Source organism: Clinocottus analis, unplaced genomic scaffold (assembly GCF_023055335.1).
Source record: "Clinocottus analis isolate CAN_PGR_092001 unplaced genomic scaffold, fCliAna1.0.p SCAF_16, whole genome shotgun sequence".
Classification (NCBI taxonomy): Eukaryota; Metazoa; Chordata; class Actinopteri; order Perciformes; family Cottidae; genus Clinocottus; species Clinocottus analis.
Window position 1 is genome coordinate 12,097,426 of NW_027175887.1, and position 114,524 is coordinate 12,211,949.

General features: G+C 41.5%; 10 protein-coding genes across 17 annotated transcripts; 6 read left to right on the forward strand and 4 right to left on the reverse strand.

The window, feature by feature from the left end:
• Positions 1 to 1,582: 1,582 nt before the first annotated feature.
• LOC137786716 (Na(+)/H(+) exchange regulatory cofactor NHE-RF2) lies at positions 1,583 to 27,878 on the reverse strand. Its single transcript, XM_068578778.1, has 6 exons — positions 27,193 to 27,878; positions 25,883 to 26,179; positions 9,394 to 9,624; positions 3,609 to 3,762; positions 2,773 to 2,891; positions 1,583 to 2,647 (listed from the first exon to the last, which is right to left on the reverse strand). Exons 1-6 carry the CDS (start codon positions 27,397 to 27,399, stop codon positions 2,483 to 2,485), a joined length of 1,173 nt encoding a protein of 390 aa, XP_068434879.1. The 5' UTR covers positions 27,400 to 27,878; the 3' UTR covers positions 1,583 to 2,482.
• Positions 27,879 to 32,054: 4,176 nt separating this feature from the next.
• Positions 32,055 to 33,293, reverse strand: LOC137786480 (somatostatin receptor type 5-like). The gene is made up of 2 exons (XM_068578389.1): positions 32,607 to 33,293; positions 32,055 to 32,504 (listed from the first exon to the last, which is right to left on the reverse strand). The coding sequence occupies exons 1-2, from the start codon at positions 33,282 to 33,284 to the stop codon at positions 32,055 to 32,057; spliced, it is 1,128 nt and encodes a 375-aa protein (XP_068434490.1). The 5' UTR covers positions 33,285 to 33,293.
• Positions 33,294 to 43,587: 10,294 nt separating this feature from the next.
• LOC137787216 (myeloid-associated differentiation marker homolog) lies at positions 43,588 to 44,442 on the reverse strand. The gene has a single exon (XM_068579528.1). The coding sequence runs from the start codon at positions 44,440 to 44,442 to the stop codon at positions 43,588 to 43,590; it is 855 nt and encodes a 284-aa protein (XP_068435629.1).
• A 1,462-nt stretch (positions 44,443 to 45,904) lies between these two features.
• On the reverse strand, positions 45,905 to 47,542 carry LOC137787076 (myeloid-associated differentiation marker homolog). Its single transcript, XM_068579317.1, has 2 exons — positions 47,291 to 47,542; positions 45,905 to 46,498 (listed from the first exon to the last, which is right to left on the reverse strand). Exons 1-2 carry the CDS (start codon positions 47,540 to 47,542, stop codon positions 45,905 to 45,907), a joined length of 846 nt encoding a protein of 281 aa, XP_068435418.1.
• Positions 47,543 to 50,801: 3,259 nt separating this feature from the next.
• Positions 50,802 to 55,602, forward strand: LOC137786814 (cell death-inducing p53-target protein 1 homolog). The gene is made up of 5 exons (XM_068578922.1): positions 50,802 to 50,956; positions 53,003 to 53,162; positions 53,364 to 53,405; positions 54,938 to 55,082; positions 55,214 to 55,602. The coding sequence occupies exons 2-5, from the start codon at positions 53,018 to 53,020 to the stop codon at positions 55,317 to 55,319; spliced, it is 438 nt and encodes a 145-aa protein (XP_068435023.1). The 5' UTR covers positions 50,802 to 50,956; positions 53,003 to 53,017; the 3' UTR covers positions 55,320 to 55,602.
• A 289-nt stretch (positions 55,603 to 55,891) lies between these two features.
• Positions 55,892 to 59,442, forward strand: LOC137787007 (interferon-induced protein 44-like). Its single transcript, XM_068579188.1, has 8 exons — positions 55,892 to 55,926; positions 56,672 to 56,683; positions 56,783 to 56,813; positions 56,897 to 57,095; positions 58,090 to 58,239; positions 58,363 to 58,534; positions 58,654 to 58,754; positions 58,852 to 59,442. Exons 2-8 carry the CDS (start codon positions 56,674 to 56,676, stop codon positions 59,011 to 59,013), a joined length of 825 nt encoding a protein of 274 aa, XP_068435289.1. The 5' UTR covers positions 55,892 to 55,926; positions 56,672 to 56,673; the 3' UTR covers positions 59,014 to 59,442.
• Positions 59,443 to 62,912: 3,470 nt separating this feature from the next.
• On the forward strand, positions 62,913 to 70,229 carry LOC137786843 (uncharacterized). The gene is made up of 14 exons (XM_068578957.1): positions 62,913 to 62,942; positions 63,172 to 63,205; positions 63,793 to 63,991; positions 64,223 to 64,372; positions 64,494 to 64,665; positions 64,756 to 64,856; positions 64,991 to 65,135; positions 66,038 to 66,073; positions 66,294 to 66,327; positions 66,584 to 66,785; positions 67,019 to 67,168; positions 68,226 to 68,397; positions 68,487 to 68,587; positions 68,733 to 70,229. Exons 2-14 carry the CDS (start codon positions 63,177 to 63,179, stop codon positions 68,892 to 68,894), a joined length of 1,653 nt encoding a protein of 550 aa, XP_068435058.1. The 5' UTR covers positions 62,913 to 62,942; positions 63,172 to 63,176; the 3' UTR covers positions 68,895 to 70,229.
• Positions 70,230 to 71,925: 1,696 nt separating this feature from the next.
• LOC137786481 (interferon-induced protein 44-like) lies at positions 71,926 to 78,745 on the forward strand. The gene is made up of 7 exons (XM_068578390.1): positions 71,926 to 72,041; positions 76,336 to 76,389; positions 77,157 to 77,355; positions 77,771 to 77,923; positions 78,036 to 78,207; positions 78,321 to 78,421; positions 78,568 to 78,745. Exons 1-7 carry the CDS (start codon positions 71,926 to 71,928, stop codon positions 78,727 to 78,729), a joined length of 957 nt encoding a protein of 318 aa, XP_068434491.1. The 3' UTR covers positions 78,730 to 78,745.
• A 2,343-nt stretch (positions 78,746 to 81,088) lies between these two features.
• On the forward strand, positions 81,089 to 83,134 carry LOC137787067 (interferon-induced protein 44-like). 3 transcript variants are annotated; one of them, XM_068579299.1, is made up of 6 exons: positions 81,089 to 81,349; positions 81,584 to 81,736; positions 81,849 to 82,020; positions 82,134 to 82,234; positions 82,379 to 82,577; positions 82,685 to 83,134. In XM_068579299.1, exons 2-5 carry the CDS (start codon positions 81,650 to 81,652, stop codon positions 82,538 to 82,540), a joined length of 522 nt encoding a protein of 173 aa, XP_068435400.1. In that variant the 5' UTR covers positions 81,089 to 81,349; positions 81,584 to 81,649; the 3' UTR covers positions 82,541 to 82,577; positions 82,685 to 83,134. The 3 variants fall into 3 exon arrangements, with proteins under 3 accessions (XP_068435400.1, XP_068435398.1, XP_068435399.1); XM_068579297.1 differs by having other exon boundaries at positions 82,379 to 83,134; XM_068579298.1 differs by having other exon boundaries at positions 81,259 to 81,385; positions 82,379 to 83,134.
• Positions 83,135 to 84,063: 929 nt separating this feature from the next.
• On the forward strand, positions 84,064 to 106,855 carry spag9a (sperm associated antigen 9a). 6 transcript variants are annotated; one of them, XM_068577911.1, is made up of 32 exons: positions 84,064 to 84,548; positions 87,682 to 87,802; positions 89,948 to 90,018; positions 90,125 to 90,213; positions 90,999 to 91,146; positions 92,635 to 92,724; positions 93,926 to 94,028; positions 94,267 to 94,360; positions 94,446 to 94,567; positions 95,286 to 95,297; positions 95,810 to 95,824; positions 96,105 to 96,162; positions 96,281 to 96,433; positions 96,549 to 96,600; positions 96,751 to 96,881; positions 97,110 to 97,166; positions 98,209 to 98,376; positions 98,646 to 98,775; positions 99,385 to 99,474; positions 99,570 to 99,680; positions 99,803 to 99,989; positions 100,108 to 100,323; positions 100,429 to 100,639; positions 101,161 to 101,271; positions 101,602 to 101,682; positions 101,809 to 101,876; positions 102,131 to 102,279; positions 102,419 to 102,590; positions 102,744 to 102,857; positions 103,506 to 103,682; positions 103,861 to 103,998; positions 104,583 to 106,855. In XM_068577911.1, the coding sequence occupies exons 1-32, from the start codon at positions 84,249 to 84,251 to the stop codon at positions 104,699 to 104,701; spliced, it is 3,858 nt and encodes a 1,285-aa protein (XP_068434012.1). In that variant the 5' UTR covers positions 84,064 to 84,248; the 3' UTR covers positions 104,702 to 106,855. The 6 variants fall into 6 exon arrangements, with proteins under 6 accessions (XP_068434012.1, XP_068434014.1, XP_068434013.1 ...); XM_068577913.1 differs by having other exon boundaries at positions 99,809 to 99,989; XM_068577912.1 differs by having other exon boundaries at positions 92,638 to 92,724.
• Positions 106,856 to 114,524: the final 7,669 nt, after the last annotated feature.

Consider the following 114,524-nt stretch of genomic DNA (forward strand, 5'->3'; position numbering starts at 1 on the left):
GCATCTTTATTTGTTTTCTGTGGGAGTGTGTATCTTTCACATCATTGTGAGGGTATATATATGGTTTGCATGCTCCACGTTTCATCATAATTGCATCCTGCAGTGTGGGACTCTGGACTCAGAGTTGGTCTTGATCTCGACCCTTCAAAGCTTTTGGTTCTGGCATCGATGCGCTCTGATCTTGATCGTGGCGTGGTCTCTGGTTAGCGTTGAGGCTACATGATCAACTCACGACGGACACGTTTCAGATGATCAGTTCTCATCACTTCCATTTTCCTCTCAAACTCCTCACATTAATGTCAATTAAATATACGTTGGAGGCCCAATGAGGAAAAATGAATAAATATACTCAGCTCAGATTAGAGCAAAGTACAGGACACAAATATGTGAAGTGGAAAAATTTCAGTACCCCTCAACTTTATAAAGTGACACTGTGTGTGAGTGTAACCCGCACACACACTGTTCAATACACATCTGACCTCTGTGTAACCTCTGTGTGGTCTGCAAGCTCCCGGCAGCTGGCTGCCTGAGAACCGTCTGAAACTGAAATTGTACGCTGGCGTAAACCTCAACTGGAGACGGTGGTTGAGAGGGAGAGAAATAGAAGAAATGGGAGCTAATGGGAGCTATTGTCGTAGCCTAACCAGTAAAGGAGATCAATACGAAGAAGGAATGTGAGAGAAGTACGAGCTTATGGAGATTGATGGAAAACAAAATGTTCAAGAGTACGGACTGGAGAAGCTTTGAGAAATGACGAAAAACAATAGAATATATTCGAAAACGCCATTGTCACACTTTATTGAAAAAAAATGCAACCTGCCATATATACTGTATACTCATACTGTATATACATCAGCCATGGTAACACAGAGTATTTGTTGTTGTGACTATCAGAACAAACAGACGGATGTACAGAGATGAATCAAGACACTCGGGCTGAATTTATGGGAACAAAACAAAGACAAGATGTCCACGTGAATAGCTCTCCAACTTGCAGAGCCTCTCGTCGTTGTAACATATTTTATCAACACTGCCTGGATTACGACATGTATACCTTCTCCACACACACATACACACATTGTGCTCCAAATGTGTGTATGACAGCTGTCCATGTGTGTAGTAATCCACAGTAAGCTCCCTGGCTCCCACATTCTCTTTCAGCAGATCCTCCAGAGCATCTCTGACATCATCGTGTAGCCTCTCCTCCACTCCCTCCGCCCCACAACCTGCTCTCACTAGTGTGGATCACACCCTTCCACTCCAAAGTAATATCTGCCGCTTTCTTTTCCTGGCCCTGGCCCATATTTAATTAACAAAATGGTACGACATTTTTGGGAAATGCTCGTATTTGGTGGAAAGTCAGATGAGGCGATTGACATCATTCTCGTGTCTGCGTGATACATTATGAAGCTACCACGAATAGCCAGGTGGCTGGATGGTAAATATGTAGCAGCTGGTTAGCTTAGCGTAGCATAAAGTCGAGACACAGGGGGAAACAGCTAACCGTGGCACCTCTAAAGCTCACTAACGAACGTGTTGTATCTTGTTTGTTTAACAACTCCCCCCCCCCCCAAAAAAAAAACAAACAGCCGGGATAGACATCTACTCTGTTTAGTTTAAGTGTCATCTATTTGTGGTTCAAGTTTGCCCTCTGCTGTACACATCAAGCCTCCGCCATCCTGAGAAAAAAAAGAGGTTAGTGGTGATACATTATCAAGACGGAGTACTAAATACCAAGTGACATGAGCTATTCTTTGAATAAAGCAGGGCTGATCCGATGGTCGGTCAATGTACTCGATGTAAAAGTACAGTTACACGTCGCAGACGTCACACACAACCAGTGCACACAGCCATCCTTTTCTTTGCGGTTTGGAGTATTAATTGACATCGCAGGGGCTGGAGGTCTCAACTCTTTCACAGTGATCTTCTGCCATCTTTGGAATTCCTCTGACTGATGGGCAAAAACTCCCACAACGTCCACAATCATTATTGTCACAGTGTCCTTAAAATGCAGTCCATGATGATGGGATATGGTTTTTTATTAATAATAGTTCATAGTTGTTTATACTTTTTTAAATATAAAAATATCTGTCCCCCTCATTTGTTTGAAACATGTCTCTTAAGCGGGGAGACTAGGCGGGTTAATGTAGAGAAAAAAGCGGTGAGGATTTGGGTAAATGTGTGGAAACCTGACACACGTCCACGATGCTTTTAAAGATGCTCCTCCTTCTGAATAGTGTGGTTTTCCCAAAGCATTCACAGTCTTTGCAGTCAGAAAGCACTTTCTTCATGCCGTGCTTTCAAGAGAAAACATAAGCTGTTAAATGTTAAATCCACAGTACAACTTTTTTCTTTTGTCACATTTAATTCCAGGAACAAAATATCTTCTGTTGTAAGGGGGGGATATTGGTTCGTCCTCGTCCTCGCAGAGGGCGGCTGAGAGCTCCCATCTCCGGTGTTTGTCGTCACCTTGGTGGGGGTCTCAGAAGTTGCTGAACAGCTCATATTTCTTCATCCAGTCCATCTGCGGCGCCTTCTTCTTTTCTTTGGCATGGACCTTTAACTTTTCTTCGGCTGCCGTGGCGCTCAAACTCAGGCCCATCTCAGCGAAAGGGTCCATCAGCCGACCGCCATCATCGTCCGCCAGCTAGACGAGGGAGGTAATATTGGAGATGGAGAGACAGACAGAAGGGGTGAGGGAACTGTCTTTCATGCGAGACACCAAAGGACAAAATACAGCATCATGTACAGTATGAACGCTCACACACACACCTGTGTGCTGTTGCCTTGGCTGCTGAGGTCGGAGTGTGTGGACCTGAAGGACTGTGTGGTGGAGCTGCCGTTGATCTGAGGGTTGGGGGAGCCGTTGGATATGGACGGACCGTCATAGTCTGAAAACAAACAAACGAGCCAATATAGTGTTGATTTTCCCTGCTGTATACTTTTATAATCTTTATACATATTCAAAGGGATGCGATCTCAGTCCACAGATGTAAGTCTCAAAGGTTTTAATGTCCGAGAGTGTGATGAGTCAAGAACTTATGCTTCAGTTTACAGGTCCAAGGAAGAGGTCGTTTGCTTCTTCTTAGGGGTAAAGTCAAGACAGAGTTGAATCAGCTTACTTTCACTCAAATGTTTAACGTCTATCCAGACAAGTATCTCACATCCTGTTTCAACAACAACAACAAAAACCAACATCATTACTTCCATGAACAGGAGCTACTCCTCATTTTCCAACTCTTCCATAATATTTCTTCCGGCCATGGAGTCGTCATAGGCTGAACTCATTTAGAACTATTGAATCACGCCTATCCGATAAATCAAAGATAAATGATTACAAAAAAAAAATCACAATACACCAGGTGGTGCTGCCTAAACACGCCCGCATGTAACTTATACGAATACGCGGGGTTTAAGGTCACCATTTCCCAGAACATTTTCTTTAAAAAAGTACGAAACTCTGAAATGAGATGTTACACAGCTTTGTTGACGACCTCATTCTTTGCAGTGAAACACCTGCTTTGACTTTCTAATATAAAAAAACAACCTGCTTGACAAAGATGCCTCCTGGAAGTTGAAGTTGATCTCTACCGACAGTGCAGTCCTACCTCTTAGATGGCTGACCCCGACGGCGATCCCTCTCCTCTTGAAGTGCTCGTCTGTCTCTGGGTCCACCACCAACAGCCAGGTCTCATCTCCCCCTTTCTTTATGAAGGCCACCACCTCTGCATGCCGCATACCCTCGATGTTCACTCCATTTACCTGGAGAACACAGAGACAAAGACAAACGGTTTTTGTGTGAAGGTTTTGTGGGTTAGTTGTTGCTTCTCCATCATCACACTACTATCTGAGGGTCAAGCGTGAAACAAATGAGCACCAACGCGCAGAAGGTTTTGTAGCATGTGGATAAGCTATGTGGTGCTCTCTGGAGGCGCACCCTCAAGCCACTTTGTCATGTTTTGTATAGGAACTTATTCCTTTGTGTTTAGAGGCACCCAAAAGGGCATTTTATCTGCAAATGAAGGGTGAATGTTGTGCGCACACTGCTTTCGATGAAAAGTATAAGGTTACGTTCAGCATTCGTTTTTCTTTTTTAAAAGAACTTAAACTTACAGAATCTTTACTTCTCGTCTAACCCTAACCCTGATTGAATGTATGACTTAACTTTTATGTGATCGCGCTTTCAATGCATGTGGCTCTGTTTGTGACTGAAATGTTATCATGCTGTTTAATACACTGTCTGTCTTTGCAATCTTTTGTTTTATTTTGGACACATGTTTCTTTTGAAGCAGGGCAGTCATCTACTGCTTTCTTATTACTTTTGACTCAAAATTAACTAAATTAAATTCAACCATATCATATAGATACATTGATTTCTTAATAATTTTTTCTTACTTTGTCCCAAAAACGCTCAGTAAATGTACAATACCAAAACATGTTTGCATGGCCAACCATAACTTACAGGTTCCCCGTCAGTTGTCAGTTAAGAGAAATAAACAACTAGATCAGGTTTTTCCAAAACAAATCTCTTTAAGTCAGTTTGTTGAGTTACAATCAGCTTTATTTTGAACACAGCACCTGGATGAACCTTCACGTCACCTTTTTTTTTTTTTTTTTGAAATTGCCATTAGACACTGTGCTACTTTATTTGTCCACTAGGTGGAGGCATGGGACCAGATACTGGTGATACACCGTTCAACATGACTCTTAGACCTCCTAACAAAATGCAACAGAGGTCCAGGAAAGCATTAAGGACAGCTGTACATCCAGTAGAAGAGTTATGAATTGCCACAATAAAAGAAGACTCATCGTCCATACTTTCTAAAAGGGATTTCACCTCTCTTGAAATATTAGGGCCAAAAACAGCCCAACAGAGGGACATAATAACTATTGTTATTCCGTGCTGATATCAAGATGCTGCGTGCATTTGGAGGCCTGCTTTGTCTAGACGCTAGACCACGGTCTCTCTGAGCCAGGCAGCATCGCATCACGCCAAGTTAGTGTTGATACACAATCAATTATTGACGGCTCTCCTGGGCTCATGGCTACAGCGCGGGTTTCAGGTGTCCGAGTCCTGAGGGGGAATTTGTTTAAAATTCACCGCTTGTGACAAGATGAGCCGTGTAAAGAAGAGAGGAAACTTTTTGCTCTCAATTGTAGGTGAAATAGGCAAATAGGTGCGACGGGAGACTTCATGGGAAAGCAGGGAGAGAGAGAGAGAGAGAGGGTGGAAAGAAGACAACACAAAGAAAGAGTGGAATCAGCAGATGGAGAATGTGAAGAGCTCCTCAGCTTTCTCTCTTTCATCTAAAAATACAACATACATCCTCTATTCGCAGGACTTATGACAGACTGATGAGACAGACTGACGGACTGACAGACAGGCAGTTTGATACGGAGAGAACAAGCATCTTTTTCTTCGGCCAAACAACAGGTGTTGTGTCATGTTTCACAGCCCGATATTAACAGTCCATCCCACACAAGACAATACACTCTGCTCTCTGCCCACTGCGCTAATTAATACACGCTGCAGGAACAGCACCGGCGCTTATTTCTCATGGGACTATTCCTCTGGGAACCTCTTAATACTAAAGTGTGTGTGTGTGTGTGTGTGTGTGTGTGTGTGTGTGTGTTTGCGTGTGTGTGTGTGTGTGTTTAAGTGAATGTCTCATCAAAGCCACAGAGAGTCCAGCCACCTGACGTTGGCTGGCACATTTGTGATGTGGTGTGTGTGTTCGACGAGCCTTGGATCAAAACAAACATTTTAAAATGCAGCTGCACATCTGTGTTTGTGACGTATGCGTATAACTTTTAAGTATTTGTTTTCTTTATTGTAGTTTTTTTTATGAGAATCTCTATTAGCACCAGGATAAGCTATTCTTCCTTTGGCCCACATACATGCAGTTCAACACAATACACACAATGACCTGAACGCAAACAGAACGCTCATCCTTTTCACAAACATTCAAAGGCAAAAACATTCATAAATTAATTAAAGTCATCCACAATTAATTTCATTTTTTCCCACGATCTATAAAAAATAATCAATTCTGCACCTTCACACATTCAACTTCAAGAAAAAAGAGTATTCAAATACATTTCTCACTTTCCACCAAAGCGCAGGGGGTTTTCTACTATCCATTAGTTTTATCTTTTATTTATTGGACCATAAGTCCTAGTTCACACGCACAGATTCAGAATCGTTGGTCTCCAGTGTAGTTTCGCAAAGCGAGACAACATCTCTTAAGCTCAGCTTTCATAGCGACCGAGCAGCCGACTTACGAGAGGTGACATAGATGTTGACAGCTCCAGGACCTGAACAAGCTGTTAAAGTTAAAGCAGAGGTCCAGCCCCGCTGTACTGAGGCCCAGCGGGGCTTTGAGCCAAGTGCTAACGCCAACATGCTAAAGAGTGAGAATGCTAACATGCTGACGCAGAGCAGGTAAACAGTTTGTCACCCTCATGTTAGCATGGGGACCTCTGCAAATTACAACATTACACAAAGTACAGCAGAGGATGATGGGAATGCATTTGTTTCGTGGGTGTTTTGTGGTCCTAAACCACAACGATGAATCCGCATGATGCAGATTTTGTGTCAATCCATCAGGATTCATCCTCTGGGGACTACGCATGCATGTACAACTCTTAATACAAGTTGTCGAGACATTTCAGTCTGCATCGAAGTGGCGGACAGACCGACATTAACGGCACCAGTTTCAAAACAAAAGCCTGGGTTGGCTTAAAAAAACACCAACAACACAACTTAGTGTCGTTTTGCGACGCGATGTGTGTGAGCGAGCGTGCGCTGATCATCATCCAGGTGTGAAATCTCCGTGGCCTCATCACTAAATTGTTTGTGGGCACTACTGTCGGGGAGTGCGGGGCACTTTCCTCTGTCCATTGATGTCACCCTCAAGTGTGTGAGAGGTCCAGAGTGTGTTTTGTCGAGCGCAGACAGGCAGAGCAGAGAGGCCGACGAGGCATTCAGCGGTGTCACTGCTCCTGCCAATCATCGGCAGAAAGCTGAGCTCTCATCGTAGCCTCTGCGATGCTAGCTCTGCTGCTGACACACCTCCAGTGTAATGGGGCATGGTGAGAGAAAAAGACGACGAGAGAGAGAGAGAGAGAGAGAGAGAGAGAGAGAGAGAGAGAGAGAGAGAGAGAGAGAGAGAGATCTGTGTCATGGTTGCTCACCTCTCCAACAGGCTGCTGACAGATAACACAAACGCTCTCTTGACGCATGGTCAGAGACGGTTGCAATTATCAGTGTGTGGGCAGACACACACACGCACACACACACACACACACACACACACACACACACACACACACACACACACACACACACACACACACACACACACAGCAGTCAACTACAGGACTTCAGATTTTCAGTCCAAACTAAACTAAAAAGCTGGGATCAAGTTTTTAAGCCGGCAGAAATCACATATTCACCAGTGTACTTAAAGTCTCATGAGCTTGACTTCATAGTGTCCCACAGGAAATGTAAGATACTTGCAAAAACACTTCAAAGCTTTAAGCAAACATATAAAATAACAAAAAGGCAAATAGAGTTTAAATATCTTCAAAAATCTTCCAATCTGGTTCGGTTGGAGGAATTCAACTTGGGCTGCAACCGACCAATCAATTCTCTTCATTAAGCATTTAGTCTGTAAAGAGCTATAGTGCAAATATAAATAGTTTTTTTTGTCTGACTAACTGTCCAAAATGTAAAAGCAGCAAATCTTCACTTTGAAAAAGCTAAATATTTGTTTTTTAATGCTTGAAAAACTAAATGATTAATTGATTATTAAATAGTCGTTGATTCAGTTTCAGCTTTAACTGCGGGATTTGTATCAGATATTTTTATTCTATTTCATGTCATTTTGTATTCAAATCTTTGTTTTGGCAATGTGTACACGTGTGCATCATGCAAATAATACTGCTTTAATGGATCTGAATTTGGCCTGAATGTGATCCTCAATTGATGTGTCTATGGAGAGCTGTAGGGAGGTGACTGGTGTCATTAGTGACCTGCAACAGGATGTTCCCACACACTCTCATCAGCAGTCTGATGTTCCAGTGGAGCATCAGAACATCAGTGTTTTCTAATGTCACTGAAGAGCGATCAACATCCAGCTTTTTACCGACAACTGCAGCTCTGCTTGGTGGTCCTGATCCTAGATATCAGACCACACTGATGGTCGTCCATACAGTCTATATTACAGTTCAGAAACAGCTAGCTGGCTTAAGGCCGGGTCTCCTTGCAGCCGATAAGTCACATAACCTCGTAAATATCAGCTAATTGTTGATTTATATTTACACTGATTCAACAAAACAGATATAACGTGTAACTTATTGAGTTTTTCATGATCTTTGGGCAGAACCAGGCTAGCTGTTCCCAGTCTTTGTGCTAAGCTGGACCCTGATGTACAGCCAGTGAGGCCAAAGGTTATGGGAATGAAGGGTGAATGTTGTGTGTGTACACTCAGATGAAAAACTGTGGATGATGAAAATGGATGAAGCATTTTGTATAGTTGATCCTGATGAGGGAATACACATGAAGAACCATCCAGAGACTGTTTCTTGTAATGTCGGACTTAGTAAGTCTCCAATATTTCAGGTGCTCTCCCTCTTTCTTACATACCTGTTTTGTGTTTAAATAAACACAAAGGAATAAGTTCCTATGCAAACACTTTGCTAAGACATCTGTTGACTTCTAGTGTGTCATGGAGGAGGTCACCAAAGCATACATGTAAATCTATTTGGAGGTAATGGATTGGATGGTTGTGTGGAAATCAGAGTTGGCTCACAGCAACACATAAACAGTTCATTAGAGAGAAAAAACACACTCCAAAGTGGCAAGATGAAGGGCTACAAGAGGCCCCTCGAGGGATGTTTTCACACCCAGTAAATCATAATATTCTCTGACACGTACCAGACTAAACCAAAATCATTCATCAATAAGCACCTCATTAGTGTGTGCATATATTTCATGATCTCCTCATTTATCTTCTTGGGTCTGCACGTGTGCATGAAGCACTCGCATAACGCTAAATATCCTTCCAGCTTATCACTACTAGAAATCATCTAGACTCATGTTCTATTGCCATCGATACTCCTCATGAGCAGCCACCAACATAATACTTCTACTAACCAAAAAATACAACATGTCAAGGAAAATAATTGTTTGCATCAAAGCGCATAATCTGTTTGTCAATTTTTTAATCAATCTGTCTTTGTTAATGTTCTATATTCATACACTACAATGTCAGTCCAATGCCGCACCGCCACAAGCTAAAACTACAAGATCCAGGTAGCTTTACTGCAGGTTGACTGCATTAAGGTTGCACTACGCTGTCATGACTCTCCCTCCACGCTCCTCTGTCTTACCTCTATCAGCCGGTCTTGTGGCCGGAGCCCGGCGTGGTCTGCAGCGGATCCCGGGTCCAGGGAGCGGATGTACTGTCCGGGCCTGGAGCGGTCGCTGTGGAGGTTGAAGCCGTAGCCCGCGTCCGAACGCATCAGGTGGCACAGGCGTGGAGTGAGCTCGGACGGGTCGGCCGGGGGCCGGGACCGGGATTGAGCCTGCTGCGCCTGGGCTTCAGCCCGGGCTTCAGCCTCCTGGAAGAGAATGAGAACAAGTGTGTACTTGTCTTTTATACCGGTAAAAAACAAACACAAAGGTTCATCCATTAGTTTATGATGAGAAGATAGCAGGATCACTCTCAGCTAGGAAGTAGCTTGAAACGACACCACAGCATCGGCGCATTGTTTAAAAACCATAAAAGAGATCTAAATGGGGCAGCATATGTAGGAAAACTGGGCAAGAGGGTGTGTGTAGGGCAGGTAACACAGCAGGTGACTGAAGCACCCAGCGGAGTCACTTTAACCATTTATAACAACCACCTTTCAAGCCTGTAGGGGGACTGTTTTAAAATGTGAGTGTCACTGCAAGGTACTAATGAATACTGTCAAGTACAAAGGTGGTATCCTCGGTTATGACACTTGAAGCCAGTGTGGAAATGCTTTAAACTTGCATTCCTTCTGATATCCATCAGGAGGATGTAAAACACAGGGCACTACCACAGTGTTGTTGGATCTGGGTGTTTTCGTCTTATAATTTTAAGTCTTTTCAGGTCATGAATGTTAATTGTAGCCTTTTCAGTTGCCTAAAAATGTCTTCTTCATGTTTCGGTCGTACTTAGCTGCCCAGTCCGTGTCACAAAACCAAGATGGTCCCAGAATTGACAAAGTCGAGGCTGTAAAACTGTATTCCAGAAATCAACGCCTGAGGTCTCGGCAAACTTATACATCCACGTCTTATGCACTCTAAGATTATAAGGGAATGCAATCTTACCAAATCGCAATGCATATTGTGAATGAGATACAATGATCACTAATCTACATCCTTCTTTGTTGATCTATTTTCCTCATTGTGTTTCCATTTTGTGCGGCCATTCAGTAATATAATATATTTTATTATGGGTTGAAATTTTCCATTTGCAGCAGATCTCTGATAACTCCAGAAGCCTGAGTGAAGACATTGATAGAACCCGAATCATTTTACCTCAAGCTCGACAGTGTAATCACACTGATTTACCACCTACACACCGGGAAAAGAAATGTGCAGTGAGAGAAACGGTAGCCGGTTGCCAGCTCTGTAACCTCAGCTGATATGAGCTGTGAGGCAACAGCCAGGTAGAGTGGGTGTTGGGTGACCAAATAAGGGTCTACATACGGTGCACATATTGTGCGCATAGGAGAGATCTGCAATCCTATTACGCAACATGAGACGCCCATTGTTTTCTACGTGAAGCCACCATCATGGTCCGCTTGTGCCTGCTAAAAATACATATGCAGCATGTGGGCAGGGTGAGAGAGAGAGAGAGAGAGAAAGGGAGACCAAGGTTGGGTAGCGTGGAGAGAGGAGAAGAATGTTTATGATGCATTCTGACAGAAAATAAAAGTTCAAACTGTTTGAACTTCTTCATTTATTTGAACTCCATCCCACCTTTAACATTACAGTGTGATTAATGCAAATTCATGTCCGGGATCGGGGCTTACCCTCGATCACCACAACACTGCCTGCAAATCTACCCCTCGACTGTTAAAATAACACAGATGGCAACATATAATTTCATTTCAGGCACTGAATTCTTTAGTAATTCTTAGTGGGGATCCGGGCAGCTTGCCCTGAGAAGGAGGAGGAGAGAGAGAGACAATAAAAGCTACTCTCATGAATCCCTCAAGATCCTCCTTTTCCTGGCTGAGGATGAGGTCGGGCAGCTGAGTCACAACTTCCACGGGGCAGCAACATAGATTTTGAATCAAATCTATTAGCATCGATGCAAAGGAGACAAATGGCAGAAGGAGGGAGAGGAGGAAAGGAACAAGCACGGAGGGAGAGAGTGCGTGGGAGGGATAGAAAATGAGATGCAGCGAGAGGATTGAAAAAGAGAGTTTGAGAAAAGAAACAGTGGCGTCGAGAGCATGCAGAGCCCGGAGAAACACAGCAGACGGATGAAGACAGAGTGCTGCCGAAAAATCAATGGCAGAAGTTTCCAGTCAGCCACCACGGGGAGGAAGAGAGTTTTCAGTGGAACTCCTCTAACATAAACAGAGAGAGTAGCACAGCTGGGAGTCATTATGTGGGGGAGACGCAAGTGTCTGCCAATCTAACCTCGGACTGCCTCCCAATGCCGGTGCGCGGCCCCTAATCGCCCCCCGGGGCCTGTGCCATCTCCTGAAGCCTCCGTCTTGGACGCTTGTGTGCATTTTGGAGGCTTTTCATTTGGTACTCTCGTGCTGTGGGTTTGATCCCGACGAGCTTAACTGTGTCGAGGATGACGCCCCCGACTGTGTGTGGTGTCCTCTGCTCTCTGCTGATGGACGCGAATGTCTGACTTGTGTGTAAAAATGTGTCAAGGACAGAGACCGCTCTCTCCGAACCGAGAGGCCGTCGAATGAAATACGGTCACCGTGTTTGTTTGAACTGAGGGTGTTGAAAACATCATGTTTTTTCGATGGGAAAAGTGGTTGGGAAAGGGAGAGCAATGAGATCATGTAATGTAATGTTTTCCCCCTTTGTCAGCAAACAGGCTTGACGTCAGGAAAGCGGATGGTTATCAGTATCTGTCCCGATGGGAGGAGCGGCTGGAGAAACCACGGGGAAAAAACACTGTCGTGTCCATGTTTTGTTCCAGGCCCGTGCATGTTCACATGGAACATTTTGCAGTAAATCAGGCTGATCTTCCATAATGGAAAACACCGTGGAATCTTTCACACCCACAGCAGAGCATTATGAAGTTTGATGCCCCAACTCAACACACACACACACACACACACACACACACACACGCACACACACACACACATATGCACGCTTTCCCACTCGTGACCCTTCCACATCCTACAGACTGTGTTTTTACTCCAGGAATTTGGTTTACTCTTTCTCTCTCGCACACACACACACACACACACACACACACAAACACACCCCCACACACACGCACACACACACGTGCACTGACCTCTGTGTGACTGGCACACTGAGAGGATGTGCTGTCAATGGGACAAGTGCTGTCCCATGGATTCCTTTCGCGTCGTGTCACAGTCAGCCTTTGTGTGTCTGTCTCTGTGAGCGCATGTGGGGCAGAGTACAGTGTACACACAAAACCTGTGTTGGACTGGGTGGTTGGGTTATGCTATTTTGACTACTTTTTTTTTTTTGAGGGGGTGGGGGGCATAGTTTAGTGCAACATGAACCGTCACACAGGATTAGAAGCTTTTTAGAAGGGAGAAGAATTGAGTGTCTAAGTTTACATTTGAGCTAAATTCACACACATGATTCACTGTTCACTAACTGCCGCCCCCTCTTAGTTACTGTTGCTACTGCTGCCTATCAAGCTTTGAGTTTTTACTAAACATAACTTGTTGGCTGAACCCCCACATTTTGTTAACTGCAGCTAGTTAGCTAAACTAATGTCAGCTTTGTTGGTCTGTCTCCAGCTTGTGGCCGTACAATCATCCACATTATATCATCATTGGGACATGAGACTAGATATTGTCGAGTGATTGTATCGTAATATCGTTATGTAACTGTTGTCTTGTTCTGTATTTACGGGCTGCATGACAGTAAAGTGATGTAACTGAACTTCCCAGAGTGGTCCATGAATGTTTGATTATTGGCTTTTTATCCACTTAGTCATTATATCTCCATTACTAAAGATTACTTATCAAAAATCTTCAGCATCAATGGTCATTTGTGTGTCTGTCTGTGTACCTCCCTCTGCATCCGACTGCTGGTCGGGGGTGTTGGCAGTTGATGAAACCAGATCGCACCCTGTTGAATAATTGAGCGATGGCCGACTGCGATGGATGGATCGTGACCGCTGTTAACCCTTTCACAGCCAAGGATCATTTGCTCATTGTTTGTCATTGTCAACAAAATTAAGTGTGTATCGGCATACATGTATCGGTGTGTGTCTGTGTTTGTGTATACATGTGTGCTGTTATTTGTGTCTTTGAGTTGCTACAAAGCAAGTTTAAATCCAGTGTCTGTGTGTTTGCAAGCGTTTGAAGTATTTTCTCAACAATGCTCTCACTTGCTTCCCAAAAGAAGATTAATGTAAACTTAATATCCTCATCTTCATTCACCAGCAGGTCAAGTTTCCTTCGGGCTCTGACTCAAAAGTATTTCTGACTCAAAAGTTTTTCCTGCTGAGTTTGTTTTGCTTAAGAAAGGTGTGATATCATGTACTATCATAGGAGCTGTTTTCAATGCAGACTCACAATATGATACATGACCTGTTGATTTACCTAAACTACAATAATGTGTGCGTCAAAAAAAACCTTGAAACAATCAGATACAGTATACTTATCAACAAGAAAGCATTGTCAAATCATTTTTGAGTAAAAATCCATTTCACAGTCACAATAAAACGATAATTCATCAATTTTTGTTCCATGGTCTTAATGTAAATGTGTTGATGACTTTCCATAACTTAACCTAACACATAACAGAACCCAGTGTGTTAATGTTATTTCTCATTTTGCAGAATAATCAGCTGGAGCTGTCTATTTTCCAGTTGGGCTTGCTGCAATGTATAAATGACCAGAAGCCCTCAGGGTTCAAAATAGCTGAAAACATCAAGGTGGAGGATACATCGTGAATATCTCTGCTTGCACGCAAACAACTCAAGCGGTGTGACCACACAACGCCATAGTCAAGGTGAAACACAGGAGCTAACAGCTGATCAAACCTACATTCACTGTGGGAGGAGGAGCCTGTCAGGTCAGTTAGCTCCGCCCCCTCCTCAGTCGACTTTACTGAACAGTCTATTCTGAGCAATGTTGTGTTCCCAATATGCATACTGGTATCTGGTACATGCATGCCTGCTTCAAATATATGTACATATTGATATCTGTGTGTTTTATTCACATACTTCAGCCATTATACTGCAGAAGAATACTTTAAAAGGCCCAGAAAAGAGCCATTTGCCTGGAAGCATCTATGAGACCTCCACCTTTAATAATAATAATGGAGCGCTGACTGGAAACATCGCTGGCGGGTTTGATGGAGAACAAACAACAGCAGCAACCTGGGACCTTTGCTGATGTCACGGTTGACCACCGGTTGTCATGGAGACAGCAGTGGAACCAGTAGATCCAGTTCGGTCTGATGTGTATTTACAGTCGTTTTAGAGAGACAATACAAACATATTTTAGATTTAAATAGCTGGAGGAGTTTTCTGTGCACGTTGCTCGGTGTCTGTGGGACTTCCTGGCTTCTCAAAAGTGTAAGCAAAGTCCACATGAGGATCATTTAAAAGGGCTTTAACCAAATTAAGAAAATTGCTGCGTCTCAGATATTTTGGCCATGACAGCGCTACCCTCAAATTGTTAATGTGTGTGTGTGTGTGTGTGTGTGTGTGCGCGTGCGCGTTCGCAGCTGCTTTGAGTGTTGCTCCATCAGAGAGGAAAAGAGCAGATCTGGTCTGTTCTCAGTGGGCGAGAGAGCGAGAGGAGAGGGAAAAGCAGCGAGAGAGAAAGGAAATGACGGGCAGCTGGTTTTGGATTTGGAGCTTGTGAAAATGAAATGAAGGAAAGGGGAACAGGGGGAGAGAAAAAAGAGTGAGGAACGAAAGAGAGAAGACAAAGACAAAAAGGACAATGAGAGGGCAAGAGAGAGATGCTGGCGTGGAGGACAGGAAGAAAAGGTGCAGCAGAGAGAACTGAAGGAACGGCCAGAGATCCCAGTTTGCCCCACTGGTGTTGCGTAACAGCTCTGTGACGCGAAGGCTAGATGTCTAGCTGTGTGTCCATCATGCTCCACCAGGACAGACCTGCTGAGATCTGTTTACACAGTCTCCTGCACTGCTGCAGTGTGTGTGTGTGTCTCTGTGTGTGTGTGATGTGCAACTGTTTCCTGAGATCGTAACTCTTGTGAAAGAGAGAGATGAGCATTGAGGTGGAATGTGCAAAAAAAGAAAGAAAAGAAAAGTGAATGCATCAAAGAAAAAGTAGTCGGTTTGCTTCTCAGAGCAGTAACTAACAATTTAATACATGTTACTTCACAGAGTTAATGTTTCGCTTTTCCTAGAAAGCTCAAACAGCGAGGAATAAATCATCGGAGTTAAATTAATTATGCTACTGAGCCAGATCTATAAAAACGTGTTCACTGCCTGGCCTTCATTACGCAAACTAAATACAGCTAACAACAGCACAACAAAATAGTTTTATACTCTCCACTTGCATTTTAGTGTTGAAACTCACTCAGAGGTCATTAGTGCTTGTTATGTTATTCCAACTTTTGTCACATATCTGATATAATTTATGCCTGAAGCTCAACTGTCTGAAGAGAGAAGAGTCCTGTGAGTGCAAACATATTGCGACGGGTATCGTAGCTGGAGGCTGAACTGCGTGTGAGCGCAATCAGGATATCAAGGCCGTCCGCTTGACCTATATATGAATAACTCGCACAGAGCGATGATGCGATGACACTGCGCCTCCTCACAACCCTCCAAAGTGTGACTTCATGCGGCAAAGAAGTCAATATATAATTACTTTTTTCCCAATTGCCCAATGTGTGTGATCTAAAATAAAAACAAACCTTGGCAATGCCAAAAATCATATATATATCATTCACTAAACATGTCCTTGAAGAAAATAACAAAAGTCCCAGCGGTCCTTGCTCCACTCTTACTTCACAATTTCAAAAGTCAAGGATCATCTGAGTTTAACATCGCAGCCGGAAAAAACTAAAAAACATGAATACGCTTTCTGTTTCCTTGATCTTACATTAGATCACTACATGTGGAAGAAGCCTTTGATAAAACAGAGTGTTTTTGATAAACACACAGTTTCAATTCAATCAAATGGTACAGAACACATATTTTGGGGGGATTTTTGTTCTGCATTGTGTTGTTTTTGTCAGATTTTCCATTCTGTAAAAAACTATGAGTAAGGATAAATGGAACCATAATTGAGTTAGTTTTCATCATAAGGCTTTTGTGACTTTGGCAACATATGTTTGTACACGTTGCGCTGATGCAGCCTCTTCGTGAAATAATGCAGCTTTAGATTTTATGAGAACCGAAGAAGTGAGAATAGAAAGAGAGAGAGAGAGAGAGAGAGAAAGATGTCCATCTCACAAACCTGGTTTAAAACCTGCTCATACATTCCCTCCATATATCTTTCAATGTCGTGGAATCTTTAAGCCCTTTAAAGCCGTGTAATAACATCTTCATAATGCAGTCAAGTGGCTGCAGAAGACAACGTTTCTGCCTATTTGCATTTAAATGTCAATCTAAAATGTGTGGGCAGCTGGCGAGGCTGATATTTTCAGCAGTTATGTGCTGTTATGTTTGTGTGTGTGTGTGTGTGTGTGTGTGTGTGTGTGTGAGTGGATGAGGGAGTGAGATTTTAAAGGTTAATGTGGCCATTTCATCCTCTTCTTTTATTATCTGGTTATTTAAATCTATATCATTAGATCACTTTTTCCATCTCCCTCTGTTTTCACGCCTCATGTGCAGTGCAGCAGTTAATGTTGGTGATGCAGTGTGTGTGTGTGTGTGTGTGTGTGTGCGCATGTGCATGTGCATGTGCGTGTGTGTGTGTGAGTGTGTCCACACCCCTGTTATCTGTCTGTGACAGATATCCCTCGTCACTTGGTTGGCAAGCCTGGGAAACGGTACATTTTTTTAATTTTTTTTTTTACACTTTATAAACCAAAGAATTAATTGATTAATTGTGAAAATAGTAACCCGATTAATTAATCATATAAAACATCTTTACATGTTTGCGTTTTTAAACCTCTGGATACCATTTTGGCATTTTAAATTTGACATTATAGAGACACAAACATGCTCTATGGGAGAGGCCTCAGATGTCATCAGGACAAAGATTTACTAGCTTGGTGTGTGTGTGTGTGTGTGTGTGTGTGTGTGTGTGTGTGTGTGAACACTGCGTGGATCAATGTGTGGGAACATGTGCTGGTTCACAGCTGCGAACACGCCAAGAGACTGAACATGAACGTGAGGAGTGAGAATGACATCCCAGATTAAACCTGAGGGAAGTATTCCTAGGCTCCCTAAATCATAACACATATAGAGACACACAAGGTGCACACATGAACTTATCCATCAGCAATAATAAGGTTGAGCAATAAAGATCTCCGGTGTTTGTTTCTTTGTCCTCGCTCTCGTATCTGTTGGCAGTGTTGGTGAGTGGGCAGCACAGCGGTCGATGCTCGGCCCTGCGAGAGTCGACCTACTCTCCACTCATATTCCCATAACTGATAGTTAAAAGATGAGATTAAGAAGATGCAGATAGAGAAGCAGCAAGAGTGGATGTTTCCAAAAGTGACATCGTTTGTTCAGATCGAAAGTTCTCGGAACTGAAGTGTTGATGATTTCCAAAAATGGATTTGAGAGCTCAGTCCCAGATGGTTGAAGGATGTCACGAGAAGACGGGCCTGTTTTCACATACTCTGGCCCAGTAAGGGGCGATACAAAAGTAGTGCAATCTATAAATAATGCTGAGGATTTGGGTCAAGGGATTTAATTGCAACAGATACAAAATGTGGACAGGACGAGTGAAGAGAAGATGTAACAGCTTCAGACTCAATAGAATAATAGTTTAAAAAGTAACAGCAATAATGAACTTCATTTTTATGAAGAAGAAATGCAAGTTTGGAGAAATTCATTTGTCTAGGAAGTCAAGGAGACAAGTGACACAAGACAGATTTAAACATCTGACGCTGGAGTCAGACCTCGGAGCACCCTAAAAGTAAAAACCTTAAAATCAACTCATAATTAACTGACGGCCCAAAGAGGCTAAAATTGTTGTTATGTGATCTCTATTTCTTGCTGCTAACAGTCTAAATGTAGTATTGTGTATATAACTTGAAGCGTGAGTGGGCTTTGGCAGCTAAACATCTATTTAGATGAACCCCTTCTGGAAAAGATGAAAGCATGAATAACCATCTCCAAGTGAGAAGGTGATGTAAGCGATCAGATTTTCAAAACAATAGGAACATGAAAATCAACAGTTGGATTAAAATAAAGACAAAACCAATTAAATCTGGACCAGAATGACTACTAAAGAGGAGATTATTTACACCTTCATTACAGCAGTGCTATGTCTTTTTTAGGTGGTGTTCTGTGACATTTCCTGTCCATACTTAAGTCTGCAAAGTCAGGTCAATGTCTTATGGATTAACAAAGGCAACATTTTAATATCTAATCAGTGCATGGGGAGATGAAACATGGAGACACACAGCTGTGTCCGATCACACACCCACACAGTTCATACAATACACTCAGTTGTTCATGTCTCTCCTACATTACCCACCTTACTAATTCCACCCTTTCTGTTCCTTAAATCCCCAGACACACACACACACACACACACACACACACACACACACACACACACACATATGCGCGCTTTCCCCACTTGTAACCCTTCCACATCCTACAGACTGTTTTTACTCCAGGAATTTGGTTTACTCTTTCTCACACACACACACACACACACACACACACACACACACACACACACACACACACACTGAATCCGGACCCCTGCATCTTGATGTAACACAGTTGGTATTCAAACGAGGGGGGTGGAGGAGGTCTTCGCTCCAGATGTTAGTAAAAAGCACTTAGTTACTCTCACAGTTGTAAGTCGCTTTAAATTCAAACATCTGGAACTTCATGTTCCATCTGATATTGTCACAAAAATACTTCTTATTCAAGTAAACAAGAGATGTTTTAGTAGTAGACGTGCCAAGTCAAATAAAGATGAAACAAATGACAAAAAAAAGAGGATTTCTTTCCATTGTTTCTGTGCTTTCACATCAACTTCAACTGCACCGCCACTGTTCGGCCGTCAAAGTATCCTACGGTACACGTCCTCCAACGTTTTCTTCAATCAACCAGGAAACCACCTCGCATTTATCGTGTCCATCACAGTTCGCACCTGGGTGGCAAGCAGAACTCGTGCACAGATGATCCCACGAGCTGACGTGCCGACTACCTCCAGACGATTCCTGTGCTATGCGGCGCTACATGAGGGCCGACAGGCAACATCTTTTCCTTATTATGCCGGCCGACAGGAGCGACTGAGTCAGAGGACGAGGAAGAGATGTCATGCGGCCTGACCTGAGCCGTCACCTCATGTTGTGTTGTCTTAAAGTAATGACATGATTGTGTTTTAATACCAGGGGCCACAAAGATATTTGAAGAAAAAATGTGCTCAAAAAGAAATGAGAACAGTTAAAACATCTGCACAGAGATGGAGGAGAAGAAAAAAAAAAGACGCTTCCTGCAGTTGTGGGTCTCTCTCTCTCTCTCTCTCTCTCTCTCTCTCTCTCTCTCTCTCTCTCTCTCTCTCTCTCTCTCTCTCTCTCTCTCACACACACACAGATCCACAAGTTTTTACTATTTGTGTTTATTCAATTCTGACCTCGTGACCTCAAGCCCTGACCCTTAAAAACGCTGCTCGCTGTCCGGGGCTTTCCCACACAGATCTCTTTCGCTCCCGATGCTCCACACATGTGCAGGTTTAACTATCGAGAAGTTCTCTGTCGGAGGATTTTGTGAAAACTGTCGGGCCTCCCGCGTGTACTCCGTCTCCATGTTTGACTTGTTTAGTCTCTGCTGGTGTTTAGATGGAGTTTGTTAGGGCTTCACCACCTGCGACACACATGTGTCCTCACACAGCTGATGAGCAAATATGTCCATCAATTTGTAAACCACACACGTACACACACACGGAATAAAACATAATATGTTGCGAATGTTCACACAAAGCCGTAATACGTTCTCCACGGTGCAAAGACACATGTGCCCTCTCAAAGACCACCTCCACAAACGCACAGCCCTCCTCGCACTCTAATTGTTTTAACAGATGTGTGTGTGTGTGTGTGTGTGTGTGTGTGTGTGTGTGTGTGTGTGTGTGTGTGTGTGTGCTCTATGGGGAGCTGATGATCACTAGCAGGCCTTTGCAAATCCTGCGCATGATGTAGTGAGCTTTATTACAACTCGCTGTTCACATGTTCTTGCAGCTGGACCCGTCATCTGGACTACTGTTACTGTTTCATACCGAGTCTGACCGAGCCAAGCCATTATATTATGTTTCAAAGCTCTTGGAAATCACCATATCAAAGGCCAAACTCATTGAGAACATATCAAAGAGAAACAAAAGACACTGCCCCGAGATATGTCCGGATGCTTCCTAAACTGCCCCATGTTCTACTTGCCAACCGGAAGTGCAGCAGAACTGGAAAGGAGGATAGAAAAAGACGGCAGTGTGTTTGTGCGTGTGGAGGAGGCCTCTCCGCCTGCACAGAGGGAACATTCCGGTCGGGGACACAATTTTCCACAATGCAGCTCCCTCCGTATCGGCCAGGGACATGTCTGTTTCCAGGTGGAGAAGGAATATCTCATATTGTATATCTGTGCCTGTCCGTCTGTCGGCCCGGCATGATATTAAGGAACACTATATCTTGGAGTCAGAGTGATGAATGATTCCCACATCTCAGATTATTTTTTTTTTATTGTTAATCAAATAAGTTATGAAATACATTTTATTTGCAGGTGTGTGTGTGCATGCGAGTAAAAAAAAAAAAAGGTTCTGGTGGGAAAGTGACACCTGACACTTTATCTTGAGCTTTAATGACACACCCACACGACACGCCTGAGCACATGTGTGTGCGTGTGTGTGTGTGTGTGTGTGTGTGCACACAGGGGAGGAAGACCAGAGCATTGGCACCTCAGGTGTGTGTTTAGTAAGATAATACGTCTCAAGCCCGAGTTGTAATGTTCTCGTCTTTGAAACGTCTCGTCCTTTCTCTCTGCAACAGGGACAGCAGACTCAGTCGCTCATTGTGCGAATGGTTGAGCAAGAACGTGAACTGAGATAATATATCCTTAAAGTGTTTTTTACTCTCTGAGGTTTAGTTCTCGTCTGTTTTAAAGAGTTAACTCAATTTGACTTGGCTTTCAATGTCAATATATCATTAATACCTAACTGTGATACTCTAAATTCATGTTAAAAGCACACAACTTGCATTGTTCTTTATACAGACAGAATGATTTTCAAGGTGAAAGGGCACTGATTTACACGCTGCTTTTCCAACATTTCAGTTTGCAGTATGTTAACTCCACGTATTGCACAAAATTAACAAGAGGGTCATTGCTTAATGGATAATACATTTGGTTGCCACGGCTTTATTGGATGTAACTTTAACTTCAGGGGTTTGGTGAGGAGACTTATTGTTGATTTAGAGTCAAACGTAGTTAAAAGGTGAGTGATGTTCTCAGACAGCAGCATTTCTCTCCAATCGGCTCTCGTCAGCACAACTACTGAAACAACAACACGGCGATGGGCTATAAGCCGGACACTGAACAGGCTTATATAACGCTGGGTAATTCACAGGAGGTCATGGTCAACCGTAACGGCCTATTAGGACCTGAACATTGGGTTCCTAACAGCCCAAAATGGCTCAACTGTATTTGTGCCGGAGCGCTTTGGTAAAGAAAGGAGCAAAATAGAGAAACGTTGCTGTCTGGTCATGATTTATATAGTTTGTGATATTGAGATATTGAGAAATGCAGAAAACAGAGGGAAAATACAGGCAGTGTAACTCTGGGAACACACACACACACACACACACACACACACACACACACACACACACACACACACACATACAAAAACCCATAGTAGGGAAATTTATTAGACACATGTGCAAGTGATTACAGTTGCAGAAAAGGCTACATGTCTCCCCGTGTTACTGCTGTGACCTTGTACATATGGCTGTAAAAAGTGTGTGTGTGCGTGCGCGTGTGTGTGTTTGTGTGCGCGTGTGTGTGTCTTTTAGGGCCTTTAACTGAAATTTGTAGCTGCAAAAAATGAAGAGGAGGAGGGGACAAAGAAAACAAACAAATTCTCAAGTTTTGGTGACATAACTCGCGTCCACTGCCACATGATATGTCCAATTTCGCCACAGCGATATCTGACCGATGCCGTCACAAACTTTACAGGTGTGTAGTTGAGATTAAAATGGAAGATGGGTGTGGTCTGAGCGAGGGTGTCTTACGCAGACGGGTGGGAGTAGGAAATGGGGCAAGTGGGGCACTTTACGCCGCTGGCCCGATTTGGCGTTAGTGGAGCTCAATCTCCACGAGTTCTGCCTGCAACGGCCGCTGCTGTATTGTGTTTAAACCGCTTCCTTCTAGGGTGTATCAGACCTGTTTGTAACACAACAGAAAAGCTCTCATTTTAATATATGCAGATAATTGTACTGTCTCTGTGAGGTTGATGCACAAGCAAAGGCATTGAATAACTGAGTCGTTGGGAGGTCTTTCAGCATGCATCCTTAACGGGAGACCCAAAATAATGTGCAGTTTGCTGCAGCAGAATGCAAGATTGGCTGAGGACAGACATCGAGGTGCACCCTCACTCACTCACAGACCCACAGACCTACACACACACACACACACACACACGGGCGGAGACATTAAAACAATATGAACCATGTTGCAGAGTCCAGTTCATCTTGTTCTCTGTCTGAACAGTAGTTGAATGTTTAGACTATTCCCACACTCTTCAGCAGAAGACAAGGCGCTGAAAACCTGCAGTTCACAACACCCATCATCACTGACATACTCCCGTACGGTAGGCACAGTGCCAAGTACTATCAAACCTCAGCTCTCCCACTCTCCGCGTGACTCCGCTACCTTGCAAACGGTTGCTTTCTCCACTCCCCTGCCCCACTGAATGGAGGCCCACTTCCTGAAAGTCCTTCCAACGAATCTTCAAGGTTGTTATTGGCTCACTCTGGAGTTCCCTCAGTCCAAAAGCTGTCTGCTCTCCATCGCTGCCTCATTCTTTCCCTCCTGCCTTTGCATGACACTAACGATATGAGAAGAAATGTGCCGCTGTCAACAAGTCTCGCTGAAACTTCTCACATCAAACTGAATTCATTAGCTCAGATTCTTCACGTGGCGATGACTGGTTTCATTGCTGATCGGTCTGTTTCCCCTCTGCTTTTGTGCTGGTAATTACATTGCACTGATTGCCAAAGCTCCTTGCCAGCCACATGGATGAATGACTACGACAGACACACACAACGTAATTTGCTGTATCAGCGTGCAGTGTCAATACTGAGTCTGCAAATCTGTGGTGGAACAGCTTCCTTTGAGATGGGAGAGGAAACATTGAGCTCTTTGCAGACTCCCAAGGTATCAACAGGGACAGAGGAAGGTTTTAGTGCTCCAGCCCCAACAAAAGGTGGTTTATGGTCAGTCTACGAGTAAATAATGTTGTTTCAAATCAATCTTCCAACAGCAGCTCAAACACTTTTCCTGCTTTTCATCCGCAGTGCTGAAGCCTTTTGGCTCATCTTCCTAAACGTTCTTTCCAGCCGTCCATTAGACTCACTGAAGAGAGCGAGAGAGAGAGAGAGAGTGAGAGAAACAAGAGACCTCTGAGTATTTCCTGAACCTTCGCTGGGCCAACCCGACCCCACCAGGCACTGGGATTTCTCTCCACAGGTCACAAAGCCAGAGCTGAACAAAAACACACGCACACACACACACACACACACACACGTTTAAGATTGAACTGATTGGCCCTGTCACTGCTCTTGTAGAAATAGGGCCTGAGTGCCGCTCACATGCGGGCAGGGCAGAACCTGAGTGAAAACACATGTTTGTGTGAATGCAGAAAGCAGAAGTGGAGCTGCCTCGTCTCTCTGATACGGGCCACATGAAACCAAACTCCATCAGATCTTTGAGTTCCAGGAGAGACGGAGCGGACGGAAACACATCCTGTTTTCCATGTCGGCATGGAATAACAGAAGAGTGAATTATACAAACTCAAAACGAAAATGTATCCAATGACTATTGAGGATTATGCAACCAACTGTGACAACGAGTACGTGTAAATAAACACAGGGAGATGAGATGCGAGTGGCCTGTAAAACAACGCTCCCTCTGGATTATCTTTTCACAATAAATGCATTCAGAAAATCTCCCAGCCAGCCGTCTTCCTTCGTATCTTTTTTTTTACGATTTCTGTGGATTTCCTGTTCCGCAGAGTCACTGCGTTGTCCGCCAGATTCCTAACATCTGACGTGTCCCGACCTCTGACCTCTCGTGCCCTCTCTGACCTCTAACACAACATCTGGAGCGCTTTCGGCTTTGCCATGGTCTTCCCTCAGGACACACAAATTGATGAACAGACATAGCTGAGGCCACATGCATGGAAGGCTGCAGAAGACGATGGAAACTTGCATGACATCCTCTAATCTAATCTGAAACTGGCAGCGCATCAAGAGAACAGGTCTGAGGTTGAAGCCTGTCTGAGCTGAGGAGAATCTGCTCTAAAGAATGACTCAGTATCTGCAATCTGTTTGCTCATGTGTTTAGCATTTTTAGTTCTTGGTTTTGGAAGTTGACAAATCTCTAAGAGTGCTTTGTTGAGGGTCAAAAGCTAGTTTGTTGCTGTAGGAGGTTGTTGTTGACTCCTGGTCGTCTTCTCTACGCTGGGAAAAATTGGGAAACACGCCTGCTCTGCTCTTTCTTGCTGAGAGTTGGATAAGAAGCTTGATTCCACTCTCATTTTTGCACACTAGATATGAAGCTGCAGCGGGTTACTAATTTAGCACGAGTGGAAACATGAGGAAACAGCTAGCATGGCTCTGGTACGAGTGAAGAACGTTCTGCCTACGAGCCCCTCTAACATGTGATATCTTGTTTATTCTGTTTATCTTGCACTCCAGGACGTGACCGAGAAATATTCACACACATAATCTTCTGTGAAACCACAACTTATCCTTTTTACAGTTCTGTTTTCTTACTAGTTAAAAAAACAAGATAAAACGTATTAATTAGGGTTAATGGGCTGATTTATTTTAGCTTTGGAAAGAGCCAGGCGAGCTGTTTCCAGTCGTTACGCAAAGGTAAACTGACCAGCTGCTGACGCAATCTACTCTGCCAGTGGTGCACTGCAAGAAAGCAAATAAGCATATTTTCCAAACTGGAAAAAATAAAAAAAAAACAGTAATTCCAGCAATATGTGAATATTTGCTGATTTGCTTTGTCTTCTTTGATGTCCTTGTTTGATGTCTGTCAGATGTTTACGTTTGAGATCAGCTTTCATGAGCTTGAGAGATGGCCCCAGCTTCTTTATTCTAGTTCAGTACCACAGGATTACTTCATATCATCATGGATTAATACTAATAGATCCACCTACAGATCTTCTCTTTGAAATCACACAATGTTGAACCAACAGAAGCATGACAGAGAACGAAAGTAGAGACTGTACCCTGTTCACTCGTGTCTCTGCTGGGGAAGGAGGACCGGCTTACCTTCTTCGCAGCCTTCGACGGTGACCTCCTGGTGGGCTTCTGCACCTGGCCGCTCAGTGCGACCGGCTGCTTGGACACCGAGCCGTTCTCCCGCTTCTTGCTGGGGGAGGACGGGGCCGACGACGGGGGCGGTGAGGGGGAGGCTGGGGGCGAGGAAGAGGAGGATGGATGCCCGGCCATGAGGACGGCCATCTCCTCTGTGGCAGTGAGGCGGAGGCTGCGCAGACTTTCATGAGTCTCCTGGTCCACCACCAGCAACCGGGTCTCGTTGTCCACGGCTTTGATCCGCTGAACCACCTGAGGGACGGGAGAGGACGAGCTCACACTGGTCATTTTGTTTGTAAAAGCAATAAAAGAGTCAATGCTGCAGAGAACAACGTGCAGCTGCTGAAGAATAGTCGGATCTCATCAAAGGGAAGATTATTTTGTTATCCCTTCTCTCTAAAAGCATCCAGTCAGCGTTAGAGTATCTTTCCAAAGCATTCAGCATTCACACTTTTCTTAGATGTGTGGGTGTATCGCCTGGTGATAGAAATACAAGCACAGACCAAAATATCCTTATGCATACTGTAAGATTACATTTTCCAAGCAAAAACCCAACATTTGATGGGTTTAGCCTCTTGAATGTGTACATATGTTGCTTCTTCTTGTCTTACCATTAAATAAAATTGTATCTCTTTGACTGTCCAACAAAACAAGACATTTGATGAAACGATGGTCTCTAAATCACTTATGAGTCCAAAACATGCTCTGATTCGATCCTCTATGCTGGTTCTCTAACAATCAAACATCATTACAACACAAGCGACTGAGTCTTCTCTTCTATTATCATTTGTATTGACTCAAATGAAAAGCACACGTGCAGCAGAATTGTTCTTTTATATATTAGAGAGAAACCTCAACATACTGACAGGTTGTTGGTGTTGATGTTCCTCTGTTTCTTTGATCGTTATGAAAAAAACAAACATCTGCTGTCTATTTGACCACCAGCCAAGACACACACAGTTGTCTCAGCCTCTTTTGGCGGCGCATACCTGCTATCCATCCAAACAAAGGGACTGTGCAGGTCAATCCATATTGTGTGAAATGAAATGCCACAGTGCAGCTATGGAAAAAGTCATCTTTTTAAACGTGTACTTTCATGTGGGTTAACTTTATGAGCTAAAGGGAAGCGGACCAAAGACTTTGAATGTTTCACAGTGTTGCAGGAGGGGGGTGTGCGCCTGGCTGAAAACGTCCCAGTGCCGGGATGCACCAGTCAGTGTGACCTGTTGATATACTGCACAGGCTCGTGCAGTAGCATGACTTGCCTGGTGGTGTGTCTCTTTCTCCACGTTGAACCCGTTCACTGCAACCACACGGTCGCCGGCGCGCATCCCCGCCGCTTCTGCAGGGGAGCCGGTCTCCACCTTACGGATGAATTGTCCGCTCTTTCCTTTCTCGCCATGCAGGTGAAATCCATACCCGTTGTCCGCTTTTGTCATGACACACAGCCGTGGTTTCGGCTCGCTGGCCATTTCGTTTTCAGCCTCCAGCAGTGTTCAGAGAAAGTGGAACGATTCAAATGCACAGATGAGCGTTTTAGGAGGCTAAACTTCCACGGAGCGAAAACATATCTGTCCGAGGCGCACGTTTTTTTTTGTTTTTTTTTTGTTTTCAAGAAAGACCAAATTACAATGCAAACTCATTAAGCTGCACTAAAAAAAAGAACACATTACACTGTTAAAAAAATATTTAAAAAAACATCAAACTTTAAGAAAATGATGCGACCAGTCGTCCAGATCTGGTGTCCAGCTGAAGCGCACTGCCGGCGACTCCAAAACTGATCCGGCGCACAGACTTTACAACCTCCAGCGGAGCATCACCGACCTCAAGGCAGACGAAAAGATCACTGCGCGCTCACCTCTTTCCCCCACATTCATCCATAACAACCGGTCGGACAATATGCATGCAGTTATCATGTAGATTGCGCAGGGTTAGCGCCTTGTGCGCTATAGCACCACCTCCCTCTGGCCCGGCTACCTATTTGAATCTCTGAGGAAAGTGAAATATTCAGGACAGACACAGAGGATTTAAAGTTAGACAATACTGCCCCTGGGTGGCAAGTCCTTTTATTTAGAGTACTTATCACCATACATTGCCACCAGGAAACGGTTAAGTTGAAACAACTTAATTATTACAATCACGAGACATCATATGTGGCTCATATGTCATGAATATCGAATTTATTGCATTGCATGGTGCTGTTGTTTGATAATGAAATGCATAATTGCCTACAGGTAAACTTTTCATAAATCAGATATAATTGTGATATTACTGTTGTATGTCAAAACAACAACTAAAAAAACAAGTAAACTAGTTATAGAAATGGCAATATAGACATTTAGCCTTAATTTAATGAAAAGCTGCAGTATCTTACGGTGACCACTAGAGGGCAGTGAACCATCGGGATTCAAAGTTTAAACTCAAAAGTTTAAAATCAACTCCACGTGAAGGTAAATATAATATAAGTTATTGTTTACACTTTCAAAATAACAACAACAAAGAAAGAGAGAGGGAGAGAGAGAATGTAAAGGAATGTGGACAATAAACAGCAGTAGAAGAAGCTCTACAAATTACATTTAGGCTTCAAATCATTTGCCTGATTAAGATCTGGCACTAAACCGTCACAATGATAATGACACAACACATGTCTGCTAGTTTTAGCGAGTAATGGCAAAGAAAGTGTTGACATCTTGATTGTTTAGGGTTTGCTTCACTGAAGCAGTTATCTGTTACACGTTATTGAAATGGACCGAGGCATCCGTCCTGTCCCCCTGCAGAGAGAGGAAGACACACTGTAAGGGTGGAGAAGGGCAAAGCTCTCTGCCTCAATTAACCCCACGGGGCCACTCCTCCGCTTCTTTCTGATTCCCTTCATGCTCCTCGCTCCTCTATGTACCGATATTCGCAGCTAAAACACGGCACAGACAGCAGGAGAACGTGTTCTAGGCCTTTTGTTTTCGCTTGTTGTTGTTTTTCTGCAACACAATGCTCAACTAAGTGCTGCTTTGAGCTAAATGCTATCGCTATGCTGTGTCGTCATAGCGTGTCAGCGGGCTAACATTTGCTAATTACCTTTTTTTGTTGTCTCTAAAACCAAATTCCAAAACTACCTATAGCTTTAGCAAACATGTACAGTATAGACCTTTTGCAGATTCCTAAGTCCTGCCCATAAATGCCGACTGGCCAATCACAGCGGAGCACCGGGCATTTCAGAGACCTTGATGTTGATGGAACAAAAGCAGCACCACCGCTAACACCAAGGAAACCAGAAGCTGCAGACGGCACAGAGTGTGTTTCCACCTCCACATCCGGCCACAAAACAGGTTGTCAGTAAACAGACAACAAATAAGGGCTAAGACAGTCCACTATGTGTCATTGAAGTTCAGAGAAGGAGAGTTCAGAAGCAGCAAAAAAGACAGGAAATACTGCAATAAAAGAGGAAAATGTCCTGGGGGAGGAGGAGTTGATGGGTGCTACTAAAGACAAGACATGTGGTACATGGTTGAGATTTAGTTTATTTTTTATACACTAAGCTTAACTGAATCAAATCCTGTCAGTGACATCTGGTTTAATATTGAACAACTCCATGTGAAGATCATTGGCTGCAACAGTACAGTGACCAGTAACTCTTTCAACGTGCTTATGGCATTTTCTTAAGATTATATATATATATATATATATATATATATATATATATATATATATATATATATATATATATATATATATATATATTTATATATGTATATATATATGTATATATATATATATATATATATATATGTATATATATATATATATATATATATATATATATATATGTACTGTATATAAATCATTTATCACACACTATTTGATATGGTTGCATTTATTAAAGAACCAGTTAAACAAAATCCCACCACCATTGATAACAAACAACAAGTCAGGTCACAGGGAAATGTTGTACTCTTCATTTAGCTGACATCAGATTTTTTCTGTGAATGTAATTTTGTGGAAAGCCAGAATGACTAAGTTAATATTTGTGTTATACCAACGTCACGGCATTCAACATTCCGTATTTCAAATGACAAACAGTGCACACAAACGTCTCTTATCCATTTAAAGTAGCTTTTAAAACTCACCATGACCACTGTCAGCGTGGTCTTGCTTGGCTTAGTTACAACAGATGCGACGATGTTGTCCAGCAACTTCTTAAAAATGTTGCTACTGAATCTTAAAGATCACAGTGCAGCAGCTAAACGGTGGCTTTACTTCACCGCAGCATTCAGTCCAGCAGATGTTGTTTTTGACATCGAGGAGAAATACATACTTGGCCGATCAACCTCATGGCTTTTTTTTCACAGCTTTGTGACATTGAGGTTAAAATGTCACCAAAAAAAACCATGCCAAATTACAATTACCCAACATTTAACTAACAAATAAGTGACCACTCTAGTTAAAGCAGCACACATTGAATAATGTCATTTCATATAATAGCGTGACTCACTGATCCGGAGAAAATTACCTGCGTTATCATGGCTCACATGATAAATTCATACATTTATTTCCACAGCACTAATGTAATAGTTTGACTTCTTAAAGGAACAGTTTATTGGGTACCATCATACATTTAAGTTTCAATCTTGGGAGTTAAATGAGTATATCAATACCACTCTCTCGTCTGACACTTATAGTGAAACGGAAGTTAAGTTAGCAAGTTTTAAGCATAGCTAGAGCGGTTTTATATGTTTATTAAACATGATCTTTTTGGTTTACGCATATAAAAGTGTAAAAACAACAATCAAAACAAATGTTTTATTGGGGGGATTATCAGGCAGACTATTGCTTTGCTTTGCTTTTTGAGCTTTGGACAGAGCCAGAACCAGGCTAGTTGTTTCCTCTCTTGTGCTAAGCTAAGCTATCCTATTGCTGACTGTAGCTTTCAAGCCTGTAAATGGACAGACATGAGAGTGGTGTCATTTTTGTCATGTAATTCAAAGCCGAATGTTAATAAGCAAATTTCCAAAAATGTCAATCTATCGCTATAACAGAAACACTGTTCTCATTCATTGTTTATTTCAGTCATTCATTGAGAAGCAGTGACAACTCAACGCTTCCTGCACAATTGTGTCTTAGTGCTGTGAAAAGTACATTGTACTGAATTTATCAAGATAACAGGTTAACATGGATGATAATAGCAAAAACCATCAGCAGCGAATAAAAGAAAAGTACATGAGCAAACAAAGGTTTCTAACTAAAATGTTAGTTTTCTTACTAAAATAAGAAAACTAACATTTTCTTACTAAAATGTGATCAAATGTGTGTGTGTGTATATATATATATATATATATATATATATATATATATATATATATATATATATATATATATATATATATATATATATATAAAGAAAATCCTGTATTTTGTATTGTACTGAGATCCTATATCTTTACATAAACTAATGCTTCATACAATGCAACCCAGTTACAGCACTACAACATGAAGAACAAACACACTCTGAGATCTGTGAGGACTGCTGTCTTTTCCCTCCTTCTTTGCTCCTCTGGTCCGCTCCACAAATGTCCCAGTCTTTAAGGGAAGATTAGCAATAAAGACAGGAAGTACCAATCCATAGAAGTTCCAGAAATTCATCCTCCAGGTGCCATGTCGTACATGGAGGGTCAGCTTGAAATCAATCAACTCTGTTTTTGAAGCTCAGGTCTCCACTAACTTCCATCTGGACAGTCTCCTGAAACAACAACACCAACAGAGATTAGGGACACAACAAAGACATGAGTTTGGGTTGCTTATTCAGAAATTACATGAATCACATTACATTTAGCTGACACTTTTATCAGAAGTTACTTACAATAAGTGCATTCAACCGTGAGTACGAACTCAGAACAACAAAAATCAAGAGACTACAATTTCTTCAATAAAGTCAAATTACAAAGTGCTATCAGTAAGAACCATCTAAGTGCTGCCAAAGTGCTACTGCTACTGTCTTTATTGGTGTAGCCGAAAAAGATATGATTTTAGTTTGTGACGGAAGATGTTGACACTTTCTGTTGTCCTGATGTCAATGGGGAGCTCATTCCACCATCGAGGCGCCAGGACAGAAAACAATCATGACTTTGTTGAGTGTTTAGCTCGCAGTGACACATGAATATTGTTTGCACAATACCTGAATGCTCGGCATTTTCCCATTTTGTGTGGGGCTGGTGGATGGCAGAACAGGAATGTATTTTTCCTTGGATGCAGCCATACTACCTCCCGTCTTGCTTGAGGTGGAGACGTCATTTGGTTTGTTGAAGCAGAGCACCTTCTGGAAGCTCTGCTTGAAGTTGTCCGAGAGGAAGACGTAGAGGATTGGGTTGGCGCAGGAGTTGACGTAGGTGAGGATGACCAGGAAGAAGTAGACTCCGGTGGTGGTATTGTTCTCGGGGATGATATAAACTAGGTTGACAATGTTGGTCGTGAAGAAGGGCAGCCAACAAAGTACAAACACCAAGACAATGATCACCACCATGCGCGTCACCTTGCGCTCCGACTTGCGTCGTTTAGTGCGGCCTGCACGCACGCTTGCCGACCTCACCTGAAATGGAAATGGTCATTTGAAAAGGTTTTATGAGATTTTAACAGTAGAAACTTGAAGAAAAAAAGATTTAGCCAGACGCTAAATGTATTGTTGCATTACCTTGATGACGATGAGCAGGTAACAGATGCAGATGATAACCAGAGGACCAAAGAAGCCCAATATGGCTGTGTAGAAGATGAAGAGGGTGGACACGAAATTATGAGGCTCCGGCCAGGTTATGTTGCAGGCGTTAAACTCCTCCTGTACACCAGAGTAGACTGTGACCGGCAGCACAATCACAAAGGACACAACCCACATCCCAGCATTGAAAATCTTCGCGACTTGCGGCTTCCTCCATTTGGCACTGCGAACGTGGTGAACCACGGCCAGGTAGCGATCGATGCTCATCACCGTGAGGCAAAAGATGGAGGCGAACTGGCTCATGGTGTCAGCAGTCATGTACATCTTGCAGAGGAAATGCCCATACGGCCAGTAGGAAAGCACAATATTGGTGCCTAGTAAGGGAATGCCCAGGATGTAGAGTTCATCCGCCAAGGCCAAATTGAGGATGTACAGGTTGGTTACAGTCTTCATCTTGGTGTAGCGAATCACCACGTAGATGACCAGCGTGTTACCCAGAAGACCCACGATGAAGACGATGATGTAGATGACTGGGGTGACAACGCTGAAGGGCATCAGCATGTCTGAGTTATTGTTGTGGGAGGAGTTGGGGTTGGGCTGGTCAGGAGACGAGCTGGCATTCTCGGATATCAACGCCCAATTGGAGTAGCCATCCATGTTGAAGGAGGGAGTGCCGATGTTTAGTGTCTGTTTGGACTACAATAGGAAAACCTCATGAGAAACAAGACAGACTAAAATGTACAATCGTATGGAATGCTAGTAGTTCAGTGGGTGTTTTTAAAGCTTGTGAACTGCTCTAGAGAATTTGTGTTACGGCTAGCTTTTTGCACCAATACGCAGGAGGCCAGATGCCCATATTTAGACATGAGAAACTTTCCGCTGAATTGTCTGGGCCGGTGGCCAACTCGCCATTTCTACGAATGGGAATTTGCACTTTAGAAGAAGATGACATTAGTTAAGCTTGTTTCAATACTGCAGTTATATTAGAAGTTCATAATGTAGTAGAAGCTGTGCCTTCAGCCAAGTGGCGAGTAGCCCACAACCTTGAAGAGCTCGAGCTTTTTCCTCAAAGTGGTGTCCGTGGCGCTCTGCCACTCGATCTGTGAAAGGTTTTCAGATGAATTTGTTAAAATTATATTTAAAAAATGACTGTTTTTTGTGTGTTTTTGTTTGTACTAAAGGCTCCATTGTTCAACAGAAAATATTTTTATATATAAATCTATAATAGTTCAAATATTACATTGTTTTAGACTACAGAATATAGACAAACAGCTTTCTGACGACAGGTTTTGTTCTCAAAATTGTACTTTTTAAAAAGGCTATATCTTGATTCTTCTGATCCTGATCATTTTAGACCTCTGAACTTAGATAAGGTTCAGAGAAGGTTGTTTTAACTGAATTTTTTAAACCGCTCTTTTTAAGATCCTAAAGGAGTTAGCTCTACTCTTGTTTTCTTGGAAAATGCTCAGCATTATACTATTAATCATGAAATGTTGGTGGGTAGCTCTGCTCTTCAATGGTTACAAGACAGGTGATTCTGCATTGTTATCCTTGATAGGTTAGCTTTTTCATTCACGTGGAAACAATCATTGACCCTGTGATGTGACATCACATGTGTGACATCTGCACGTGGATGTCACATAATGTCCTGCAGCTCAAAGAAAGAGATATTGTTCACAGTTCAAGATCAAGATCTTGGTTCTCCGTCCCATTCAATACCTCAGCTTAAAGATGTGCGTTAAATCAATGGTTGAATTCTGCTTTCATCATCTCTGAAACATTTCAAGGATTAGACCATTTCTTTGTCCCAAAAATCTTGAAACCTTAATCTACGCCTTCATAACTACTGGATAACTTTGCAACTTGCTCTCTGTCATCAGCTAAAAATCCCTCTGTCTCCTCGAGTTCATCCGAGACTCTGCTGCTAAGATTTTGACTCCGACAAGTAAACATGAACCCATCTCACCTCCTGGCTTCCTTACACTGGCTGTTTGTTGCTTTTAAGATATTGTTGATGACAGTTCTCTTATCAGTTCTCATATTTCCCTTCATCCCTCCACACACCAGAGAGCCTCTGATGATTCGTCCATGCAGGCGATAGAGTCTTTGCTCTCAGGGCTCCTAATGTGTGAAAAGACTTGAGGAGATCAAGGCTGCAAACAGCGTCTCATTGTTTAAATCACTTTTACAAACCAAAACCAAACGTGATTTTTAGATTTTTATGATGTTTTTGTTTGTGTTTTCACAGTGATTTGAACTGTTAAAAATGGGGCCAAATATATTTATCACATTATGGAATTTGTGAACTAATATTCTAAAATCCGAGTAAAAACAGTTATTGTGCCTTTAAATCGGGGTGGACGAAAATCCTGCATTTCAAATCAAACATAAGTAAAAATACAAAAGTATATTATTGTATATTGCGTACAAAAAGTAAAACTGTGGATCATAATCAACGATGCATCAATATTTACATCACTTTAATGTTGCTGGTTATGGAGCTAATACAAATTGCTTCATGCTGCAGCGTAGTTTAATCTATAAAGATATATCATAATTTAATAGTTGATTTATATTTTGTATCGTCTGCAATTTCAAGAGTAATCCCAACACTTTTTTACTTGAGTAAATAGTTACATTCCACCCCTGATTAATGCAGCTGGAGGACATCTTAACTTTTTACTTCATTATTATTATTATTATTATTATTTCAACTATTATAAATAATTATCTATTGATTGAAGAGTTAAATAGCCTTAAAGAAGACTTAAATAGCCTTAAAATAAAGATAGAACAATAACACTAGACTCAACCCTGCATGTGTAGTTTTGTATGTGGTCTCAATGTTGTGAATGTATTCTTTAATATATATTAATGTATAATGCATTAACATATACTCTGGAATTAGAACAATGGCCAACTGACACCGATAATAATAAAGGCCATAATGTCTTTGTGAAACTGCATCTATATGTCCTTACCTGGTGCCTTGCCGGTGACCTAAAATAATAATTGCCCTCTAGTTGTCAGTCGTTACAACCCGGGGCTGTGAAAATGTGTTGCACAAATAAATGCAGTGACGTAAAGATGCGCTGAACCGCGCTTCCAAAACACGGGAGTGACGCGCAGCCCGCAGCCAGTTGTTGAGAAAACAAACACACATCTCCCGTCCCCTTTCGGCTGCACGCGGCGTGGCATTATTATCCACCAAACTATAACAGCTGAAGTCACCACATGCTCCGCTTATTACATCCGAGTTTAAAAAAAATAAACCTTTGAGCATCATCACAGTTTTCCGAAACGCACGTGATACTGTACCGTTCCACGTCCTCTGTTCGGGAAAACAAACACAATTTAAAATGCAAAATTTAAATGAATTTCCATTCATAAACGCGTTGTTTTCTGTTCAATGCCGTGACTTCAGATGGGGTTCAACTGACCTGCGCGCTCCTGAGCGCGTGCACTCTCCACTACCGGACGGCGCGTTGCTGCTCGTCTCCCGCGGTATTCATGAGCTTTGCTCTGAGGTCAAACTCAACTCTCTCGCTCTTCTTAAAAGAGAAACCCCCTCACTCTTGACTTTTCATCTTGAGGCATTTTCTTGCTGTCAGCTCGCCCAGACATCCAATCACAGAAGCGCAAACAGCAACACCTTGCCGGGCTTTCCTCGCACCTTGAGTTTGACTGAAGTCCTGAATGCAGCACGAAGCAGCGCATCGCTCCTCTGACGAGCTGTCTCTCACAGACTCACCGAAGCACCGCCAGTATTTATGTGGGAAACATCTCCCTGCCTTTGAATCCGAAAGTCCCACCCACTCCCACAGCACAACACCTATGTGAAAAAAAACGCACTCAGTGCCCTTTTTGTGTGTGTTTATTAAGCTTCCAGTGAATCATAACTTTCCCTCCCACTGTGTGAGAGACAGTGGTGTGTAGTGGCACTTCCAGGATAATCACATGCCTCATTTATATACTGCATTTTCTCCATTGCAGGAAACACCAGCTCTCATTTCCAAGGTTAACGACAACGTCAACAACACCTCATTTGATCATGCACACCATTTTCAGATGAACCTGTTTGTCCAGATTAAAAAAAAACGGTTTCTTTTGGAGGTTAACCAAAGGTGTTGGCGTTACAGAAGAAGCAGCAAACGTCAACGTGTCAAACCAGACTAACTAAGCAGAGGAGCGCTGATGAATTACACTGAGCTCTCAGTGTCACAATGTGACATCATCCCATTTTGCCTGGTCAGCCATCTTTTCAGCCATGGGCCTCTCCAACGTCATACTTCACCTCTCTACAAGATGCCCTCAGACTTTCCTCCTTTCATTGCGGATCCCGCCACTCCCATCTGCCCCGCAATGAACTCATTGCCCTCACCTGAGCTTCTCTCGCCATCTCCCCACCTGCACCTGCACCTCATTTCTTCATCACCTCTGTTGCCCGTTCCTCATCTCTGCAGGAGGCTAGCAGCGAGCAGGCTACATTAGCTGCTGTTAGCGTCACACGCCTGAACCGTTGACTGAAAACTGTCGGTGGTTGAGTTGCATTGTGGGTAATGTAAGCACCAGGTTGAAGAATACGAAGAATAATTTGTGGAATATGAAAGACAAAATCTCTGGGGGCATTGGAAAAATTCCAAAAATAGGAAGACAATGTCAAATCTTTTTTTTTAACAGCTTCAACTGGTGCAGTGATGTTATCTTTTTTGATTTCCTCCCATTCATATGTATGGGGAGGATGCAGTTTTAGAGACAAAGCATTACCATTATTATATTATAAATTACTGTATACTCAGGATTGAACTCTTGAACTTGGTGCAGGAACTGCAGACTACACATGGATATCTGATAAACCATGGACCTATCACAGATATTACATTTTGCTTTGCTATTTTTCCAGTTATTTGTCCCCAAGTTGTCCTTAAATTGCCTTACTCTTGTATTGCTTATTTCAAATTCTGTTTGTGTGTTTACATTATTAGGGTTGCTGCAGTGATCTAATTTCCTTGCTTAAATTGGTTTTATCTGATAAAGGAAAAAAGATAACATGTTTGCTATGCGAGTGAGCTAAGTTCAAAATAGGCAGCGCACCTGCAATCACTACAATGGAGGACCAAAAGAATGTTTGCTTATGTTTTGTGTTACAGTAGAACACACGCTCAGCACACGTTTCATACATTGTTTTGTTGTAACGTTTTGATTTATTCATGTATTGTTTTTACTTTGCCTTGATTTGGCGTAATGTGCATTATTGTTTTAATTTAACTTCTGGCCAGTGTGTCTGTCAGAGGTTAAACCATCTCCAAGAGAATCCGACTGCTGTTAAACTGTTCAGGATTAAATTGAAAGTACAAAATGACTTTCTTTTTTCTTCTCAACTGTCCTGTTCTTTCTCTTGTTTTGTTTTTTCTTCTCTTGCTCAGATGAGTCATTCTGACTGCAAGCCCTACCCCATGCACCTCCTGTCTTTATATATCAAGCTTCTTGTCTACTGGCATGTGTGTGTGTGTGTGTGTGTGTGTGTGTGTGTGTGTGTGCGCGCGTGCATGTGTGTTTGTGTGTGTGTGTGGGCGGGCGTCAAAGGTCACCTTGGGGGAGAAAGACATGAATGAGATTATGTCCCGAGTGGCGACTCTGTGGCTGACGCTGCGCTTCAGTCAGAAGACAAACTAGTCTTAAAAGTAATCAATATACAAGCAATCAATCAGCCTCTCTGTTTGTATATTGTGCGTCACATGCATCCACAGACAGCATTTAAAACATTTCTGAATTTTATGTTTGTATTATGGTACGTTCATGTAATAATCGTGTAATGCAGTTTTATTTACATTTCATAATGTGGGTCCTGGGCTGTGTGAGAACAGCAGTTTTCAAGGTCGCTATGCAACAAGGCTACTTATTTCCATAACGTTGTTTATTTTCTGCATCAATTGTCAAATAAATTGATAAAGAGATGATAAGTTGGGGTTGCTTGCTTTTGCAGGCAGTTATCGTAGCTGTTCATCTGCAGACTCCAGATGGAGCTGTTGACAGCCGTGGACTTGTCGAGCAGGACGCTGCATCAAATATGGACGTGTTGTCTCCTGATGGGAACGCCCTGAAGCTCAAATATGCAAAAGTGAGCGTTAGAGCAAAAATAGTTTTCTTATAAAGCTCACCAATATGTATGCTACATAACACAACAAAAAGGATTAAACTACATGACACGCTGTAACACCAGATGTGATGCTTTAGAGAAAAAGACACTCCTCACTTTTATATGAGTGAAGCTTATGACCTGAGGGAATTGTCTCTTGTTTTGTATAACATGGTTGTTTAATTCATTCACTGCACTGAAGGTAAACACTAAAATATTCTAGGATGATTTCACCGAACCTGTATTTTGTTCCATCTGATGCTAAATTACTGTACAAATAATACTCACATTTCCAGGTGTATTACTGGTGCGTCACTATGAAAGCAAAGCGATACTGCTGCGTTTAACTCTGAGTTTATTAAAGTCAAATAAAATCCAAAAAATGATAAAGTACATTGCGTCGATGGAAAGGTTTGAAGTATACCTTAAAACCTGAAGACAATACGGATTAAATTGTATCCAGGAAACGTTTTCCCCTAATTTGGAGACAAAAGGTCACAGCCATATTTTAAGAGGTTCTAAAAAGCCACAGTTTGAAAGCCTTTGAGTGTACGTGTTTCTCTTTTCATCATGCTACCATATTGCAGTACCATATATTCATGCTGAGCGCCCTTGTACTTCCCCCTGAGGGACAAATCATTGTTAATTAGAAAAGACCATAAAGCAACATTTAATTTCTAAAGTAAACTGATTTGACAATCATAATTATAACTTGGCAGGACTGGGTTGATGAAGGAGGGATTTTCCAAAAAAAGACATCATTAAGCACTTTGGCAACATTAGGCTTTTGCGGAAGTGACAGTGTCAGCCGGCATTTAATGTAACCCGTGTCTGCAGAAGGAGGATGCTTAAAATAACCACTCCTGTTGTTAGGTGTGTGTGTGTGCGTGTGTGTGTGTGTCTGTGTGTTTCAGGGAAACATTTTAACCAGTAGAAATATAGTGGTGCTTGTGTATTATTACTACAGTGTACATACACTTCCTTCAAAGTACGGGTAAATATACATGTGTCAATGTGTTTTTTAATATAAAACACGCTTCAACATTTGAAGGTTTGTGATTATGACAGAAAAAGTTATCCCTTTTTAGCATGAACACTTAAAATGATTTGTTTTTCAACAGGATGACCATTTGGTCCTCAAGAGTTGTGTCAATGATCTTTAAAGTCATCCTCTAAAATCTCTAAGGTTATTAGCTGAAAGAACGTTATATTTTGGGAAAAGACTACGTAAGTAATATTTCTAAAAGGTACAGCGACACGTCGTGAACTAAACCGAGATCTTGTGTCATTCTTTGTGCAGAAGCAGTGAACATAACTCACTGACAATGTGACAAGGATGATGTCAAAATGTTTGCATGCATGATTTTCATGCACAGGCACACACACACACACACACACACACACACACACACACACAAGCATTCATATTATTGAATCCACCAGCTGGGCCATGGTCATTGCACTAAGATAACTGGGTTATCTTGATTAGATTATTGATTTGTTGGACATGGGCCTGGCCTCAATTATGGCATCAAATTTATGTGGGTTTGGACATCCTTCTCTCAAACCTCTGAACTGTTTGCACAGTAAACACCGTTAACGTCGTTTGCCGCAAGCTGCCGGCTTAGCCGTCCCCGCGTTGAGCGCCGTGTGGAGGCAACAGATGTGCTCTGAAATTTGTATGGAGCAACTTTTTAAAGTTGTTATAATTATGGTTAAGTGAATTTGTAGGTTAGAAAAAATGTTGTTTTTTGAATAATGGTGGCAAATACATGTTTACTATAAAGCAGTGGTTCTCAAACTTTTTCTGTCACGCCTTACTTTGGAGGAAGAAAAATGGTCGGGCCCCACCGCCCCAACAACATGGGAACAAAATGGTGCAACTTGTTGAGACTCCTCCGTCCGTGCTTTTTTTTTATTAATAGATTAAAGAAGATTCCCTTTCATGTGAACCAGATTGCTCCATCTGACAAAAACTAATAACATGTGCAATCACTTTGTTAAAAGAATGCAAATAAAGTTATATATGTGCAAAAATAACTCATATTTGGCAAAAAAGATGACCGAGGAAGCCGGCTCGAGTGTCCTTGAGCAAGACACTGAAGCCCCAGTGCTTCACAGCAGCACAAAGCTCCTTAATTACTAAGGAAATTAAGCCCCCCCCTCCCATGCACCCCACCTGTAATACCTCCGCGACCCACTGAAGGGTCGCGCCCCACAGTTTGAGAACCACTGGTATAAAGAATGAACAGAAAAGTTAAATAAAACATATTAATTCACAGCCTTTCCACATGCCTCCTCCATTATTGTTTATGTTCATGTGCAGCAATGATGTCATAAGGCCGGCTATGTTATTAAATGGTGGATTGCTCACAGTACTGTATATGTATATAACTATGTTCAGTATAATGTAAACATATGATTCCAGTATAACACAAAGCTCATGGTTTCAGCTTTTAGTACATTTTGAAAGCTGTAAAGACATTTCTGCCACAGTCTTCAACTAATGCATATGGGTGCTGATTCGCACTAATGCTACTTTTACAAAATGTATTGCATTTGTGATACTTTTTGGCATTATTCTTTAAGGAGGAAATGCCCATTTTCTTCAGAAACCTGAGGTGACATTTAAAATAATCTTAGGCTATTTGGCTAATATTCGTCATTGATTAAAAATCCTGACGTAAAGCGATATATTATGTCTGTTAGAACATTGATGGATGTCCTTGAGATAGATTGAACTATCCTGGATCCCAGCTTTCCTTGGTTTTAGCTCAATGAGCACACTGCATTATAAATTTAAGAGGCAGTGTACCTGTCAAAAACAAGTTTCAGGTTAGTCATGATTAGAGTATATATGAATATATTGACTTGGACTTGGCTTAAAATATAAAATACATAAAGGGCAGCATTTTTTATATATATATGACAATGACAATTTAGTAAAACACAGTTAATGATAATATAATAATAACATAAAATAGGTTTTTAGAGAAGTTGCTTTAGTACTGTAGATTAAAACATTTAGAAAATGCCCTTTTAGCTGCGTACAACTACATTATAGTGTGCTATTAAATGTTTAATAACATACTGCTGCTAAATGCTAAATGGGAGATTTAATATATCGTTCTATGTTCTTTCGCGACTGCTTTACAGCACCATCACTTCACACAGGTAAGACGCAATTACATAATCCTTTTATTTGTCCCACAGCGAGTTTGCAATGTTACTGCACGCTATTACTTTTCAAACAGAGGAAGCTTTTAATCAAATTGCATTTGGACTCATCTTTATAGAATTTATGGCGTTTCAATAATTGATCTTAGAAGCTTTTAGAAAATGAACAGTAGCATCATAGTCCTAATAAATCCACATCTTTAAACAGCTCACTGTCAGTAGGTGCTTCAACTTAAAAGTAATGACCTTATTGCTGCGCGTCACCATTACGAGCATGGCTATTGGCCCAAAGCTAACGTAATGGACACAATAGGTTTGATTTATTGGCGCAAATGGTCCCCATCTGTGAATTGCATTTTTTCTAATGATACAGCACAATTAAATAATGTGAAGCTAATTATTTAGCGGGCCCTGGACAGAGCGCCACAGACCTCACTTAAGAATCAGTCTAGTGCAGTTTCGTCCCTTCCTCAATCCAACTCAGAGCCGACTGCTGTCTGCACTTTGTCGACATGTTTGACAGATTTCGGCCATTGACCTTAACGTGCGCTGTCTTTCTGACAGACCGACATGAGAAGAAAAGCTAAATGTCCACGCTTCAGTTGCTCCTTTTGACTTGCGTTCACTCACACAGATTGGTGTGCCGAGGAGCACAATAGCTGCAGGATTACTAGTGAGCTGTAGGTGACGTCCCTTTAAGTTTCCTATTGATGGAAAAAAAAGAAGGAAAGAATTAATTGACGTCATTCTTTTTCTGCACCTCCGTCCCAGCCTGCCGCCTCGCTGAGGAAGAAAAGAAGCAAAATAAGAAAATAAGAAAGGTAACACCCGGCCACAAATCCAGCTCCATAGGCTGCAGCTGCCTGTTGATTAAAGGAGTTTCTTTTTCACTTTTCCCACACATTCTTCCAAAGTCTGGAAATCTGGACACCAATTCTTCTGTCCTTGTGTTTCTCTCTCTGGTTCCTCCTCTTCCCATCTCATCGTTCATCGACTGCTCTGTTTGCTAGTTAGTCAGTGTTCATACTTCCACATACTTTGATCAGTTATTCAGTTCTGTATCCGAAGGCAATTACTTTATGACTCATGGATTAAATACATTTCAGCAAATGCACTTGTTTGCTTTCTTGTTGAGATTCAGAAGGAAAAAAATGGATACCTCTCTTGTGTCTTCATATATATAAGAGTGTGGTATCTAATTACATATGCATATTACCTAAATGTCAAACAATAAGTGTAAACGATTTGAATATGACACTGTAATAAACTGAAGGGTGAGCTTAGTATTATTACCCTCCACTGTTTGAATACTCTGTGTATCAGGATCCAAAGTTCTGCACGGCTGGTTTTTATTATTGTGAACGTGAACTACAGTTTTAATCATTAACAAACTCCACTCTACTTTTTTAATATTGCCCTGAGCTATCAACATGTCTTCATTGTATTCACCCATCTTTGTGAACACTTGGTGAACAGCATTAGCGGAAGATGCATATTGCATTGAGCAACCATTAAAATGAATTTCTTGAAAGAAAACACTGAAAGTTTTCACAACGACTCCGGGCAAAAAGCTTTCTGCACACAATGATTCAAACTCAGGACTCGCATTGTTCTCAATGCATGTTAGTTTTAATGAGCAGCAGCTCACTGCCTACTAGCACAGAACACAAGATATATAGAGTAGGCAGTGTCCAGGGTGTAAACAATAACATTGAGGATCGTCATGAAGGTGACCACCACCAGTTTATCCCAGTGACAGAGGGCGCCACAGTTACTGGGTCTCTTATTATTGCGGAAACTATACAGTGGCCAGATCACCATCGCCGTCATATACATCACTGCTGCCAAAATGTTATAGACGATCACCAGCTTGTCAAAGGGGAATGGAAAGAAAGAGGTCAGCTGCGCGGTGGAGATCAGGATTATGATGATGGCGAAGATGAAGCACAAGCAGTACACGGCCACGCACCACTGCAGTCCTGGGGAGCCGGCGAACTGTCTGTTCTCCAGGGACATGAAGATGAGGCAGGCGAGGAACACTTCCAGCATCTTCATGACGCCGGGCAGCGAGGAGAGGAACCCGCTGTTCTGCCCGCTTGGTCGAAGGCGAGTTAAAGCCACCTCGGCTGCGTAAATCCCAAAGCAGACCCAGGACACCACGGAGGCACCGATCTGGCGGTGGCAGATCTGGCAGGTGAAAAAGACGGGGTATATTACGGAGGCAGAGAGGCACATGAGGCTCGCCAGCATGGCCAAGGCCGCGGTGAAGTCGTCCCAGGCAAAAGGTACTTTGGTATTGACAGTTGTGAACTCCAGGATGAGAATGACGAGGGTGAAGAAGAAGCAGAAGCACCAGGTGAACATGCACCAGGCCCAGTAGGGAGATGAGACGTAGCCCACTGTTGCGACCAGGCTAAAACACATGCACGTGAGGAGGGCCACCAGTATCCGTATGATGCCCACCGGCTGGGTCAGCGCCCGAAAGTCCACACCAATCATGGCTGGACAGGATGAGTTCGTTCAACGTCGACAGTTTTTTCAAATTCTACTCAGTACAGCCAGGCCGTGTTTTCCAAACCAGATCGTGTTGAAGAAATCCATGTAGAGACCCGAGAGGGTGTGCTCTGTGAAAACTGAAACTCAAAGAGTGGTTGTGTGTATTCAAACAGAGCATCCCAGGCTTATCTGCACAGTTTATGGTTCTGTTTCACTCCGCGGATTGGATGAGTGTTATCACATCCACCCGAAGACACACACGCTGGACTCTGGTCCTCAGGCCATGCCTGGTTCTCCATGACGAGGCGTGCAGGTCACAGCCTATGGAAAACCTCTGTCTTTTGTTTTTTTAAATGGATTTTTATAGTACAACGATTACACTTCAGGTTGATTAAAAAAAGATTTAAAAGTGATCTCTGTAATAGAAACTTAAAACAAACCTTCAGACCAAATTGACAAGACACTATACAATGATGTTTTAGTGGATTTACTTTACTATTGTGCAAAAGCAAAACGTTTGTCCGATAAAAACTATTTTTTTATTTATTGCCCCAAAGAGAAACATTTTTTTAAAACCTTAAAAAAAACAAAAAACCCCAGTAAACGACAACTGAAGCATTTACCAGATTGTACTATCTCCTTTTCTCCCCTTGGGAACTTATTTGTGTTAACAATATCATTATAATATCTACTCTCAATCATTCGGGCCTTTTAGAGAGCAGCAATGCTTTGGACTGGTCAAAGATTAGGTGAGTAACCTCCCACGGTATCACTCAGATCAGCAAACAAGGCTGAAATCCCGACCAATCACTCATTTGCCTTTGTTACGCTGTTAGAGAGCGGCGAACCAAACCGCCTCTTCTCTTTTTCTTTTCCCTCATCAAACACGGCGACACAGAGAGGTTAATTCATGTTCCACAAGAAGAGGTTTGTTCAGAGCAGAATAGCGGGAGGGGAGTTGTGGGATTGTGACGCACAGCTGCCGAGTGTTTCAGGACACTGTGACACACCTTTGCAAACATACTTTGGAAAGTGTAGGAGAGGTGCCTCTGTAACTGTTTAACCATTAAAGAGAGTCATCAAACATATTGCTCATTCATCAGTTATTCATTCAGGATTATAATTTATTGCTTGAGTGTCGAAACAACCGATTAATAATGAAACCCATGGTGATGTAAGCAAGTAGCTGCTTTATTACATTTCATTCGTATTTCAACAGGCATATGCACTCAACTACAACTGTGATGGCTGCGGCCGTATCAATTCTGCCTCAAAATTAGATAATTATTAAGGATCATATGAGAATCGTGGAGGGACAAAATTAAGATATTAGGATTACATCTTCCCGTCGATAATAACAGTAAAAAAAACAAAAACATGTTGCACTGAAGTTGTACAGGAGATGCGTTACACACCATATTCCAGGTGGACTTCCAACAGCTGAAATATGACACAGATTTGCAAGCTAGGTTCTGCTGATGAAAAACACCAGCCTAAAAGAGTAAACAGTATCAACGATGTAAGCAACAAGGTTAAAACAGGTCATGAACATGATAACCACTAAATTATCCCAGAAACATGGGATCCCTATCTTGCAGTATGCCGGTCTGGGATTGTCCTTGAAGCTGTACAACGGCCAGATGACCACAGCGGTGATGTACATCAACACGGCCAACACGTTGCAAGCCGTCAGGACTTTGTCAAACGGTGCGGGGAACAGAGTCAGCAGGCGGCAGATGGTGAAAATGATGACGAGCAGGGCGAAAATGAAGCAAATGGAGTACACGGCAACGCACCACTGGAGCCCTGGAAACCTGGAGAACTGGTTGTAGTCCAAGCTGATGAAGATGATGCAGGCCACGAAGGCCTCAAGGACCTTGAGGAGGCCCGGCACTGTGGACAGAAATCCACTTATCTCACCGGGTTTAGCCCGGTTCAGCCCGACCTCCACGGCGTACAGAATGAACGCCAGACAGGAAGTGACGGTGGCACCGATCTGTTTGCCGCAGCCAGACGAGCAAGTGAAGAAGACGGGATAGATGATGGACGCCGCCAGCACCTACACGAGAGAAAAGTAAAAAAAATATGGTGTGGGATGGGTCATTCTTACTCTCTGGCAGTTAATTTGTGTGATTATGAACCATGTTGTTCAAATCCTTCAGCAGCAGTAAATAGTAAACACTCATGTGGAATTGCATATTATCAAATGTGATTTTCATCAGGTGGAAAACACATCTTCTCTTTAAATATCTTCATCTTGGCCATGAGATTAATGCTGAGGCAAAACACACAGTTATTATTATGTATTTTTATTGACGCTTGCACACTTATTGTTGAAATAAACCTGAAGCCTAAATAAATGCTCCAAGCGGCGGTTACGCCCGTGAGCGTATCTGTTGTGTAGAGAAGTGCGAGTAAAACACATGTGATACACTCGCTGTCTAACCGTAAGTTGTGTCCACTCATTTTAAACTGTGGTTGTTGCAGACACACCGTGGAGAGATCTGCCCTCTACCGTGAGCACCATTGTAGTTGCTCTTTCTACTCTGGACAGAAAACAACCCGAATGAAAAAGGTTTTCAATGTGAAAGATGCAAACCTGGAACCAGTGTTTGATTTTTTTTGTGTTTACATTAGAGGTTGGGAATAAAAATATATTGTGTGTGGTCACTCAAAGGTAACAAAGTGTATTCATATGTGCTCATTTAATTTGTTTAAAATGCATTTTCTTCTGTAAAAAAAAATATACTTTAACGTTCCCAATGACAGTGGCTAGTTTGTAAATAAATAAATCAATCTATCAAAGACACATAACAAGAGAGTAAAAAAAAGAAAAGAAAGGGGCACACACCATCAGAGTAGCCAACATGGCAAAAGCGGTGGTGAAGTCGTCCCAGGAGATGGGCAGCTTGGCGCTGAGGCCGGTGAGCTCCAGGACCAGGATGAGGATGGTGACACAGAAGCAGAAGCACCAGGTGAACATGCACCACGTCCAGAAGGAGTACGTGTTGTGGCCCACCGATGCCACCAGGCTGAAGGAGATGCAGACGAAGACCACCTCCAGTATCCGCACCGCCAGCGTCCTGATGTCCAGTGTGACCATTGTGATTGTAATCCCGCGGTTCTGGAAAGAATCCGACTCTCTCTTTTGGCCAACTTGTCGCTTCGATCCTTGCCGATTTATTACCTTATTCTCGTATTGTTTCGAAAAGCTCTTTGGGTTTTCCTCTCATCCTGTTAGTGCTGCCTGCATGACTAAAGTAAGGTAAATGTCACATCTCTGGCCTCTCCCTCGTCGTCACCCGTTCAGACCTTCCTATAATGACCACTAATCAAACATTTACATGAGTTCTACGGAGTGTTTGTGTAGGGGGGCAGTATATGTCTGCTAATCAGTTGTGTGCACGGTTTACCAAATGATTTTAATATTTTACGGCAGTTGTGTGCAAGAGGAACTGCACCTTATGACACATCCTATCACTTCACAGTATTTTTCTTCAATTGTGTTTGCTAACTGAGCGGCCCCCCCACACAGCAACAGTTCAGACCTGTAAAGGTGCTACTGGAGGCTACAGCGGGAAAAAAATGTGAGAAATACAATATAGGAGATGATATTATTGGTAGTATTTCACTGGATTTGACATGTAAGTGTGAGATATACTGCAAAGGAAATAACTATACACTATATATGATCATCCAAATTAAAACCAGTTTACTGCCGACTTTTAACACACACGCACGCACACGCACACGCACACACACACACACACACACACACACACACACGATTTTATTTGAAAATGTCCACTCTGAATGAGCTATTTCACGTCCAAATCAATGAAATCCATTAAGGCAGTTCAGGCTCAAACAGATTAATAGGCTTCTGTCAGGGTAAATAATGGACTCGTAAATTAAATAAGTTCTACAATAACGATTTACCTGCAGACAAAAATGAGTGAAAGTGTTCTCAACCAATCCTCACATTTCTGTGTGTGCTTATGCATGTCCCAGTCAATGGATACCAGAGTAAGGCTGTTTAACGCTTTCTCCATTTTGGAAGAAAAAAACAAACATACGACATGATTTCTTTGACAAAGCTCCTTAAAAACTACTTTTATACAAATAGAGGTAATAACACAAACTATATAAGAGCAATTAAACAATTTCTGCACCGCCACGATCTCAACGGTCAGACATTCTTCCGTTGGGTGTTCCGCTTTTGTCAACACAATAGCCTCTCACTGTTTCCTGATGTACAGTTACACACATGTCACCTTTATGACTAAATAAGTTAAGTACGACTTATTAACATAGTCAGTGAGAATAGTACTCTTGAGTAACTCTTGGGTGTGCCTGAAAAGGAAATTACCTCTGCAAAAGTAATAAACTTCACATTGTTAATGGGATTAATTAAAAAGAAAAAACAGTTTGAAAGTTGTTTCAGTCATGTTTGATCATCCTTCTTTTATTTAGATTTTTGTTCAAACAACAAGTGTGTGGACAACCAGCAACTTTCCACAAACTGTGATACTTCAATAAACAATGACCAAGTTAGTAACACAAACAAATGCTGGTAAATGATCCAGAAGAACAGATGATGAAGACAGAGATGCACAGCATGCCAGAACTCCTGGATGCAAGAGGCATCATAAGATAAGCTTTGTTCTTCTGGTATGAAGTGTCTTCTGCCGAAGTGTCCTTGACCCCACGTTCTGCTCTCCGTGACGGAAAATGTCAATTCTGTCGACCTCTAGTGGCCGTATATAACAACTCGACAGATATTTTCCCTTTTCCTCCCAGTGCATTCCAGATGTGATGGGTAATGTCTTCGTTACAGTCATGTGACCTCTCAACGTGCTCAGCCAGCGCCTGACTGTCATCAGGTCCCCTTGTGTCAAAGTGATGTGTTCTCATGTCTTGTATGGGAGCGCTAATGCCAGGATTAAGAAATAATCTGTATTGCGAAACGGTGTGTCATGTTTCCATCAAACTCATAACTGAGAAATGACGAGCTGCAGAAAACAAGCCGGCTTTCGACGTATCGTCCTCCTCTGCATTCATTAGCATTACTACATTGCGGTGTGTCTAAATGTTGAATTGATCTTTTCCCATTTTATAACAAACTCCTTCTATTCCACTACTTTTGCTTTACATGATTCATACTGTTCCGCAATAACATGATTGCATCAAGGGAAGTGAGTCTATTCAATATGTACTTGTGGAAAATTACAACATTTTCTGGAATGGGACATTTCACATATTCTGACAGCATTTCGCATTTTTTATAACCGGCAGCGATAAAACTGATGCAAACTCTCTCTGACACGACACATCTTTAGTTCACCTCTAAAGGCTCTGCATATACAGATGTTTTATACATTCTCAGGTGATTTATTTCTATGCGTTCATCAGACCTCTGGTAAGAAGCCTCCAGAAGATTTTCTAACAACATCCTCTACACACTTTTCTTATTTGTTACACCTAAACTATTAGAAAGCAGGACAGAAATGTTTAATGGCCCCGAGCTACTGATGGATATCTACCATAGCCATGAGGATTACAGCGCTATGGACGCAGATGTGAGCACGAGTCTACTTTTGGAAACATGTTGTCTCACTGGGACGACCAGTGAGACAAAAAGTCTCCCGTCCTGGGCCAGATTTTCCCAATGACGTCACATACTTCCTGCTTACTCCAGCTTTCCAGCTTGTGTCTCGAATGATTACATGTTGCTCGAGAAAAGAAATCACCTCGCTTTGACCTCGGGAAGCCATCAGCCTCGTTGAAACCTCCTGCTTTCAATAACAAACAACTAGGCAGATAGCTAGTACACACATGGCCTTTTACAGGATTGTAACAGCAGAAAAAGTTGTGGAAAGTTTTTTTGTGGGAAGAATGGGGGCGGGTTTTGCATTCCCCCACCCACACATGTTTCTCATTAAGTGAGACAGAAAAGAGAGTTAGCTGACAGGAAAAGGCACAAACAGATATGTATAGCACTGGCTTGGTCAATAGTCTTACAAGCAAACAAACAAACAAAGGGACATTTCTTTCTATTCATCTAAAACAAATACTGTCTTGGTCTCTTCACTGTAGGCTCAGTCACAGCCACTAATGTGCTGAGTGGTATTGAATCTGATTTTCCCAGGTCTGCTGACTGAAACAGTGACAACAGTGAGCAACGACGACGTTAGAGCAATAAAGGATACTTTGTTCGCAGCAAACACCCGGCTCGCCGCCTCTCTTTTCGCTGAGTTCTGTATTCATAACTCTTATTGCTAAATTGATCCTTATTTGAACAATATGGAACACACACTGTCATATGTATGCTGTTTATATTCTTAAGACCCACCCAGTCAGAGTGAAAGGGAGGGGAAAGAGGGAGGCAGCATCATGACGCTGTCTGTAGTTGCTCCATTACATCGTGAGAAAAACAGGAAATACCTCCTTCAAAATTACCTCCGTGTCCAGTGGCTTCATCGTGAATCTCCTTGAATACAAGGCTCCAACAGAGAGGGTGTGTAACTTTATCTTTTATCTCAAGAGGAACTTAAATCTTATGTTAAACTGATGTAAACTATACGCTGTGATGGTGTGAAAGTAATCAGCTATGTGTATGAACGTGGATGTTGACCTTTTATTTTTGTGCCTTTACTGTAAAACACAGATTCAAAGAATATGTCGGTTGTGAATCAATTGGTCGTTTAAAGCTTATTCAGAGACATTGACCAAACAAAACAAGGCGGGGCGCAAGTGCAGTGCTGTGGTGAATGAATGTATGTGGCTCATGTTGCTCTAATTGGTTTATGATGGATTTACAATGAGACCCAGGAAGTCGTGCAGGATCTCTGGGTGGGCTCGTTGAGACTGATCGGTATGCATTGTGTCAATATTTTTTTCTATATTCAAACCAAAGCAATAAAGCATGTCGGTTTGCTTCACTGAAAGGAGCTCTTATGGATCTGGACATTATCAGAGCAAAAAGCTTTTAAACACATGCTCTAGCCCCGCGCCTCACCCACTCAGCAAATGACTTATCTGCCTGCCACACACCAAGAGATACTGCAGTAATACAGTTTTGTCTTTTTTTAAATACACTGAGCTTTCCCCAGTGGTGGAACGTACATTTGCTCAAGTGCTGTTTTTAAGTACAATTTGGAAGTACTTGTAATATATTTGAATATTTCCAGTTCATGCCGTCACTACATTTCAGAGGCACGCTACATTTTCACTATTGACAGATTACACACATTTTCTCTTGTTAGAATTAAATTCAGAGCTGTTTGTTGCCAAGAACATCACACACAAGGAATTTGGCTCGATAAAACAATAAATAAAAGATTAGATAAAATGAGTTACATTTTAACCACGACAACAGTAAACTGCTGCTCAGTCATTTATGCTTAAGCACCACTAAAATAATAAAATACAACACTCATGGACATGTACATGTATACTTTAGGCTGATTCTTTCAATGTAGGACTTTACTTGTAACGGAGTATTTTTACAGTGTAGTATTGTTATTTTTTAGATGAAGCCATTCAAAATGAATCTTTTTTTTTTCGATTACCAACGTATGAAATGACTCTGACTAGTCTGGTGTCTTTTTCTCTATGTTTTTTTTATTTTTTTATATTCATGATAAGAGGATGAGAGCTACATGAAACCAGAGTCAAATTCCATTTATGTGTCACCACACATGGCCAATAAAGCTGATAATTAATTCTGGTTCAATGTGAAGAGTGTTGCTCATAGTGAGGACGCGATAGAGAATTACAACTTGAATATCTGGAAAACTATGGAGCGTTTTTGGGAGTGACAGGTAAGTGCTTGTCTGGACAGTTTTCTCTCACAGCTCTCATAGCATCGACAAAGAAAAAGAAAGAAAAAAGAAACACAGTACCCAACTTCAGCACCAAACAGGCATAGTAAATCATTTACTGTGGCAGCTAAATAACCAAATATGTGTCTCAAGATGCAGTGCAGTGAATATTGGATTTGCAGGACGCCGGAAACACAGAGCCACTGTTTTTCGGATGTCGCCGGTCGATTGGCCTCTCAAGAGGATGTGGAACTTATAGCCATATAGCATAGATCCTGTTGAAAAACCAGCTGCGTTCTTCACTTCCTCCTGCTGCTGTTCAGGAGTTAACTCAATACCTCTGAGCTGATTTCAATCAACCAGCAAATCTGGTCATTTCTTAAAACATTTGTAGATATTAATACCTGGAAATGTGTGTGAGGTGTTAACTGTTGCTTCAAAACCCTTTTTTGCCCACATCTATATTTGTGAACATCATTTTTGATTTTGGTATCGGCCTGCATGTCTATCAAACCTATTGAACTGTTGATGCATGGCTACAAGACAGCATTTGGCTCCAGTTTGTATTAAAAACAAGCCTTTACTAGCTTTTCAACACAGCGATCACTATGTAATGAAAGGTTTTCACATACTATTTTTTTGTGGGAGCAATACAATGCATGTGGATACTTTTTGCTTGATGAACGTTGAAGCCAGTTCATCAACTAAAGAAAATAATGATACACATTTCTCATATGCAGTAAAGATTTCTGAAGATGGAAAAAGGATACCCCCCACACGAGGCCTCTCCACCGTACCCGGGGCCGCCCATGAACTTCGGGGGCGCAGTGCAACAGCCTGGGATGTACCCTCAGCCGGGCTTCTCGCCCGCAGCGCCTCCACCTGCTGTCTATCAGGGAGGTCTGTGACTGATACTGTTACCTTTAGTCCATGTTCCCCATCTAAGGCCTAATTATTTCAAACCTTTTTCTTTCAAATGAATGGACCATTGTTTTTAAGCTTTGACTGGATAAAAAAAAAGCATATATACTCCGCACTTGTATATATTTTATGCAATGCGTCTTATGGAAATATCCTTTCCTGCTTTGTTTCGTCGACCAGGTGTTCCTTATGCTCCGGCCATGGCTGGACCTGCCACAACAGGTGACATTATTGTTTTAGATGTTTGACAAATACATTTCAAATGAGTCCACACAGAATTTTGCATAGGGAGGAGATCAGGGTGTTGGTTACTTGCACTTTCATACAGGAGATTGCCGTTTGTGTCCCATGTAAAAGAAGTACTTTTGTGGCCTGAACAAAAGCGATTACTAGTTTAAATGCCTAAAGCTAACAAAGTACTTGCATTTTTGTCATGATTAATTTTTTTTGGTCATGTTAAGCCAATCCGTGGTGTTCCTTACTGAACCTAACAAAGAAGCACTTTAAAAAAAAAATATATATATATATTTTTTGTTCGCTAACCACATGTTTAAAATTGATTTCCTTAAATGTGTTTTGAAGTTCAGTTTACGTGTGTGGGAACTTAATTATGTAGGTGACATCAGACTGCAGGTCTGAAAAGGGAAGCAAATGTGGAAATACCTTTTTAACTTTGACATAATAATTATCACAGCTATCAGGAAGCAGTCCTCTGGTTGCACAAAGAAGTTGACTCTACTCAAGTATTTACTTCAGTAAAGAGAAATCTATTGTCTTAATCACTACAGTGCAGTCTTCTTTACTACAGAATTATGTTCATTTAGTAAATTATGGTCCCACATAGAGTAAAATAGACGCTTTAGGGCGGAGCTACCTCGTGATTGATTGTTGTTCAGTCTGGTAGTTGTCTGTTTTTATTTTACAACTTTAACCCTTTCATAGTGAGTTTTCAGTGCGTAGACATTAATTATAACCTCTTTGGTTTACAAAGCGATGGGTGACATATAGTATTTGGTAAAACACAATTGAGATGCACCGTTTTTCAGTATATGTTCAGCACGATCGTATTCAAACATCGCTGTGAGAAGTGAGAGCCCACAGACCACAAAGTCTGTGGGCACGGTCTGCAGTTTCCTCTAAAGTGATCAAAAGAATAATCATTCATAGCCTCAGTGCTTCATAAAGCTATTGTTCCCTGATTCCTCTTTTGATCCACGAGTGCTGCTTGTAAAAGAAGAGTAAGGAGCAGCTCATAAACTTTAGGCTTCTCACATGAATAATGTGTTGCAATTCTCCCATCTACATTGATATACACTTTTAAGTATTTTTTTTTAAATATAATACTGTCTTTCAATCTATGACAGTTTCACAGAACACCATGAGACCAATCTGATTTGTCATTTACCGTAAAACCCTTTATCTCGGGATGCCTTAAAAACATAAAGGGATCCAATAAATTTGAAGGCTAGAAACAAAACAGAAACTCATTATCAAGTTACAGTTTCTGTGCTACTGGCAGCCTCTGCTGGTCTTGCTGAGTCAGTACATCCTCAAATCTGCTAATGACTCGTAAAACGGAAAAGTCTAGAAAAACAACAGAAACGTCCAACTTACTGGCCACAAAAGTTACACACATTATTAAATCATTAACTAAAAAGGGGAATTACTAAATTGTGAATAATAAGTGAATATAGATACTAAAGAAGATGTAGATAAATCCTAAAGTTGATGTGCTGTGCGTTTCTCATCCTCAGTGACTCACTTGGTAGTGACACCGGCACTGCATGACGCCCCGGGACAAACTGTGTGTCCCCACTGCCAGCAGACAGTGATCACCAACACACAGCGCACTGCCGGCCTGATGACCTGGGCCATCTGTGGGGGCCTCGCCATCTTTGGGTAAAAACAGCCTTTTGGCTATAAACTTGTCCAGTTTCTGTCCCATTAAAAGTAAAAGAAAGAAAAAACACATCCTTTATTCTAAACTGGTTAACTGGAAGTTCACAATTGTCTTTGTTTTTAACCTCCAGGTGTTTTCTTTGCTGTTGTATCCCGTTCTGCGTTGATTCCTGTCAAGATGTGGAGCACCGCTGTCCGTCCTGCCAAAAACTCATCTACGTGTACAAGCGACTGTAAACATAACTGTGACTGTCGCAATGCTTATCTGTGGCCACACTTGCTCGACAGCATTCCTCTTGATTATAATCACAATTGTAATCCAAAATGCAAATATTCTATCGTGACATCTTCACTGTGATTTTGTGACTCTTTTACCCTACAATTTGAATGCTTATGATATATACATTGTACTGTGTTACTACATTTAACATGCAGTGAAACATTTGCAATTTCTATAACAACAAATGCCAATATGCCAATAAAAATGACAGCTGTCTGCTATAATCAAGCTGCCAATCTTCTTGGTTGTTGGGTATCTTACATTTTTTGCAGGACATTTTTATACAGCACTGATTAGATTTCGGTGTTCAAAGGTCACTCTGACCTTATAAACACATTTTGCCTTTAATAAGAACTAATTTGCTAATTATGATGATGTCATACAAATATTTATTGAGATGGAATAATGATATAGTGGACAGACTTGATAAACTGAAACAGAGGCGGAGGTAGAAGTTGGATTCATTGAAGTCACGTGATTTCCTTGATCCTGAAAATGAAAGTATGACCATAACACTATTACAGTTCTTTCAGTCAACATTCTTGAAGGAGCGCAGAAGTAAAGGTAAGGAGTTTCTATTATGTCTCCCAACAAAGTAAATTCTCCTCATCATATCATACTTTTGATGACAAGTGCTATTGTAGTGTCGGTGTAGAATGTTTACTATTACGGTGTTATTATTATTTTATGCAAAGATTTAAAAGCCGGTAGAACTAGTGCTAGAAAAATGAGGAAATCAACTTTCCAGCTCTGGGTAATTCAGTTTATTCATATGGTTTGTTAAAATGTCTCTCTTTATGACTTTTAAACAGAAGCAAACTTTTATAAAAGACATGCTTTATGCAGAGTTAAGCTTTTTTTTTTTTTTTACTTTTACCTCGAAACATAACTAATCACTGAACATGAGAGTGGAAATTGTTTTGACTATGATTTCAGTTTGGTATGCATTGACGTACCTGAACTATATTTTTACTTTCACTTTGTGATCACTGTCTTGATGGTTTTACTTATGTCTCCTGTTATCATCTACTTTCTGGTGGCATCTGCTATCATTATTGTATAACATGCTCTGTTTTTGATTAATTATTTGCATTGTATAAGTCTTACTAATACTCACTCTTGTTAAGCAGCTTCATTTTAGATTTTGTAAAAACCCTGAAAAGTAAAAAGAAACTCATTTATTTGCATTTTTACCACTAAGAGTCGCTAGTTAAAGTCAACATTTTAATTCAAGCATTAGCAACATTCCTTTTCCAGAAAATGTTATTTAAATGCATCTACATTTACACGTTAATGTCTCCTTTCACAGCAATGGGCAGAGGTAAGTCTTGACATTTCATAATTTCAGCTTGTAAATATTCTAATTATTGTAAAAGTGATTGATTCAGCTGTATGTTAACATATGTGACTTTCTCTGTAGCATTCTTCAGTAAGCCATGGAGGGATACAGAGTGAGTATCAGTCACATGTTGTCCATTGAATAATACAAACAATAAATTATATATTGTTCTAATGTTTTTTCTTTGATTAAAAGAAACTACCAGAAGGATTTTGATTTTGTGAAATCTTACAAACCTCGAAACCAAGATGTCAAACATCTCCGAATTCTGCTCCATGGACCTGTCGGTGCTGGCAAGTCCAGTTTCTACAACTCTGTTGAAAGTCTTTTGAAAGGCAGAGTTGTTGGTCGAGCTCCGACAAACACAAACACTGGGAAAAGCTTTACCCTAAAGGTATGAATAACTATATTGTGGTACTTCAAAAAGAACAGTTTAAAATGTTTCCAAACTCTTCAAAGCCTAAACTGAAATGTCTAAAAGAGTATATAAGATAACTGATGACATTAATGCATTTCCACTGATAATTTGCATACACTAATCCCATATTTAGCTTTATTCCATGGTAACTAACATAAAGGTGTGGATTAACATTTAGTAAGCGGAGAGTTCAATAGGACATCGATGATGTATTTGCTTTTCTACTTCAAAGCGCCATTATGACTCTGTAGGTAATGCAGGCAACACTGAGCCTTAGCAAAAGAGTTCGAAGCTGTTTATGTCTCCAACAGCTGGAAAAAAATATAAGTAGCTTCTCAGTGGAAACGATGCAAATTGAATTTGAAATGTTTGATATTTGCATGGTACAAATACATTTAGGTTAAAATGAAGGGTTGAAATAGAGCTGTGATTTTCAACTACTGTGGTGTTAGAGATCGTCAGGTGTGCTGCAGGAAAATATCCAATTTCACTTAATCGGTCCATAAAAACATTATTTAGTTGCCACAAATAATTTTCCATTGTTATCGTCTGAGCCTGCAATAAAGTGGCTGGCCTAGTAATGAAATACTCTTGCATGCCTGTCGGTATAGTGCAATAATATACCACATATGCTGTATTATGCTACAATGTGACTTTTGGTAACTATTTTGGTTGTTGGTGCGCTGCAGTATTGTTTTATTGTAGAAAATGTGCCGCGGCTCAAAAAAGGTTGACAAATACTAAAATAGTGGACTGATTTTTGTGCTTTGTTTGGCAAAAACAGCACATACATTTGCTCTAATTGTATTGCACTGTTTTGTTACCGTGCAGACATTGAACGCTTGAAATGTATTCTTATGTCTCCCCTGCAGTTTTCTTGGAAGAAACAATGTCTGTTTGACATTGTTTATTGCAAATACGTCACGGATTCGCTAAAGTGATGCAAATAATTACACCTTCTGCTTTACAGTACAAGGCTTATACAATCCAAAAAGATCCTGATAGCTTTTACCCTTTCATTTTCAATGACACGATGGGCTTTGAGGAAAAAACTAACAATGGAGTTCATGTGGAAGACGTGAAACTGGCCATGAGGGGACATGTGCCAGACGGTTACAAGGTACAACCCTTTTGAACTCTGACATTATCTACTTTTTAAAAAAAATACATTGTTTCAATGCTGTTGTTTAACAGCTCTATTAAATGAGTAATAGTAGTTTATCCTTTTTAAATGTATTTCTAGTTCAATCCTGAAGTCCAGTTTCAGGAAACTGATCCAGGCTACAAGGAACATCCCACTCTGGATGACAGAGTCCACGTCCTGGTTTGTGTCATGGCTGCTGGCTTAGTATCTTTAACAAGTGACGACGTTTGGAAGAAGATGAGAGAAGTCAGACTAGCAGCCAGTGAAATGGGTAAGAGCAGACATCACAATAGTCATGACTCATGACCGTGTGCACTCGTGGAACCAGATCTGGTTTTATGAATTAAAATACCAGCAAAGCAAATGTGGGTTACGTCTCTGTCTTGACAGGAATTCCCCAACTGGCTATTCTCACCAAAGTTGATGAAGCGTTTCCTGAGGTGAAAACAAACATAGACAAAGGTTATAAGCACAAGTGCTTGAAGCAAAAGGTATGCTTCTATTGGTGATATTGTATTTGTTGTATTTGAAATCTTCAAAATGTCACAATTAGGCCATTTACTAATCAAGTGAAATCCTGTTCTTTAGGTCGACGAATTCAGCATGTCGCTCGGCATTCAACCAAACTGCATCTTTCTTGTGAAGAACTACCAATCAGAAACCAACGTAAATGCGGATATTAATGCACTGATCCTCAGCGCACTGAAATGGATGGTTACCTCCGGAGAAGACTATCTCAACAACCTGTAGACCTATACTGCTGCCGTCAGCCCAGTGACGATCAAACATGAAACAATGCTTTAAATGTATTTTACAGTATTGTGCAGGGTCAATTTTATATTAATTTCTAAACATGTTACTGTAGTATGTATATCCAGCCAGGTCTCCTAAAAATAACAAAATGCACTGTCACTTGAATGTTTGGTAAGACCCGCCCCTCAAACGCAAACTGGCCAATCATAGCTCTCCGGTTCTGCTCTATAGACTTTCATGAATTAATTTGGGGGCTGGAAAGACATTTCTAAAACTTTTAATATGTACAAACTTGTAGTGTAACATTAACAGAGTATGTCAGCATGCCCTTAACTAGAGTTAGCACTTCTATGTTTCATTTGCACTGAATGTAACCATGCTTGTTTTGCTTTGTGATGATTCTCACAGCAAATAAAGACCTTTTGTTTTTCCAGAAATTAGAGGGGGTTCTGATTGGGTGTAGCCTATTTCTTTTTTTTTGGATTGACTGATGAGTGGCTCCACATGGGGGAGACGTGCTCGATTCCTCCGTGGTGAGGGCAGGGCGACAGGTCATGTTTGCGCGCTGCAGCACATTAAACAGCCTGAAGTTTTTTTTTCAGCGTGAAAAATACAATGTGTGGCGGGAGGGCGTGACAGTCACACTCAATGCGTAACACTTGAGAGACCTGTAAATGTAGTTTTAAAAAAAAACAAGAAAAGGCTTAACAAACATTATATAAACATAAAAGGTGGACAAACTCACTCACGGGGAGGACTACGGTGGGAGCAGACATCCAAAAATGCAGTACAATCCCACACCGAGGTGGGCGGCAAATAGAGTTTAAACACACTGAGGAGGGGAGGTGATTAGACACAGCAGGGAACAATCAAGGACAATCAACAGGCAATCACAAGGGCAGGAACACAGATGACACGCAGGACAAGGACTACAAAATAAAACAGGAAACAGACAAACTCACATCATGACTTCGGTTGAGCTGTTTGTGTCCTGCTTGAAACCACTTACGTTAAACATAATTTAAGTTCCATAACAATTGTACTTAATTTAGCCCAAACCATAATAATTTACTGAACCTAGAATGCAGTTTTGTTTAAATTCACAATGTTATCCACATATTTAAAACTGATACTATTATTTGTATGAGACACGTTTGTTATTTCAAACAATATGAAGTTTATCAGCATTTATCATCAGGTGGAGCCTTTTCACAGTTCATGCTTTTTAGTTCACAGTTTGAAATAAAATCCATCCATCCATCCATTTTCCGCCGCTTATCCAGGGTCGGGTCGCGGTGGCAGCACACCCAGCAGACCGACCCATGCTTCCCTCTCACCCGCAACATTTTCCAGCTCGTTCTGGGGGACCCCGAGACGTTCCCAGGCCAGCCGGGAGATATAATCCCTCCAGCGTGTCCTGGGTCTTCCCCGGGGCCTCTTCCCAGTTGGACGTGCCTGGAAAACCTCTAATGGGAGGCGTCCAGGAGGCATCCGAATTAGATGCCCGAACCACCTCAGCTGACTCCTTTCGATACGAAGGAGCAGCGGCTCGACTCCAAGCTCCCCCCTGATGTCCGAGCTCCTTAACCTATCTCTAAGGCTGAGCCCGGCCACCCTACGGAGGAAGCTCATTTCGGCCGCTTGTATCCGCGACCTCGTTCTTTCGGTCACGACCCAGAGTTCGTGACCATAGGTGAGGGTTGGAACGTAGACTGACCAGTAAATAGAGAGCTTCGCCTTCCGACTTAGCTCCCTCTTCACCAAGACGGACCGGTACAGCGCCTGTTTTACTGCTGCAGCCGCACCGATCCGCCTGTCGATCTCTCGCTCCACCTTACCCTCACTCGTGAACAAGACCCCGAGGTACTTGAACTCCTTCGCTTGGGGCAGGCATGTTGTCCCCACCTGAAGGGAGCAATCCACCGGTTTCCGGCAGAGAACCATGGCCTCGGATTTGGAGGCGCTAACCCTCATCCCTGCCGCTTCACACTCGGCTGCAAAACGCCCCAGCGAATGCTGGAGGTCACGTTCCGAGGAAGCAAACAGGACCACATCATCTGCAAACAGCAGAGAGGCGATCCCGAGGCCCCCGAACCGGATTTCCTCCGCCCCCCGGCTGCGCCTAGAAATCCTGTCCATGAAGGTCACAAACAGGACCGGTGATAAAGGGCAGCCCTGGCGGAGGCCAACACCCACCGGGAACGTGTCTGACTTAATACCGAGGATACGGACACAACTCCTACTGCAGGCGTATAGAGACCGAATAGCCCGTGCCAACGGATCCGGCACCCCGTACTCCTGCAGCACCCCCCACAGAACCCCCCGAGGGACCCGGTCGAAAGCCTTCTCCAAGTCCACAAAGCACATGTAGACTGGTTGGGCAAACTCCCAAGACCCCTCCAGTAGTCCCGCAAGGGTAAAGAGCTGGTCCACTGTTCCACGACCGGGACGGAATCCGCACTGCTCCTCTTGAATCCGAGGTTCGACAAGCGGACGGAGTCTCCTTTCCAGCACCCTGGCATAAGCTTTTCCCGGGAGGCTGAGTAGTGTGATACCACGATAGTTCGAGCACACTCTCCGGTCCCCCTTCTTGAAAATGGGAACCACCACCCCGGTCTGCCAGTCCATGGGCACTGTTCCCGACCCCCATGCGACACTGAAAAGGCGTGTCAGCCAAGACAGCCCAGCAATGTCCAGCGCTTTCAGCATCTCAGGGCGGATTTCATCCACCCCCGGCGCCTTGCCACCAAGAAGCTCTTTAACTACCTTAGTGACCTCTGCCAGGGATATGGGTGCACCCACCCCAAGGTCTTCAGGCACTGCCCCCTCCCCAGGGGACATGTTGGCCGGGTTTAGGAGTTCCTCAAAGTGCTCTTTCCACCGTCCGACGATGTCCCCAGTCCGAGTCAGCAGTTCCCCTCCCCCGCTGAGAACAGCCTGGGGTAGGCCCTGCTTTCCCTTTCTGATCCGCCGGATGGTTTGCCAGAACCTCTTTGAGGCCAACCGAAAGTCCTTCTCCATGGCCTCCCCTTGAAATAAAATTTTCAATGTAATGTTTCCTATACTACTTTGGGAATAATAAAACAAAAAGTTAAAAAATGGTGTTATTGAGTTTAAACCATCCGTCCATTTCTTCAAACCGAATATGCGTTTCCGGGTCACAAGGGGTCGCTGGACCGATTCTTCAGCTGACAGCTATAGAATCCTGTACATTTCCTATTTGTTCATTTAAAAAAAAGAAAAAAGTACGTATTCTTTAGTTGTTTGTTTATTTATTTATTGTTGACAGACAGACCGACTGACTTATTTAATTAATGTAAAATGGCCCATCATGTTAGTCTGAATGTTCTGAAGTCAGTGCACACTCTTATTCTGAAGTCAAAGCAAACTCTTATTCTGAAGTCAGTGCACACTCTTATTCTAAAGTCGGTGCACGCCCTTCCAGTTACACATATTACGTGTGGGTGTTTGGGGTTGACAGTGTTCTATCAAAGTGGAGGCCGGGTTGACTGCATGAAATCTCCCTACAAGCAACAGCTGAAGTAAGATTGTTTTTAATGTATTATTTATTGTGATAAACGTTGGCTGCTATATGATTACTATACTACACGATTGCGCCGTATCATTAAATTCACACGGAGGTATAATTACATTTTTGTTTCTGTCATGATTACTGATAGTTTTTTTGGATCAAGTGAAAGGTAAAAATAGTAATCAGCCTACTTGATAGTTCACCTTTTTACTTTCGCTTTCTCTTCTTGAATACGCTCATTTTGTTTCCGTCTGTGAATCCATTTAGATCTAATTAGAAAGCCTCAAATATTCTGTTGACGTTTGTTTTGTTTTTGGTAATAAGTAATGTTTAATGTTGCCTTACTTTCGTGTTGTAGCCATGGGTGGACTATGGACACAACCGGCTCCTCAGCGTAAGTTACACAAACATTTCAAAACATTGTTCAAACTCATGTGGATCAGAAGATTACTTTGCACATTTATTTCAGAAACATGAAAGAGATGGACGAATAGTTCAAACGCTGTAAATACAAAACCTGCATACAGTCTAAAATGCAAACATACATTGAATACATTCATATAAATAACTGATCATTTGTTTTTTTGGAATATTTCACATCATGTGTGCACTGTATTTGTCAGCTTTGATGGAAGAATGGAGGAACGTACAATGGGGGTGAGTGGTGTGTTTAATTTATGGTGCTTCTGGTATTTAATTAAGCAATAAGGGATGAGAGGCAGTACTGTATCCTCAATAATGTACTGTTCAAGGGTGTTGTTGGGCCCGAGGCGCGGCCCGGTTGAAAGCAGGGTGGAGGATGACACTCAGCCACCGATGTAAAGAAGTGCTCTCGCTGCACTTTTCTCCATTTTTTTCCCTCTATGATATTTAGAGAACTTGCCTCTTGAAATTACAACTAACAGTTGCGCAATTTAAATCTACCTGTTATTTTGGGTGCGCACTGACATGGAACGCTGGTTAATATAAACAGGTTGTACAGGACTTTATGGCTGAATAAACTACACCCAGAATGCTTGATTTGATCCACCCGTATTACAATGGCTTTTATTCAACTATTATTAATACCCAAAATGTACATTGCAAACACTTCTTTGTTGTGTTTATTTTCAGTTTCATCAACATGTTGGTTTAGTTACAGAGATGTCTGTGACAACCTGCAGCAACCACTAAATATATGCAACAACAAAATAATGTTAAAGTGCATTGTGATCTGACATATAATCCTTTTCCTCATTGAACAGCCATAAAAAGAAAGAGCTGCAGTTTGTGAAGGATAACCAGCCTCAAAACACTGAAGTCAACCAGCTCAGAGTTCTGCTTCATGGACCTGTTGGTGCTGGCAAGTCCAGCTTCATCAACTCTGTCGACAGTGTTTTGCAAAACAGAATTACTGGACGAGCTTTGACATATACCAACTCTGATAAGAGCTTGACCACAAAAGTATGAATCTCTTTTCAGTGTGATTTATGTGAAGTATGTTATTCACTGTAATACTTCATGAAGTTTAACAACTCTTTCAGCCAGTATTATGATTTTATTTATTCTTGTGTGCACCTTCAAAGATACATGCAGTACCAGTTGTAACCAATCCAATGAGACAAAGCGTCTCATAGACATGTTTCAATAGGTTGTGACTGTTGTCATTAAAACTGCCCTTTTTGTGTTCGACAGCACAAAACTTTCAAAATCCAGAAAGGACCAGGGATATTTTACCCTTTTGTCCTTACTGACATCATGGGACTTGAGGATGGAAGTGAGAACGGAGTTTGTGTGGAAGACATCAAACTGGCCATGATGGGGCACATCAGAGATGGTTATGATGTACAGTTCAGATAATAACTGAATGTGTTGGATACATTTCAGTAATACAATCCAAAAGCATTGTATTTCTGTAAAAATACATTCATTCTATTCTATGATTGGATTTTTCCTTCTTCTCCAGTTCAATCCTCGCTCTGTAATATCTGAGGATAATCCAAAATACAACATGGACCCAACTCTGGAGGACAAAGTTCATGTTCTGGTCAGTGTCATTGATGCCAGCACAGTACATCTTCTGAGTGAGGAATCGATGAGAAAGATGAAGGAAGTGAGACTTGCAGCTTCAGACATGGGTATGGTTTAATTTTTGGGGTTCATACATTGAATCAAATAACCTGACAAACATTTATTTGATTGAACTGGATTCTGCTTTGTATCGGCAGGGATTCCCCAACTGGCAATTATCACCAAAATTGATGAAGCTTGCCCAGAGGTGAAAAAAAATGTAAAGAACGTGTATAAGAGCAAGCACCTGAAGAAACGGGTAGGTTTATTATTTTATTGTATGAGATATTATGGAAATTGGAATACAGCTTTGCTTAACATTTTAAATTCAAACACAAAAATCTCCTTTGAACAGCACTTTCATTTCTTATATTTCAAATTGTTCAAATTTAGGTGGATCAAGTGAGTGCTATGCTGGGCTTGACACCAAACTGCATCTTTCCCGTGAAGAACTACAACTCAGAGATCGAGACAAACGATGAGGTTGATGTAGTGATACTGAGCGCACTGAAACGGATCCTTGAATCTGGATGTCACGGTACAGTGGTCCAGTTTCTCCCACTCACTTAATCAGTTCCTGCTGGTCACACACACCTCATCAGCTCCATCACTCTCACCTGTTTCACTCTGCTCATTTATGTAAGTTCCAGCTTCACTCACGGCCAGATCGATTATAAACAAAATGAGTGATAACTAAAAAAAGGATAATAGTTTCACAGAACACGAATCTCAGTGAGTTGTGAAAAAGTCTTCAACTTAGAGTGTTGCACACGGTGATTTATAGAACCTTAAGCGTCGCTCCCATCGCCCCACAGATGACGACAGGGAAGAAGCGCATAAGTCTGATTGCAAACCACATAAGGAGTGAGAAGGCGTAAATAAGACAATGTATATAGGTTTGACCACATAACGTATTATAAGACAAGATGGTGTGTAGGTCTAATATCATCACCACATAAGAAATTAAAAGAGCAAGTAGCATCTTGTAGCATCTTATGAGACGAGGACCCAACAAAACGTGTATACATTGTCTCTGCCTTCATGTGTACATGATCATGCAGCTATCCTCATTTAGTTGAGTTTAATAGCTATGCAAAATTAATTTAAAATGTCAGTTTAAGTGAGTCCCTGTGTCAGATTAAGTGGACTAACTGTGTATGGCTCATATGTGAGAACATTCAAGTGAAAAGTAAAAAGTAATTACTCAGTATTCTTAATTGTTGACCTTTATGTACTTTGACTTTTTCTTCTTGAATACGCTCATTGTATTTCTTTCTGTGAATTCATTTCGATCAATTTCATTTTTATAGGTGATCATTAACAACATATCTGAACTTCCAAATTAATATTCTGAAATATGAAGCCTCAAATATTTTGTTGATGTTTGTTTTGTTTTTGGTAATAAGTAATGTTTAATGTTGCCTTACTTTCTTGTTGTAGCCCTGGGTGGACAATGGACACAACCGGCTCCTGAGCGTAAGTTACACAAATATTTCAGAACATTGTTTAAACTCATGTGGATCAAAAGATTACTTTGCACATTTACTTCAGAAACATAAAAGAGAGGGACAAGTAGATCAAACGTTGTAAATAAAAACCTGCATAGAGTCTAAAATGCAAAAATACATTCATAAAAATAACTGATTGTTCATTTGTGTTACGATATCTCACATCATGTGTGCACTCTATTTGTCAGCTTTGATGGAAGAATGGAGGATCTTAAAATGGGTGTGAGTTGTGTGTTTAATTTATGGTGCTTCTGGTATTTAATGGCTTTTATTCAACTCTTATTAATATAAAAACTGTGCAACTGCACACACTCCTTTGTTGAGACTGTCTCTCTTCCTGACATTGTTGTTTGTTTTCAGTTTCATCAACATGTTGGTTTAGTTGCTGTGACAACCTGCAGCAACCACTAAATATGTGCAACAACATAATAATTTTAAAATGCATTTTGATCTATATACTCCTCTCCTTATTGAACAGCCATAAAGATCAAGAGCTGCAGTTTGTGAAGGATTACAAGCCTCAAAACACTAAAGTGAACCAGCTCAGAGTTCTGCTTCATGGACCTGCTGGTGCTGGCAAGTCCAGCTTCATCAACTCTGTCGACAGTGTTTTGCAAAGCAGAGTAGTTACTGGACGAGCTTTGGCGGATACCATATCTGCTAAGAGCTTCACCAACAAAGTATGAATCTCTTTTCAGTGTGATTTATGTGAAGTATGTTATGCACTGTAATACTTCATGAAGTTTAACAACTCTTTCAGCTGGTATTGTGATTTTATTTATTCTTGTGTGCACCTTCAAAGATACATGCAGTACCAGTTGTAACCAATCCAATGAGACAAAGCGTCTCATAGACATGTTTCAATAGGTTGTGACTGTTGTCATTAAAACTGCTCTTTTCTTTATTTTTACAGTACAAAACTTACAAAATCCAGAAAAAACCAGAGACATTTTACCCTTTTGTCTTCACTGACATCATGGGACTTGAGGATGGAATCGATAGAGGAGTTTGTGTGGAAGACCTCAAACTGGCCATGATGGGGCACATCAGAGATGGTTACGATGTAAAGTTCAGATAATTACTGAATGTGTTGGATATACACTGCCTGGTAAAAAAAAAAGTCGCCGCCAAAAAAAAAGGTCACACTAATATTTTGTTGGACCGCCTTCAGCTATGATTACGGCACGCATTCGCTGTGGCATTGTTTGGATAAGCTTCTGCAATGTCACAAGATTTATTTCCCTCCAGTGTTACATTAATTTCTCACCAAGATCTTGTATTGATGATGGTAGAGTCTGACCGCTGCGCAAAGCCTTCTCCAGCACATCCCATAAATTCTCAATGGGGTTAAGGTCTGGATGTTTACCTGCCAATGCCATTCGACCTCTACAGCTCATCCAGAACGCATCAGCTCGACTGATCTTTAACCTCCCGAAATTCACTCACACTACTACGTCGCCCGCATCTGCTTCAAAACATTGGTACTTGCGTACCGTGCTACGAACAGATCGGGTCCGACTTACATCCAGGACATGGTAAAACCGTACACACAAGCTTGTTCGCTCCGCTCAGCTTCAGCCAATCAGCTTGTTGCTCCGTCTCTGCGAACTAAACACTCAGAGTCATGAATGTTTGCAGTCCTGGCTCCTCGATGGTGGAATGAGCTCCCCATTGACATCGGGACAGCAGAAAGTGTCTACATCTTCCGTCGCAAACTAAAATCATATCTTTTTCAACTACACCTTGAATAAAGACAGTACTAGTAGCACTTTAGCAGCACTTAATGGCTCTTACTGATAGCACTTTGTAGTTTGACTTTATTGAAGAAATTGTACTCTCTTGATTCTTGGCAATGTCATCTTAGAATATGCCCGTGCCATCAGGGAAGAAAAAAATCCACTGATGGAATCACCTGGTCGTTGCTGAACCTGACCAAGTGCAGCAACCCCAAATCACAGCACTGCCCCCACAGGCTTGTACAGTAGGCAGTAGGAGTTAAATCCAACTGGCGACTTTTTTTTGGCCAGGCAGTGTATTTCAGTAATACAATCCAATAGCATTTTATTTATGTAAAGAGATATTTATTTTATTCTTTGATTTGATTTTTCCTTCTTTACCAGTTCAATCCTCACTCTAAAATATTAGAGGATAATCCAAAATACAACAAGGACCCAACTTTCAAGGACAAAGTTCATGTTCTGGTTTGTGTCATTGATGCCGACACAGTGTGTCGTCTGAGTGATGAATCTATAATAAAGATGAGAGAAGTGAGACTTGCAGCTTCAGAACTGGGTAAGGTTTAATTTTCGGTTCCATACATTGAATCAAATAACCTGACAAAGAGTTATTTCATTGAACTGGATTCTGCTTTGTATCGGCAGGGATTCCCCAACTGGCAATTCTCACCAAAATTGATGAAGCTTGCCCAGAGGTGAAAAGAAATGTAAAGAACGTGTATAAGAGCAAGCACCTGAAGAAACAGGTAGGTTTCCATCTGTGATTGTGAGTTTGGAGGGAGTTGTTATTCCAATTGGAATACAATTTTGATTGACATTTAAAATTCTAACAAAAACAATCTCCTTTGAGCAGCACTTTAATTTCTTATATTTCAAATTGTTCAAATGTAGATGGATGAGTTCAGTGCTACGCTGGGCTTGACACCAAACTGCATCTTTCCTGTGAAGAACTACAACTCAGAGATCGAAACAAACGATGATGTTGATACAGTGATACTGAGCGCACTGAAACGGATCCTTGAAGCTGGAGGAGACTTTCTCAACCACCTGTAGTCCTAAATACTGCTGAGGATAATCTTGTATAATCACTGTATGAAAAAATGGCTTCTTTAAAACAATATACATTTTAATAATAACGTGCATATTTGGCATTTGGGGTATTTTTTTAAAATATTATTTTTCAATCATCTTACTGCAGAATTAATATTGGCCTGGTCTCCTAGAAAATACGCTCCAATACAACAAAACTGCATTGTCACTGGTCAAGCAGCAGCAGCAGCTGTCGGTGGGGGCTCAAAAAGGGTCAATTGATTTTTATTTATCAAAAATATATGTTTATAATCAAAGTTTGAGTATGTCCACAAATGGCCTTTGAGTCGCATGGGCATAAACTGACAAGTAGGGATGGGTACTGTTTGGGTTTTTCCCATACCGGTGCTAAATCCATACTTTTAAAACGATACCGGTGCCTAAACCGAAACTTAAAAAAAATACAAACATTAAAAAAATGAAAGAAAGCCTTTTTTTTTATTGCCCTGGCATTTCTTTTCAAAGTATACTATCAATATAAATAAATTCAAAACACTTGACTTCCAACTCTAGCTTCAAACTTTTTAACTTCAAACTATGAACAATATATTAACTGTTAACAGTTTACAGTATACTTCAATATATACAAAACACACTCTGTATACAGCTTCAAACTTCAGCAATTCTTTTGCAGCACGAGCGTCAGGCGGCCTCATTGGGAGCGTGTGCAACAGATCTGCAATCACAAACTGTCGGATTCTACAAACTGTTGCTTTACTTGACAACGCGTCATCATTATTATCAACTGGGAGAGCTTTTCTGAATTCACAATGTTAACCGCATATTTAAAACTGATACCATAATTCGTGCAAAAATAATGTAGTCCTCTAAACTTAATTGAGAATGCAGTTGAGTTGTATGAACATCATTTTGAGGAGACAGGTTTGTTATATCATATAATATCAAGTTTATCAGCATTCGTTGGAGCTTTAGCACGGTTCATGCTTCTTGGTTTGCAGTTTGAAATTATATTTTTATTTTTAAAATGTTTCGTATATTACTTTGGGAATAATCAAAACAACTGTTAAAAACCTGGATAACATTGTTTGTAGTGTGCAACATTAAATCAAAACATATTGTGAAATAAATAATCATATTAATAAATAATCCAACAGATTTGCAGGTGCAATTAGCTATTAAATTCATCTGCTGTGTTCATGTTAATATCCCATGTGCTCATGTCGGTTCACCTGCTCCTGTTTTCTGTTATTTTGTTTGATTTTCAGTTACTCATTTTTTGGTTTACCTGTTAAGAGTTTTCTTTGGGATATTTCTTCATTAAAATCACCATTTATCATCCTTCAGCTCCACGTGTCTACCTATGTTTGGGTCCTTCCAGTTGTCTTTCTCCCCGACCGTGAAGGTGTTGTCTGGGACTTGTCAGGTGTTTTGATCTCACGACTTATTCAACCGTTTAACAGTGAAAGTAAACTGTGACAATTTTGGTTTCCTGAAATGAATCAGCTTTCTACTCAGCTCCACCTTCTGGGGTGAGTTTGCAAAAGAAACAAGATGACAACAGCCAAAACACTGAACTTTAGGGTTCAAAACCATGTTCCTCAAACAAAACAGCTCCACCTTCTCGAGTCACTTTGCAGAGTTTCTTTGTAATTTTGTTTAGGAACATCAAGTCATGATTTAACCTTCCTCTTGTGTTTCTGTTAGCGTCTCTTGTGTTAGCGGGTCAGTTTTGACCAATGTCTTAAGTCAGCAGTAAAATACACTAAAAACAATTACCTATCATCCAATTTGTTTTTCATCTCTTGGCTATCTTGTTAGGTTTCATTATCCATTAAAATATTGTTGTATGTTTTAATATTTTTGGTGTGGGTCTCTGAGCCTTTTCTATGTCAGCATACACCTTGATTTCAATTTAAAAAATGGTAAAAATGAACCTCAGGAGAGTATTATAAATTTAAAAAAAAGTTGTTGTGCTACCTGACTATTACGGGGGGGTATTAGAAGAAAAATACATTTGTTTATTTTAATTAATTATAACTATAGTAACATCCGTGTCAGGACAGAGTCAGACTGCAACGGATCATCAGGTCTACAGAGAGAAGTATTGGTTCCAGCCTGCCCTCCATCCTGGACTTGCACACCTCCAGAGTCAGGAAGCGAGCTGGAAAGATCCCTGCAGACCCCTCACACCCTGGACACAAGCTGTTCCAGCTCCTCCCTGTCTGGTAGGCGCTACAGAGCAATGTACGCCAACACCACCAGACACAAGAACAGCTTCTTGCCACTGGCCATCACTCTGATGAACAGTTAATCAGATGATCTGTACTATCCACACTTTTTGGACTATTGTTGTCTTTAATGTCTTTTTTGTCTTTTTTATATTTATCTTGTTCATTGTATGTATATAAATATGAAGAGCGAAAAGAAACCAGCGTCAAATTCCATGTACTGTGGTAAACTGTGGTAAAGTTATATAATTGGATAATTTGTCAAAGTGAAAAAAAGGGAAGAAGAGTCATAAGGGTTAACCCTCTCTAGTTCTGTCCAGAGGCATAACAGCGGATGTAGAATTTTCTTTATTAAATTTGTACTGATAAATGTTAACTTGGAATACTGTATAAAAAGCTTAATCTCTCAATGTCAGAGTAATTATGATTGACCATCACTAGTTCTTAACTGCAGTCAAGCCAGCCTCCACTTAAAAAACAAGGTTAAACCAGCGAAATGTTGTTTTGCTACTTGTAACGTTACACTTGAACAATAAACTACACTGACCTGACCACACACAGGCACTCTATAAAAAGTAACAAAGCAGACTCTTTCTGCTCTGTAGACTGAGATCTTTTGGCGTGCAGGGAGCACTCCTGAAGACCTTCTTTGACTCTCTGGTGGCATCAGCCATCGTCTATGGAGTGGTCTTCTGGAGCAGCAGCATCTTGACAGCTGACAGGAAGAAACTAAATAAACTTCCTAGAAGAAGGCCAGCAGTGTGCTGCGGTGTCCACTGGATACGGTGGAGGGAGACAGGAGAATGATGGCCGAGCTCTCATCCCTGATGGACAACACCTCTCACCCCATGCAGGACACTCTGGCAGCTCCACACAGCTCCTTCAGCCACCAGCTGATCCATCCCCATTGTGTGAAGGAGAGGTACCGCAGGTCCTTCCTTTCTGCTGCTGTCAGTCTGCACAACCAGCTGAACTCTCAGGAGACCACAAAAAACACTTCAATCTTAAATGACTTTATTCATTCTAACCTGTGCAATATAATTACACTGTGCAAAGTAGTTATATTTATTCTGCCTGTATATATAATATTCAGTTATTGTAGATTATTTACAGTTTTGTATGATTGCTTTCACTTTGTCTCTTGTGTGCACTTTACCCCCTTTGCTGCTGTAATCCTGTAAATGTCCCCACAGCAGCACTATATAAAGCATTATCTCTTCTTATCTTATAATGGCAAGAGCTTATCTTAAACAAATCTGGGTTGGGTATCATAGACAACAACCTCCTTCCACATCGGTCTTTCCCAACTCGCGAACAAAGAAGCAGACATATTATTCATAACGTAGCATTCGGTTCTCTTCCAACCCCTGATTTAATATTTCTTGTTTTTCACTCTTCTTACATACACCAGCTCAAGCTGGTTATGCGGCATTTCCCTAATCGTTGTTTTGACTGAGCCTCCCGGTCAATTCCCTTCACTTCAGAACATTTACTCCATCAGGGTCACCAGGAGAGCACACCACATCATCAGGGAACGTAGTTCCTGACAATAGGCCACACTAGAATATTCGGACACTAGTGACAATAATGTCTTCTGCTATTATATCTGATGTGAAAATAGGTTGTAACTCAATTACCTTTTAGTCCGAAAAGGACAGGATGTCCTGATATTATCTGAGTGACACTGTGTTGTTCTGCTTTCAATCCCAAAGGAAATTAGTAATTTAAAGTGATCTTTAAATTTTGAATTTGATGTGGTCATTTTGAAGTCAGATTGGTTTTTGGGAATTGATTCTTCATCTCAAAGTTTTACTGAGTTTTCACACAATTTGGTGACATTTTTCTCTAGAATACAGCTTGCAGGCGACCAATCCTATAGCTGACAGCTAATTTGCATTTCCTACTTGTTAATTTAGTCGTTTTTTCACATATTTATTTATTTGATGTTGACAGATCTACGGACTGACTTATTTAAGTTATGTATGACACAAGTGGTTTCAAGCGGGACACAAACAGCGGTCTTCTGGATGAATGACCCAACCTTCCACTACGAGTCCCAACCACCATCTTAAACGTGATGTATGTTTGGTTTTCCAAATGTCCGCCTGTCCACGCACATCCAACATGTTGAAAGGACTATGATAGGCAGAGGAAATTTGAGAGGGTTTGCACAAAGGTTTGTACAAAAGATGTCTTTGCTAAAGATATAACCAAACATATTTCTGATACTTAAAAAACAAATGTAATCCAAAATACATTTCCGTTTAAATGTAATTGACCCTTTTCTGAGCCCCACCTCGTGCTGCTGCTGCTGCTGCTGATTGGCCAGTTTGTGTTTGAGAGGCGGACCTTAGTGATGATCACGCAACAATGCAGTTTTGTTGTATTAAAGCATAATTTCTAGGAGGCCAGGCCGGATATAAATCCTGCAATAACATGATTAAAAAATAACATAAAAATAAAGCAAAAGCAAATTATTCACATTATTAATAAAAGTTGTACATTTTTAAAGATGCCATTTTTTTTCATCATGCTTTGATCATATAAGGTTTGTCTCAGCAGTATGTAGGACTACAGGTGGTTGACAAAGTCTTCCCCAGATTCAAGGACTTGTTTCAATGCGCTAAGTATCACTGTATTAACAAACAGTGAAATAGTTTCATTTTCACCTATATGTTAATGACTTTGTGGCAGGAGAAACTGGACTACTGAACTGTACCATGCAGATTAAAGGACCTGTTTTACTGTGCTCAGTATCACTGCATCAATCTCCTCGTTTATGTCGATCACTGAGTTGTAGTTCTTCACGGGAAAGATGCAGTTTGGTGTCAAGCTCAGCGTAACACTCAAGTAATCCATCTAAATTTGAACACTTTAAAATATAATAAATGAAAGTGCTGCTCAAAAGAGACTTCTTTGTTGTGCCACACATGAAGAACAGGGCCCAAGTGAAGTTCTCGCTGATGTGAGTTCCGAGAAATTTAAAGCTTTTCACCCTTTCCACCTCTGTCCTATCTTCAAAGTGATGTGTGCTGCACCCTTCTCCTCCAATTATGGCTCTTGCCATGTGGTTATTGATAAGATAAGAAAAGTTCAATCAGTAGAGACTCGTTTCGAATTCAATAATACATTTATTACATTGACATAACAACGGAACCAAAGTCTTTGGTGATTGGACTCTATCCTGTAACACCCAGGGTCAATAACCACGCAGCTCTTTACTTATTACAAGATAAGAAAAAGGAAGTCATTTAAGATTGAAGTGTTTTTTGTGGTCTCCTGAGAGCTCAGCTGGTTGTGCAGACTGACAGCAGCAGCACGGAAGGACTTGCGGTCCCTCTCCTTCACACACCGGGGATGGATCAGCTGGTGGCTGAAGGAGCTTTGTGGAGCTGCCAGAGTGTCCTGCATGGGGTGGGAGGTGTTGTCCATCAGGGATGAGAGCTTGGCCATCATTCTCCTGACTCGCACCACTTCCACCGTATACAGTGGACACACCCCATCCCACTGCTGGCCTCCTTCTGTCCATCTGTCGGCTGTCGAGATGCTGCTGCTCCAGAAGACCACTCCATAGAAGATGGCTGATGCCACAATATGTCACATTGAGATATTAGGCTTTTCATACATTATTCTGAGGTGCTTTTTTTCATCATTTTGAAAGATATTACCAAAAACTAGTTGATGTCAAATGGTCCAATGGTAAGCTACAAAGATGCTCTGGTGACAAAATAAGATTTAACGAAATATTCCGTGCTGCAGCACATTGCCTCCCTGATCTCTGCAGACAATGTTGCTTATATTCTCCTTCACCAGACAGCCCAACTTAGTAGCTGAGCGTGAAAAACAACCTGAGTACCCTGCAGATAGACAGAGGGTTAATGCCAGCTGTAGAAAGAACTGGTGACGGTTAACGGTAATGACTCTCCTTCCTTTTTATCACTTTGACAAATTATATGATTATATAACTTTTCCAGTTTCCAGGGAAAAATTTAAAGTATAAATCCAAATTACAAATAAGTTTTACAAAGTGACCCCAGAAGGTGGAGCTGAGCAGAAAGCTGATTCATTTCAGGAAACCAAAATTGTCACAGTTTACTTTCACTGTTAAAGGGTTGAATAAGTTGTGAGATTAAAACACCTGACAAGTCCCAGACAACACCTTCACGGTCGGGGAGAAAGACAACTGGAAGGACCCAAACACAGGTAGACACGTGGAGCTGAAGGATGATAAATGGTGATTTTAATGAAGAAATATCCCAAAGAAAACTTCGTGAGCAGGTAAATCCAAAAATTAGTAACTGAAAATCTAACAAGGAGAATGACAGAAAACAGGAGCAGGTGAACAGACATGTGCACATGGGATATTAACATGAACGCAGCAGATGAATTCAGTAGCTAATTGCATCTTCAAATCTGTTGGATTATTTATTTCACAATATGTTTCATTTAATGTTGCACACTAAAACATTTTTTTTTTGTCAATTTAGGTTTTTAACCGTTTTTCATTATTATTCCCAAAGTAATATATGAGACATTTTTGTAATGCAAATAATGTAAAACTGTAAACTAAAAAGCATGAACTGTGATAAATCTCCGACTAATATAATGCTGTACTGCCTTAAAACTCTTTTCTCAATTAAGTTTAAAATGATTACGTAATGTTCCCACAAGTTATGGTATCAGTTTGAAATATGTGGTTAACATTGTGAATTGGAACAAAACTACTTGGTAAGGTTCAGTAAAAGATTATGGTTCAGATCATGTTGCTCTTATTCTGAAGTTGGTACACGCCCTTACAGTAACGCCCGGTGTATAAAAGTGTACTGTGGAACAGTGTGGGTCTTTGCTTGACAGTGTCCTATTCAAGTGGAGGCTGCGTTGACCACACTACTTCTTTCTACGGGCATAACAGCTGAAGTAGGATTGTTTTTAATATTTGGTTTATTCTGATGGCTAAAAAGTTTCTAAGAAATGAAAAACAACTATAGTGTCATGTTCAACTGTCAAGAAAACAGTATAGTTCTAAACAGTGTTCTTGATGGTTGACCTTTGTACTTTCCTTTTCTCTTCTTGAATACGCACATCGATCGATTTCATTTTCACTGGGGAAGTTACAATCTAATATTCTAAAATATGAAGTCTCAAATATTCTGTTGACACTGTGTTTGTTTTTGGTAATAAGTTTTGTTTAATGTTGCCAGACTTTCTTTTTGTAGCCATGGGTGGAGGATCATCAACACCGCCTTCTGTGCCAAAACCAGCTCCTCAGCGTAAGTTACTTGAATATTTCAGAACATTGTTCAAACTCATGTGGATCAGAAGATTACTTTGCACATTTATTTCAGGAATATGAAAGAGAGGCACGGGTAGATCAAACATTGTAAATAAAAACCAACAGACAGTCTAAAATTCAAAAATACATTTGATACATGTAGATAAATAACTGATTGTTCATTTGTGTTTTGGATGTTTCACATCATGTGTATTATATTAATATATCTACTTGTCAGGTTTGATGGAAGAATGGAGGATCTTAAAATGGGGGTGAGTGTGTTTAATTTATATTACATTTCATTTAGCTAACCCTTTTATACAAAGCAACTTACATTTTTGCTCTACACACCGTAGACACAGCAACGGGAAGTAGTTAAGGGTTAAGTGTCTTACTCAAGGACACATCGACAGGGACTAGCGGCGCTGGGACTCTAACCACAGATCTTCTGATTAAAAGACTGGAATGCTACACACTGATCCACAGACGCCACATTGTGGCCGAGAGGAGTCAATTCATGATGCCTCTAGTATATAATGGCTTTAATTCAAGTATTATTTATACCAGGAATGTGCAACTGCACACACTCCTTTGTTGACACTATCTCTCTTCCTGACATTGTTGTGTTTGCTTTCAGTTTCAGCAACATGTTGGTTTAGTTACAGAGATGTCTGTGACAACCTGCAGCAACCACTAATGTGCAACAACATATTAATGTTTAAGTGCATCGTGATCTGAAATATAATCCTTTTCCTTATTAAACAGCCATAAAAAGGAAGAGCTGCACTTTGTGAAGAATTACCAGCCTCAAAACAGAGAAGTCAAGCAGCTCAGAATTCTGCTTCATGGACCTGCTGGTGCTGGCAAGTCCAGCTTCATCAACTCTGTCGAAAGTGTTTTGCAAAACAGAATTACTCGACGAGCATTGACGGATACCAGATCTGCTAAGAGCTTCACCACAAAAGTATGAATCTCTTTTCAGAATCAGAATCAGAATACGTTTTATTGCCACATAAGTTATCACAAACGAGGAATTTGTCTTGGCGCAGGGTGCAACTTAAAAAGACAACAACAACAACAAGGAACATTTAACTGTACAAGTGAAAGTATAAAAATTTGAATAAAAAACAAGCAATAAGTAAATGCAGTAATGTGCAGTAAGTGTGTGATTTATGTGAAAAAGTATGTTATTCACTGTAATACTTCATGAAGTTTAACAACTCTTTCAGCCGGTATTGTGATTTTATTTATTCTTGTGTGCACCTTCAAAGATACATGCAGTACTAGTTGTAACCAATCCAATGAGACAAAGCGTCTCATAGACATGTTTCAATGGTTGTGATTGTTGTCATTAAAACTGCACTTTCTATGTTTTACAGTACAAAGCTTACAACATCCACAAAGAAGGACCTGGGACATTTTACCCTTTTGTCTTCACTGACATCATGGGACTTGAGGATGGAAGTGAGAACGGAGTTTGTGTGGAAGACCTCAAACTGGCCATGAAGGGGCACATCAGAGATGAATACGATGTACAGTTCAGATAATAACTGAATGTTTTGGATGCATTTCAGTAATAACTATTTTATTTACGTAAAGATATTTATTTTATTCTTTGATCCGATTTTTTTCCTTCTTCACCAGTTCAATCCTCGCTGTGTAATATCTGTGGATAATCCAAAATACAACAAGGACCCAACTCTGGAGGACAAAGTTCATGTTCTGGTTTGTGTCATTGATGCCGAGACACTAAGTATTATGAGTGACTCATCTAAGAGAAAGATGAGGGAAGTGAGACTTGCAGCTTCAGACATGGGTAAGGTTTAATTGTGGGGGTTCATACAATCAATAACCTGTCAAATAACGAATGAATCAAATAACCTGAGAAACATTTATTTGAATGAACTGGATTCTGCTTTGTATCGGCAGGGATTCCCCAACTGGCAATTCTCACCAAAATTGATGAAGCTTGCCCAGAGGTGAAAAAAAATGTAATGAACGTGTATAAGAGCAAGTACCTGAAGAAACAGGTAGGTTTCCATTTGTGATTGTGTGAGTTTGGAGAGAGTTGTTATTCCAATTGGAATACAATTTTGCTCAACATTTTAAATTTTAACAAACAAATTTCCTTTGAGCAGCACTTTCATTTCTTATATTTCAAATTGTTCAAATGTAGATGGATGAGTTCAGTGCTACGCTGGGCTTGTCACCAAACTGCATCTTTCTCATGAAGAACTACAACTCAGAGATCGAAATAAACGATGATGTTGATACAGTGATACTGAGCGCACTGAAACGGATCCTTCAATCTGGAGAAGACTTTCTCAACTACCTGTAGTCCTACATAAAATACTGCTGAGGCAAACCTTTTATGATCAATGTATGAAAAAATGGCTTCTTTAAAACAATATACATTTGAATAATAATGTACATGATTTGCATTTGGGGTATTTTTTTTCAATGTTCATTTTTATCCATGTTACTGCAGAATTTATATCCAGCCTGGTCTCCTAGAAAGTACGCTCCAATACAACAAAACTGCACTGTCACTTGATCACCACTAAGGCCCGCCCCTCGAACACACACTGGCCAATCAGCAGAAGCAGCAAGAGGTGGGGCTTAGAAAAGGGTCAAAGGAGCAAACCTTCAATCATCGTGAACTTATTTTTGTAAACAGTGCTGTAATTAGATGAAGTGGGCAATACAACTTTTTATTTTATATTATTTTTTATTAGCAAGCACAAAATCTGTACAGTTTATGCTCTATGACCGGCAAAATGAAGCAGGTAGGCTGCACCACTCTCACTATGCATTTTAGTTTTGGTTTTGTGTTAATTTAGTAATGCATTGTAGATTTAGATCAAAACTTTCTATTTAACTACTGATTGCTGTTGCTTTATTTCAATATTCATAAATTGCTAAAGAGTTATTAATGCTGTTCAGGTAAAACCACAATAAAAACTGAAAGTTGTATATAGTCTTCTTTTATTTGAGTCCTTGTAGTCTATTCCATACACTAAATTGTCTTGTAATGCAATCCCTGTAAGTGATCCACGCAGTATTGCACACGTTTACGTATTATGTGGTAAGACATTAACACTTTTCAAGAAAATCCCCAAACTAAACTGGGGCATGAATTGGCATAAAACTATGTCAATATTCAGTGTAAAAGTGTCCCATTTGAGTCTGAAGTTTTAAAAGGAGTTAATGATGAAATTAATATACTTTGGTATTTTATATAATTTATATTGCATATTCCTTCGAACCAAATATAAAAAGCTTATGATGTTCTCGTGTCATTACTTCACATAATCTCTTTCAGAGTATGATTGAGTTATGTTTTCTCCTGCTACGCCTTGAAAAACTTATGGTATCAGTTTGAAATATGTGGTTAACATTGTGAATTGGAACAAAACTACTTGGTAAGGTTCAGTAAAAGATTATGGTTCAGATCATGTTGCTCTTATTCTGAAGTTGGTACACGCCCTTACAGTAACGCCCGGTGTATAAAAGTGTACTGTGGAACAGTGTGGGTCTTTGCTTGACAGTGTCCTATTCAAGTGGAGGCTGCGTTGACCACACTACTTCTTTCTACGGGCATAACAGCTGAAGTAGGATTGTTTTTAATATTTGGTTTATTCTGATGGCTAAAAAGTTTCTAAGAAATGAAAAACAACTATAGTGTCATGTTCAACTGTCAAGAAAACAGTATAGTTCTAAACAGTTTTCTTGATGGTTGACCTTTGTACTTTCCTTTTCTCTTCTTGAATACGCACATTTTATTCCTCTCTGTGAATCCATTTGGATCGATTTCATTTTCACTGGGGAAGTTACAATCTAATATTCTAAAATATGAAGTCTCAAATATTCTGTTGACACTGTGTTTGTTTTTGGTAATAAGTTTTGTTTAATGTTGCCAGACTTTCTTTTTGTAGCCATGGGTGGAGGATCATCAACACCGCCTTCTGTGCCAAAACCAGCTCCTCAGCGTAAGTTACTTGAATATTTCAGAACATTGTTCAAACTCATGTGGATCAGAAGATTACTTTGCACATTTATTTCAGGAATATGAAAGAGAGGCACGGGTAGATCAAACATTGTAAATAAAAACCTACAGACAGTCTAAAATTCAAAAATACATTTGATACATGTATATAAATAACTGATTGTACATTTGTGTTTTGGATGTTTCACATCATGTGTATTATATTAATATATCTACTTGTCAGCTTTGATGGAAGAATGGAGGATCTTAAAATGGGGGTGAGTGTGTTTAATTTATATTACATTTCATTTAGCTCACCCTTTTATACAAAGCAACTTACATTTTTGCTCTACACACCGTAGACACAGCAACGGGAAGTAGTTAAGGGTTAAGTGTCTTACTCAAGGACACATCGACAGGGACTAGCGGCGCTGGGACTCTAACCACAGATCTTCTGATTAAAAGAGTGGAATGCTACACACTGATCCACAGACGCCACATTGGGGCCGAGAGGAGTCAATTCATGATGCCTCTAGTATATAATGGCTTTAATTCAAGTATTATTTATACCAGGAATGTGCAACTGCACACACTCCTTTGTTGACACTATCTCTCTTCCTGACATTGTTGTGTTTGCTTTCAGTTTCAGCAACCTGTTGGTTTAGTTACAGAGATGTCTGTGACAACCTGCAGCAACCACTAAATTTGTGCAACAACATAATAATGTTTAAGTGCATCGTGATCTGAAATATAATCCTTTTCCTTATTGAACAGCAAAAATAAGGAAGAGCTGCACTTTGTGAAGAATTACCAGCCTCAAAACAGAGAAGTCAAGCAGCTCAGAGTTCTGCTTCATGGACCTGCTGGTGCTGGCAAGTCCAGCTTCATCAACTCTGTCGAAAGTGTTTTGCAAAACAGAATTACTCGACGAGCTTTGACGGATACCATATCTGCTAAGAGCTTCACCAACAAAGTATGAATCTCTTTTCAGTGTGATTTATGTGAAAAAGTATGTTATTCACTGTAATACTTCATGAAGTTTAACAACTCTTTCAGCCGGTATTGTGATTTTATTTATTCTTGTGTGCACCTTCAAAGATACATGCAGTACTAGTTGTAACCAATCCAATGAGACAAAGCGTCTCATAGACATGTTTCAATAGGTTGTGATTGTTGTCATTAAAACTGCACTTTCTATGTTTTACAGTACAAAGCTTACAACATCCACAAAGAAGGACCTGGGACATTTTACCCTTTTGTCTTCACTGACATCATGGGACTTGAGGATGGAAGTGAGAACGGAGTTTGTGTGGAAGACCTCAAACTGGCCATGAAGGGGCACATCAGAGATGAATACGATGTACAGTTCAGATAATAACTAAATGTTTTGGATGCATTACAGTAATAACTATTTTATTTATGTAAAGATATTTATTTTATTCTTTGATCCGATTTTTTTCCTTCTTCACCAGTTCAATCCTCACTCTGTAATATCTGTGGATAATCCAAAATACAACATGGACCCAACTCTGGAGGACAAAGTTCATGTTCTGGTTTGTGTCATTGATGCCGAGACACTAAGCATTATGAGTGACTCATCTAAGAGAAAGATGAGGGAAGTGAAACTTGCAGCTTTAGACATGGGTAAGGTTTAATTGGGGAGGTTCATACAATCAATAACCTGTCAAATAACGAATGAATCAAATAACCTGAGAAACATTTATTTGATTGAACTGGATTCTGCTTTGTATCGGCAGGGATTCCCCAACTGGCAATTATCACCAAAATTGATGAAGCTTGCCCAGAGGTGAAAAGAAATGTAAAGAACGTGTATAAGAGCAAGTACCTGAAGAAACAGGTAGGTTTCCATTTGTGATTGTGAGTTTGGAGAGAGTTGCTATTCCAATTGGAATACAATTTTGCTCAACATTTTAATTTCTAACAAAAAAATCTCCTTTGAGCAGCACTTTTATTTCTTATATTTCAAATTGTTCAAATGTAGATGGATGAGTTCAGTGCTACGCTGGGCTTGTCACCAAACTGCATCTTTCTCATGAAGAACTACAACTCAGAGATCGAAATAAACGATGATGTTGATACAGTGATACTGAGCGCACTGAAACGGATCCTTCAATCTGGAGAAGACTTTCTCAACTACGTGTAGTCCTACATACTGCTGAGGCAAACCTTTTATGATCAATGTATGAAAAAATGGCTTCTTTAAAACAATATACATTTCATTAATAATGTACATGATTTGCATTTGGGGTATTTTTTTTAATGTTCATTTTTAATCATGTTACTGCAGAATTTATATCCAGCCTGGTCTCCTAGAAAGTACGCTCCAATACAACAAAACTGCATTGTCACTTGATCACCACTAAGGCCCGCCCCTCGAACACACACTGGCTAATCAGCAGAATCAGCAGGAGGTGGGGCTTAGAAAAAGGTCAAAGGGGTCAAACCCTTGAACTTTTTTCTGTAAACAGTGCTGTAATTAGATGAAGTGGGCAATACAACTTTTTATTTTATATTATTTTTTATTAGCAAGCACACAATCTGTACAGTTTATGCTCTATGACCGGCAAAATGAAGCAGGTAGGCTGCACCACTCTCACTATGCATTTTAGTTTTGGTTTTGTGTTAATTTAGTAATGCATTGTAGATTTAGATCAAAACTTTTATTTAACTACTGATTGCTGTTGCTTTATTTCAATATTCATAAATTGCTAAAGAGTCATCACTGCTGTTCAGGTAAAACCACAATAAAAACTGAAAGTTGTATATAGTCTTCTTTTATGTGAGTCCTTGTAGTCTATTCCATACACTAAATTGTCTTGTAATGCAATCCCTGTAAGTGATCCACGCAGTATTGCACACGTTTACGTATTATGTGGTAAGACATTAACACTTTTCAAGAAAATCCCAAAACTAAACTGGGGCATGAATTGGCATAAAACTATGTCAATATTCAGTGTAAAAGTGTCCCATTTGAGTCTGGAGTTTTAAAAGGAGTTAATGATGAAATTAATATACATTGGTATTTTATATAATTTATATTTATATTGCATATTCCTTCGAACCAAATATAAAAAGCTTACGATGTTCTCGTGTCATTACTTCACATAATCTCTTTCAGAGTATGATTGAGTTATTTTTTTCTCCTGCTACGCCTTGAGAAACGTCAGTCAGACTGTCAAATAATCCTACGTCGTTAGGGCGATGTGACGTCATCACGTGATCTGGTCAACAACTCAGCTGTTGTGATGATGGCTTCAAGGACCGTCAGAAATGTTTGAAATTACGAGACCACCGCGATGACAAAAACAGAATTACTAATAGGACAGCAGAGCTCGTGATTCTTTATAACCTCCCATCAGATGTCATTCAAATGTAACTTTTCATAAAAGTATCTTAATACGTAATACAGTAATTAGATTGATCTTACACATTGCACTTAAGTAGTTTCCTGTGTGGTTTCCTCTCCATTATATTGGTGCAGCACCAAAAATATATGTGGGTGCCACGCTACTATAATATAGTGATATAACATGTTATTTGCATTCCCACAAGATCTAACATATGTTTGTGGAGCAAAGGGGCATCGGGCTGTGATTTCTGTGTTGAAGTGACACTGGAAAGTAGGGGCTTCGGGAAGGCATTTGAAGGCAACACGGGACAAGCGAGGGGAAAAGAGGAAGACATCCACGTAGCCTATCTCGCGTCGCAGTCGCGCGGCCGTGTTATGTCTAACGGTTATTTGATGAAACGCGGCTTGCAATTACGCTGATAGGCGGTGTTCATAGTGGCGGGGTAACGCGGGACAACCCACACCGGTCCCGTTCGCTGAAAGGGAGAGGACTAAAAAAAAAATGGAGCTGGAAGACGGAGTTGTGTACCAGGACGACCCGGGGACATCAGCGATGATGTCTGAGCGGGTATCGGGCCTGGCCAACTCCATCTACCGCGAGTTTGAGAGGCTCATCGGGAAATACGACGAAGACGTGGTGAAGGAGCTGATGCCGCTGGTCGTGGCGGTGCTGGAGAACCTGGACTCGGTGTTCGCGGAGAACCAGGAGCACGAAGTGGAGCTGGAGCTGCTGAAGGAGGACAACGAGCAGCTCATCACCCAGTACGAGCGGGAGAAGGCGCTGAGGAAGCATGCGGAGGAGGTGAGTTTGAGTGGTGCTGGGGAAACTGGGATGGTCGCCGGGGCATCCCTGTGGGGGGAAGGAATGAGGTGGGGGCTTGCCTCGGGTGATGTGCCCTCCCAGCATCCCTTTCGTGATGACCCGCTGGACACGTGGCCGGGGGCAGCGTCCCGCCCGTCCTGCCACGGAGCTCGTTGTGGGATGTAAACAAGGCAGTGTCATGGCTAACGTCTTTGTATTAGCCGTGTGTCATAGCGGAACGGCCAGTGACGTAACACTGCATCTCCAATCGAATGGATGGGACTTTTAACCCACTGCTCCAGCAAAGGCATCTTTCCAGCAGCATCAGCACCCATCTGCAGCCAGCCTCATGCTTCAGGTGTGTCTCTTCTGAGCCCTGTGAGACCCTGACTGGGGAGACAGCAAGTGAAGTGACTCAGCGTTTTGGGGGCATCACTGTAACATAAATAAAATAAACCCACAGTGATAAGAGGATGGAGACAGACACACTACCTGCATGGACAGTGATTATATTCCTGTATTTAGGGTCCTTCACTAGTAACAACACTCTTTACTGCCAGCAGGTCATCACCTCTGACCTTCACCCCTGTGCAAAGCACTTAAGCCATATTCGTCACCCTCATAACCACTCAGTCAGATACTTTAGGCCATACAAACTGTAAATTGTATTCAGGATGTCACACATACATGCATTCAAAGCGAGGCACTGTGCATCCAGGAACCTTTTCATTTTTTCATTGAATGGTAAATTGGTTACCTGCGACTCATCATTGACCACCAGTTGTGTACATCCATACGGTTGTTGGACTTGTGAGATACAGATTTTAAAATGCTATTAACTGATGCAGCATATGTTTAGATATTAGCCCTTTGTGTGTGGTTCAAGCTGAAAGACAATGAGATTCTACATTTATTGTAATGCCAGCTCTTGATAGCATTTCTCATGAGACTCTCTGTTAAATGCCCACGGATAGAAACTCCATACCTTCAGTTGATAACCGTCTTCCTGTTATACATTTGTTATAAATGAGACGGTTAGAGGCTCTGTGTGACGCACACTTACTTTGATTTGTACAATCGGCGCGAAATCAAGTTCACTGTAAAGTTTGATTCTGTGTGTGTGTGTGTGTGTGTGTGTGTGCGCGCGCACATGTGTCAAGGATCTGGTGTATTGGCTGGGATAATGTCTATGTCGTGTGTGGTTTAAGTGTGTGAATCTGCCCTGAGCTTTTGAATTGAAGGGAAACGTGATGTGACTCAGACCTTCTGTCCCAGCTTGCATTTTTGACTCGGGGACAGCGGGGACACTGGCCCCCAGTATGCCGTGGACACATAGACCGCTCTGCACACACATTGACAGTGAAGCACTGTGACAGCCAGACATACATAAACACTCATACACATGCTTCACACTGACACTACAACTGCATCCTTCACTGTTATAGTAACACATCATGTCAACAACACAGTAATTGCCAAGTATGTGTACGCGATTGTGCAGGAAGTGAAGTGAGCAGGGATACGCTGAGTCTGTTGGAGAGGCATGGGATAACTTCCAGGTCATGTGATCCTTTGTCAGACACGAGGAGAAAGGGAACTTCAACCAGCTTGCGTTTGTAGCTTATTTTCCTTTTTTTTGGTGTCTAATTCTGGTGTCACCGAAATAGACTTGCATTTTTAGACCTTCTGTTTGCTTGGCTATCGATTGCTTTCTGAATCAAGATTTCACACAGATGCAAAATTGATAGAATCATCATCCCAACCGCTCCGTTATTAGTGCAACCGTCTGTCCCCCAATCTCTCATGTAATTTGTAGACCTTGCCATGAAATTAAACAGTGAACATTTTTATGATATTGATGACTGACATTACATTGATTCTGACTAAGTCTGAGGTATCTAGCCACCGGTTCAGATCATTAAAACTAATATACAGCCTTCTCCAGTCTCTCATTGTTCTAAACCTGCATTAATGCTGCATTACATACAGCTTAATGTACGACCACAGGATTGCTGCTTCTGAGATTTCTTGCATTTATTCACTCGTCAGCTCAACATTATTTCATTATTCATGATTTATCTAACTGATCAAATGTTTTTGCACATTTGTTGAGCTTATGATTTGGGCAACCCTGAGTGAAAACTCTGTCGTGGCCACTTCACCTCTGCAGCAGAGATACAGCTCCATGTGAATGAGATGAGTTTAATCTTGAGATCATTTGTCATTAAGTCTTAGCAGTTATATTCAACAATTATATTTCCGTTTTTCAGTAATATAGCACAAAATAACATGCTGCCGAGCAGACTGTAACAATGGTTTGTACATCAAACTGCAGTAGCACTTTGCATCCAAAGGAAATTGAAGGGGCTGTCCTTCCTCTTCCTCTTCCTTGGGTTAGGGTCATGGCTTGCTCAGCTGGACAGGATGTGGACGCTCACTCTTCCACTCAGAGGTCTGTCTCGAAGGAAACTGGGAAGAACTGGAATTTCTCAATGAACCATTAAGTCAAAACCCTGCCCCTCTAATGCTGAATGTAATATTCTGGAAAGTTACGTTGTCACAGTGGCACATGTCCTCCGTGCTGTCTACAGGGCTGCAACTACTGTTCATCGCTTATTTTCATTATTGATTAATCTATTGATACATGTTAATTCATCAATTGTTTCTATGAAATGTATTGGGGGGGAAAAATGTTCATCATGACTTCCAAGATTTTCAGATACCTTGTTTTGTCCACCAACAGTTCATCCTCTCATTTGAGAAGCTGTAACCACAGAATATTCAACATGTTTTCAACTATTTTGCCAAAAAATCATTAAAGGATTATATGATTTTTTATCTCGATTGATTGAGGAAGCTAATTGTTTTAGCTGTGTGTCAAATACCAAAAACATTGCTAATCTAATACTACTTATATGTTGCATACAAGTATACAAGAAAAGTTGCTAAAACATGAATAGTTTCCAGTTTTCTTTACCTTTTTAGTATCATCAATAACACAATAATGATACATATTATCACATTGTTATCGTACTACAATGACTTATGATGGGTTTGGGATTAATTGCCCGTGAATCTGACCACGCGCTGTGTTTCTGTTTGTTTTTGTGTGTGTGTCCGCGTTCCTGAGTAGAAGTTCATTGAGTTTGAGGACACGCATGAGCAGGATAAGAAGGACCTTCAGAACCATGTGGACAGAATGGAGTCCCACTCGCGCCAACTAGAACTCAAGATCAAGAACTACGCGGACCAGAGTGAGCACACACACACACACACACCCCCCCTAACCCCACACACACACAAATCCATATATTCCCATGTGCAAGGCGTTTCCTTATTCTCCTCTGCTGTTGCCATTTTATCTCTCTTCATATAATCTTTCTTACTTGTTTGATGTCTCTGTCATGGTTTGTTATGCCTACTTTCTCTTTCTACACACACACACACACACACACACACACACACACACACACACACACACACACACACACACACACACACACACACACACACACACACACACACACACACACACACACACTCTCTTTCTCGCTCTCTGCTTGGATAACTAACAGTAAAGGGATTATAGGATTTCTGTTATTCGCGTCCTCCTAATGCGGCAGTGCGTTCCCGCCCATCTCATTGGTGGATTAAGGAACGGAGCGAGAGCGATTGGCTCTCACATTCGGTCTGGTTGGAAAACGTCGATTCCCACTGTGACCGGTCTGGTATCTAGTGGGAAAAGCAACACAGCTGGTTAAAGTGAGTCATTCATTCACACAAAGCTGTGAGTAAATGCCAGTATAAATTTATGTTATATCTAATGTTTTGCAGAAGAATAAACAAGGCAAACGTAAGTGGTCAATAATTGGTTTATACTTTAAAATACAATTGTATACAAAATGGGAAATCCTTTCGAGTACACGCTCCACGCAACTAATCAGTGGGTTCAATCAACCCTCGGCCACGCCCTGTGAATAGTAAATAATTAATTGATGACTGTATGCCGCAGCACCTGAACTCATTACAGCCTGAGACATAAAGGACAGAGTCCACAGCTGATGACAGTGTAGCTCAGATTTCTCTAGCCATTCTTATTCTAGCTTAATTTTCACTAAAGAGACCTCACAATTATCCTTTTTCTTTCTCTGTCTCTCGCTATCCTGTACTCCCATTAGGAACTTTTATAGCTAATTTCTATCTGTACCGTCAGGTCAGACATCCAGGCTGATGTTTGCGAGTGATTTTGAGATATGCAACGCTCTTTTAAAAGAACATTTTGAGCAAAAGGCATCCAACAATCTGATGATATAGATAAAAAGACACACGTCTCACCCTCTTGGCTTCCTGTCAGATTTATGAAAGTATATTTAATGGCCTGTAAAGGGTCATTGTGCAGCTCCCACAGATCAAATTACATTGTTGGCACCTCTTTAATGTCGTCTTTTTTGTGTTGGCGTTAAACAGCTTTTTAGGTAAATTCAATTATTAATTCAATCAATATCATTGGCTTAATGTTCAGCTGCACAGTGATTTGCCAAACTTGAACAGCACTAATGCGAACACACAGGAGGGATTACTCCGGTCCTCGGTTATCTCCCTCGTGATTAGTGTCTGTATAGCCGTCCGCATTACACGTCTCCATCCCCCGGGAATGCCAGAATACACACAAAGTTAGTACGTCATCATGCAACATGCAGAAGCTTTAGCTGCTGTAATTGATAGTATCCAGCCTTTATGCTGTATATCCTGTCTGCGGCAGGAGCTTTCTGTGTGGCTTAGGCTAGACCTGACGCGCTAGTCAGGGATTAGGTGTTTTTGTCACTTCTTAAATCATCCCAACATTGAAACCCATTTGAGTGGGATTACCCCCTCTGCCTCGCACTAGTGCCTGCCTGGTAGAGCAGACTTATGCAAGTGGGCTGTGCACGCGTTCATGTACTACAACGAGTTACAATGAATGTCTACGAGTTTTAAAGATTGTTTTGTTATTATTGACTTTGTTGTGGAGAGTTAAGGTAGGGTCTGTACAGTCGATATGAAGCTTCTGCCACCTGCAGGGTATCCTAGCTTAGCATAAAGACCAGCAACTCTGAAGCTCATCACATATATAAAAGTCATATCTTGTTTGTTTGATTTGCACAAAAATCGTAGTGTGAAAACAATGATTTGCTGTTTTGTGCTGGACTATTTCTTGGCAACCAGGAAGTGACTGAACCCGAGCAGGAAACAGTCTGGAATTTTATTTTATTTACAGTTTCTGTACACACAAGTTATAACATGTTTTAAAAAAAAAATCTTTTTCATTTTGTAATTAGCTCTTAAGAATAAGTATTATCTTTGACTTATGCCTTGTAAATGGACTTCCTGAAACTGAGCAGCGGCGTGTTATGCTTCAGTTGGCAGGTTAGAAGAGCGTGAATTGGAGCTCAAGAAAGAATACAACTCCCTCCATCAGCGACACTCAGAGGTAAGTGGCAGACAAAGGATGAGGAAGGAGTTATTGTCAAGTTGTTATCATTAACCACACTGATGACGAGCTTTCTCTGGCTCTTTTTTTTTTTAAACTTCTGCAGATGATCCATAACTATATGGAGCATGTGGAGAGGATAAAATTGCAACAGATAAGTGAGACTTCAGAGTTGAGCGCAGTCGGTCGAGTCAGGTGAGACAACGACACCTTAAGTTTCTATTAATGATGCGCTCGCGTCATAATGGATGGATAGCAGCCATAAAATGAGTATTCATTTTTTAATTTAAGGATATATGGAGAATCTATTTTAGCTTTTTTTAATACAATTCAAATTGTGCCCGGTGGGAATTATTATTACGACCGGAGAGATTTAGATATGTCACACTTTAAAAGATTTTCTCGACTACCAGATTATGGAAACTCTGATTACGGCGGCTGTACGAGTTACAGAGTTGGTTGTAATTAATATGCTGTGCAGTGACAATGCACCATCATCTTTAGGTTTAATTATATATTATCTTAGAATACATTTTGCCTTTTTCTGATATATTCAGGAACAATCTGATTTTTCCACTTGTAATTACAACTTGTATGTTGACGTTATGATAACTCTTATATGAGAAGAATACTGCAATAAAGACACGTGAGAAAACAGCAACAGGAAAAACTATCTTAACAAACCTGTGAACAAGTTTATGTGAACATCCGTATTTTTACATTTATATATCAAGAACCATTTTGCTGTATTTCACCTCCGCTATTGTATCACTTCAACCAAAAAGAGCACAAACATAAAAGTCGTACACATTTTCTCCCTAACATAATATGTTCAATGCTTATATAAAAATAAAAAAAGTTCATCAAAGTACCTACAATTCAAAACACTACCACAGCAAACATGTATTGCTTTAAAAGAGCTCAACTGAGACAACATTTGTTCATTTGCACCTTTGAGAAAATGCTTTTTTTCCATCCAGGAAAGAGCGGCCTCTTTCTTTGGGGATCTTCCCATCATCCAGTGGAGCGTCGGTGCTCGTCCCCGAGTCCCAGGCCAGGGCAGAGACACCGGGCACAGAGGGCTGGAGATTCACCGACCCAGCGCGGTCCAACAATGCAAGCCTCAAGGTAGGCGTGTGGAGGGCTGCTTCATGTGCGCTTTAAGCCTAGTAGGTGGGAAATAACGACTTATTCCTGTGTGATTCAAGAACAAAGTCATGTCTGGTTCACGGCATCAGGTTGATAACTCATGTGGGGATTTAGAAAATGAGCTTCAGCCATGATGTGTATGATGGTGACAGACAAATAAATTAATTATAGACAATTATTTACCTTCACCTCCTATTATTATATTATCTTTGGTCCAGAGTGTTAGTTGCGCATCCTCTCTGATAATATGATATATCCACTGACTGAATTATCAGATTATCAGATCTGAAGATGAAGTGTGCTTTCAGCGTTTTATCTCTTTGATCAAAATCCACCGTGTACAAAACATGCAGAAAACTAAATGTAAATATAGAGAATTATCTTATCGTTGAAATCTCTTTTCCTGGCTGAGTATTTCCAACCCTCCTGCCAGCGCTGAAAGATGGAGGACTCTTTTTGGCTTTGGATCCATTTAAAAATAGGGAACCTTTGATGAGGCTCTGGCGTGCCTAAGCGTATTTTAGTAGGCGTCTGACAAGGCCATCTCTGTTTTCAGACATCTTCCTCTGTAGCCATTGATGAATATGCAAACTTCCATTCTTCTGGTGCAGCAGTCTGAGGAGATTGTTACATGTAGGAATATTCATATTCAGAATAGAAAGAATGCAAATCATCACCCAGAGCTTTATTGTATAATGTGTATTTTGTAGATTTCAGTTCACGTTAAACTGTTTAAAGATTCACAAGTAATTCTTCTAACGTAGACATTATTGTAGTTACGTTCACTCACATGAAATGAAGCGGTTCATATACAACTGACTGGTACTCAAACTGTTATGGTGTGTAGGTTATGTTTGTGTCTGTGGCTGTTAGGACCTGGTGGGTGACAATGCTAATTCATCACCACCACTGCGTCTGTGTAAAAAACTGGGACATCAGCTCTGTGGCGTGATGCATGATGGGAGTGATGCCGCTGTATGGCTTGCAGCCAGGCACTGAAGGAGAAAAAGGCGAGCTGGAATGTGATCAGTTCTTATGTAATCAGTGCTACAGGACAGGTTTTGTTGAGCTGGACCCTTTTGAACATGAGGGGCTTTGATATGCAGACAGGCTCTTAGAGCTAAACAGAGATGTCATATTTATTTATGTGAGTGGGTGGTGCCTCAAATGAAGAGGAACGGTTAATGATGTGCATATGCAGCATGCCAGGCATGATCTAACCTCCATCCACAATAAGAGCATCCCATTGTCTTTGAAGCTGACATAATTTTACTTTTTAAATAGCAAATTTATTTAATTATTTTAAGACTACACATTTGAAAATGTAAAATAAATCGAAGGTTGTAGAGTCAGAAAGAAGTGATCTTACCAGTCCTTTGTAGCTCCTCATCTCTGCTGCCGGTGTCTGCATTTCATCTGAACTGCTTCTGCACATGTGAGCTTCATTCTTACTCTCCCCCCCCCAAGCAGTTGGACTTTGTCGACCCCCCAAAGCCAAGGGAGGGTAAGAGTGCGCAGGACTCTTCTTGGGGGAATTCACTGGCAGATGACTGCAAGGTAGTTGGATTAATGGCGGCTGACGGACGTTCCAGCCGCACGCCTGCATTGGCTGTGGACAGCCGACTGTTTGTGTCTGCGTGTGTGTGGGCTTCAGTAGTCTCCCCCCCACTTCGCTGTTTTATCATTTCAAAAGCGTCGCCTCTCACTGTGTGCATCTATAGACCCTCACTTCACAGACCACCTGCGCTCGATCGTGCTACATGCAACCATGTCCTGTGTGAGGGCGTCATTGTTTGGAGTCGTTTTTAAAAAAATCTATGTGCGCATAACAATCAGCTGTGTCACGGAGGGAATTGGTGAATTATGTCAAATTTGTGTCTTTCAAAATCAACAGCGTGGTTGCATCTGGCCTTTATTATTCTTTACCATTAAAATGCATGACTTATATTTGTATACTTTTATATGCCTCTTTGTGAATTTGCTTCATACATGCAGATCTTTAACAGAACTAACATTTTCTATCACTCATTGTACGATAACGTAGCATCATACATACATACGAATAGTGTCTCTAATGCTGTATTTGTGTCATGAGTTCTAACGTGCAGTTGATTTATACTTTCAGTCTCTGTGCAGTGTCTTCGTAACTGTTTCTCAATATTGTGTGGGTTCATCTTGTGTTACTCGAGGTAGAATGGCAGCTCCCATTGTGGCCATGTTTAATTTCAGTTGCTGTGGTGTGACCCCCTTGCAGGCCGTGGAGCTCTGTGTTAAGTTCCGTCTGTGTTTGTGTGCTCGCTCTGTGTTGCTCATGTTTTCTCTCTGCATCTGGTTGGAAAACTATAATCAGCAACATTGTTTAGTGGTTTTACGTTGATGCATTGTATTTCTGTTAGATTTCCTGATGTTTTAATGGGCTCCAATTTCATGGGAAAGAAACCCAATTCCCTGTAGTTTAGTATTTCAAATTGTTGTGTTTAAGGGATTTAGAGGCACATTTTGTTCGACAGTCTTCTGTTATGCTGCATGCGTATTGTATGTAGTAAACCTTCAAACCCTTTCTAGTTTGTGATTGGCTGTTTTAATCTGTCCAACCATGTTAACCTGTTAGATCATCAACTGTGTTGTGATGCTGTAGTTGTCTTTGTCGTCCACATGTGTTCTGTATGTTCTGTCACTTTTGCAATATTTCATTTTGTCCCCCGTCGTTGAATAGATATCTGTAGTTTTGCTGTATTTAAGCTTTCCTTCATTACAGGATGAGCTGTCGGACTTCACGGCATCCGACATGGAGAAGGGAGATGGGAACAGTAAAAGCACGGAGGTGCAGGCGGCACCGGGGACCAGGTCCATCCTAGTGGGTAAGGTCCAACATCATGAAAACGAATCACATTCCTCAGTCGTCTGTCATTTTTCTTTGTTACATACCATATATGATACAAGGGATTTGCATATGGTGTTTATACTGTAGAGGTGTCATAGAAAGAAACGGTTTTGTAAGACTTCATTCGGAAAACATCCTATTTTTTTTAAATTTTGGCTAACATACATTATCCTGCTTTCTCTTTGCTATTTTGGCATGTGCTCTGTTAAACATAGGTTTGCCTGAAAAGCAGGAGAGCTCAGACGTGCAGGACATCATTGAGACCACCCCTGAACTGGACATGGATCTCATTGGATACAAACCCGGCAGGTATTAAAAGGCCACCAGGCCGGTTTCAAACAATGTTTCGCCAGGTAGCATAGCATCACCTCCTGTTTTCTTCTTCTTCTTCTAGCACTCCTACTAAAGGCATTGAGAACATGGCATTCGACCGAAACACAGAGTCTCTGTTTGAAGAGCTGTCTTGTGCAGGCACTGGGATCATTGGGGATGTGGATGACGGGGCCGACCTGCTGGGTGAGTTAAAACCTTATTTTTGTTGAAACAATGCAGAACTGAAATGGAATAATGTAGTCAGATACATTTAATCTGAATTGTGGTAGAATATTCGGTATGAAATGTCTTTATTTATTTGGGAAGCGATTGTTGTTGTAATACTAATTTAAGCCACGAGGGGCTGCAGCTAAATATTGTGTGTCAGCGAGTTATGTGAAATGATTGTCACGCCTTTCTTTAGGCTTTCACAGGTGAAACAAAAAGTAATGTAGAAAACGTATCCGAGCAAAACTTTCTTTTCAACTGTTTCCAAGATTGAAAACAAATTAGGAAACATAAAACGATTTTTCGATCAAACCATTTCTCACCTGTTCTTCAGTCACAATCACACGGGAGAAAACTATTTACATCAGACTTCTCTCAGGGCTTCCGTAACTTCTTAATTTGAGCAAATAAAATTGTTGACTTGTCGTGCCAGCCAAATGAATGCACGCTACCCGTACATATAGAAAAAAAAAACCCCATGAAGCTGTGGCTACTGGCGCTCCACTCTCCTGCTCTGTTGCTCTACTGATCGCACCTGTTTTAACCCATTGTGAGTCCAACGCCTGCTGGTTGCTGCAGTGCTACACAACTTGCTTTGGTCCAGCTGTTCTACACAGTGTTGGCCATCGACCCATGTTAACATCACCTCTCTCTCTCCCGTGTCTCATCCTCTGGCTTTTGTCCATAATCCCAGTGGAGTACTCTGGTGTGTATGACCTCAAACCTTTCCTTAGCTCAACATTACTCTGTAAATGTCCTTGACCTCTACTCATTAGTCACTTTCTGCCATATCCGCCCTCGTTACCGCTCACAGCTTTTCCTTCATTATGTTTGATAACAGTCGGCATACAGTTGGCTCAGTAATGCACCGTTTACATCTTTTAAGCTGCCTACCTTTGACTACTTTTGGACAGAGTTTGGTGCATGGATGATGGAGTTCAATGCTTCCTTTGTTGGCCTAACTTTTTTTAATTTTTACAGCTTGAATGACTTTTTTGGCCCTTGTATTTTCCTGTTTTTCCTTCTCTGTATTGCTACTGTTGTTGTATCAACTAGCTTTAGAGACCCAACAGCATCTTTTGCTTGTGGAGTCAACAGCTACTTGTTTAGCTTTGGCTCCTTCATCACTTCGATCATCCCACTGTATCAAACTATATCCGCATTTCTCTCTCTCTTCCTTGTTCTTTCTGCCTGACTTGGATTGCATGGTTTTCTCAGACCTTAGTTTGATTGGTAAGACCCCATCGACTCTACCCATCCTTCCCCTGTCCGTCATGTGACACGTGCTGTGGGTTTGTGTGTTTGTGGTAGTTTCTTGTGCTGTGTAACAGAGCTAAATACCTCAGTAGGAGATATTTCACATCCTTTGTAGTACCTTGTCGTGTTTGACCCTCGTAAGAATTAATCAGTGCTGCATCTTAGTCTGTAGTGCAGTCTAATGTATTCAAAACTTCAGCTTGTTGTCAAACTGTTCTTTATGTAATACAACTCTTTCATCATCAACTCTGTAAAGGAATGGGCCGGGAAGTTGAAAATCTCATTCAGGAGAATTCACAGCTGCTTGAGACAAAGTAAGCACATAATTAATTGACTCTGATATGTGATATCTTCTTAATCCTTTGTCCCTGTTAAAATGTGCTGGCAGTATTTTACAAGTGCACTGCAATGTCCTTGTTCCCGCCTGTCCAGGAATGCTCTGAACGTGGTGAACAAAGACCTGATACTGAAGGTGGACGAGTTGACCTGTGAGAAGGAGATGTTGGAGGGAGAGATGGAGGCTGTGCTGCAGGCCAAGACCAAGATAGAGGACAAGAGCAGAGAGATGGAAGAGGAGCTCAAAAAGTAGGTTGACTACTGTACCTACTGTAATAATGATAGAGTAACAACAGAACACAGCAACATGATTTGATTGAATTACATTTCTATCCTTGAAAGTTAAATAAATGGTCTTTTCCAGAGTGCGACTGGAGATGGAGGAAGTGAAACACAAAACTAAAGACGAGGAAGATGTGAGTATCCTGCACAATGTCTGAAGCTGCAGACATTCTGCTTATGTCATGTACACACAAACAGTACACATCCACGTTTGTCCTGTTTCTGTAAAGATGTAGCTGTATTTCTGAGTGGTCCTGTGTGTGTTCACTTGTGTGCGACCACAGAGTGATGTGCCGACAGCACAGAGGAAGCGCTTCACCAGAGTGGAGATGGCCAGAGTGCTGATGGAGAGGAACCAGTACAAAGAGAGACTGATGGAGCTGCAGGAAGCTGTGCGGTGGACGGAGATGATCAGGTACGAATCGACACACGTTGTTGTTTACACTAAGGCTAGTGTTGGAGTATCTCATTGGCTGTCACCAATAGTACCAGGCAGTGTTAAAGTCTCTTTCACCCATAGTTAATATTCATCACTTACAAACCTAATCCTACGTAACCGATTTCATCCTTTGAATGTAAAAGACAGTTGGACATCTTCAAACTGTCAACAGGTAACATGATGTCATCGTGTCCTCTTCTTTAGGGCCTCGCGAGAAAATCCAACACTCACAGAAAAAAAGAAATCCAGCATCTGGCAGTTGTAAGTCCTCCTAAATGTACTTATTTTTTTCGTTTGTGACTATCTTTGTCGGAGCATTAACTTTGACAGCATACAGAGGTCAACTGCTGTAACCTTTTCTTTTCAAATACATTTTTGTTCTCTTTTCTCGGGATATGCAATTGAATTGGCAGCATTAGGTAAAGATGGTTTAATAAACCTTCCTCCAGCCAAACCTCTCTTTTTTCCCCTCCACTGACACAGAACTGCTCCTCCATTACAAATGGATTCTACTTTGATGTGTCTTCATCCATAATGTTTTCTCTCCGAGCAATGCATCAGCTGTCGTTATCACAAACTGCTCAGACTTGACTCTCCTTGTGCCCCCGGGCCTTCCTGCCTCCTGCCTGCTGTGTGCCTTGGTTGATGTTTTCCTCTGTCGGCTCACAGGGAGCTTAAGAGCGACAGTGTTCCCCCTGCAGCCTGAATACACGTACATGTCTGTCTTAAGTCAGGTCGCACCGTCAGATCAGGATGCTATTTTTAACAGATGTAGCAGATGTGTTTCATCTGGCTCATTTGAGTGGACATCAAGAAGATATTGACCGGAAAAGTTAAGCAGTGAGCAAAATCCTCATGTGTTCATCACATAGTCACACATAAACAACTGGAGACACATTCAGGTTTCAGTCTGCTATGATTGCAGTGAAATGTATTGAATGGAATGTTTTCTGCATTGTATAGTTGAAACAATCAATCAGACATTTCTGGAACTGCAAACTTTTTATTCAACCTTTTTCTACACATGCTTAATGGTTTCACTTGACACTTAAGATGGTGTCGATACTTGGTGCTAAAGACACAATTTGGTCCGTGCTTGAAAAGGAGTGATGTTCAATGCCCATTCGCAGTCCGTTATGAGAGGTATATCAGCTGTTTCACGACTCCCAGCATGCTCTTCGTCACAGTACACGTTGGTGTCCTTGGTTGTCCGGTTGGTTGGTGACCCCCTACCTTGCTTTTTCCCTGCTCTCCTGTATGCTCTGTTTCCTTCTTTCGCTTTCTGTAACTTTGCCAACTGCAGCTTTAGCAGACTGTTTAGCTCCACCTCCTCCAGTTCCCCTGCTATAAAGAAGGTGGAGTCCCAGTCCAACATCAAATACAACTCCCCGGGCAGCATGGTGAAGAGGAGCAGCACCTTCTCCCAGTTCCCAACCGAGAAGTCAAAGACATTTGACTTCCTTAATGAAGAGTGAGTAGCACAGTCAATAGTTAGTGTATTTTATCAACATGAGAGAAACCCCAAACCCTAATACATAACTGGAAATGTAATTATTGCATTTTAGTCATGAGACATTTCTTTTTCTAAAGCCGTTCAAGCCATTTGGGTTTGATGTCCATCACGACTCATTTCAAACATATTTGCAGGAATATTATGCTCACGAATGACCTGCAATAATGTCCATCTGTACAATGTATCTGTACGCTGATGACATTCCTCTCTCTTTGCCCTTCTTGTAGAAAAGACCAGTGCAGCTCGCCGTCGCGTAAAGAGCAGAAGAGAGCCCAGTACAGACAGGTCAAGGCCCACATGGAGAAGGAGGATGGACGAGTCACTGCACACGGCTGGAGCCTGCCCAGCAAATACAAGGTAGGAAATCAGAATAGGACACAAGTAAGAGGAAATATGGCGTTTTTTTCCATGTAATAATGATCAAAACGATCAATTTTAACCATGAGATTATGTCAAGGTACCGGTGACATGAAAATTAATATTCTAAATGTGTATGTGCATGTTCATGTGGGTCCACCCTCAGACAAGATTGAGACGATGCAACCCCCCTCTAAATATAAGCCATCCCTAGCTATCAGGAAGTGACTCATATCTCTTAATATCAGGAAGTGTGAGTCATGCTAAATCTGAGTATTTGAATGATCTTTCATCCGGCTTCACAGTTTAAAGACCCTCGATGTAATTTACAATAAAACATATGAGAGCTATTCTGTTTACAAAACAGACTAGACCAATGGTTCATTTTAACCGAGTATCCGTGTTTTGCAATGGCTGATTCAAATTGGTGTCAGCCTTCTCAAAAAAAAAAACATTTTCTGTGGACCATACCACTACTGCAGATGGTAACTGAGAGTGTTACAGAGCAACTTCAATCTGTGTTGACTATGTTGCCTTTTTGTCTAAATTTGAGTGAACATCTGTAGTGAAAGCCTGTTTCTTTTGCATGTGCTGGTTATTCCCCGACAGGTGGCAAATGGTGGACAAGTGGAGAACAAAATGAACCTACCTGTACCAGTATACTTGAGACCTCTGGATCAGAAAGATGCTTCTATGAAGGTACACAAGCCAATAACTAGACAACACAGCAGACTGTGCGTTTTAATACCAGAGAAAAGCTGATATTTCTAATGTCTTTTCTCTCTGTTCTCCAGCTGTGGTGTGCTGCGGGGGTCAACCTCTCCGGGGGAAAGACATTACCAGAGCTCATAAAGCAGACAAAGGGCTCTCAGAGTAGTCTGGACCAGTTGGAGCAAGAGAGTAAGGTAAGAGTGAGTTAATTAGGGACGAGGCATTGCTATTCGTAAATCCAGTGAGGTCAGAAAGTTCTTCAAACATTGGTTTAGTTTCTGTTGAGGCTCTTGGCTGATTTAGTGTTGTCCATAAGGATCAGGAGAAAGGGGAGCAGGAAAAGGAGCTGGTCCTTCAGGATGAGGCGTCCAGTAGGGTGTGGGTGTGCACCAGCACCCACTCCTCCACCAAGGTCATGGTGCTGGACGCCATTCAGCCCTCTGACTTACTTGACAGCTTCTACGCCTGCAACACCCACGTCGTCTGCATCGCCAGCGTGCCAGGTGGGCTGAGTGGTCGCGCTGTTGGTGTGTGTGGGATGGACGAGTGGTTTCCTTTGCGCTCGTCAGCCTCGACGGCATCGTTTATTTTCTTTCTCCTTCGCTCGTGTTATTTCTACAGGCGCGTTGGAGACGGATTATTCGGCAGGCGAAGAGGTACCCCAGGACCCGGAGGCCAGCCAAGGCGACGGGGTGTCACTGGCCGGCAGTGTGGCCAGTGTGGGCTCAGCGGGCAGCGATGGCGCCACGGCAGCAGAGGGGACCACCGCCATTCCCCAGACGGCCATCGCAGGTGTCACGGATCAGCCGGCTGAGCACAGCGGCATCTCTAGCTCAGGTGCAGTAGTTTTCCTCCGTCTTTGTGATACATGTTATCCACCCAAACCTTCCCCTATCACTCGTTTAACCCTCTGATTAACCCTGTGATCCACAATGCCCGCAGTTGAGCTGTCCAGAGAGACCAGTCCAACAGAAGACAGCGTTCCTGCGGCGGAAGAGGCAACGGAAGCAACGGAGGCCAACGCCGGCGTGGGCGAAGAAGGAGAGGAGGAGCAGGAGGCGGATCCAGACCAGCCAGGAATCTACACGGAGCACGTGTTCACCGACCCGCTGGGGGTGGGACCCACGGACTCCCCCTCTGCTCACACTCAGAGGTGAGCACTGATGTTCTAGATTATCACTTTTATAATTATTGGTCGGGTTTAGTAAATACTAACATATGCAGAGGTGAGATCGCTTTTTTTATGAAAGTTTTTTCAAAGTGAAAATCGGAGTGTATATTTTTAAGATAACCGTAAAAATAATGTTCTGCCCGATGCACAACAGTCCACCGTTTATTAGAAAGATTGATTGATTTTACTATAATAATTCCACAGCAGTAGTTTATGATCAAGTGGCATTATTCTTCTTTTCTTTCTTTTCTTTTTTTTTACCATCTAAAAAGCTGAACCATACATGCCGTATTTACTACTTACTGTACTACTATCAATTATTACACATACATAAGAAGTAAACAGTGTTTCTTTCCCTGCTCTCCATATTAAATAAACATTGATTGGGTATTTAGCTTATAGTAAAAATGAACAACCCTGGCAACGTTGATGTATACGTGATATTTAAAGAAGTCTGAACAGTTACAGTTTTCTTATGATTTTTCTACCTTCTGTGATCCAAGGGGACATGATGGCGAGACTTCCTTTCCAGAAGACTCAGACCCATCAGATGGGGAAGTCCTGAGGATGAGCAGCGCACTTCCCACCATGTGGTTAGGAGCTCAGAATGGATGGTGAGCAGGACAACAGCCACTAGAGAGCAGCAGCAACATATCAGGGCTCACATACACACACACACACACACACACACACACACACACACACACATACACACACACACACACACACACACACACACACACACACACACACACACACACACAGCATCGACAATGTGCACTGCTGGGAGCATTCACTGCACTATTAAGACATTACTGAAGATCAAGCGTGTTTTTATCCAATATCGGTTATTATATTGTGAGAAAATATACTAATGTATTATCCACTCATAAGCCTGCATTGCACTCTGCTCAGCATTTCTTCTTCTCCCCGTCTCTCCCAAGTCTTTATGTGCACTCGTCTGTGGCTCGATGGAGGAAGTGTCTCCATGCCATCAAGCTGAAAGACTCCATCCTCAGCATAGTGTGAGTACAAAGTCCGTTGTGTACTTCTGCAAAGACACACACACATACACACACACACCACTTCCAGATTCATACGTACAGGAGAAAAAAAAAGTGTTACAAGAGTGTGTTCATGTCTTGTTACAGGCACGTTAAAGGGAGAGTCCTGGTAGCTTTGGCTGATGGGACGTTAGCAATTTTTCACAGAGGCATTGGTGAGTCAGCACTCGTGGTGGTGAGACACTTTGTGGTTTAGACGTGGAGAATTCAGAACATTTTAAGTCCAGTTTTTGCATTTCATTAAGTTCTTGGTCTGAATTGAAATACCGGTGCCCGCATTTTATTTATTCGCGGCCATATTTTTGTTGTTTTTAAATGCTGTTTTTGTCAATTTACAAGGAAGCTGAGAATATCAGTGTAATATTTTGCACAGTGTTTATTCTCAAGCCTTTTTGTTCCTCCCATGCAGACGGTCAGTGGGATTTAACCAACTACCACCTGCTGGACCTGGGCCGGCCCCACCACTCTATCCGCTGTATGACCGTAGTCCATGACAAGGTGTGGTGCGGTTACAGAAACAAGATCTATGTCATCCAGCCGAAGGCCATGAGGATAGAGGTACCGCTGTGATTGATATTGAGTAAACATTCTGTCACTCAAATTAGTTTTCCAAACCGACAAAATATTGTTTAACCTTTTGGATACATTTCCATAATATTCTAACGTCGCATCATCTCGTTCTCTCACGTCTGAGCAGAAGTCGTTCGACGCTCATCCTCGCAAGGAGAGTCAAGTGCGGCAGCTGGCCTGGGTTGGAGACGGCATCTGGGTGTCCATCCGACTGGACTCAACTCTCCGCTTGTTCCACGCCCACACCTACCAGCACCTCCAGGACGTGGACATCGAGCCCTACGTCAGCAAGATGTTGGGTACGTATACTATACTCTGCCTACCAACGAGTCCTCTCTCCCAGGAATCCCTCTCTCTTCCATCTCATCGCTTATTTGAAACAGTAAACACCAGTGTGTTCTGTGTGTGTGTGTGTGTGTGTGTGTGTGTGTGTGTGTGTGTGTGTGTTGCAGGTACGGGTAAACTGGGTTTCTCCTTTGTGAGAATCACAGCTCTGGTGGTGTCCTGCAGCCGACTCTGGGTAGGGACAGGAAACGGCGTCATCATCTCCATCCCGCTGTCTGAAGGTATCGCACACCTCAGGGTCACCCCACACCACAGACTCTATAACAAAGCACGCATGCTCAACAATACGTGAGCTTTAGAGATGTCAGGAGGAACATTTTGTGAAAAGAAAATAGAGGAATTTCCCAAAACTATTTATTTAGGATAAAAGCTCTCGTTGATTTTAAATCCTGGCTGCCATGCATCTCGCTTCCCTCTGTGCATGGGTGTCACGTTCAGACAGTACAGCAATTATTTCCACCCAGGTGCTACACGTCGAATAAAAGAAAACTGAGTTGCCATGGATACAGGTCTTACAGTCACCTTGTAGCCCTGCTTGTGTAATATAACAACTTTTTTTTTTTATCATGTAAGCTCTATAGTCTTCCTTTTTAATTTGTTCTCCTTTATTTGTTTGACCTGCTCTTCTGATCGTGTGTGTGTGTGTCTGTGTGTGTGTGTGTGCGCTTCAGTGAGCCGTGAACACTGATGATTTTTGATACTGTTTCTCCCGCAACCTTTTGTCAGTCAGAGATTTGATTGTTCGACCTCACCTTTTGTCTTTTGCGCAGCTGTCTTTACCCATCGCTGACCTTTTTTGTGCCAAACCAAGATAATATATACGATGTGACATCAATAGCTTTTATTTTAAAAAAAAATGTACTCTGCAGCCAACAAGACGGCGGGAATAGTGCCAAATCGGCCCGGCAGCGCTGTACGGGTTTACGGGGACGACGGTTCAGACTGCGCCGTGCAGAGCAGCTTTGTGCCGTACTGCTCCATGGCCCACGCCCAGCTGTGTTTCCATGGACATCGAGATGCTGTCAAGTTTTTTGTCACGGTGCCAGGTAAGCGGCAAGAAATGGTGACAAATGCTGCAAAATGAATAACCATTAAACCATAGAAATTGTCAGCCGTGTGTTTGGGTCCAAAATACTGTATGTTAGTAATATGACAAACGGACATTCATGTCTGTGGTATTTATGTAGAGCTGCAATGATATGTAGATACACCTTTTTGTCACAGGCCAGGCGATGCCGCCTCCAGGCAGTGCAGATTCAGGCTCTGACGACCCTCCATCTGAATCCTCTGACGCAGCCGCCTGTGAGCCTAAAACATACCTGGTGATGAGTGGAGGCGAAGGCTACATTGACTTCAGAATGGGTGAGTATGTCACACCACTAACAAAACAAGTAGCATTCCATATAAAAGACTACCTTTTAATCCACATTAAGGTAGTGCAGCTGTTTACTGTACTTAAAGGGCCAATATAATATTAATAAATGTGTGAAATGACCTGACAATAACAATCAGTGTGTTTTTTGTTACTTGAGAATGAGCCGTTAGTATCTACGTACGCAGCAGGTTCTCTTCAGAGTCCACCAGGTTGCACTGCTGTTTCTACAGGAGTCCAGAACGGACAAAACCTTCACTGGGCCTAGATGGGGGCCTCCTGGGCCACCGTAGTTCTCCTACAGACTTAGCACAAGGAGAAGAGAGCTTGTCTTAATGGGAAAGATGTTTCCAATCTCTCCCAGACTTGATTCGGCAAGAGTTTGAAATCACCTGCCAAGAATGTTTTGACAGTACCTGCCCTTTTCTAAAGAGTTTATAAAAATGGGTTGTGGGTGATGCCTGTAGATGCAGCCAAATCCTGCACAATGGAGCTTTAAATCTGGTTCAAAGCCCAAATGTCCTCCCTGTGACCCCCCCCTGGTTTGACCCCTCCTCCTCCTCTTCCTCCTCAGGTGATGAAGGCGGTGAGTTGGACGGTTTATCAGAGCCAACAGCCAGCCAGCAGTCGCCTCCGACCAAGGCCGAGCAGAGCCACCTCATCGTGTGGCAGGTCACAACCTCATATGATTGAAAACCAATCAGACTGTTGCCACCAAACCCCTGCATGTCCTTCTCTAAGTTTTTTATTTGATATTATTGATCGTTCTTAATGCTTGAGTAGTTGACTACTTTGTAAAAAAACAAACAATTATTTTTAGTCCATGTTTTGTACAGTTTATTCTTTACGAATTTTAATTAGATACGGTGAAGTTTATGTTAACTTTAAGAATACGTCCAAGTTCCGAGTGTTCCCTTCTGCTGGGCTGCATGTTGGAGAAGCTGGTGTGCGATGGAGAGGGCCCTCGTTAACTCGGGTGCAGTCGTGGGCATAGTTTGAACAGGTAATGTGTGGAAGTCGGTCTCCCAAATGCTAAAATTATGTGAAATATAAAAGGGAAAAGCGCTTGAAGCAGTTTTGCAGTCATTGAAAAGGAGCAGAAGTATATTTTATACGACACACATAATACTTTTACATTTGTAAACCACATGTCTGTATGTGTGTGAACATCAGGTGTATGTATGCATTCACTGAGTATTTTTATGATATTAACCACTCAGAATATGTTCCTAACAAGTCCAAATGTAAACAAAATTGAAAAAAAGTCAAATTTCTTGAATGTGTTTACCAGAGGCTAATTTACTCTACTGTGTGGTCTGATTATTAGAAAAGCGGCTTGCACGTACCAGTGGTTAATTAAATGTGCTTTTATTCAGCAACAGTTGTAGGATGAAACACTTTGAGAGGTTGTGTTAATATTGAATGCCACTGATTGCCACTGGTTTATGTTTTATGACATGAATAAATGTCTCAGCAGTTTGGGTCCTGCTGCTGAATAGAAGAACCGGCGCACTGTACTGTAGGTTAGCATACGCCTGTGTGGGGAAAGCCCGCATCCTCGTCCAAGTGTGTGTGTGTGTGTGTGTGTGTGTGTGTGTGAGTGAGTGTGTGACTGTCAGCTCGGATGTTTTCAAGCAAAACCGTCGTCTGTCGTGTGAAGAAAATCGGCCTGTGTCGCCAGCTTGGTGCTTCCTGTTTGCTTCAGCTCATTGGCACTTTAAAATGTTTTTAAAAAAAATGTTAAATGTTAGTCGCTTGAGGTTTGGAGGAACACCCGTGGGTGATGCGCCCTACAATACTGTGTGCTAACCGTACGGAGGGAACAAAATGTACAAATATCTGTAGCGATGTGTCACTCCAGTAACCAAAAGACGGATTTATATTATTTTCATCTTTTCCGACATGAAAGGTCTTGTGAGTCTAATAATTTGAGGGTATACACGTTCAGGCCGTCGTCCTTTTGGGGAAATAAGCTTGAAAAAGGGAATCCGACTAAAAATAACATGTTTGTGTTTCACCTACTAATTCTAATGCACTAAAGGGAGTCTCTCCTGATTGCTTCATCATTCCTTCTTTTGTTGCCTTGAAGGCAACTATTGTCATTGTTTTAGTTATTTTGGGGTTTTTTTTTAAATTGAATTTTGAATTCATGTGTAAGTCACTTTTATGAATTATTTTGATGACTGTAACAGATACCAACATTAAGCAGGTGTTTTAATTTGTTTTTATATCGGAAAAGTTCAATCCACTTCAAAATAGGAACTTCTATTTTGTGTTTGCCATTCCAGTATTTATTTCCTTTGTCAACGAGCCTGTCTTGGTTCAGAATGTAACTTTCTACACGAGCAAATTAAATTGGGAGGCTATTGCAAACAAAATAGTCCAATGAGTTTATGTGATTGTTAATAATGGTCAAATAAAAATAAATTAATGTAATCATGTTGGAACATTTTTGATAAACCATGAAATAAAAGTGTGCAAACTTGACGGTTTTAGAACCACACATTCATGTACTAAGCTATGCATGATTTTTTTTTTTTTTTTAAGAGGACACTGCTCTGTTTTCAGCTACATCAGTTTATTGCCACCGTTTTGGGTGGGGTGGATGTCCATATGTGTTTTTGTGTGTACAGTACACGTGTAGGAGTTTGAATGCAAGACACAGTTGTCCATGTGCGTTTGGTTTTGCGGGTGTGTGTTGTATGTGTTCTCACCGTACATCCATCTGTACTTCAGAGACTGGTCACATGTCCCCGTTGCACCGGGCTTCTCTGGACGTGGTTCCTCCTGGTCAATGTTTGCTAAAACAGCATCATAGCCTTATTTTTAACAATCTATTAAACTCAATTTCATGGACACGTTTCTGTTATGTGTGTTATTGAAAACTGAATAATCCACTGAAAGATGATGTGGCAAAGTATGTTTAACACCATAAAAGCCTATTCTACTATAAGTAATGGGCTCTTACATGAGTTAGACCAGTGCTATTTTCATCTGTGCAACTTTTGAATCGAAAGGAAGCAGATTTACTGTTAATTTCATGAAGTATTACAGTGCATTACATACTTCCTCACAAATCACACTGAAAAGGGATTCATACTCTTATTTTTATGGTATATGACAAAGCTCGTCTAGTAATTCTGTTTTGCAAAACACTTTCGACAGAGTTGATGAAGCTGGACTTGCCAGCACCAGCAGGTCCATAAAGCAGAACTCTGAGCTGGTTGACTTCTGTGTTTTCGGGCTGGTAATTCTTCACAAACTGCAACTCTCGATCTTTATGGCTGTTCAATAAGGAAAATGATTAGATTTAAGACCACAATGCACTTTAACATTAATATGTTGCTGCACATATTTAGTGGTTGTTGCAGGATGTCACAGAAACTAAACCAACATGTTGATGAAACTGAAAACAACAATGTCAGGTAGAGAGTCAGTCTCAACAAAGGAGTGTGTGCAGTTGCACATTTCTGGTATAAATAATAGTTTAATTAAAGCCATTAAATACCAGAAACACCATCAATTAAACACACAACTCATCCCCATTGTAAGATCCTCCATTCTTCCATCTCATCTGACAATTGTGCAGACATGCTGTAAAACATCCAAAACACAAATGAAGAATCAGTTATTCATATACATGTATCAAATGCATTATTGCATTTTAGACTGTGCAGGTTTTTATTTACAACGTTGGATCTACCCGTGCCTCTCTTTCATATTCCTGAAGTAAATGTGCAAAGTAATCTTCTGATCCACATGAGTTTAAACAATATTCTGAAAGTAAGGCAACATTAAACATCTCTTATTACCAAAAACGTACCAGAATATTGGAGGCTTCATATTTTAGAATATTAATTTGTAAGTTCAGACATTAACAACAACAAAATAAAATCAATCCAAAGAAATAAAATAAAATGAGCGAATTCACGAAGAGAAAGTGAAAGTAAAAAGGTCAAGACAACTGAAAAGGTGACGCCCGTTTTTTTCTTCTTCATTTCTTAGAAACTTTTTTGCCAACATTTATCAGAATAAATACTATATTAAAAACAATCTTACTTTGTAGGAAGAAGTAGCTAGTGTGGTCAACCCAGCCTCCAGTTTATCAACCAAAGAGTGATCATTTAAAGCTCACTGTTTTAAAGCATAAACAATGTGATCGTATAACCATCAGATGGTGCTGTATGTCTATTTTTGCAAAATGGGTTCTCAGTTTCACAGTGGTCACATGGAAATATGATTTTGAGGTTTTTGTGTAATGACAGAGGCTTCACTGAAGACCAAGCTTTTATAAATGTGTGCTTTATTTCATCATTCTCTTTACAGCTCATGTGAACAACCAAAGAATCACGACAAAAAAAAACCCTGAATCCCCTTAACACAAATTATACCCTGAAGCTCCGGGGTGGAATATGTCATTCACTCAAGATGATGAAACACTCATCTTGAGCATCAATAATGTAAGATGGCAACACAAACACGTTTTACAGTTTTATTATTAACCCCGCCAGCCGATAATGAGATTGTGTGTGCGTGTGTGTGTGTGTGTGTGTGTGTGTGTGTGTGTGTGTGTGTGTGTGTGTGTGGGCGCATCTCTGTCTGTCCACGGTCAATCTTGCATACTGCCGCACCAAAACTGCTTTCTATTTTGTGTGTTGAATTTGGTCTGCATGCTCAAGGACCTCATGTGATTGCAGTGACTCATGTTTCCAAAACACCTTTTATTGTCTGTGTGTTATACTTTCGACTCCCTGCTCACTATTCTTAACCGGCCCGCAGCTGACCGCAGGTGATTTCACAGCTGAGTGCGTCGCCGCTGCTCTGCGGCCAGCGACACATCCGGGGAAAATAGTTTGCTCACTTGTTTGACGATCAGCTAATGGAACTACACACACGGCTGAGTGCACCGCCTCCGCTCTGACGCCGCTCTGACGCCGCTCTACGGCAACAGACAGTTATTCCTCGCTTGTTGTTGGCCACCAGCCTCATGTTTTACACGCATATTGTCGGAAAAATCGAGTGGAGAGGAGTCGAGACACGTGCCTGCACAGAGCTGGTGCAGACATCTGCATTGATTGAAACGCTCGGTGCAGGCCCGGAAATCTGCACTCTGGGTTTACCGTTCTTTGTTTGTGCTCTGTTCACGGGGTCTTTTCCTCCGCCAGTAGGAGGCTGTGCTGCTCAGTGCTCCTGCAGGATGCAGCATCACCCCACACAACCGTTTCCATGACATTACATCACAGTGTAAAGCCCGCCTCAGTCTCTCTCTTTGTCCCTCCATCCCACCTCGGTCTCTCTCCTCCTCTCTCCTCCTCCTCCTCCTCCTCCTCGTAAGCCATGCGTGGGCCGACAGCGAGCCCTGCACAGGCATACAAAGAGCTTTCTGACGTCACAGAGTGTGTTGTAGGCCGTACAGGGGATTCTTCAGCTGTAGCTCATGGGGAGAGTGCTCGTCCTGCAATCACGAGGTAGCCGGTTCTATCTCCAGTCTCCCCATATAGTTTACATGTCGAGGTGTCCCTGAGCAAGAGACTGAACCCCTAGTTGCTCCCTGGGCGCTTCACTGGGGCCCGCCCACTGCTCCTTAAAATACTAAGGATGGGTAAAATGCAGAGAATACATTTCCCCACTGTGGGACTAATAAGGAATTATTCCTATTCCTAAAATGCCAGGATTGTGCTAATTTACAGCTGGCACGCTGTAAAGAAGAACTTATCCCAACATCCTGTCCGAGCTCTTACCAATGAATTGGAATGGGGGCAAAAAGTAACTTCAGTAGTGTCAGCTACCTATTCTCTAGGTAAGAGCAATGCTAAAGATTCATTTGTTTGTAGACACATTTAATAAAAATGAAGGATTTCAAAGTGGATGGATGACTTGGATGGACAGACTAATAGGGGGGTTTAGGTTGCTGTGCTGTGCTCACTTTGCTCACTGTCTAGTGTGGAGCTTTACTCGTGCACAGATGAAATTAAAAGAAACCCAATAGGCCCCAATAGATGGAGGCAGGGCTCGCTTGTTATGTTCCACTCCCTAGTGCCTTCTCCGTGTCTCTCTCTGTCCTTCTCTGTTTCATGAAAGTCAACCCCCCCCCCCCCCACACACACACCTCCCCGCTTGTTAAAGGTCAAACGTCATGATGTGCTTTTCTCTCTGTTAGTTATTGTGATTACAGAAGAAAAAAAAAATCTGAAGCCGCTTTTTTGCATGTTTGCTTCGTTTGAGGAAACACGCTGGTGTCTCAGCTTGGGGCACAGCAGTGACATGCAACACAGCCTGTCAGATCAATGGTGTTGTCACTCTGTGATCTCAGGACAGAGAGGAACTTCAGAGAAGGGAAGACGGGGGGAGAATCTTCTCAGTGAAGGAGAACAATACTTTTTCTCTTCTGTACAACAGCTTCATAACATGTTGTATCTTTATTCTCATGGGAGCTTCCGTGAGCGGAGGTTCATAGATAGTTGCGATACATTCAAGGATGTCTGTGGTATGTTAACTTAGCAGTGAGTGGATGTATTGAGGAGTTTAAGTCTCTTGGCTTCTTAGCTCGTGGTGAAGGTCACTCGATGAAGGAAGGTGAGAAATCCAAGAAAGAGAGAGTAGGGAGTGAGTCAACAGACCTAAGGGAATGAGAAGAGGCCCACCAGATGACACTGGAGAGAGGGGAAGAGATGCATCTGCTACATATTAACAGGGTCCCCCCTGCAGGTAGTGCAGCTGAAAGGCTTGGTAAACAAGGAGGTGTGTGTGTGTGTGTGTGTGTGTGTGTGTGTGTGTGTGTGACATGTTTATTTTTGTAGAGAAAATGAGCTGAAAGGAAATTTGAAATGGCTGCTAACTCAGTTTAATATTAAGGATGTCATCAATGTCATGAATGCTATAAATGTCTTGTGTTTTATTGAAGAAGAGCCCAGAAGAGCAGTCCCCGTGCTTCCTGTTTCACACAACATTATAAATTGTGCACATACAGTACGCACCTCTGTCTTCCCCTTCGTGTGTGCCTATGATAGCATGTGATTTAAAAGCTTCCTTTGGCCCTGGTGAGACCGCCCTTGGCCTTCCATGGACGTGCGCAGTATTTTACTGTGATAGGCTGGGCTAAGTGTTTTGTGAGCCAACACAGCAAAGCAGCACGCTGTGTCCTCCATCGACGCAACACCAGCCTCATCGCAGATGAACTCTCCTTAGCTGAAAAATACAAGTAGACAGGCATAGTAGGGTGTGTGTGGTAGGGTGTGTGTGTGTGTGTGTGTGTGTGTGTGTGTGTGTGTGTGTGTGTGTGTGTGTGTGTGTGTGTGTGTGTGTGTGTATGTGTGTGGATGCCTATTTATAGCAAAAGGTGCTGAGGGGACTGAACCAGGGTTGAAAGAGGGGACACAGTTTAGTGTGACACCATGTGCTGGGTAGCAGTGGGGCACAGGTTATATATGGGTGCAAACCAGTTAGATCCTCGTCCCCTTTCTCTCTCTCCCTTTCTCTCCTTCTCCTTTACCTATATTTAGGTATAGCGCCTTAGAAGTACAGAAGTTTGCAGATTGTGAAATAAAAGAAATGTATTGTGTATCCTGCTGCCCTCTTTCTGTATACGTGGAGAAGTTTAAATGCCAGACAAGGGTTATTTTTCACAGCATCTGTAACTTCGGGGATGACGAGGAAGTAAGAGTTCAGGTTGTAAGTGTGTGTGAAAGGCAGTCATTGGGAATCATTGGAGTATAGTATGAATTATTTACCTGCCAGTTTTTGATGAGGAATCATCTGTGAGGGTATGAACATATATCTGGTAAGTTCAATAATTAAACACCTGCATTATGTGTGTGTAGTTCTTTACATACTCTCTCTATCTCTGTGTGTGTGTGTGTGTGTGTGTGTGTGTGTGTGTGTGTGTGTGTGTGTGTGTGTGTGTGTGTGTGTGTGTGTGTGTGTTTGTGACATTACTGCCAAGCGCATGACAGGCAACCACAAGCAGCAGGGGGATGTGGGTAATATTACCCATGCTCCTTTATTTATCCCCTCCGCCCCAAGGGTTTGGTTACTCTTTCATGAATGACGTAGGCATACGGCTGTTATCGTTCTCCTCCTCCCTTCTTCTCCCTGTCACTTATTTTTGTACTATTGTGTTCTTGCATGCAGGCAAGCAACTGGACAATTTTAGCCCTGTGAGTCACTCTCTTTATGATGTTATGATTCACGTGGCTGGCAGTGCTTTTCTGTCTGAAGAGGTCCTTTAAGCTGGCAAGCACTCTATAGCCTACTCTTTCTGACAACGATCCTACTTCTGAGATCTAGCTGTGTATTTTCTGTCATCACGCACACATGGAGACAAGAGCGCTGAGCCACTTCTTCTGAGTGAGAACATCTTGGTTAATGAGGCTCTGCCTGCCTCATAAACGAATCACATGATTCAGGGAATTTTCATTCCTAAATGCTACGTAGACATTGAGTGCTACTTTCTAATTCACCTCACAAAAAGGAAAATAAAAAAGATTACATCATCATCCAGTAGACTTCGTTCCGCAATGAATTTTACCCTCGCATGCTAACACGCTGACGTACGAGGGTGAACACATTATACCTAATAACATCAGCATGTTAACATTGTCAGGGGGCATGCTAGCATGCTAACATTCACACTTCGCTCAAAGCAGCCTTGTTTCTAATAGAGCCACTTCTGTCACTTGATTGCAGACTTCTTTTCCCAAAGAGAACAATGTTTTCACAATGTTCCTTCGAGGGTAAAACATGGTATTGGGCTACCTCTCATTAAACGCTTATACAAAGAAACATGCTAGCTAGAACAGAGCTTAGTGCAACAGAACTAGAGCGGACTTCAGCTCTCAACAAGAAGAAAGCAGTTGCACTGCTTTCGTCCTCTTGCCTTACGGATTTAGTCATTTATCACCTGTCACAGTCTAACTGCATTTGTGTGTGAGTTAGACTGCACAAATTGGTGTAGCTTCAATAGCTGCAAGGATGTGTCACTTCGGATGGTCTAACACTACAACCCCCTCTACACTCCGTCCCAGATCATTTGCTGTGAAATGGAAATAGCAAACATGGGTTGTGATGTTGCCTCGCATTATGTCAAACACAATTTGCTCACAGAGGGGATGTGTGAGGGTTGCTGCGTAGTAAACTAGGCCACAATAATGGACCTGCTGACTTACAGGTGACTCACAATGTGTCGACCAATGCAAAGCTGCCTCTTCATGTCGACGACGTCTATCCTTCCCTACACACCCATCTTCCTTTTTCTTTCAAGCTCTTCTATACACGGCTCTCTTTTTTTCACCTCATCATCCATCTCCTCCACCTCAGACCTCCGTGATGCTCCCCTGCCACATTTGACTGGTGGGCTACATCCCGGCTTTAGATCCCTTGGTGTTGTCTTTAATGGGTTTCCACCAGGGCTCCGAGCTGTACTGACCTTTTCTATCGGCCCTCCCAAGTCACACTCATCTGAACACCCCTGGAGAGAGGTTCTGTTAAACATTTGCATCTTCTATCATCAAAAGCAGCTGATAGCTTTCTATGTGAAGGATGTTTATGTGTGCACTTGATTGTATTCATACTTTTCTTGTTGTGTTAAATGTGTTCTAGCCTTTGTTTAAACAGCCATTTTCCTTCATTTGTGACCGAACAGATCGCTGTGTGTGTGTGTGTGTGTGTGTGTGTGTGTGTGTGTGTGTGTGTGTGTGCGTGCGTGTGACCCTTTATCAAAAATGTGACCCTTTCACGGCAGTAATGTTCGTGAATGCTGTTTTACAATTGTGAGGCACACTCATGTTTAAGCAAACACTAGTTCTAGTGGTAACTTTGACAACAGGGAAAATGTGGATTTTGGTTTACGAAGCTGTCCTCCTTTGCTGGAGTGTTTATTCAATCAAAAGGGTTCAGACCTTTTGAGAATGATGTCTGCTCCAACAAAATGTGTCCATGTCCTTGCCAGACCGCAGAGAGATAAGCAGGACTGATGCTGCAAGGTTAGTTGTTACCGGGATTTCAAGGTAACTGGAAGACGCAGAAAAGATAACTGGGTGCTTGTAAATTGTGAAGAGAACAGCGCCTAATATATTTTATACTATCTGTTTTCACATATAAAGTTTGTTGTGATCGTAACATCACTTTCCAGCGGTCGTCTTGTTTAGCTTCGGCTTCTTTTCGTGTGCAAACTATGTCTCCCCTAATAGACTTCCCATTGTTTTTACAACATAGCAAACGTTTCACCTTAAACCTCCCAACTGGAGGCACACGAGGAACACGTTGTGTCATATCTCACAGGTGCTATATCCGGTCGTTTCAATAGTTCAATCAATTTGTTCAAAATGACTTAGTTTCATTCTTTTCTGGGGCTTTTGCTTGCCTGATTAGCACAGGCTATCAAGCATTTGTCTCTTCACAACATGGCGGTATTCTGTCAGTCAGAAGTCTCAACATGATGTATTCAGCAGTTGTTGTGTAATGAAGCACAAACACATCTCACTATTCACCCTCCCTCAGCCACTCACAGCTACTATAT

Coding starts and splice junctions, on each gene's coding strand:
- LOC137786716 (XM_068578778.1), bottom strand. CDS start 27,399: ATGGCCAGCGAGCCGAAACCACGGCTGTGTGTCATGACAAAAGCGGAC. Junction 26,180..27,192: donor AGAAAGAGACACACCACCAG/GCAAGTCATGCT, acceptor CCCGTCCCTCAG/GTGGTTCAGCGGATCAAAGC. Junction 2,648..2,772: donor GCCAAGGCAACAGCACACAG/GTGTGTGTGTGA, acceptor TCCCTCGTCTAG/CTGGCGGACGATGATGGCGG.
- LOC137786480 (XM_068578389.1), bottom strand. CDS start 33,284: ATGGATGGCTACTCCAATTGGGCGTTGATATCCGAGAATGCCAGCTCG. Junction 32,505..32,606: donor ACCTGCTCATCGTCATCAAG/GTAATGCAACAA, acceptor TTTCCATTTCAG/GTGAGGTCGGCAAGCGTGCG.
- LOC137787216 (XM_068579528.1), bottom strand. CDS start 44,442: ATGATTGGTGTGGACTTTCGGGCGCTGACCCAGCCGGTGGGCATCATA.
- LOC137787076 (XM_068579317.1), bottom strand. CDS start 47,542: ATGGTCACACTGGACATCAGGACGCTGGCGGTGCGGATACTGGAGGTG. Junction 46,499..47,290: donor CCATGTTGGCTACTCTGATG/GTGTGTGCCCCT, acceptor TCTCTCGTGTAG/GTGCTGGCGGCGTCCATCAT.
- LOC137786814 (XM_068578922.1), top strand. CDS start 53,018: ATGGAAAAAGGATACCCCCCACACGAGGCCTCTCCACCGTACCCGGGG. Junction 53,163..53,363: donor ACCTGCTGTCTATCAGGGAG/GTCTGTGACTGA, acceptor TTCGTCGACCAG/GTGTTCCTTATGCTCCGGCC. Junction 53,406..54,937: donor GGCTGGACCTGCCACAACAG/GTGACATTATTG, acceptor TCTCATCCTCAG/TGACTCACTTGGTAGTGACA.
- LOC137787007 (XM_068579188.1), top strand. Junction 58,240..58,362: donor ATGTGCCAGACGGTTACAAG/GTACAACCCTTT, acceptor ATGTATTTCTAG/TTCAATCCTGAAGTCCAGTT. Junction 58,535..58,653: donor ACTAGCAGCCAGTGAAATGG/GTAAGAGCAGAC, acceptor CTGTCTTGACAG/GAATTCCCCAACTGGCTATT.
- LOC137786843 (XM_068578957.1), top strand. CDS start 63,177: ATGGAAGAATGGAGGAACGTACAATGGGG. Junction 64,857..64,990: donor GCAAGCACCTGAAGAAACGG/GTAGGTTTATTA, acceptor GTTCAAATTTAG/GTGGATCAAGTGAGTGCTAT. Junction 68,398..68,486: donor ACTTGCAGCTTCAGAACTGG/GTAAGGTTTAAT, acceptor TTGTATCGGCAG/GGATTCCCCAACTGGCAATT.
- LOC137786481 (XM_068578390.1), top strand. CDS start 71,926: ATGGCCGAGCTCTCATCCCTGATGGACAACACCTCTCACCCCATGCAG. Junction 72,042..76,335: donor CCCCATTGTGTGAAGGAGAG/GTACCGCAGGTC, acceptor TTCTTTTTGTAG/CCATGGGTGGAGGATCATCA. Junction 78,422..78,567: donor GCAAGTACCTGAAGAAACAG/GTAGGTTTCCAT, acceptor GTTCAAATGTAG/ATGGATGAGTTCAGTGCTAC.
- LOC137787067 (XM_068579297.1), top strand. CDS start 81,650: ATGGGACTTGAGGATGGAAGTGAGAACGGAGTTTGTGTGGAAGACCTC. Junction 82,021..82,133: donor ACTTGCAGCTTTAGACATGG/GTAAGGTTTAAT, acceptor TTGTATCGGCAG/GGATTCCCCAACTGGCAATT. Junction 82,235..82,378: donor GCAAGTACCTGAAGAAACAG/GTAGGTTTCCAT, acceptor GTTCAAATGTAG/ATGGATGAGTTCAGTGCTAC.
- spag9a (XM_068577911.1), top strand. CDS start 84,249: ATGGAGCTGGAAGACGGAGTTGTGTACCAGGACGACCCGGGGACATCA. Junction 90,019..90,124: donor TCCATCAGCGACACTCAGAG/GTAAGTGGCAGA, acceptor AAACTTCTGCAG/ATGATCCATAACTATATGGA. Junction 102,858..103,505: donor CTCCATCCCGCTGTCTGAAG/GTATCGCACACC, acceptor TGTACTCTGCAG/CCAACAAGACGGCGGGAATA.